Below are 141,284 nucleotides of genomic sequence, written 5' to 3'. Positions count from 1 at the left end.
TGGAGAGAAAAAGACTGTTTAAAGCAGCGCTGGCTGCAGACTCTAAACCTGGAAATGACACTGTTTAAAATGCTTGTGTGGAATATCGAATGAATACTTGAAATGTTCTGTACTTTATGCCAACAAAGACTGAATAACAAAAATTGGAAAGGTACTGTCAACAGTCCTAAATCCAATTAGCTTTTTATGTTTTTAGAAGTTGCAATACACAAGACATCACATAGTTTAATACAAGACAGGGAGATTTTGGGAAAAAAAGAGAAAATAAATAAAATATAGTCAAAAATGTTTGATGTGTAGTGCATCTCTCAATGCATGAAGCAGTGTTCTCAAAAAAAAAGTCATTGGGATTTATGCTTCAAGTAAAAGCTGCAGTATGCAATCTTTACTTGTATGTGTAATTTAACACGTTTCTCTAATATTAGCATTTGATGAAATAATTTCCCCTTTCTCATTTCCTGTAATTTGTTAGTATTGCTTTATGTTGTAGGTTTTTAATTCTGAATGTGTCCACACTCAAAAACATTTCCTGTAGGCCTATTTGATACTGAAACTGATAAAACAAGCCAGCATCATCATAGCTGCAGCACTGATGTTTTTAGCTGGATAATTTTGTAGCATAACATTTAACCTAATTTATCACTCGACTTAAGCAAAAGCTGTCTAACCTAAACCTCTTGGACTAAACATAAAAGACTTGACCTGTCTTGCTTGGTGCCCTTCGATCTATGCCACTGTCAGCTGTTGCTAATTGAAGCCTACTCCCAAGACCCAAGACAGTAAAAATAAATGTTTTTCTCCTTAAAGTAAAATACAGAACTGACATTTTTATTAACTACCTGCATGGGACTGTGCTTAAAGAGGAACACCACTTAAATTAAGAATTTCCATAAGTATTTTCTATGACCTAGGAAAGGTCAGTCAATATTTGTGAACATGAGCTTCTCTCTCTCAAAACCAGCACCCAGAGAAGCAAGTCTCAAACTTTGGATGTCATAAAGTTTGGAATGAATGATCTTTATTGTATTGTAGTGTTCTCAGGTCTGAAAAAGAAAATGCCCATATACTCAGAACATTCCCCTGGGTGCTCTCAGTGTCATCTTTAACATCTGTCCAAATTCCTTGTCTACGGAGCAGTTTGTGACTTTATAGCCTGTGACATCACAAGTTTGAGTGTGGCACTCTAGTTTTTGGATATGAGAACGAGTATTTCATTTATTTTTGGACTGGCTTAGGAAACACGTATGGATTTTTAAAATGGGCGCTGCTTCCCTTTAATTAAGGCTATAGGACATTGAATATTTAATATACTTTTCTTTCTGTTCAGTATTTTATATACAAAAACATTGTTTTGCCGAACAATATAATTGAATGATGATCATAATAATATTATCATTATTATTATTATTATTATTGTTATTATTAATAAGATAAGATAATCCTTTATTCGTCCCACAGTGGGGAAATTTGCACTATTACAGCAACAATGGGATAGTATAGTGTATAGTATGTAAAATAAGTAAACTGTACAAAAACACAAAGCAATATAATAAGGAAGCATCAAAAAGAAGCATAATATAATTAAGAGACAGACCGAATTTACATTATCATTATTATTGTTATGAATATTATTATTATTATTATTACTATAGCCTTTATTTAATTTAAGTAATGTCACTGAGATCAAGATAGACCTGACTACAGCAGAGGACTACTACTCGCTTTGCTGACCGGCTGTGTGATAGTCAGAGCTGCGGCCAATGAGAAAACTGCTTTAATGCTCGCGTCCCGCCTGCCGAGATGAATCAGCCAATGAGAGGCGCAGTACGATTTTTAAATCCACCACGCTCTTACACGCTCCATTACACAGAGCAGCAGTGGTCTGGTATTTGTCGCTGCAGAAGCAGTGAATGAAGCACACTAAGGAGCCCGTGGACACAGAGGGCTAAAATAAACTCATTCTTCGTCCTCTCTGGATTTTATTCTGGACTCTGACATGGCAAAAGGTAAACGTGTTAATATGTTGTCGGTTTGTTGCACGTTACACTTGGTACAGTCGTCAATGTACAGCTAATGCTAACTGGCGTAAATAGAGGACCAACTTTTTAAACACACGCAGCTTATGTTTACTAATAAACTCGCCGGTAATGGTCGGCTTGTGTTTAATGTCGGGTTAACTAGACAGCTGTGCTTACATGTATTTATTTCCATGTCTGTAAAGGGAAGAAAAGTGTGCTGAGAACCGACAACAAGCCCGAGGACACTGTTGAACATAAAGTCAGCTCACGGAAGGAGACAAAGGAAAACAAACCAGCAGCAAACAAGGTATGGTTATTGTTTATTTTAATGCTTTTGTAGCTTGTTCGACAACTACAGAGAAACATGTACCATATTGTGTCAACTCAAAAGGTGACGCTGCTGTTACACGGGGTCCTTCCTCAGCATGATACAACTAAACCCAGTAGCCCCAGCTGTGCACTGCCAAACCAATCAACCAATGTAAGGTTTAGTTGTAGAAAGAAAGAGTATTCATATTCACACCATAGTTATATTGGTTTAGGGTATATAAGCTCAAACCATGGGATGTAAACATGTGTTTCATTGTCACTAGAGAAATTGCTCAATGAACACTGTACAAGGTTTATTTACTGTGGGCTGTAAGGGTTTGAAACTATGGTTTATGTTTCCATAAAATCCACACTTAGTCTGTCCTCTGTCAGTATTTTTAAGAAGCCTTTTAAATTTTCTGTACACCTGGCACTGGTTGGGAACCTGCACACACCCTGATTTGTTATTATATATTATCCAGTAATCCTTTTTTATTTAGAACATGAGGTCGTCATGGGTGTTACAAGGTCAAAACAGTAGATTTTTCCATCTCAAGCCTTAAAATAAAAGTGAATCTTTCCATACTGTATATTTCGTTTATAATCCCCAGCCATTGGGCCAATGTTGGAGTCATGACTTTCCTGCTAGTTGCCAAAAGTATCTTTAATAAATATTTATCTTTGTGTGGGACAGTTTCAGGTATTTTTTCAAAGCATAATGTAGCAAATGAGTAGACTAAATCCATCCCAACTGTCTTATGAAACTTAGCTGCAGTCTCTTGCCAATATGGTTTATTTTATAGCATGCGAAGAAAACATGATAATGATTAGCCAGTGAGGCTCAGCATTGCCTCCAACAAAAACCCCGGCTCTGTAGGCCTGTGCTGTTAGTCCAGGGGTGAGAAAGAACCACACAAGGTTTTTCCAACCAAACTCCCTCAGGGACCTTAAGTTTGCAGTAGTGATCTGTGTCTCACATATCTCTGTCCAAAACTTAGTATTTAGTATCTCCCATTGTGTACCCATTTGAAAGTATAGTAATATGGTTGTGTTAATTTATCTTAAAGGTCTGGATTTTTTTATTGAAGTAGTCCCTAACTTGCAGGTGTCTGTAGAAGTCCTGCTTTTCTAGTCCAAATGTCTTTGATATATCTGATAGCTCTGTAATTTTCCATTGGAGGTGACTGAATAGAAAGACTTGACACCTCTTCTATCCAGTAATTGTGATGCATACTCCACCCATCAGACCAAGGAAACTATAAAAAAATTATTGTTCATAATTATAGTTCTTTGAGTCAGGCAAGTCAGACATGCTACTGTTACCATGGAAATGTTTGCCGCTCCTATGTTGGAGTTGGCAGGCAGAGTAGTGAAGACCTCATTGTAATCTGTTTACTGTTTTCTGTTGAATCCAGTCTGCTTTTTTTGAATGCCAGCTATTTTTTTAAGTAAAAAGTGATGCACAGAGCATCACTGAACATGTGCAACTTGCCTCTAAATTTGGAGCGCCTTGAATTCACATGCATGTTGTTAGTGGGTGGGAGCAAATACAGTCTGCACCAGCTTCATGGTTCTAAACACAGCCTCAGAAAATATGAGGTGTCATTATTACATTTTGTCAGATTTATCTGAATGTGTATGTAAGTCTTCTGGTTTACTTTTATGAATGGTACAAGGTTTTAACACTTTTTCACCAAGGTAAATAATAATTACTTTTTCAGGATTGCGTGGGTACAGTGCAGTCCACTTTCCAGAGTCTACGTAGTCCGAGCAAACCCCGATCCCCTCTGAGTGACAGTTCAAGCATGCTGATCCAGGAAGGAAATGAATGTGATGCAACTAATCCTGAAATGTCAAAGCTGAAAAAAGGTGAGTACCTAGTTAACTTTTTAAAAATGTTTTGAATCGACAAATCTGAAATACTGTTGTTTGGTCATTTCTATTACATGTGATCCCCTTGTTTTGCTGTTAACACAGGGGTGTTAGCGTATGGTCAGCAGATCCACGTGTACCACAGAAAAATTTCCTGTGCGTGTGAATGGCAGCAGTGTTCACTGACCCACCATCTTATGACACAACTTAACTTGGTTTTTTTTTTTTGGAGGGGAAACTTCACTTTATTGATTAAGGCTAAATGTTTCAGGCAGCTGTCAATTTCATTCTGTGTCCCATTCCTCATTTTAGACGTGCCTAATGAAATAAAATCTGAGAGCTGTAAGGTCAAGGAGCAGAAGCCTGAAACTGCCTGTCACAGTCATGGGATCAGAGAACAAGCCTCTGAGCAACTTGAGCAAAAAGAGTCCACCATGCACACAAATGGAAGGTCTGCAGCAGACACCAAAGTTTCAGCATCTAAACCTCGTCGAGCTGGTCGCAAACTGGGAGCAAAAAAGTGAGTGCAGAAAGTCAACATGTCATTATCATGTGACGCTTTAACAGAAAGTTGCACAATCAAAGTCTTATATTACCTTCATGCTTCTCTTTTCAGGACAGAGAACAAAGTTCCCCAAAACAGAAAGGTCACAGACTATTATCCCATCAGACGGAGCAACAGAAAAACTAAGGCAGAGTTGAAGGTCTGTATGAAAAATGCTCTCTGTTGGTCGCACTGTTACAAGTTAATATGTTGTCCTGTTGCACCTGCAGTTATTTACATGTTCTTTTTTTATCTGATGTGTGTGTGTGTCCCTGTGTGTGTGTAATGACCCAAATACTCAAACTGTCAACAGAGTGAAGAACACAGACACATTGATGACCTGATAAAGAACGACATTGAAGAAGGAATGAAGGTAACATTTAATGGTTCAAATGTATTAAAAACATTTCACTGTGTATGTGACAACCTACAGTGTTCCCATGTGTGCTCATTAACTGATGCTTGATGTCTGTAAGTACTAAAAAAATCCTTTCAGTGACAACAGAATTTACTGGGGTCCAGAATTATATCTTTTTCTTTAACTGTGTGCATTTGCAGTGCTCTCCATAGGTCATTAATTTTGTGACAAATATTTTAGTATTTTCTCCTAAACCCCTGTCATTGATTAATACTTAGTAGTTGCTAGTTATGACAAAAATCACAAGCCACAATGGTATAAATCAAATTGTTTTAAGTAGTAGTAAAGCAACCTCTGCGCCATCGCTAATTCAGTAAATTCAGTTAAACATTGTTGCTTTTGAATGTCGACAGATCAAACACATAGAGGGCAAAGGAAGAGGAATATTTGCTGCCAATGGCTTCAAAAAGGGAGACTTTGTTGTGGAGTACCATGGAGACCTACTGGAGCTAGCTGAGGCTAAAAAGAGAGAAGCCCAGTACGCTCTGGATCCCCAAAAAGGCTGTTACATGTACTACTTCCAGTATCAATCCAGAACATACTGGTAAGTCCAAAGGTCACCACTTTGACATAGGATTGACATGTGGTTTCACACGTAATTTCCTTTCTTTGTTTAAACTGTCAACTTCCTGGGAATGATTGATTGTTACTGCACACAACAGATTAAGTACAAACTAACTGATAAAGAACGACAGGGCATAGTTTGGTTGCACGTCATACCCATTTCTCTCCCCATGTTTCCTGTCTTGCTCCACTGGCTGTCAAATAAGGGCAAATTGCTAAAAATAAATCAATAAATCAAGATGATTTAAAAATAAAAAGAGTAAAATCTCTATTCTATGAAATGACAACATGTGTTTTACCTTCTTTGGCCCCTAGCTTTCTTGATAGTCATAGTCCATAGAAAACTATTTAATGACTTCTAGTGTGTCTTGTGTTTTAATGACAGTATAATCTTTTTTGTTTGCATATTAAAGTGTGGACGCCACAGAGGAATCAGGCCGTCTTGGAAGACTGATCAATCACAGTAAAAACGGAAACCTTCAGACAAGGCTTCACCCCATTGACGGAACCCCTCATCTGATCTTGGTGGCTTCCAGAGACATCGAAGCAGAGGAGGAGCTGCTGTACGACTACGGCGATCGGAGTAAAGCCTCAGTCATGGCTCACCCTTGGCTCAAATACTGAATCCTTGACCACAGGTGTTTATATTTCAGATGAATTGGTGCTCTCTGCTGTCCTGTTCAGCTTTATTTAAAATATGCTATAGATCCTCAACATGCTTTTTTTTTATTGGTATAAGAACATTTTTGTTTTAAATGGTGGCTGATGCTTTAACACAAGTGTATTTTTGAAAATGTTGTTTTTATGATGGTTTTATTTTTTTATATGGAATTGTAGCAGACTGATGCAAGCTTGAAGAGTCTTCCTCATGGATACATAGTGTTTCACATTGTCTATGGGGTATCCTTTCAAAGTGAATATAATTGACAATTCAGTTTCACTATTGTAAATTATTACCTGTGCTGTAAGTGACGGAATAAAACACTGATGAGTTTTCATTCCAGCTGTGGCATGGTTAATGGTTAAGATCTGAAATGTAATGATGGAATATGATGCTTTAAGACAGTGGTTCCCAACCTTTTTCCTTAAGGGACAGTTTTTCTATCACAGAGTGAACTCACAACCTCGGACTGAGTGACATATTTTATGAATGTTTCATAAAATATTCAGTGCATAACAAGAAAGGTACAGGACAATGGACACACTGTACAATTAACCCAAATACTGAACAAAATAACTGCTGGAAGTTTGTTAAATGAGTGATCTGGATGAATTTTGAGCAGATTGTTTACTGTGAATATTGCATGAGATGAGTTTTCCTGTTATTTTTTTAACCTTTTATATGAATCTCTTACTCTATTGTGTATTTTTAGCTTTTTTTTTTTTAAACAACTTAATAGGCTTTAATACTTTTCTTCGCCCTGATGCTTGACCATTGTTCTATTAGCCCCTTGGTTGTTGTAACTGTGGACTTTTCTGATGCAGCATGAGGCTGTTTGGCAGAGAGTTAAGGCTCTGTCAGTGTAGCTTGTGTTCAGGTCTTCACAGTATCCTCTGAGATTTTTCTTTTAGTATATATCTTGAATAATAATCTAAACTTTAAAACTAACAATTTCATTTAGTATTCTTCAAATAAATTAATAAAAGGTGAAATACAGGTCCATGAAACTTTGACAGACCCCCAGGTTTGCAGCTGACACCCTCTGCAGATATGTTGTCTTGTTTTTGTGTATTGTACCTTATTTGACACTTGACAACTGACAGGAAACATAGGAAGACAGGCGTTTAACATACAACACAGGTCCCTGACAGGAATGGAGCACCCCCGTGTCATATTTACATCCATTTCAGTGCAGCTGAAGATAAAGCTACTTAATTAAGTATTGCAAAGGAGTTGGAGGAAGTGAGGATGAAAATTTAGGTCAAAATGTTGTGCCTGACTAAAATGTACAGTGTGTTGTTGAGGGACAGCAGTGATGTTAACGGTACTTTAGATATGCACAACACAATAATAATTATCAAGGGGGCCCTCGCTAATTATTTAGGTCTAATTTACAAAAAGAAATCTGCCATATGTTTAGACTTGAATCAAATGCCTTCATCTTTGCTCTCTAAAAAATGTAATAACATTTAAACTATTATTTTGGATTTTGGAGGGCTCTTTTTTTTTCTCAGTTTGACAGCTGACAGTCGAATGACAGAAAATGTGTTTAAGATTACTAAACCAACATGAAGCCCCTTTAAGACTTATATTTGATTTATAAAAAACAAACAAAACAAAACATAACTTCATTTTTGAGTGAATGCATTCAACATAATCTCCAACACTAGTTAGATAATACTTTCCAGTTTCATTTCATATCTTCACGAAGCTTTTTTGGTAATATATATTTCTACCATAGCAACTCTATGTCACCATAAACCAGTGATACTCAACTTACAGCCTGTGGACCAAAAAGAAGAGTACCAAAAAGAAAGTACCGGGGTGGATAACCCCAGACCCCGCCTCGACAGAGGAGCAGGCTTGGCTCCTAATGTCCTCAAATCTTAGAGACAGGTCCCTGCCTACACCTGACCTGTGTGGGGCTGCTGCGACTGAATTTGCCTCTTTGAAAAGATGAGTGAGGACGAGCAAAGCTGTTACGTTGAATACATTTTTGTATTAATGTCTGATTATTAACTGGCCCTTGGCCTCTTGCTATATTCCAAAAGTGCCCCCCCGGCAAAGCAAGTTGAGTATCCCTGTCGTAAACCATCTCAGGTTCATATTACCAGTATAAAAATACAATGCTTGTTAGATTGACAAACAGACATGGTAAAAAATAATCAATATAAAAGTGGTTACTTGAGGAAACTGTGCCGACAAATCCTGTTTGTCTTCTACGTGGTCAGTTCTTGTGAAAGGTTTCTCTTATTTTCGCCTGAATGAAAACCTATGAACAGAAAAGGTCCAGAGTTAGTATAAGGAGCTTGTTCCCGAACATAGTGGAACATACAAGTGCCAGAGAGCAACACTGAGTCATGGCAGCCTGTAATTACTGACGGCTGCAGTAGTCTGGCAGACACACCGCCAGTTTCCAGCTCTTTCCCTCGCTCAGTGCTCGCACACACATCCTCAGCATCAGCATGAATTCATTGGGTCACAAGTATATCATTAGGAGACAGGAGACGGACTGTGAGAACAATCCCCCTGCTAGCCTGCTTCAACATCATGTGGCCGCTGAGGAAATGTTTCTTGAAATCTTGCCATCTGAGGTGAACAGCCCAAAATACATTTTTTACTAAGTTTCCGCTACTTCTTTCAGATTACGTCTTTATTGTCTGCATCTTTAGACTATTGTATTCAGTGAAGCAAGTCAGCCTGCTGGTACTTACAGTTTGCCTATGGTCGTCTTCTCTTCTTTTGCATCATTTATCGAGGCTGGACTGTGCTCTATGGGTGCTGGTGTGTTCAGATCCACCTCAACCATGGCTGGTTCACCCTGTGGCAGAATCCCACTGCAGAGGAAAGTCAATGAGAACATGTTAATGCCAAGGTGTCATACATCGAGTCGAGGGGTCACACTATCAAGTTGAAGCTGTGCATGAGATTGGATTAATGTCTTCTTCAAAACTAGACCAGTGTTATCAAAAATAAAGTGGCACTGACATTGGGGCTAATTACAGCATTATAACATCAACACAGGTCATTTCTACGGCTAATATCTGCTTAACTGAGGCGCTGACAATGTTACAGTTTATTGTAGAAGCTGGGTGAGGGTTTCTGGACCTACATCCAAAGTGCATGGAGGAGGCAGACAAATCAAAAGTGTAGAAACCCCAGCAAGACTTTTAGTAATTTGAACAACTCTATTACAATGATGTTTTGTTTTATATCAAAATTACATTTGTCAAATTATCAACAATCCTGAAAAACTTGATAAACTATTAGCAGCAGTGTCTGAAATTAATGGCACTGAATAGGTACATAATATTGTATTATGTTTTTCCAGCAGAACTCCCACCAGGACCTTGCTTTGGTGGTCCTAGCTTGACCCTCACAAATATCATTCACATCATCCTCAGATACCTCCAGGCCTGATTTCCTCTCTCATTTCTGTTTGACCTGGGCAGTGGAACATTTTTTTGGAATTTTGTAATCTATTTTATATATGTGATACAAGATGTTTGTTGTCTTTATTCTTATATACATCAGTGTATTTGTTAATCACATTGGTCTCTCTATCCTCTGTTTGTTTGATTTCTTTACTGAAGTAGACTCTGATCTGGATGTGTCTAAAAAAGGTTATAAACATTTGGAAGCTGGTCAAAAGACTGCAAGTTATTACTATTAGCTACAGTGCAGTATGCCATTACACCATCATTACATCCACATTTGTTTCACTACATTTCACTGAGATACTAAGGTAAGAGACTCTCAGCATATATTTTTGTTACTTTGGTACAAACATTTATCTGCCTTTCGAGATTTCCTCGCCAAATGGTGCTTGTTAATTTCAGACCCTGGTTTGCAGATACCTGCATCTGTTCAGGGATCAAATCATTTTTATTACTGTTCAAGTAGTCTGTGAGTAATTTCATGTCAGTACAAAAATGTCCCAACTAACACTGCTCTTCCTGATATTGGTGCTCAGTTTAGAAAAATCAGTATACATCACTACACTAGTGTTTTTGAGTGTTAGATGTGTACTTATATCACATTGGTTCCTACCTGGTCAAGATTTCTTCTTAGTCATTAGTTCAAGGTCCACACAGTTCAGTACATTCAGTGTCATAATTGTGTTTGGCCATGTCATTGAGCTGGTTTTCTGTTTCTGTCAAGTAGCTGTCCGTCACTCACTCACTCACTCACTCGACAACAAGAAATGGCAAAAACCATGTGCCGGAAATTCAATGAAATTAAAAATATAGTGTGTTTTTGACAAACTTGACATGTGTGTGAGTCACTTGTGGTCTATTCAGAATGGACCTGCGACCCATGTTTGGACCATGACCCACCATTTGGGAAGAAAGCCGACATAGAAGAGTCGCTGAAAAGTAGTCATGTGCATCTTAATCTTTAGTATTTCTCAACCTGGACCCTATTTTCAAATGTTTTTGTTTCTGAGTAACTAATGGAGACAACTTTTGACACAGTGGGCCTACATATGGCCTAAACAGCATAGTCTTTCATAGTGATGGAATTCATTTAAGAGCTCAACACAAATGAGTGCAATTCAGAGTTCACATTGGAGTAAGAGTGAGTAACAACCTTATTAGCTACATCTAAACAATCGGATGTAGTATTATACAACAACCCTGCAATAAATCCTGTCTTTTAGCTGTAAGGTCAGTTTTGAGGATGTAGTTAAAGGCAGTGTTGTATTGGATTACACTATATAGTAAGGTGTTTTTAATGCTCCGTCCTCCTCGTGCATGTAAATGGAGGTGGACAGAGCATTATAATACACACTAATAAAATAGGTGATCCCATTTCAAAGTGGACTTCTCACCTCTTGTACAGCTGAAGCTCCTCCTGAGCCACCATGAGCTGAGCCTTGAGCTGGTTCCTCTCCTGCAGCACCTCCTTCAGCTCCTGCATGGTGAAGCGCGGTCTGTTGGGGTCTGTGAGGTCCACCACCAGCTGGTTTGGTCCCACTGTTTGCTTCAGTGGCATACAGGAAGAGCATCACCAGACGTCCACTTCACATGTCTGCCAACTGTACATGACAGAGTGTGCTAAGTGGCCTTACTCACCGTGCCCTGCGCAGAGGAGCTCTCCTTGATGATCCTGTCCAGCTCAGTCTTCAAGTTGTCCCGCTCCATTTTCAGCTCCTCCAGAGACAAGTTATATTTATTCACCAGGGTTTCAAACATCTCCAACACACGGACTATTCTGAACTGTAAATCCGACACGTCATCGCCCGCACTGCTTATTTTCAACAAATCTCGTCCGATCACATAGGAAATGTCATACACATCCTCAACCGTGAGCTCAAACGCGTCCTTCTCGAAAGCCAGCGCGGGCGACGACTCTTCACCAAACTCCATGACGACACGACACGAGTCCTAAAAAAACACCGAAGTAAGTTACAGTTAACTTTTCTCCCCCAGCTGCCACCTATAACTCTCTAAATATAATGCTTTTTGTTTCCTTTTGTCCTGGGTTCAACACTTTTACTGGCAGAAGGTAACTAACTTCCACAGCGGCAGCACTTCCCCCATCACTCATCCACCAATGACGTGCCTCGCGGGACAGTAGAGGAGGGCAAAGTATCCTAGCGACAGGTGAGTACAAAGATCGTATATAACTCAAGATGGCTCCCTCAATACGCTTTGTTTTACACGTCAAAGAAAACAGGATGATGTAAGTCGTGGGAGTGAGACCTCTTGGTTTTTAACTTCTCTCAGGATCAGGTGAGAAAGCACGTGATTTGATGTTTTTATTTTTGTTCAGCTCTAATAATCTACTTGCACTTCATGCTTGGGAAAAAATAAATAAATAAAATGAAAATAATGCTAATAAAGCAGAAGGGAAGACAAAATTACAGATAAAACAGGGTATATGTCACTTCTTTATTGTATATTTTGTTATATACTTCATTAAGAATGTAATACACATACTAATAGTGCACTATATCTTATAATCTATGCTTTATCGCTGTTCTGTACTAAATCATGTTAATCTGTAATCTATTATATTGTTTTATCACAATATACACTATATTATAGTGTTGTCAATAAAAACTAAACAGTTTCAATACTTATTTTCCACAGTATGAATATGATTTAAAAATACATTCTAAGCCCTCGATGTCAGTTTATCCCTGTGGTATCGAAAATGGTATCAAATATCTATATCCTCCTGAGACGCAAACTTTTGTTTGGTATGCATTTTTAATTTCTCCTAGCTATTTGGGATCAATAGGACCCGATGAATATAAAAAACTAAACATTGCCGATGATAATTAAGTTCCAATTTCCTCAAACAAGACAATAATGAAGTCCCAATGTCCTCAAATAAAAGAACAACAAAGTTCCAATGTCTTCAAACAAGTACTTCCTAATTAACAGCAGCTTAGCTTGTTACTGTTGCTAAAATTGGTCAAATTTATTGCAATATCAAACTACAAACATTATTTGTCATGAATTTACAAGTTTCAATCATAAAATGTGATCAAGTTTTGTCCACTTTTATGTCAGGATCAGCTGCAGACTGACTTGGCAGAGATGGCTGCCATCTTGTTTTTACATGGAGTAGTGTATTGTGCTCTTACTACCACTAGATGGCACAAAACAAGTGTCCACAAATGAGGACAACATGTCTAAGTTAAGTAGAATGAAGTAGAATGAAGTACAAGGACCCAAAATGTGATGTCCTCTTAAGAGGACCCAGGGTCTCAGGAGGATATTTTCCATGGGATCATATCTAAGTAAGAAATTCTATTAATGTGACAAAGCTATTACATATCCATATTAATACATACAATCACCAAGTATCATAAATTAATCATATTATTCTGGTGTACACCGTTTACCTTTCTAATGCTATTGCTCTGGTATAGTCTTTATTTCTATTTTATTTTATATACCCCTAATAATTTCTTGTTTACATTCTTTTATCAGTTCTTATTTCTGTCCTTGTACTGCTGCATTACCTGAAATTCTCTTCTGGGGTTCTTATCTCTTCGCTTTATTAGAGTGAAACGACCAAGGATAATGACTAAATAATACTGTAAACCATCAGAATTTATGTTAGGGGTGTAAACATGACCTACATTTTTCACATTTGTCTTAGCCATTTCACTATTAGATAGTGACACAACAACAACAATCAAAACATGAAAAATAAAACTTTATTACTTTATTCTGAACAAGCATTATTTTACAGATGCAACCCGGTACATAATGGTGGTTATGGCATGTTTTTACAGTACTCATTAGTGTTGGAATAGGTGTACTGGTGTTACCAGTTACCAGTATGACTGTACTGGTGTAAACCACAGAGTGTGGTGCCACGCGGCAGTGCTGCAGTATACAGTAACATTGTCTTTTCATCAGCTCAGGGGACTAAGCACATTATCTACAACAGTCTCTTAGTGGGAAAACTGAGGCACATGATCATCCGGCTCATTTTCTGCACCTTGAAACCAGATTCAAACACTTCAACAATAATTTGTTACATAATTGGAAACATCTTAACAACCCATAAATGAGATAAGATGTCCCATTCATGGGTCTTATAGCAGCTGGGCCCATTCCCGACACATAATGTCATTATTCAGACTGCTGAAGAACTTGAAAGTGTTTGTGAAACTCAATTTATACTCTGGGGAATGCAGTGACACAGTTTCTGTTAATACATCAAGCAGTGGGAAACATGGGCGCTAAGTAATCTGACATTACAGCAGCATTATACCTAATGAAGCATAGTGTTTTCATGTTAATATCTACAGTAATGTCCTGACAGGGGATGACTTTTTATGAAGGCACAAAACCCTGAGAGGTCATAAGTACACTTAGGTGTCCAGGTATAGTCAGCTATATACGTGTAGGGGGAAGAAGCACCAGAATGCTCAGAATGTTGTGGTGGAGGTCCCCCACACCCTCCATTTCATATGTTTCCCCCTTCATGTTGAAACAAAACCTACGCTCTTAGCCAGTTGTCTCAAATATTAACTACTTAGGTTCATTAAAAGCTCTTATAAAGTTAGCTAAAATGCAACCAAAATGTATTGTAAAAAACTGACACCAGTAATTACTAGGGCTGTCAAAATAATGTGGAAATTTTGATTAATTAATCACAGAAAAAATAAAAAATTAAAGCTGATTAATTGCGCTCCGTGGTGCCCTCTGACACGGTGTGCCAGTGAAGTCCACAGTGGCTCTGTCACATGATGGAGGCAGACAAGACGACGCTGCTTGGCCTCGTGAAAGGAACATTTAATTTTTTTTTAAAAAAAGGAACATTTACATTTAAAAAACACCCAGATGGACCTGTTGATAGAAGCACTAGTCTGTGCAATTTCTCCTCTAAGGAATTTTCGTACTTCAAGCCTGAAATATCACCTCAACGCAAAGCATTTAGCAGCCAACCCAGAGGTCCGAGCTAGCAATCAGCCTCGTCAAGCCACACTCCACCAGGCGTTCAGATGCAAACTGAGTGAGTCTACCTGTGACCGACCAACTAACTCCCTTGCAAAATGGGTCGCAATGGACTGCAGACCAGTTTCGGTGGTAAAGGACAGAGGGACAAATTGTGTCCAAATTTCAGCAGCTTCACTACGACACATCTGCCAAAACTTATTTGAATTTAAATTTTTAAAATACTTTCACAGAAAAAATTGATGTATGCGATTAATTTAGAATAATTAATCACAGAGCTTGTAATTAATTACATTCATTTTTTGAATCGCTTGACAGCCCTAGTAATTACATCATCACAGTTTCAAGCGTATGAACACCATACAAATTTTGTATAAAAGAACCAAGCAATGCAGCCATTAAACCACATTCTTGTAAATGTTTCTACTGACAAACTGGTGTTAAGGGGAACAGACTGGTGTTTAGGAAAAAATAAAAGCAACTGTACAATTTAAATTCAAAGTCATACAAAAGAAAGTCTTCTGATTGGCAACAACGTGGGGTCGTCTGCGAGCAAACCGGCTGCCACCATCGGCATTATGGCAGTGAAAATCCTGTTTGGAGATAAAAATGGAAATGGTGTTATGATGAGATGGAGTCAGAAAGGAATTTGAGAATTAGAGAGAAAAACAAAGCCCTGTTGTGATCACTAAAGTATATTTTGTGACCTTCAGTGAAGCGCAGTGACACCTAATGCTGACACTTCACGTGAAAACCAGTGCTATTTGTTTTACAGATTCCTGAAGAGTTAAGTATGTTTCTCTGACTACGTTTGTAAGGCAAGAATGAATGAAGAAAAGTGTGTGAGGGTCAAGTCAAACTTGTTACTCACAAGCGTCTAATTCCAGATTCAGCCTGATCAGCGGAACTGGAGCATGGTGGAGGAGAAGGAGGACGCACAATGACGCTGACATCATCCGCAAACTCCTCACTGAGAGATATGGAAGAGGAGACTGTTAACTTTTCCATCAGTGCAGTTAAAAATGAGTAATTCTGGAAACAAACTGTACCTTTTGTAATATGCCAGCTCCTCCTGTAGCATGAACACTTGGGCCTTGAGTTCATTCTTCTCCTGCAGGACGTCCCGCAGCTCCTGCAGGGTGAAGCGCGGTTTGTCTGACTCCTGCTCCAGGCTGTCTGTCTCCTCCTCTGGCTCTGTGTCAGCTGACACCTTCTGCAGTTAAAACACACGTTCAGCATTTCTCCCTGCACAGCACACTGACACTAGTAATGAAACAGGTAGCTCAGCAATTCTGGATTAGGCGCAATCATGATCTTTGTTTCCGCTGGTGAAAGTAAATCAATTAGCTTGACAACTCAAAATAGTAAGGGTGGACTTATGGACACTGGTGATGTTGTAGAACAACGGTCGCTGTACTGTTTGTTTCTTGTTCATGTGCACAAGGACGCACATGCACTGCACAAGCATGAGGGTTTACAGATACATATTTCTACACACTGCAGGGTGGTGGTGGTAATATGCAGAAACGCACCATAAAATAGCAATGCTAAAATAAAACAGGAAAAGAACAATGTAAGTTCATGTATACAAAGCAGATTTTGAAACATTAAAAAATGGGGGTGGAAATTTATCCAACATGTTTCTAAGGCCTGAAGGACAGCATGACAACGTTACCATGTTCTGTGTTTAATGTAAACAGCCTTACAGTCTGCCTCTCCTATACCCACAGTGAGGTCGTGTACAGGTAGGGCTGCAACTTAAGCTCATTTTCATTGACGATTAATGTGTTGATTATTTTCTCAATTAATTAATTCGTTGTTTGGTTTATAAAATGTCAGAATATGGAGAAAAAATGACAATGAGTGTTTCCCAGAGCCCAACATGACATCCTCAGATGTCTTGTTTTGTCCACGAGCCAAAGATATTCTGTTTATGGTTATAGTGGAGTAAAGAAACCAGAAAATATTGACATTTAAGAAGCTGGAATAGGAGAATTGTGAATTTATTTTCTTAAAAAAATAATCAAACTGATTAATTGATTATCAAAAAATTCATTGGTGATTACTTTAATACTTGACAACTAATCAATTCATTGATGCAACTATACAAGAAAAAGTTAAGCAGGTGTTACCAGCAACAACGCCATCGTGTTCTCGTCATCACCCTTTTCCTCATTATTGTCTCTCTTTGATGACCTTGGCAGAGGGGAAGGACTCTTGTCACGCTCAAAGCAGGTTGCCAGGAAGCCAGAGTCCCCTCCACACTCCACCCACACTGAATTTGGTTTGATGGAGTTAGATGCTGAGGACTGGGTTGACAACACAAAACATCCACTTAGGCACTAGGAAACCTACCAGACTTAATTTACATGATGAACCTGATTTCAACATCATTATACTAGTGGCTTCTATTTCTTACCGTCGTCTTTGGTGATGTAGATGGTGACACCCCAGATCTGGTAAGAGCGGTTTCTTCTATATCAGTGACCTCTCTCTCCAGTTCCCAGCCCTGCAGCTCCTTTCTCAGCCTCGTGACCTCCAGCTGCAGAGCCCCCAGCTCCTGCTGCCGTGCCTGGGCTGCAACTTCCAGCTCTGCCCTCTGCTGGATCAGTGCTTTGCCCTGAGCCTCCATCACTCCTGTCCTGTGACGGAGGTCCTGGTTGATTCTTATTAGCCGATGCTGCTGCATCTGGAGCTGTAGTTGAAGAAATGTATTTTATGACTTCACAAAATCTGTACAAAGGAAGTAAAGAGTTTGTCAGGTGCCAGTGTATGTGCTGCATATGGTCTAAATCCTTACCGCCTCAATATCCTCATTCTTTAATGTCAGCTCATGGTCTTTAGCACGAATTTCATCCCTCTGCTTATCCACCAAGTCTTTAAGCTTATTCCTCACCTGCCTCTCCTTCTCTGATATGACTGTGGATATGACAAAGAAAGCACAGAACACACGTTAACACATGCTACATCAATGCAATCTAACATTTCATTTCTTTACCATTCATTTCTTAGCATCCACCTCGCCACCAGTTTCCAATTGTGCCAACAGGCAACTATTTTAAATTCATTAAATGAGTGGTTCCCAACTGGTAGGTCGCAGCCCAAAACTGGACCCTGGGTCCATTCTGAATGGACTGCATGTGACTCACAAATGTGTCAAGTTTGTGATTATGAAATCAAAAGAATTTCTAACACAGAGCTTTTATTTTGAAGTGCTGTTTCCTGCTGTAGAATGAGTGACTAACAGACAGCTACTTGGCAGAGAGAGCAAACTGGCTTGATGACATGGCCAAATGCAGGTATGACGCTGGACGTATTAAACTGTATGGACCTTGAACTAATGACTGAGGAAAAATCTGGACCCTGTGGCTGGACCAGTTGGGAACCACTGCTTCAAAAGTCAGCAAAATCCATTCAATGAGAAAGATTCAAAGTGCAATGATTTTGGCAGGCCACTCTAAAATCTAAATATAGCATCAAAAGACCCTTTTTGCAATTGCTTCACCACATGACAATGCAAACATTACTTTTCAAGTCAAAACAAATAACTTTGCTGTGTTGAGGATAACATCACCTTTACCACATTTCAAATCTCTGCAAGGTGACTGTCACACTGTTCCAAAATCAAGTAAAACTAAGGGTTGACTAGAAAGCAGGGAATCAATTTATTAAACATATGTTACTCCATGAATGTATTTCTCAACAAACAATATGTCAGTGAGCAGAGTGATCATATCAAGCACCCATTCATTTGAATGTACACGCTTAAAGTATTCGCAGTGTGTATGTTGTCAAGTAAGTATAGCTGCGGCCACCATGAAAGTCTCACACAGGAGCAATGTATTCTGGTCTGCTTCAAAAATAGTCTCCTTTACAAGCTCCTGACTGCCTCCCTTCACAGCCTCCTTCCTCATGTCAACATGCCAGGATGAAGCAGAGTCCCATGTGACTCCATAGGGTAAATACGTGTAACGCACAGCAGATGGTTAATAGGCCATCACAAATCTGCAGTGAGCACACATATGGAACATAAATCCAATCTGTGCTGGAGCTCTCAGCCAGGACCAAACTAATTTAGCATTAAGAGACGTCACAAGATACTGTACACAACATGCATGGTGAGACTTCAAACAGCAACAAACCATGCTGTGCTGCGGTTATTAGCACTTATTATATACACTAAATACTTAATACATTTTAATGTCATTAATAGATTTCTATTTTATATTGCCTTAATATTTTTCACAATAGATAGTGTTCATTAATTGGCATTGGTGCATTCCTGTGATTTATGTTTTTAATGCCTGGCTGCAAACAAAATGCCCTCTGGGACAATAATTAGATATAAACTGATCAAACAATTTAACTCTTGATACTGATTCTAAGACCTCAACTCAGGGTATCTGTCGATGTGAGTAGTACCAATTGAGATGAGTGCTCTCCTTTCCACAAATTGTAACTCTGTATAAATCACAGCATGGAACTCACTGAGATCATTTTGATGTAACGCTGCATAAGGCCAAGGATGCTACTACTGCTGTTACTGAAATAATGAAACTGATGGAGGGAACATTTCATTTTTAAAATGAAATTGACAAGAAAACTGTATTTACTGTGGACTGGTCATGTCACAGCCGATACCCCAGCCACTAAATAGTGTCAATATTGGCACAGATACCACTCTGGTGTATTGGTCAATGAGTCCCTGTCACCAAACAATTTGAAAATGAAAGGTTATTCCATCATAAAATTTGAAAGCCTTCAGGAAAAGTGTTTTTTATCTGTTCTCTTATACCATAAATCATCCTTTCATAAACCCATCAGTCAAACCCTGGTCAACCCACCTTCCTGTTTCTGTAGGTCTTCCTCTATGATGGGCGACTCTCTGAGAGAAAGGCTCACTAACAGCCTCTTGTTCTCTGCCTGAAGCTGCGTGATTTGACAGTGCAGGTCCTGGACTTCGCCTCGCCACACATCATCCACCAGCTCCAACTCCTGAGCACAGAGATATAGAAAAAAGAGGGAAAACACCAACACAGTTAAGTGTGTGCACAGAGTACTTGGCATCTGTTTAAAAAGGGTCAATATAGCTGGGTGAACATGAGGGCATGATAGTCAACAACACAAATGTATGAATTGCTCCCTTACCATTAATAGTAATATGTGAATTAGTATCATGTAGGATACTTTACTACACTGATACTACTACTATACTAGTCTGAGGTATTTTAGTGTATGTTGTAAATACAAATACTGTTAATTTGAGTGTTTGATAAATCAGTTAGTGTTTGCCAGAAAATCAGCAATAGTTGATTAATTGTTAAGCAGTTTAAAGGTTAAAAATTCCCAACTTTTGTTAACTGGGATTTGCATTTTTGTACATAGTTTGTGTCACTGTTGGCAGGACAAATGGGGCAACTTTAAGATGTCTAAACTTATCATTGTGCTCTTTTAAAAGGTTAAAACAAAAATACACACACAGCAGTAGACAGACACAGCCCCCAGACAGGTAAACATACACATTGAAATAGAGAGACAGACACACACACACAGGTAAAACCAGGTACACCCAGGTACACACTGACCTTCTGGTGCTTCCTCTCCTGCTCGTATCTGTCGCTCCGCTCCTGCCGCAGCCTCTCCAGCTCCCCCCGCAGCTCCTCGGCCTCCTGTCCGGCGGTCCCGCTGCTCACCAGGGCCTCCAGCAGCTCCAGGACCCGCACCACTTTGGGCACCACCCCGACCAGAGCCTCGCACCCAAACCTGTCGATGATCCGCTCAAACTCCTGTCCGAGCACCGCAGCTATGTCGTACACATCCATGACTGTCAGCTCCGCCGCGGGTTTGTCCAGCGCTGACACGCCGCACGTTTCCATGTCTGTCCTCTGCTTTATTTACAATTACACCTCCGACATTTAACATATCTGTTTGTCCTCTGTCACTCTGAGTAGGCTCACATTTTCTGTAGAGAAACTAGTTGACACAAGCTAGCTGAAGCGGGTGTGGACATGGAGGCGACTTGTTTCAGTTTGTTGACTGTATAAACTTCACCAAAGGTTGAGGTAATGCGTACCTTACTTTGGATGCGGCGTTCAAGATCCAGGCGAAAACTCGTACATGTCACGAGCCAACTGGAAAAGTACTACTACCTGTGTGTAGGATGCGATAGACATCGTAATGACAGTCGAAACAGCAGTGCTTAATATTGCCGTATATTGACGAATAATAACCATACCAATTATTACTAATACGTTTCTTTGACTATCATTATATGTTCTTGTTCCGTGAACGCCATATTAGCAGGAGTTCAACGTCGAGTTTGAAAAAAATATCAGAATTACAGCCGCTCATGAAGGCATCAACCCTCCCTCCACGTTGAATCCAAGTCCTACTGCGCATGTAATGATAGTACAGGACCATTACCTTCTATGAACACCATTAAGTTTTAAAATATCCCAGCTGTACTACGTGACACTTGAGTTACAGACAGCCCATAATAAGCAGTAAATAAAACTTATTAAATGTTAGACAAAAAGTATTTATTAAAATATGTAGGTATTAACTTATAGGTGATTAAGTGAATTTCTTTGGAGGGATATAAATATTCTAATAGAATATTTCACTTATTTTTTTAGTTACCAGCCTTACCAATACCACTATTATATGTAGCCTATAGTTAATTTAATCAGTTTTAGTTGCAGGCTGCAAATATAGACAACTATGGTTAATTATACCAGCTTGACAAATTAGTTTTGTTTCAACTTTGATAACAGTAGGTTATCACAGTATAGTATTATGAGTATAGAGTATTGTATGTCATGATAGCAGAGATAGGACCAAGTCATTGTTTTGCGAGTCACAAGTAAGTTTCAAGTGTATGCATTACAGTAGGCTACCATGTTGAGACAGGCAAGTCTGGAGTCAAGTTCCAAGTCAAGACTCAGAAGTCCTGAGTCCCAAACTTTGAGTTTCCAATACCAAACAAGTCATAATACACTGCACTAAATATAATGCCATTTTTACAACAAAGCAATGATATATTAAATTTACGAAATTCCTGACTTTTTAAAATTTGTCTTGATTTGTTGAAACAAGTTTATTGTAAGTTGTTGTGTGTTCATCTGTCATTTTTGACCTGCACAATTAGCATACTGCAATTTGTTTGTTTGTATACCACAGCGTAGTGTTTGTATGTGAACAAAATTATATCTGGTATTATTTTTTCCAACTGCGCTCCATAACATAACATTAGTTCTTCATGGTTTTCTCCAGCTACTTGACCAGATAGATGCTTCTGAATTGCTTCAAAGTGGATTATCAAAAAAATTAAGTGTTGCCTTGCTGGGATTGAATAGTGTTAACTGCAGTTAATTTAAGGAAATTAAGGAGTATAAATTGATTTGTGGCACACTTTTTAAATAACTTACTTATTAATCTTTGAGCTTGGGGAAAAGTATCAAGCAGGGATGCACGACAGTATTGGCATGTCATCGGTATTATTGACCGATATTGACTTTAAAATGAAATATCAGAATCGGCCAACATGCTTTTTCTTATTTTGCACAATGAATGCATATCACATACTGTATATTGAAAAGTAACATATTTCATGTCTCCATCTGCTGGTGGGCCATCATGATAAGAGTATGCATACATGATATGATGTTATACCACCACAGAAGAGACTTAGTGATCACTAAAAATAGGTCAGGAAGAGTGTGGATATATTGATATCGGTATCGGTCAAATGAGTTGGCACATATTTGCATATCATGCATCCCTAATATCAAGTAGAAGGCTAAAATCCAAATGAAGTCACAAGTCATTGTTTTTAAAGTCCAAGTTGAGTTATAAGTTTCCATTTTGTCAAGTCGAGTTTAAAGTCATCAGATTTGTGACTCACATCCACACCTCCGCATTATGAATGAAAACATTTAATAAATAAAAATTAAAAAAAGGGTTGGAACAAGACGAAGTAACACAATGGGACATTAAATCAAACATTTATTGTTCATTTGTTTGACATTTACACTTCTTACAAGGAGAAACCACTATTATCTTTACTAAAATATATTAATAGATCTGAGTGTATAAAGACATTTCATACAGAGGAAAGGACAGAACATAAAAAGATGCATTTTAAGACCCTGTATGAAAAGCTCCCAGAGGCAAAGAGAACTTGAACACCTTCATATTGTACACTAACTAACCCTAAATCTTGATTCAGCCTAAAAGAAGTGTTTGATAATTAAGGGCACCTACATCTGATGTCTGTGTGCAAGCATTAACTCTACCTATGTGCTTTAAACATAAGATCCAGGTGCTCCTCTAATAAAGGGACATTCAAGAGATGAGTGTAGATATAAATTATACTTGGTGCAAGTGGCACACTCCTATACAGACTCTGTGTCTTTACAGGTATGATTCAATGAATTAGTCCAGTACATTCCAAGGCCTCTGAGACAATCGTGTACTGTTGAGAAAGAAAGCTGTTTTGCACATAAGAGGAACAGTGTCCATAATGAAGGCAAAACCAGAGGTATGTAATCTTTTGCAGCAACGTGGATGCACACAATGTGATTCCCCAGTTTCCTTTGTCACCCACCACAACATAAATAGCATACAGTGTACATTAAGAAAAATGTGATGTGCTCTGTAATGAACGTCCAAAATAGTGTGCAAAAAGGTTTTCCAAAGCATGATCAAAAAAACTATTGACATAACAGATATGCTGTCGATTTGTGGTTAGTATAAAGGTTTGTATTCTAAAAGCAGCAGTAGTACTTAATCATCTAAAATGTTTGTGATGCAGAAAAAACTCTTTCACACAGTCTAAAAGTAAAATATTAACCTTCTTTTGTTCTTGATGCCAAATACTAAAATAAGAAGGGTACTGCATGGATGGCATGCGCATGTATCTTTAAAAAAAAGGAGGGTAAAGACAGCATATCCCTTACAGGCATCAAGGGTCAAAAATCAGGCTTCTGGTCCATTTTGGCAAAAAACAAAACAAAAAGAAAAGAAGAAAGGAAAAAAGTGAGATGCAGGATGAGGCAGAGGATTGTCAGCATGCAACTTAAAGGAACCATATGTTCACAACAAAGGGATATTTCTGCGGTCAATCCAACCATTCATTAGTGGAGCATTTTTCTCTTCTGCTCAGGCATTACTTAAACTGCAACACACACAAGAAAAGAGACAGATAAAGATATGATTCACCAACAAGTCGTATCTTATTTTCCTCACATACAACACACACTCTCTTCTTCACAGCCCTTACCATGGATTTGGGTGGTAAGTTGGGTTTCTGGGCCAACACAGGTTTCTTCGAGAGAGCAGGCTTGCCGGGTTTTGGTGACATGGTGGCAGAATGGGCTGGCGAGGAGGTTTCGCCGTTCCCCTCAGGAGCCTCTTCTACAGGAACTCCAGCCAGGTCGTAGTGCTTCTTCCTCAGCTCTCCCAAACGCAGACGCTCATTCTCCAACTGAGACTCTAATTCCAGCACCTTCACCTGAGGGGTGGAAAATAAACAGGTGGTAATTTGAGTTATTACACGGCTTTGTTGAAGACTCAGTTCCGATAGTTCAATTATGTCATTCTACAGTTGTTAAGCAGGATTTATACTTATGCTTTGAATCAACGCCGTATCTACAGCGTAGGCTCTGTGTACGCCAGTGGTTCCCAAGGCTTTTGCTAATACCGTTGGCATGTGGTATGTGTGTGGAAAAAACGTGTCTAGTATCAGACAATTGTTTTTGTTGGCTCTACTTAGAACCTGCGCTTAACTACACTGCCTGGCCAAAAAAAAAGTCACCACCAAAAAAAAAGGTCATACACTCTAATATTTCGTTGGACCGCCTTTAGCTTTGATTACGGCACGCATTCGCTGTGGCATTGTTTCGATAAGCTTCTGCAATGTCACAAGATTTATTTCCATCCAGTGTTGCATTAATTTTTCACCAAAATCTTGCATTGATGATGGTAGAGTCTGACCTCTGCGCAAAGCCTTCTCCAGCACATCCCAAAGATTCTCAATGGGGTTAAGGTCTGGACTCTGTGGTGGCCAATCCATGTGTGAAAATGATGTCTCATGCTCCCTGAACCAGTCTTTCACAATTTGAGCCCGATGAATCCTGGCATTGTCATCTTGGAATATGCCCGTGCCATCAGGGAAGAAAAAATCCATTGATGGAATAACCTGGTCATTCAGTATATTCAGGTAGTCAGCTGACCTCATTCTTTGAGCACATACTGTTGCTGAACCTAGACCTGACCAACTGCAGCAACCCCAGATCATAACACTGCCCCCACAGGCTTGTACAGTAGGCACTAGGCATGATGGGTGCATCACTTCATCTGCCTCTCTTCTTACCCTGATGCGCCCATCACTCTGGAACAGGGTAAATCTGGACTCATCAGACCACATGACCTTCTTCCATTGCTCCAGAGTCCAATCTTTATGCTCCCTAGCAAATTGAAGCCTTTTTTTCCGGTTAGCCTCACTGATTAGTGGTTTTCTTAAGGCTACACAGCTGTTCAGTCCCAATCCCTTGAGTTCCCTTCGCATTGTGCGTGTGGAAATGCTCTTACTTTCACTATTAAACATAGCCCTGAGTTCTACTGTTGTTTTTCTTCGATTTGATCTCACCAAACGTTTAAGTGATGGCCAATCACGATCATTGAGGATTTTTTTCCGGCCACATTTCTTCCTCGAAGACGATGGGTCCCCACTATCCTTCCAGTTTTTAATAATGCGTTGGACAGTTCTTAACCCAATTTTAGTAGTTTCTGCAGTCTCCTTAGATGTTTTCTCTGCTTGATGCATGCCAATGATTTGACCCTTCTCAAACAGACTAACATCTTTTCCACGACCACGGGATGTGTCTTTCGACATGGTTGTTTAGGAAATGAGAAGCAACTCATTGCACCAGTTGGGGTTAAATAACTTGTTGCCAGCTGAAAGATAATCGCCCATGCAGTAATTATCCAATAGGAGGCTCGTACCTATTTGCTTAGTTAAATCCAGGTGGCGACTTTTTTTTTGGCCAGGCAGTGTATATATCAGCCTTTATGTCTGATAAGCAGATCTCTGCTACAAATACCAGACCGTTGCTATGGACGCAGTTCTGATCATTGACACTAATTTTTAAATCAATATTTCATGTCAAAGTATTGATTTTGTTAGTAAGTAGCTGTTTAATAAGCAGGATAATGTCCAGTGGGAGAGAGAGAGAGATATTATAGCTTGTGCTTACATTTAAACGTTAAGTGCATTTTCTTTAAACGTATTAATGGTTTACTATATTAATAGCCTTCAATTTTAGATAAGATGACAGAGCTTTGTACACACAACTGATAATGAAACTAAAACCTAGCAACACACTGCAAACATTTCTGAAGACAATCTTAAAAAACAGATTACAGAAATATGCTCGATTTACTGGTCGATCTACGTTCCAACCCTCACCTATGGTCATGAGCTCTGGGCAGTGACCAAAAGAACGAGATCGCGAGTACAAGCGGCCGAAATGAGTTTCCTCTGCAGGGTGGCTGGGCTCAGCCTTAGAGATAGGGTGAGGAGCTCGGACATCCGGGAGGGACTCGGAGTAGAGCCGCTGCTCCTCCACATCGAGAGGAGCCAGTTGAGGTGGTTCGGGCATCTGGTAAGGATGGCTCCCGGACGCCTCCCTTGGGAGGTATTTCGGGCATGTCCAACCGGGAGGAGACCTCGGGGCCGCCCCAGGACATGCTGGAAGGATTACATCGCCCGGCTGGCCTGGGAACGCCTCGGGGTTCCCTCGGAAGAGCTGACGGAGGTGGCTGGGGAGAGGACTGTCTGGGCTTCTTTGCTGAGGCTGCTGCCCCCACGACCCGGACCCGGATAAGCGGAGGACGACGAGATGAGACGAGACGAGAAATATGCTACATCCTGTGTTTCAGATGACGCCTTGAGATGTACATACATTTAATCAAATGTAATTATTAAGAAATATGAGGAGTGAGTGTTTACAGTAGTTAACATATAAAGTATAAAAAGTAAGGCACATTTACACTGGCAGCCGTATGCAGTCACTCTTCTCTATCCCTCACAGTTTCACGACTTACCTGTGACTCCATTTCTTCTTTCCTTAACTTGATGAGGGACATCCCGGAGAAGTCCATGGTTTCTGCACATGAAAAGCGTTTCAACAGTTATCAGACAGATGCTCATCAGAGTCTACAATGATCTAGTACACAGACCACACTGTACTCACCTTTCTCCTCCAGGTGCTCCTGGCCTGTCCTTGTTGAGGCCACCACATTAGCTGCCATTTCATTCACATGGCGAGAAGCCTGCTGGAGCACCGACAGCCTCTTACTGCTGCGGTCTGCTTTGACCTGAGTGCAGAGGAGAGCACAAGAGAGTGAGACCAGATGACACAGTTTAGAGTATTTTTATCATAATAAAGCATCTCAAAAGGTTTATCATTGTGTTTCTCTTGGATATTTGACCATTACCTTTGAGGCAGCGACCAGCTGTGCTGTGCTGGCAGCGATCTCATGGGAGCAGACAATCAATTCTTCATATTTGCCTGTGTGCAGCACCACCTTATCAGCAGACTCCCTGTGAGGAAGCAGGTAGAGATATTTATTTGTGCCCAAGCTGCAACCTTTAATTATGTCCCCAGAAAAACTAGCTCTGGCAGCTGCAATAATCTTTTGTGTTATAATGACAAAGCTTAAAGACAAAGTTAATTCTATATGTCCATGATGTCACATATTGACCCTTGCTTTTAATGTCAGCCAAGGAGCCACATCCTGTGCTGACCATTTGTTTACCGGTGCTTTTACATCCATAGCTCGGTTCATTTGGTCCACACCAAAGGGAAAAAAAATAATTTATTATTGCATTTTAGTTCTGTTTGGTTCCTGTTTAAACTGGCAAGTAACTCTTAAGTGGACAGTTTTAGCGATCATCATCCTGCATCATCAGGACCCACATGGGGAATTAAAATTCTGGGGACTGACTGCTGAATTTAAATGCTTCTGATGTGTATATTTAACAAAAAGCTCACAAAGAAATAACTGATTATAAGGATTATTAGTATTTTTAGACTGCAAATGATACAAATAATGACTAACAGGTAGAGACAGGATGAAGGGGCATATTACTGAGGGATCATCTTCACACACTTTGTAATAATAAACTGACAAAATACACAGAGTCAGATACAAACACAGCAGTTTTAATAGCCTTTGATCTATTAATCAGGGAAAATACCATTGCTGACATGCTTTCCCGTTACCATGGTTACCGAATTATTAGCATAAACAGGTGATATACATGGCAATATACAAATCAATTATTAGATTGCTTTCTTTCTTTCTTTCTTTTTTTTTTTAAAGATATTTTTTAGGGCTTTTTAGCCTTTACTGTATAGGACAGACAAGCGTGAAGGGGGGAGAGAGAGAGGGAGTGACATGCAGCAAAGGGCCACAGGCCGGAGTCGAACCCGGGCCGCTGCAGCAACAGCCTTGTACATGGGGCACCTGCTCTACCACTAAGCCACCAGCGCCCCATTAGATTGCTTTCTGAAGATGTTTTTATGATCAGCAGGTGGATTTATTTGTAGTTTAGCTTTTGAAATCACATTAAAAATCATACATCTGCGATCATAACATCCTGTGGTTGGTTCGTTTGCTTTCACACCACAAACGAACTGCACCAGAGTTTGATTGGAAGTGGACCAGGATCCACTTTTTTAAGCAGTCTCGGTTTGGTTGTTTGGTCCGCATGTTTCGATTGACAGCTTTCACACTGGCCAAAATAAACCGTACCAACTAGGCAAATGGACTTGAAATAGTTTGGTTAGGTGTGAAAGCACACTAAGAATCAAAAAAAAGAATCACAATTAATTTGACACTGGTATTAAAAATGCTACACTTAGTGCACTGAATGATACAAGAATATAAGATGTAATGTCCTGTATAACTTACACCATCTCAGTGGCTCCCCATCCCACAGCCTTGGCAGCAGAGATGAGTCCCTCAGTCCAGCGAGAGTTTCTGGCGTAGAACTCCTTAATGCTGGCTGCACCCTGAACAAGCACAACAGTACTGTTAGCCCTGTTACTTATATTTCTGAATGGAGCAGAGCAGCTCCTGGTTTGAGCTCTAAAAGAAAAGCTGTCTAACTCAAACAAAACAGAGCTGCCAGTTTTGGATTCAAAATTAGAAGAGCGTTGACTCACCCTCCCACCCTCCACAATCTCCTTCTGCAAGTCTGTAGATGCTATGATCAGCATGCGGATGGCCTACAGAAGAGCGGATGATGACAGAAGAACCAAGAAATTGGGATGATAATTAGGATATATTCAGGGTACACTATGGCAATACAGAAGATATAAGTTAAAACATGTCAAACTACAGTACCTTCATCAGGTCTGTGCAGCTGTTAAGGATTCTGTAATGAGAGTGACATACGACAGATTTAGAACAAAATGTACAAAGTGAGTTATATGTTTTTATTCTGTTACAAAATAGGTTATTGGTCAGGACGACAGGGAACACAAACAGAAGCATTTTGATATTGTGCTCTGCATACAATTATTAGTCTGAGGAGAGGTTTCAGAATCTGAAAGACAACTGTACCCACAATTTTATTTAAATTACACATCTAGTGTGTAGGATTTGGTGGCATCTAGCTGTGAGGTTGCAAAATGCAACCAAGTAAAACTTTCCCGTGTGCCAACGGTGGTTGCTGCGAAAACTATCTAAAGCCTGTGTTTTGCTTGTCTGTTCTGGGCTTATGTTGGACAACATGGCAAACTCTGTTGAAGACGACCTGCTCTTTATGTAGGTATTAACGGCTAAGGTAAAGTTTCAGATGTTTACACACTAATGAACATAGTCATGAATATTATATTCCATTTCTGCTGACAGACCACCCCCTAAATCCTACACACTGACTGGACCTTTAATTTGGATGCTGAATCTTGTTTAGCAATGGGATTTGAGAACCGGTTTCAAATTGTCTGATCTAGCAGAATCGTGCCATCCAAGCTTATCAGTTTCTTTTATTGATGCAGGCATGTTTTTTTTCTGACAGCTGTGTGTTACAAAACAATGACATCAAACTCATGTACGCTGCTGGGAATTTGCAAGAAAGCGTCATGGCCGGGAGGAAGAAACGGTCCAAAGTGTGGCTTCATTACACAGAGAAAGACGACAACAGTGCTGCTTGCATTGTCTGTAAAATGATAACGTCAAGGTAAACTGGAAACACCGGCCAGAACTGAAAAATCCTTCCATGTAACATGGTCTTAAATTCCAGAAATGCCATGTATTCAAGGACAACAGCGTACCAACTGAGGAGCACGTCTGTTACCGAGGGTAAATGTCCGATATATTAACAATAACGCCACACAGGCAGGCAGATTTTTTCTTTGACTAATAAAAGCCAAATAATAAAGTGAATACCGTACAAATATTTTCTAATTTAATCTACTGTGTTCAGACTAAGATATGAAAACAACACTGAAAGGCTGCGTAGGCCTACTTTTTCCCCCACATATAATACTGATCAGGAATCAATAAGGGAATCAATAAAAATTAGGCTGAGATGCAGAATTGATATTGGCATTGATATCAATAAAATTCTATCAATTTTGGTGTTTCAAGTCCCAAAAATGAACGAACCTTTCGTTGACCTCCAGTTTAATTCCTGAAGTGTCCTTTCGTGCCTGATTCATCATTTCCTAAATACAGAAACATATTTAACATTTATCAGTTACATGTGATACACTGCAAAATATTATCAATAACTTCATTAAAGATAATATTAGCACATCCTTAAGTAAGATTGATATTACTTACATCAATCCTGCGGACTGCCTCCTCAATAGCCGCTGATGTTGACGCCATTTCCTTATCGACCAGATCTCCAAGCTCATCCTGACGAACATCCATGCCTTTTGGCCGCAGCTCCTGGGTATCACAAGAGGAAACATTGCTATTTAATACAAGTAAACATAAACATAAATATCTGAAAGGATGTAAAACATTACTGATTCAAAGGAAGCCCAAATGTTAACAGGTCTTGATGGAGAAATGAGATCTGACAACCCAAATAAAATCATAAAATATCATCATTAAATCACACTGCTTCCTGTGCTTCCCATGGATTTCTTCTTTTTTGCAGAGGGACGCTAAAATTGTTACACATCAGTAAACACCCACTGACACTGACTCAAAGCCAGATGCAAAATCTCCATCTCAGCAGTTTATTTTTGGCCTCATTGGAAGCAAAAAAAATGAAGTGGTTTAATTGAGAGTTAATCTCTAAATGTAAATTACTGTGCGACAAACTAATCAGCTGTGGGTGGTGGATTGCTGACTGACATTTACCTCTCTCTCCCGGAAACAAGCTGTGGTAGGAATGCTTTAAAAAACGCTACATAAACGGTATGATCGGCCTCTTTGTTTGCAACAAACCTACAATAGGTTACTGTACACTGGTTACAGACGACACAAGGTATTATTTATCATCATACTTCTAAACAGAACTGTTATTCATATCTCACTAGGGCTGCAACTAACCATTGTTTTTATTGTCGATTAATTATTTTCTTGATTACTGGATTAGTTGTTTGGTCTATAAAATGTCTGAAAATGGTTAAAAATGTCAATCAGTGTTTCCCAAAGCCCGAGACAACATTTTCAAATGTTTTGTCCACAACCCAAAGATATTCAGTTTACTGTCATAAAGGAATAAAGAAACCACAAAATATTCATATTTAAGAAGCTGGAATCACAGAATTTTGGACTTTTTTTGGCTTAAAATATTACACAAACCAATTTAACAATTATCAAATTAGTTAGGGATTAATTCAAAGTAGCTAACACAAATAGTTAACACTAATCAATTAATCGATGAATTGTTGCAGCTTTTCATCTCATATAGTGAACGTGGGGCTCCTCATCCTGCCCTGTCAATAACTGGAATTATCAAAACACACTTAATAGAAAATGAATACAGATATTTTGTGTTAGTGTGTCTCACCTGGCCCAAGTATAGGATCTTCTGAACGATTACGCGAATGGCGGCTGGGTCTGCCCTCTGAAGTGTGGTCTTAGCCTTCAGGTCCTTTAGAAACTGCAGACTCTCAGTGGCACAGCCTCTGCAGTTCTCCGTCAGTCCTGTGGGGTGTTAAGGGGCACTGATCAACTATCAGCCACAATGCTGCATTCTTTTTACATCGGTAATTAAAACTCGCTTCTCAAATGCAGCTTGAAGCACCTAATCTATCATTATATATAACTGCGATGTGGCTCTACATGCGGATGAATGGCCTGGGTAATGATGATTAAAATGACTACAAGTGTTACTGGTGTAATGCCAATGAGGTAATCCAGATCTTCCTTACGGTCTGCGTGGTCAGTAGGTGCCATGTGTGCAGTGGCGCTGCCATTGATAATTGTATCCGCAGCCAAGTGGGAGAACTGGGTCAGAGCCCTCAGCAGCCCTCCAGCATCTGGTTACAAGAGCATCAGTGAGAGAGCAGTATGCCACGTTAACAAAGCAGCCACAAACTGTCAAGAGGTCAGCAGGATCATGTTGAAACACAAGCAGAGCAAACTCACCCCCCATGTTGCTCAGATAATCCGCATGGCCCTTTTTCACTTTGTCTACGGAGCCCAGTGTGGCCTCCGCCCGACTCACAAGGTAATCTGTGTTTGGAGGACAAACAGAGGATTGCTAAATAAAATAAGCTTTAGTAAAGTCTCCAGAATAAACAACATATTGTGAATAGTCAAACATACAACATACGTTAATCTGTTCGGTTTATGTCTGTTGAAATAACAGAGTAGGGGTCTGACCTGGAGAGCTGGTGCAGCGTATATGAAGGGGATCATCCAGCTTAGCGACAGCATCTTGGATGATGTTCTCAGCCTCTGTGACAGTGCCCTGCAGCAGAGCAAACTGCTCCTCCAGAAGCTTCTGCTTCAGCTGGTCCTCCTGACTTGCCTATATGCATGCACACACAAATACACATGCACACATATTTGGTTTAATACTAGTCAGTGACAGAAGAAATATACTGACAAACATAAACTAGACTATTGACTGTTTTTGTATCAGAACATTTCAGGACAGCCCGCTGTGCCCGATAATACAATTTCATCCACAACAAGATCTATTGCTAGAGTAAAGTGATCAAATGAAGCCTGTGTCCTCGTTGCATTTATTTAGGTGTAGTGAGTACAGTGAGAGCAGGAAGTCCAGACAACAGATTTGCACATTTCTCCGTGTAAATGCATCCATGTGCACACATTCTGCTTTATGTTTTCAAGTGTGGCAGGTCTTTTCTGTAATGTAAAAAAAAAAAAAAGCGTGCTACAGTAGGAGCTTTGTGCCCTCTGCCATCATCACCCTCAACAAACTGTATCGATAACACTCAATAGACTCATGTTCTTGTGATTGTGTTGTTATGGCTGTTTTTGTGAGTGTGCATGCTTAGATGCACACTAATGTTTCACTTTAACCCCGAATATCACAATATTCTGAATTTAAAAACAGTTTAGTCAGAATATCGTCTTTATCCGAATAAAGGCAAAAACTGGACAATTTTGTGCATGGACACTTAGCCACTGATTGTTCTTATGTGCGCACCAGCTCTTGAAACACATTTCCTCAAACAGAGGACTTTCTTTTTTAACTAAAAATAGATCTTAGAAGCTCCTGCTTAACATTGACTACATTTACATGGAGGACGGCCTTGTTCGGAGGCCACTATGAGCTGTTTTCATAGAGTGCCTCTACAGCTATTCAGTTCATTTTCATGTTTATGCACTCCGCAGAGCGTAGCCTGATGAATCAGTGAAAACACTCACTACCTACTTCACTACAGCACATATTTCCTGCAGCATTCAGACCTCGTCTTTCCTTCATACTGTCGCTATGCTATAGTCTACTCTTGTGGCCATGTTTTTACAAAATAAACATTGCTTCAAACATTTTCATTTTCATCAATCCATTATGGCAGACACAGATGGCAGAACATGTGTCGTCAACCAGCTTGGACGCCACGATTTGTCACAGCGTGTTTACTAAGTTTGCATTAAAAGCTGACTGTGTCAGAGTTTGATTAGTTGTATACTGTACAATACAAGTCTGAACTGCATGCCAATAGTTTGACTAAAATAGAAGAAACTCTACATCCTAGTCTCACCTCTTGTGAGTATTATCTTACGGCCACTATTATAAAATTGCAATTCACTTTCAGTTTCCTAAGAAATGATGTATAGACTCGGACAGAAGTAATCACGCTCAATCATCACCTATGACCCACTAGAGGTGTGTGGATGTGTGTTTTTTTGCAGGAACTCTGCCCTCTGCCTGTATTTTCTTCTTATTCTCTGCGTTTGGGACATTTATGGGCGTGTACCCCCACAGCACTCAAGTAAGGTTTGGGCTTTATGATGAAGTTGAAACCAGGTGCAAGACTGTAAGCAGCAGGCATCCAGGAGACGTGAGGCGAAACTCCAAATAAGAGTGAATCTGGGCCTTTTACTGGCAAGCATTTAGAAGCAGTAACTAACAATTCTGCATAGTGTACCTTTAAGGCGACAGACTGAATACAGTAATAGTATTAAGTGGAGACTCATCTGCCGTTCACAGTGCTGAGCTCGGCTCAACTGTCCTCACTGACCTTCTCCTGCAGTTTGCCCTGCAGCTCTCCAAGCTCCCTGCTGCTCCTCTCTCGCTCCTGCTCAAGCGACGACTGCTGCAACTGCGCAGACTGCCGCAGAGACGACAGCTCCGCCTCCTTCTCGCTCACAGATCGCATCAGACGCTCCTTCTCTGCCTGCAGAGACTTCACTGAGCTGTTCATTTCCTCCGACGACTGACAAAGAGAGAGAGAGAGAGTGGTGAGGGGAGCCAGAAGAGGCAGATGGCTGTGAGTGTCGGAGGGAAAGTCCATCCGGAAATGTATGACATGCCTCGAGCCCCAGAACAATTCTAATTACTATATGATGGTGAATTAGCTAAACATCCTCAAGGTCATTGCTGTATTATGACATCACAGGTGCACACTCACCTTTTCGCTGCTTTGCAGAGTCCCCTTGATGCGCAGAATTTCTGCCATCTTCTCATCCAGCTCTCTCTTCAGCTTCTCCATCTCAAACTTCTGCTCCTCCAGCTACATTGACAATTAAACAGAATTAGCAGCACATCCACACTGCACTGCCACACTGAGACCTCCATGTTGTTTTAAAGGAAAACATCAAACCACCAACCTTCATGTCAGCTTCCTGTTTAATTCGATCAACCTCAAATGACAGCTGCTGTTTGGTCCTCTCCACCTCCTCCTGCGTCTGCTGGGTTGCTGATAGCATCTTCACAGTGTCTGCACTCTGTCAGCACATTAACACATTCAGTGTGACCACACACTGCCAGGTGCTGACATCTAATTAAAACAAACATCTCTGGACTGGCCTGCAGTCCGTCTGTACCTTCCGCAGTAGTTCAGCATGGCTGGCCACCAGCTCTGTGTGCTTCTCCTTCAGCTTATTGTACCGCTGCTCAGTGGCCTGTGCTCTTTCTGCACAGCGAGGAAGAGATGACAGCGTTATCGCAGGCACTTGACCACACTTTGTCCATGTATTCGAGAGACAGTGATGACTATATCTTACTTTCTGCTTCAATAAAGACGGCCTGTGAGCTCTCATGCTCTGCGTTTCGGCGACGTGTAGCCTCCAGCTCCATGCGCAGTTGTTCATTTTCCACGAGTGCACGTTGTTTCTGCGCACGCTGTTCCTCTAGTTCTGCCTCCAAACTGTTGATTTGAGACTTCAGCTGTGTGATGTAGCGCTGAGCCTTGAGGTGGGGGGAAAGAGAGATGCGCATTTAATCTACTGGTGTCAGTGCAAATCCAGTTTGTTCAATATTCAACATGACAATCATGAAATTTTCATCCCACAGGATGGATTTATTTTTACTAACACCAGCCCAATCTTATCACTTGGTCTTTGTAATTTAAGTCTGCTTTTGTACAAATAGAAAAGCAGAAGACACACAGCACAGAGAGGAGGGATGACACGCAAAAAAACTGGACTATTTGCCAGCTGGAATCATATCTATGACGTCAACAATCTCTAATGGACACCCTCGTCTCGTTCAGAGGCTACTTGCCACATTCCACATGCCAGGAGCAGCATTTGCATCCACCCAACACATGACCCAGATTCCTTTGCACGTAGATAATAATGCCCTCTGCTGTCATACCTCCATTATGCACACACACAAAAAACCTTTGGGTGATTCAGCCTCAACAGTCCTTACCTCTGCTTTCACCCTCTCCAGCTCTGCTCTCAGCAACTCCAGATCCCGCTTCAAGCTCTCGATCTGGAGATCCCTGCCAGACAGAAAACACACAGTCACAGTGAGCTGGCGCAGACTGCATACTGAGACCAGAAAGTCAGACTGACATTCACAGGTCACTGTGAAAAACATCCCGGCTCACCTGTCATCAAAGCCTCCATTCGGAGGTCCAAACGTCTGATCAAATATGTCCAGCTGCTGCGAAAATAATTAAAATAATGACGTGAAAAAAAAAGTGTACACAAGGTCATGGTACTATTGTGAGTACTGTATACAGCCCTGATTCCAAAAAACAGATTGCAATGATTTGCAAATTCTTTGACATACACTTGGGGAAATAAGTACTCAACGCGTCAATTTTTTTTCAATGGAATATAGGCCCAAAATGATGCACTCTCAGCATCCCCTCAATATTGAGTTTTGGATGCTTGCATCAGAGCGGAGGTTTTGCCTCCCTAAATGTAACACTAAGCATTACAGATCGTCTTGTGTCCTGTCTGCTATTGCTTTTCTCAACCAGCAGTGACCACTTATTGTCCATGATTTACCCCTGACAGTGTGTGATACTGGAATCTGTGGGTTAGTCTGATTGCCCCTCAGGGACATTAAAGTTTTACTTTACCTTACTTTACTTGACCAAATCATTGCATGCTGTCTTTATTTTGATTTTACACAGTGTTCCGTACCTGTGGCTGTGACTGCATGCTGGATGTCGAGACGTCGCTGACCTCGATGAGCGGCTCAGGTTCATCATCGTCATCGTCTTGTTGCTCCGGTTCGTCCTCATCAGCCATGACCACCACTGGCTTCACGTGCTTGGCCAGTGAGGCTGCGTGCAGGAAGTTAGGTGGAGACTGACAAAGAGACGGACAAAACATGGGTGTAGGTTAAATCTGCAACAGCTTGTTATCCTTTTATCTATGGTTGAACAGCTGTGTACATAAATCATAAGCCAAGTTCCCCAGTTTGTAGCTGACAGTGGTAGTATTAGGTTCAACATAAAGTATTTGACATTCAAGATGAAGGCTGTGACTCAGCACTGAAGTCATCCCACCTCCCCCCATCCCTCTGAGCCCTTACATCAGGCAGTTTGGGGATCTGGATCAGTCTCTTGAAGTACAGCATGTCTCTGGCTTTATTGAAGAAGCCCTTAAGGCTGTGGGACAAAGGACAACAAGTTATTATCTTACTAGCACCTATTACTAAGATATGATAAGGTATGGCAAACTGCGTCACTGTACTAAAATACATATGAAGCATTACGTGAAACAACTAAACTACATCATTTGTGATAAATGTTAAACGTGCGAATCTCATGGCACCATCTCCCCCACCCTCTCTGAGCTCAGCAGCAAAGATATACACACTTCTTTGACCGTGACACCGACTGACGCATCACAAAGGGGTGGGGGAAGGGAGGCAGTGATGGGCATATTTGCATGGGCACTCCTGGGCGAGGCAGTATAATGTTGCACACTCCTCTGAATGACTCTCTCCCCTGTGATGCCGTCACTCTCAATTACTCTCAGCCTGAGGCCAGGGACGACCTACCTGTGGAACTGGTCATGGAAACGATCACGGTGGCCTTGTAAGGTGTCAGCGGGGAGACCTGAAATCCACAACATGGTGCAAAGTTTTTATGCTTTGAGACACATCAATAACCTCAGGGCCATAATTGACCTGCTTTATTTTATTGATATAGAACATTTAAAGGGACAGTTCACCCCAAATTTTGGTGTGAGTTGCTGAGTGTTGGAGATATCAGCCGTAGAGATGTCTGCCTTCTCTCTGATATAATGGAACTAGATGACACTTGGCTTGTGGTGCTCAAAGCGCCAAAAATATATTTATATATATTTAAAAATGTGTAAAAACTCAACAGCAATATCTCTTTGCAGAAATCATGACGTGGTTACTCCAGATAATCCACAGACCTCATTGTGAGCAGTTTCATGTAGGAACTATTTTCCTTCTACTGAACTACACCTAACAACCGTATAACCGCACAAAAGGAAGTGTGTATCCTCTTGCGGATGAGAGGCTCGTGCTTGTGAGAGTGTGGGGTGTTAACATTAATGGCGTCTTCCTCCACTTGGCAACTCACACTAAAACAATCCAGATTGATAAATAGCACTACAAGTAAAAGGAAAATGGGTGAACCGTCACTTTAACACATTTTTCTCTAAATCTATAGGCTGAGAGCTAAATGGCATTTTTTTTGAGTAATAATTGTTCTTACAGGCATGCAGCTTGAATAGCAGCTTGACGGTAAAGTGGTAGAGGTGACTACAGTCCTGGATAACTTGGATGAGTGGAGCCAGCCGACACTGGCCTGATGTGAGCGTGGAGATGGCGATGGATGTGTTGAGCTGTCGGATTACTGGGAGAGAGATCAAAGACAGAAGCACACAGTTCACGTTCAGTATTTCTTTTGGATGTCACTTTCTAATGTATGTGCTGCAGCAGCCTGTATTGGTATATCTAATCCTCTTTGGATAACTGATAGAGGCCTCTCGTGGTGCAAACACAGGTTGTAACGATTCTGTAAATCATCCTGATGAAGGCTCTTTACAGAAAAAGTAGGGTCGTCTTTAAAGTCAAATAATTTTACATATATATTTTGTGAAGTTATCGTCATGTTAAGTATGTAATTTGTGTCTGCTGAGAAATTGGGATTGTTAAAAAAAACGGGAATACATCAATCTTTGATATCTTTTTCGTCTTTTTTAAAGGTTCTTCTGTAAATTAAACTAAAAAGCAGTGGCATGAAAACAATCTACAAACACACATTCAATAGTTTCACAGTTATAAAAATGCATCTATTGTTCACATTTTGGAAGAAGTGACAGATATTAGCTTTTTTAACGGGATGGTATCTATGCACAATCTTAAATAGAAACTTTTTGATTCTATTTGGATAACAAAGTACAAGTACACCTCTTTCACAGCACAGTAGCAGAATTTGTTTATGGTGTATGAGATGTGATCCTGGGCCTCCACCCCGCAGGCATGGGAGGAGCATACCACTGTAGTTACTCTGGAGGAAATCAACTTAATGTCCTCTAATTGAAGGCATTTCCTCATCACTTAAAACTAATTTGGGTAAAAGAGGACGGCATGGTGACTGAAATCACTTTCTGAAAAAAAAAAAAAAAAAAGACAAACCACACTCTCTGTGAAAACGGGGTGGACAAGAGTTGCTCACAATAACCCTTTCTTCGCCTTTTGTACATAAATAGATAATGTCAGCAGGCCGCAGCCCTCGGCTCTAGCTCAAGTTTCTCTTCCTTAGGAGGAGTAGGATGGGGGAAAGGTGGGAGGCAGGTTTTATTTTCACCTGTCTCGGCCAGCCTCAGCTCCGTGTCCAAGTAATCAAACACCTCCACTGTGAGCTGGAACCTGCAGGAGAGAAGTTGATACCTTTCGTTAGACAGAAAAGAGGCCCCGCTCAGAGACAATGATGATGTGACCCTGTGGAATCAAACGAGCCGCAGGGCTTGTCTTTTTTTTTTTAACTTGTTTAGGTGGCAGCAGCTGTGCTTATGACTGATGATGATGATTGAGGATTTAAGGCTGAACAGATACTTAAAGCACTTTCTGCAGTAGCAGTGAACTCACACATTATTAATGTCGGTTCCTGCAGTGCGCTCCAGGACTTCATCAGTGGCCTCCAGGTTCGGCGGGATTTCTGAATGCTGCAGAGTAACATTTTTGGACGTTTAGTGCCTGTCCCCATTCACAGAGTGAATTTCCTAACATTTCTTTCAATCATCTATCATGTGCATGTTGGTAACATGTTGTAGGTGTGACAATCGACAGAGGATGCACTTACTTTCACATGAAACTCCATTTTTGTACAGAGCAGCTTGCTATACAGAGCCACCAGCTGTCCATATCTGTCATGGAGGTTGCTCTGGAAACCACAGGAGCAGACAAGCAACAATTAAGCACAGATAATAGTGAGAAAAGCTTTGTTTTTTGTTTTTTTTAAAAATTACCTCATCGAGTTGAAGCTTTCTTTTTCTCTTACAGGGGGGTCATTGTTTCAGGCTTCACAAGAGATTACTCTCACCACTAATTTGAATCTTTACTGCATTCTTCTGTGTACTAAAAAAACCTTGAAGACTCACCCACATTTTCCCAATTTCAACGAGAGAACTGTGGTGCCTCATGCAGTCTTGTAGAACCTGTGAAGGTTACATCTTGAATGAACTCAAGTCATTAAAGTTAAACAAATGTGAGGCTTTTGCCCTCAGGACAAAGCCTTAATGTGCAGATTAAACATTATCTATTTTAGATTTTGTTACAAACGACAGAACAAGGACGAAAGCCAATATTAAAAAATGTATACAAGTGAAAGACGATATAAAGTCAATAATCACATCATGTAAGTTCTGCAGTCAGAGTTTTGTCTCGATTTCATCACACTAACAATATTTGTTTCATTATATTTCCAGCTTTTTAATAAAGTCATGATGCTGCATCAGTCTGGTCTTTGATCACTCAGCACTGCTGCTCCATTAATATCTCCCTGGTGTCATAGATAGTCATAGTCAGAGTCAGTAAGAGAAGGGTACTTGGTGTCGTACATTGCGGTGTCCATCCCGCAGGACTTTGTGCAGTACATGGCAGAACTTCCAGCTGAGGATGGAGCTGCCGGCCAGAGGGAAGCCCAGAGCGTAGGACCAGAAGGTGTAGGCTCCCTTCTCCCTGTGAGTCCCCAGGATGATTCCTGTTGTTGTGTTGTTAAAGAAGCTACCACCACAGGGCTGATGGCTATTCTGCATACAACAGCTTACTTTTCCCACACAAAGGCACAATGAAATGAAAAATGAAAACAGACATGATCATGTTTTTTATACCTTGGTTCCCTCTATTTTGAAAATCTGACAGATAATCTTCGATCTATATCCCATTACCTTATCCTGCCTGGATACATTATAATTAAAAGGAAATCTTGCCATCTTTTAAGTGGATGTCCAGTCAGTGTTGATGGTATATATAGGTATATGAGTTCTCCTGCCTGCAGAGCCATGCCTACATGTACCAGGATGCATTGTGCTTTAGCTTCTGATGAAATGTAGCTATTACTTTGATGGCCAAAACATAGCTTTCAGTGACAAAAATATTCGCTCAATGATCATCTGCCCTGCTGGTTCTTCCTGAAGAACATCTCCAACATACCTCTGTCTAAGTGAGGAATAAAACTTAAAAGCAAACTAGTGCACAAACGAGCTCTTCCAGCGTCGGCGACAGCATCCAACAGAAACTGCCCACACTGAAAGTCAGTGCAGCAAAATGATTCAGTTTCTGTTGGCATCAGACGGTAGTTTCAGCCAAGGCCCCACCAGTCAATGTTCAGGTTTTGGGGTGTTTCTGCCAGACATATCCTCCCATGCAACCCTAAGCTCAGCCTCTCTCCGTCGCATTTCTTCGGCTGTATGCTGGCTCTATTAAAAATACGGCTCGATATCCGAGTCAGCCAAGACACTAGAGAATTTATCCTCATCCTTAACATGTTCTGCACTAATATTTTCAGATGCCATTTTTGCTGTTGGAAACTTTCTTAGTTTGCAATACACGTGTAGAGAACAAGGAAATGCTGTGTTTGAGTAGCATCTACAGCAGTGGTTGCCAACTGGTGGGTGGTGCGTCCATTCTGAATGGACCGCAAGTGACTCACGAACGTGTCAAGTCTGTAAAGACACACTTTATTTTGAAGCACAGTGAATTTTCAGCACAGAGCTTTTATTTTGAAGTGCCGTTCCCTGCTGTAGAGTGAGCAACTAACGGACAGCTACTTGACAAAGACAGCAAACTAGCTCGAAGACATGGCCAAACTCAAGTATGACGCTGAATGTATTAAACTGTGTGGACCTTGAACTAATGACTATGGACAAATATGGACCCCATGGCTGGATCAGCTGGGAACCACTGATCTAGAGCACACCTCCTGGCTACCCAATCCAAGCTGAAACAGCCTGTTATAATGTGCCTCCAACTACGTCACCATCATGTCATATTGGCCAATATAGCACACACTGGGGAACTTAATGCTTCAATCGACTAAGTTTACCATTATCACTATTTGGACATCCACATAAAAGGTGGCGACTTTAAGCATTCACTTCCCTCCACAACTACACATCCAATAAAACTGCCTTTTCTCTTTGTATTCTCCCACTGGTTTGCACTTCCTAATCATGTTTACTGTTGTTAAATCCCACTCAAACATTCTGTTCAAACAAGAAATACATGAAATTACAGAATTAACATTCTCCAAAAATGTAATGATACATGTTAACTGTGCTGACATGTTTCTCTCTATGAAGGTAAATGCTGGGAAAATATCAACTCTGTCTCTCTGGATATGGATATGGATGCCTTACATAGAACTCAAACTACAAGTTGTGATGTAAAGGTAGTGCCACACGCTACTGATCTAAACAGAACAGAAAAACCCGACTGATATTAGTCTGGAAATGTGATTTTTTACAAGAAGGATACGTCGTGCATGTTTCTCCTTCACAGGCGTCTCGGTGGAGTTGATGGCCTTGCTGATGCTGCTCAGCTGAAAGGAAAGCAGAGGAGAGCAAAGGGGTTAATCTTACATCTCGTACAGCTCGCTTTGTGCGGCTTGCTTCTCCACCCACACAACCGTGAGTTGTAGGACTTATAATAGACCTGACAACAAATACACAAGTCATGAGAAGTTAAATAAAGACCAGGAGTCAAACAAATGATAACAGGCCATGCTGCAATGACAGGAATGAATCAGAGAAACAATGACTCTGCACTGTGTACACACACCGCCCAACAGACGGACTTTCTGCTCTCACCTTTGGGTTAGCTGGATTTTAACTAACTGAAAATAGACGATAATTCAGGATGAACTAGCTGCTAGATTTCCTGCTGATCTGAACGGTTGAGAAAAGTGAAAGGTCATTACTTATGTGCATTTCCTTGTGTTATTGCTGGTGTCATATGACTAACATCTCGATTAGGATATGCATCACCAGACTTTTGAATATCTAACACTGCTAACCGAACTTTCATGTCAGCAAAATGAATGTTTGGTGTCAAGTTTTATGTCTCTTCATGTATGGGCGCTCAGGTCACAGAAAACAAACCCTGCACCTAAAAGACAACATTACATAAATGATCCTCCTGATAATGAGCGCCTGAGAGAGACCGAGCGTCACCAGCACACAACGAGCTGCTCAGCAACCTGTCCAACGGGTAAAACAAGTGTCGCTGAAAAGGAGTAGGAAGATGAGACAGAGAGAAACACACTATAGCCTGGATCTTCACACAGTTGGAAGTGTGTCCCCGTGGACATTCACTTATTTCAATGAACCTCAGATACAGTGCACCGCAGCCCAAAAGCAATACAATAACTGCCTGGTGTGGTCGTGTTACACTAGAGTGCTCCTGTCACGGCCATCCCTCTTTTGTGCCAATAAAACTATAGCTTAGAGACTGAGGAAGAAATCCTTCTGCCACTGTGCTGAAGTGCTTGTGAAGGAGAAACATGCACGACGTATCCTGACGAAATATCTGCTAAAATTTATTTCAGTTGAAACCCGACTGCACAGCTGGGGAATGTAGAACAACTATCCCTTATACGATCTAAAATGCTCGACCATGGCGTTGCCTTTTGGGCTATTACAAGAGAGATTTGAATCATTGACTCACTAACACATAGCCATTACATAATGATCAAAGCAGCTGCAGTCAGACAGCACAATTACCCGGGACTACTTTGACACCACCCACAGCTAAATCAGGCTTGGCGTGCCCCGCCTTAAGTCACAACTCAGTGCTGCATTTTGTTTGAGGGAAGTGTGCTGAAAAAATAAAACACTTAGGGCAGAGAATAACTCGCTCTACAGTCCCATGTCCCACTGAGGTGTTGCAATCAACCAAACCTGCCAGTCTTTGTTAAAACCTGCAGGAAAAAAACAGGTGGGTGCAGTTCACAAAACAAGGATGAATTTTCTTAAAATGCCTTGCTGGGATTATTTTAATATTTATGGACTGGAGTCAAGCCCTTGCCAATTTGCACAAAAATAAACAACAGATATGTGTGTGACACATCACACAGATCTACTTGTTAGTGTCCTTTTAACACATCTGTTGACACCCATTGTATTTATATGATGCTAGCAAGCCGGCTTCACCATCACAGTATTACATAAGAGACTAATCCGACATATAGTTCAAGCATTACAGCAGCAACATCTTCAATCTCTGCCTGTTTTTCCAAAGTATCTCCCTGCATCCAAAGGCTCCAGTGTGTGTCACTATAATATGTAGTAGAAGTGGCACATACCAGTAAATGACAGTATAAGACTGTGGTTCCTTGGTCTTACCCTCAAACACAGGCTCCATGTCACATCTTTGTCTGAAACATGATCACATATCAGCGGCAGAGGCCCCTAATCCCACAAAACCCTATAAAAGCCTCTTTAATACATTACAAAACCTGGGAGTCGCCTACACACCCCAATCCACACACACACACACACACACACACACAACCACAAAAACATACATGGCCACACAACAAGGCACAGAGGGGCCACTGTGGCGTTCAGAGTGAGACCAGGGAGTACTGGTTAATAGGAGACCCCCTCCTCCCGCCCGCTTCTGACGCAAATGAACTGCCAGTTCCTCGTTTACACAGGGCAAGTGCAGTGGGCTAGCATGGAGGCCCGTGTGACAATGAGGGGTTTGTTGGGGGAGGAAGGCCGACAGCTGGGGGAGAAGATTGGGTTGGATGGGGGCCGCGCTCTGGCACACAGAGCCTGGCACTGAGGCCTCAACAGATGGCCGCTGAGCAGCGAGGCTGCAGGGAGACTCTCATAGTACATGCAGAATGGCTGTCAGTCAGAGAGCAGCGAAGGAGCCAGGAAAGGGACGGAAAGGAGGAGGACACCGATGCAAGATAAGAGGAGGAGGGTGACCAATACTTAATACAGTTAACTGCTTTTAGGGCTGCACAATGTATTGTTGTTTTTTTTTACCGTCATCGCGATGTCGACTTGCACGATAAACACATTGTGAAAGACCGCGAAATGCACTCAGGGATTTTTTGAGTAATGTTTGCCTTACTCAAAATGACTTTAACTGTTGCAGACAAATTTCCAATGCCAAATAAAATCACGAGAGTTTCACCTCAGCTAGTACGTGCTCCCGTGATCTTGATCCTTTCGTGTAAGGTGGTCATAAAACTCAATCCGAGCTTCAGTCAGTCTTTTTCTCATCTTGACGTCCCAGCAAAATCAAAAATGTTTAATATAATTGTAAGTTTTTTGTCTTGGCTCGAGCAATACTGAACTTCAGTAACGTGGCCACTGTCCACAGCCAATAGCTGCATTTTCTCCAGCACCAAACAGGAAGCAGCAAACTGGGTAGATAGTAAATATCGACTCCAGGGAGGCACAAAAACCTGAAGAAGTCTTAGTCCTCTTGTACTGTGGAAAAGGAGGAGAAAGCGGTGGAGCTGTGGAGTGAACAAGAGTCGGTGTTTAATTTTAATCTACCAACCAGCAACTTTTAGTGACAAAAATTAATTTTTGAAAAAGTTTGCCTCCCATTCTCATGGTCTCCTCCCACTAAAATAGTGCTGCTAACCAAATGAGGATGGTGACATATCACACAAATACAGTTTCTCTTTATAGATTATGTTGATGCCGAATTGACAAGAACACTGTCGACATATGGCGCCTTTTATTTTGTGTTTCTAGAATTCTGTGTTTTTGTGGAAACGTAAGGAGTTGTCAATACGCCACATTTCTTCAAGAGGGTTTGGCACGATATTTTCCACCAGGATAGAGATGGGAAATAATCTCTGGAGGAATTTAGTGGTAGTCTTGCAATGTGTGACTAAAAACTCATGTTACCTTTAATGCCAGAGGGTGTCAGAGTTATGTCTTCAAAAATCTTTTGAATTCTTCGACTGTATTTGTTTTTATTGGTGCCTTTTGTGTTCAGTTTAGTGTTCAATTTGCCCAACAGAAGAATGATGGAAACTATTTCCTTTCATTTTTTTATTCAACAAGCAAATTTGTTGAATTTTCACAGTATACTGAAAGCAGAGGAAAACTGAGCACACTTTAATATCTGTTCATTCTTTCTAAGTCACACCATTATCATGATCTTCAGCAATGTTATCACATATTTTCAGCCAGCTAGAGTGCCATACTGCAGCTTTTTGGGAGACAAAAGCCAATTTCAGTGTCATTTGTTGGAGCACTCCAGCGTACATACCCTTACATGCCCTTGCTCAAGGCTACAAGGGTAGTAATGGGTACAGGTTGCACTGGGATCGGACTACAGCAGAAACCATTCACTTACTAGCAGGACTGCAGCTAATGATTATTCTAATAATTGATTAATTTGCCTTTTATTTTCTTGATTAACTGTTAGGTCTATAAAGCATCAGAATAACATGATCAATCCCTAATTTCATAGAGATCAATGTCATATCATCCAATTACAAAAATTATTACTAGTCAGTTTCTATGATTGCATAAAACACTGTATTATTTCACTGTAACTTTTTTCTGCTACCACACATGATACAAAGTCTCACTATCACACCTCACATCAACCTACACCCAGGTCACACACTAACACAAACACAGATACCAGTCCCTTCATGCCATGGCCGAAAGGTAAGTCAGATGAAATCCAAACTTTTTACTAACTGAGCAGTTTGGGCCAAGCGCTCCGGACATGCTGACACTGTCGACAGCCCAACAAGTAAGCATCTGGTTCAAGCGTCGGTAAATCCTCTGACTAGCAGAGAGGAGAAGTGAGAGGGAGGGAAAGCCTGGACTAATCCCTGAGGCCTGCCATAAGGTCTTTTGCCAGCTAGCATTACTGTAGCCACTCCACACTCACTCCACAGCCTCCACCCGCCACCCTGCATTAACGTCTCCAACCTTGAGGCGTCTCTGCCTTACCTTGTCATCTCTGCCTTTCAGCAGCGTGTCCATGTGCTTGGACATCCTGGTGTGGCAGAGTGCGTCAAGTTAATGAGGTTGAAGCATCAACGCTACACCTGAGCGGCTTCTCACTGGACATAATGCCCTGAGGCAAAAGCACTTATTGCAGGTCCTTATCAGCTTAATTCAACAGACTGCTGCTGGGGCTCTGGCTGACAAGGTCACAAACAGACTTTAGCACAGCTCACACCTTTTAGCTCCATGTAGCACTAACAAGAATGCTAACAATTCACCTGACCGGTGCATTAAATCAGTGAGAGCTGTGACACAGGAGCAACTACAGCAACACTTGGATTTACAGGAAGGGTTTGAAGTGTTTTCCAATCACTTATCACAACTTTTGGAATTTAACATTCTAAGATCAAATGGTTTAAAAAGTTATTTCTGCATTTTTATTTATATTCTTATTGTGTTGCTCCTCTCCTCTCCTCTCCTCCTCCTGCTGCTTCTTCCTTGTCCCTTTTCTAATTAAACCAGCACAACCTCTCCCACATCAACACAGGCAATAAGAAGAACACAGAAGCCCACACTGGATATCTGCAGTAGTTTTGTTCTTCTTCTTCTAACGGCTCATCCATCCCTAAACGCATATATAAAAAGTAGGGATGCACCGAAATGAAAATTTGTGGCCGAAGCCGAATATTATTAAACGCTTGGCCGAATACCGAGTACCGAATACCGAATATCGTTGTTTAGTTTTTCATTAGTTTTTGCAGATGAACCGCCTCCAGATTAGTGTTGTCACGGTACCAAAATTGGGACCCACTGTGCGATACCAATGAAAATATCATGGTTCTGAGTAGTATCACGATACCACAACGAAAATGAGGCAGATGTGCCTTTTGTCATTTATGAAAAGATAAATCACTTTTTTTATAATACATCAATGATATTTCAATGGAATAAATTACTTACTGACTTATTCATACTTCAAAATAAAATAAATAAATAAAATAAAAATCAGCCAGCCACCCTCCTCCCCTGACAGTCCCTTCATAAGTAATGAACAGTCCCTAAAGTGCGGTGAGGTTTGTGGACCGTTACTGCCAGAAAGAGAGAAATGTGAAAGGCTCGTTTCTCCTCTGACACATCACATACCTGTGTTCAGCTGGCTCGGCTGTTCAGGTACTTCTGGGCAGTCATGACACCAAGAAGAGGATATTATTGGAACCGACTTCTCTGTCGCCGGGTAAGCCGATGGCCGCCGTATTTGACAGGAATACATTACTGTCTGTGTCTGTGTCTGTGACCCCCGTTCAACCCACAATCTGTGGGATTCGCCTTTCGTTTCTGCTGCTGGTTGAAATATGTAGGCTGCTCGCACAGCGTGCTGAATGATTTAAGCCTATTTTGCTCGCTCAAAACTATTTTTAGTCGCAAATGCGAGTGCCGTGACGGACGGATCGCCACACTGCCGACAATTTATTTTCGCCCGTCACGGCACGCTGTTTGATTGCGTTATCAAAACACGCCGCTATTATTCGGCCTTGCTTTTCACTTATCCCACCGAATACCGAATGTGTGTTTTTTTGCAATATTCGGCCGAATATATTCGGTTACCGAATATTCGGTGCATCCCTAATAAAAAGTACTGTTCCAGCCCAGACGCAACACATGGTGATGTTTTGCAAAGTTGTAATCCCTCAGATTTACTGTCTACTTTATTCTTAATGCTAAAATATGGCATGATATATAATATTATATCATAAATGATATTTTATGTTTTTATGGCATTTCCATCACCAAATTCATCAGATTAAAAGGACACGCCTGGATATCTGGCTACTATGAAGACTGTTAATCTGAATGTGACAATATCCTGACTTTGGTAATGGTCATGTAAACAGCATATTTCATTTCAATATTCCAAATTAGGCCTTTTTTCCAAATAAAGCATTTTCTGATTGAGACGTCAGGACATGCCAGTATTACTCCGGAAATTTATGACATAGGCCTCTTGCCAGGTCTGTGCATTGTGCATTCATTCATTTTCCATAACCATAACCTGTTAGGGGTTTCGAGGGGGCTGGAGCCTATCCCAGCTGACATTGGGTGAGAGGCTGGGACAGGTTGCTAGACTATCACAGGGCTGACACATAGAGACAGACAACCATTCACGCTCACAATCACACCTATAGCCAATTTAGAGTCACCAGTTAACCTGCATGTCTTTGGACTGTGGGAGGAAGCCGGAGTACCTGGAGAAAACCCACGCTGACATGGGGAGAACATGCAAACTCCACACAGAAGGGCTCCCCGACACTGGGGTTTGAGCCCCCCACCCTTGTTTGAACCAGGAACCCTCTTGCTGTGAGGCGACAATGCTAACCACTGCACCACCGCCGCCTCTGTGCGTTGTTATGGATATGATTGCACACAAACCAACTCGACAGCAGTTTGCAAGACTGTGGGGTAGAGATGCACACCTACTAGAAAGAAAAGCCCACATTTCTGGTCAGAAGGAAAAGAAGACACACCCTTTTTTAAATGTTGTTGGCAATCAACAATTTCTTGGGATATATCACAATGTCAACCTTTTAAAGAAGGTGGCTGAAGGAATGAAAGAAGGAGGCTGTGTTCATACGGTCGAACAAGTGCGTCACTGATGGAAGACTTTTCCATATTTTGACATGATGAACAGCATGTTAGGGGACATTAATCAGAATATGCACAGCTGTAAGTAAAAAGGAGTAATACATTAGTTTCTTGCTAAGTCTTTTTTATACTAAAGGCAAAAACCAGAATATTTTGTGCATGTAAAGAAATGAAACTCTCACTGAAGAGAATGAAGTTTCAATTTTGGAAAAGTTTCAACAAAGGCAGCATGGGTGGATGAACCTAAAAAAGAGAAAATTAATCTAGAGAGCTATTAAATGGCTGCATAAACAGAGTCTTATTATTTGGTAGTGCCTAAGTCAATTATTAATACTGAATCCACTAAAATCTTCAACAAAAGATAAACTGTTCTGTAGCAACCAGACTGTTTTTTTGGCCAGCTGGCAGCACTAGTTAATTAGCTCATGGTTCACATGATGCTCATGGTTAGGAGTAGCTGTTTAATATGATGTAAAAATGTACAGTACAGTATGTACCACGTAGATTCAGTATCATGACTACTTTGTGTTTAGGACTTTAACGTTGGTCTATTTGCAGTGACAATAAAAGGATCTTATAGGCATCATGAGCACATGTTTTGTAAATAATGCATGAGTATTACATGTGTGCTTTGTCCAGTTACTCTGCTTAAAATACTTGAGCATAAAGAAGACTTAATTACAAGCATTTAATGCGTAGAAACACTTTGATAGAAATGGTTAAAGGTGGAGTCAAAACCTGAACTCCTTTTTGTTTGTCGACAAACGCTGACACAAGATCTCACTACAGAAAGTCTTCATTTAACACATCGTCCTTTTTCATATCAGTGTGAAACAATCCTAACAATGTGCTTTTAATTCTCTCTCGACTCCCACTCAGTAGCTGTGTTTACCCGCCGCTACTCCCATCCCCCTTTCCTCTCTCATGGGCGCTCTCTCAGGCAACAGGAGCGAGGGAAAGCAAACACTACACACACACACACACACAAACACAGGACGCTGTGTGAGACATTTCACCTTGGTACCGAGGTCAACATAAAAAGAAGAGAACGCAGGAGAGAGTGAGGGTGAGGTGGTGCAGCAGGAGTTTCAGTAAGAGCACTGGATGAATCAGCAGTACTGAGAAACGCTATAACAGGACAAATATATATAATAGATAACAGAGAAGTATGGGGGCTCCCTCCTCCACACAGCTGCCTTTTAACACAACAGTTTACACTTAAAAGAACACTTTTAACCAACAGTTGCACAGTTTGGCATTTTTAAAACAGCTTAGTCAGTACATACTGCCACTACTTCACCACTTAAGTCTCCACATCCACCAAAGTAGTTGTAGTAAAATGCCATTAAGGACGCAGCAAAGAGCCGCACAATAATCATGGGTCAGATTCTTCTTCATACTGCCTGCTTCATTTGCATATTGCCCAGTGGATTCATTCAGCTGAGCAGTAGCACCCGACAGTCATTCACATAAACACCACACCAGTTCAAAGCAGTTTATCTGACTGGTTCCACTTGATTCTGAATACACAGTGAGTTTAAAACAACACTTTGACACTTGTCCTCTACACACGACATGCCGTGTTGAGCACTTTGCACAGCATGGAACCAGTAAGGCAACGATGCCTGCATGTTGTTATGGAATAAAGTCGGTGCCTACTTGAACTCAGGGCTACAAATATGCAGTAGGGAGGGGACTGGGTAAGAATTTTTAATGATTAAAATGTTATTTATTCTGGCTATTTTGTGAGAAAATGGGGTGCGCAGATGATAGTCAAGCAGGGGGCCACGCACAGCAGCACCACCTCTCCACACGTGCATCAAAAGCAAATAAAACACTGACAGAGGAATATACACCCAGTGGAGGAAAAGCTCAGCCCATTTTAGATTGTACTGGAAGTGCTGCAAGTCTGTACTCTCTGGCAGCTGTTTAACAGTTTGTTTAGTTACTCAACCTCGTCTGAATGAATCTCAGGTTTCTAAATCAGGCTGGGGTGTGTGCTTCGACCAGCTGGTATGTCTTTACAGGAACAGTTTTTCCAAGATTGCTTTGGTGTAAGCTGCTGAGTGTTGGAGATATCAGCCGTAGAGATGTCTGCATTTTCTCAAATACAACAGAACTAGATGGCACTCAGCTTGTGGTGCTCAAAGCCCCAAAAAATACATATAAAAAAAATTCAACAGCAATGTCTCTTTCCAGAAATGATGACCAAGTTACTCAAGTTAATCCACACACCTTGTTGTGAGCAGTTTCATTTAAGGAACTATTTTCTTTTTACTGAACTGCACCTGCCCACCGTATCACTGCACAGAAGCAAGAATGTGTCTACTCATGGGTAAGAGGCAGGGTAAAATGTAAAAACTGATGGCGTCCTCCTCAGCTGAGCTGTAACTATAGCTAACTTTGAGCACCACAAGCCAAGTGCCATCTAGTTCCATTATATTGTAGAGAAGGCAGACGTCTCTACGGCTGATATCTCCAACACTCGGCACCTCACACCAAAACAATCTAGACTGATAAATAGCACTACAGCTAAGATGTAAAACATGTATTTTTTTTTTTTTTTATTTTTTTTTATTTTTTATTTTTTTTTTATTTTGGGGTAACTGTTCCTTTAGCAGATTAAAGCATTTAGTAAACAACACTATCTACACTGAAGTTTCCTAATCCTGATGGCAGAGAGTATGGTTTACTTGGCGGATGACTGCAGTGAGGCGACAGCCAGCAACCACAAAGCACCTGTTGTCGCGGGAAGAATGAGACAAACCTCATTCCTTCAGTGCAAACACACAAAAGGAAACTGAGTCGAATTCCTAAGCACTCCACAAGGGTAGTATCTCCAAGTTAAAGCTAAGTGCTATATCCAGCATAGAAACACCGTCTGTGAGGGAGGAAAGGTGGTCAAACAGGCAGGACTAGATCAGCATGATACCAATGGACAGGCTTCAGTGAGAAATGAATGGTGTTACTATACAGAGGAGGGCTGTGTAGATACGGTTGGCTTTAAGTGTTCTTGTGAAATGCACTACATTATGTTTAAATAGTCAAATCTCTGAGAATTGTTAAGTGAGCACACACCTGTAAAACATATTGTTAAACAGATACATTTGTCCTTATCGTCTGTGTTACAATAAAAGACGGTGAGTCATAATTCTTACAGTAAAAGTTGCAGTGTTGGCCAGATAATAATACATACCATTTCTGGGATATAAATATATTTTAAAATATACACAAAGCATGTAGAGCCTCGTGTCAAAGCTGGATGCAGAGCCTGCCCAACCCAATGAGATGTCTTTTATCTTCTACGCTCTGTAAGGTGACCTTGGGTGACTTGAAAGGCGCCTCCAAATAAAATGTATTATTATTATTATTATTATATAAGCTATTGCTTAGAGCCCCCTAGTCCAGAAAAGACTTCTTAAGGATTTCTGTAATGAACAAGAGACGATAATAATAATATAAAAACTGAAATTCCTAAACAAAAACGGAAAACATTTTGTGCCATTTTTGCCAAAAAGCAGGCCCAATGAAAAAAAAATAAGCCCAGAGACAGGTAAAATGGACAAGTTAGGTAGGTTAAGTAATTTATATGCTGCAATCCCCGGGGCTGAAAAATGAAGCCAGTACAGCTCCTTGAATGGCTGGCTCCAAGAGCAAGTCAATCCCAAAAGACGCCTATGTTTAAATGTCTACAGCAAGATAAACATGGTTACAGCCCGGAACAAAAAACGGATTTGGTCTCTATAGCTAATTTCAACTTTCATGACAACTGTACGAGGGCTGAATTTTTATATAGCTCGCCAATTTACATTTATCAAAGTTTAAAGTTCTGCATATTTAAGAGCGGGACATCTTGAATGACTGTCTGCAAGGCGTCACCTCAGTTTATGGGTCAGATCCACCCCACACTCCTCCATGGAACAACTCTCTAATCCAAATATGGTCACTCCAAAAAAAACAAGATGGTGACGACTGCAATGCCGAACTCGAGGCTTCAGAACAGGAATCCACAAACCAATGGGTAGTTACGTCAATCATTTTATACAGTCTATGGCAGTCATGTCTACGGTCTGACCCAGGGGCCAGTTGTAGCCCATCAGACCTTGTCTTTCAAAACACTATATATGATTAACACAATACTGGTTAATCAAGCAACATCACTTTACCTTTTTTCCATTTACCTCACGATGGCAGGACAACTATATCGTTTGTAGACATGCACAAGGTGGGAACTATGTAGGCAAAACTAATGTGTGTCAGAGCCTGTCCCAGCTGACATTGCGTGAGAGGTGTACACTGGACAGGTCACCAGACTATAGCAGGGCTGACACAGAGACAGACAACCATTCACGCTCACATTCACGCCCACAGGCTATTTAGAGTCACCAATAAACCTGCATGTCTTTGGACTATGGGAGGAAGCCGGAGTACCCAGAGAACACCCACGCTGACATGAGGAGAACATGCAAACTCGGGGAACCTTCTTGCTATGAGGCGACAATGCTAACCACTGCACCACCATGCCAACAACAAAAAAAGGAATATAACAATATAAAATAATAAGGGACAAGCTGGTTTATCTTATCTTTATCTTATCTTTATCTCACTTATCTGTGATGTTATAATAAATGTAGCTGTTCATTGTAGTCTATCTAAAGATAGTGTTGTCACTAATGGGTCTCACTTTAGTCTTATTATTTGTACACTATATGAGCTTAAACTAATATTTACAGTTCACAAGTTGATTCAGTGGCATGCAAACACAGTACAATGAAGGAGCCCTCATACCAAACCCTGCTCCGGGCCCCCAGAGGTCTAGGTCCGGCCCTGGCTGGCTGTACTTGGACATTCCTGACATATACCCGGACGCTTTCGAGTCATTTCATTCACACATCAAGCATTAATTTCCGAAGTCAAGGTGCTAATTGGAGATGTGGCCTGTGCAGTACACTGTGCGCACCGCACACACAGACGGTCACCGGGTAAAAGCCACAGCAGGCCTGAGTAAAGCGCAGGTTTCGATCCCGCAGTGAGAATTCACACAGTTTTTACCTGCTGCTTGTCAAAATGCTCCCTCTCCGCTCCGAGGTTGGCCTCAGTCCGCCTGGTTTTCACCCGTGTGGGCACCTGTCTAATGCTGTTCATCCTCTAGTTCTCACAATGACGGCTTCAGCGCGAGAAGTAGTTAAAAAAAGAGACACAAAACGCGTCCAGGTGAAAGGAAATATCAGAGGTGTGTTCTTCGTCTATCTAGACTCCAGACTGTGAGTGTGTGCGCGATGGACATCTCCAAGCTGCGGCTTCATAGCTGGTGATGCATCGCGGCTGAAGGAGGAAGAGCAAGTGACTGTTTGCCTTGCGTTACGTGGACAGATCCTCCCCCAAGGTGGAGGAAATCATCATCATCATCATCACGTCTTCTGCCGCCGCCGACATCCTCCCACACGCATGTCAGTTTTTCCAGCTACATTTATCATAACACAGCAGATAAGTATTTTGTGAAATCAGCTTGTCCCTTATTACATTGTGGGTTTTTTTGGCGCGCTCTTATGTGTCTCTCTCAGCTGTACGCAGTGACGTCACCTGAATGAAATCAAAACACATGAGGATTATTTCTGGGTTTTTTTTTCTTTTAATCCCGAGATTGCATCTGCTTTTACAATAACAGTCAAGTCATGTTAACCAGGAAATGAGGCTCAGATTAAAATCAGAGGATGTGCCTACATTTGGGCAGACTGCTGTGACACAGTTTTACAACTTTATGTACTTATAAAGCGTCATATTATTCACTGTATCTAACCGGATACAAAAAAATGTGTTGGCCTTAAAGGGACAGTTCACCCCAAAATCATACATACATATGTTTCCTCTTACCTGTAGTGCTATTTATCAGTCTAGACTTTTTTGGTGTGAGTTGCTGAGTGTTGGAGATATCAGCTGTAGAGATGTCTGTCTTCCCTGGAACATAATGGATCTAGATGGCACTCAGCTTGTGGTGCTCAAAGCTCCAAAAAAAATACATTTGTAAAACTCTACAGGAAAGTCTCTTTGCAGAAATCGTGACCCAGTTACTCAAGATAATCCACAGACCTTGTTGTGAGCAGTTTCATGTAGGAACTATTTTCTTTGGACCGAACTACACCCATCAGCTAGCCTATATCACCACGCAAAAGGAAGCATGAGTGTGTTCAGAATCACATACTTTTTCTTTTTACTTTTAATATGCACTGCACCTGCCCTTAAAAAGTATGTACTGTTAATCGGGACATACTACTTTCTCCCAACATTACGCCGTGAACTTAAACCCTCTTGCTTTATATCCGTTACCTTGGAGATAAAACAAACGCCACTTACGAGTTCACCAGAGATGAAGATCGACCCTGGAGAGATCTGCTGTTGTTACTTTGCGATGTATGCGGTTTAATTTTAAAGTTATAACTGCATATTATATTTGCGACAGTGAAATTACATCTGCAGTTCTCTGTGATTTTTATAGTTATGTCCTTTTGTTGTTTGTCATATTTATGATTATGTTGTTCACTTAAATAATTAATATTCCTATTTTTACTATTCGACTGGTCATCAGTTGCTTGAATGTACTATCAGCCGTCATTGCAACTTCTGGCAACTGCCAATCAGCTGTCATCTGTTTGCAGCTCAGTTGATATGACGTATCGTCTGCTGTGCTGAGGATTGTGGGTCAGAACAGACAGAAAAGTATGATGGCTTGCATATGACAAAAATCAGACCGGATGTAGGAGAACATCCTGGTAACTTTGTCATACTGCATTTGTCATACTACGTACTGGGACATACTAAATTGTTTTCTGGCATACTAAATAGTATGGTAGTATGGGTATAGGAACACACAGCATGTATTAGAGTGAGATGTAACCATTAATGGCATGCTTCTCAGGTGAGCTGTAACGTTAGCTAGCTCAGTGGTGCTGGGTGAGCTCTGACGTGAAACTGCTCACAACAAGGTCTGTGGATTATCTTGATTGAGTACCTTTTTTTTTGGAATTGTGAGCACCACAAGCCGAGTGTCTGAGAAGGGAGACATCTCCATGGCCGATATCTCCAACAACAAAGAGTGCAAATAATGTTGATAAGTCCTATCAAATTAACAATGTTCAGGATGTCTTTAAACTGGAGAAGTAAAGCCAATGAAAGCTGATCAATGAGTTAAAATGGTAGTATTTTTTTTCCTTAAGTGACTACAATGTCCTGTATGCATTTCTGAGAAATTACTTAAGGGAAATTTTCCTCACATTAAGTTGCAGCTTCTTTTTTGGCTTTATAAAGTCAGCAATGGATCAGTCACGCTAATTCAAATCTCCACTGTTGTTTCATAAAGGACATCAACAAATCATATTGGGTTCACTTTTTAGTTTTTACCATGGAGTGTGGATCCTCTTGCTGTGCCCAACTTTACCCGCCTTGGGTGACGAATCATACGACCTGAGGTACGCTGAATAACCTGTTTCGTGTGTCTCAATCACTGCTTCCTTCAACATTTATCATTTCACAACTTCAGCCAAAACGTTCGGAAACAACTCTGTTCAAACACGTAAGATACAAAGTCTGCAGTTGTACATTCAAAAAGTGGAAAATATAATTTGTAAACCAGCAATTCAGTTGTTTCTAATGCATGCTTCATAGGCTCCGTCTGCGTTTCTGTCCTCTTCAAGGTTGTAGGACTGGAATTTCGTGTCCGTTGCAGCGGGTGGAGTAGTGACCACAATGTTTTGTTCCCAAATATGCAGGTGAAGGAAACACAAGGGCTGATGGGACAACAGGAGAAGGGAACAAAGGGATGTGTTTGCCCTGCAGGCTAAACAGGCTCTTTCACATTTTTCTGCACAGTCTGAGCACTGCATACACAACTCTGAAGTAGCAAGGCCTCACATGCACTGATAAATTAGTGAGTGGGAGCCCTGATGTGTGAAACAATAGTGACTGATAAGTCAGGTGATAGGTCAGCGCCCATTTGCATAGGTGTGTGGATAGTAATCACAGAGATGAGATGGAAATTTTCCCCACTGTTGCTTTTGTGTGTTGTCTGTATCTGTGCTAACATTTTTATTGTTGGGTAAAGCACTATGAATTAGTTTTATATGAGAGGGTCCTCCACAAAAAAACTGTTCATTTATAACGCTTAGCAATGGTCATGCCTACACCTTCTCCTCTTAACCAGAAATGTCCCACTGAGATACAATATCTCTTCTGCTCTGGTTCCCTGGTCATGGGCAGAAAAATTAAAAAGATTCAAATACAAGCACAAACTGGGACTGATTAGATCTCAAAAAACATACTTTAACATATAAGGCACAAAACATACATGAATCAGGTGCTAAAAAGAATCATGGCAAATATTGGCACTTAAAGCAAAAAGTATTGTTCTGTAAAATATGATGTTAAAGTAAATCTAAACATGTCGAGAGGGTAAGGTTTTCAAGTTCAGTATGCCTTGCAGCCAGAAGCATACGGTGGTTAGGATTGGCCCCAGTGCACGCTGTAAGGACGGGCCCTAGTGCCAGATTTTGAGTTGAAACAGCTACTGTATATTTTATAGTATCATCACATGATCAAATACGATCAACATACATATTACCAGTCATCACTACAAATCTGTAAAAAAAAAGCAACGAACAAATAAAATAAAAAATGCTCATTAAATGGATTTTTAAAAATAGTTTATTTATATTTTATATAGTTTATGTAAAATGAACATATAATTCTGTCATAGATTTCTTCTGACTATTTCACAAAAAAAGTAGATAACAGTATTTGTTTTTTAACATGTGTTCCTCTTAAAACACAGGTGTATTTCTGAGGTGGCAAGTTGAATCACTTACAAGTGCCCGTTCCCTGCTCTAGAGAGAGTGGGCCCCCCTACATCATGGGCCCCAGTGCAACCGTGCTGCTGCACTGTCTACATTCACGCCCCTTGCGCTCGCTTGCAGCTCATTCCAAGCTTGCAGATTTACCCAGCTCTGTTCAAGTGGTCAGGACCACAAGGGGAATTTTTCTTTTAATTGTGTCTGTATTAGTCACACATCCTTTTACAAAACATTACAAAATCAAAAATGCTTATTTTTTTATCCTCTTACCTGTGGCGATGTTCATCAGTCTAGACTGTTTTAATGTTAGTTCCACACTGTTGGAGATATCAGCCGTAGAGATGTCTGCTTTCTCTCAAATATAATGGAACTAGATGACACTTGGCTTGTGGTACTCAAAGTGCTAAAAAACACATTTAAAAAATTAAACAGCAATGTCTCTTTCCAGAAATCATGACCCAGTTACTCAAGATAATCCACAGACCTTGTTGTGAGTAGTTTCATTTTAGGAACTATTTTCTTTCTAAGAAAAAACACCCACTGACTGTATCAACGTACAGAAAGAAGTGTGCATCTACTGCTAGCTCACCAGCTAACGTCACAGTTTAGCTGAGGAGGACACCATTAATGTTCACATCTCACGCTGTCACATCCATGAGTAGATGCACCCTTCCTTGTGCAGTGATACAGTTGGTGGGTGTAGTTCAGTAGAAGGAAAATAATTCATCATAGTTCAAAATAGTTCAGTGCCATCTAGTTCCAGTATATTTGAGAGAAGGCAGACATCTCTACGGCTGATATCTCTTACACTCTGCAACTCACACCAAAACAATCTAGACTAATAAACAGCACTACAGGTAAGATGAAAAATATATATGTTTGAATTTGGCATGAGCTGTCCCTGTAAGAGACAAAGATATGCTGCTCTATGAATCTCTATGCTGTATTTTGTACACAACACTAGACTTAACAATGACACTTTTCTCTCCTCTTAGCTAATGTCTTTTTAAAATTAGCACCGTCACAACTTCCCTTTAAGAGGAATAATCCCTCAAAACTGACTTCACATAGGGCAGTCTCCAAAACATACTACACAAGCAGCATTTTCAAATGTTATCCACTAGACAGCAGTAGAGGTTTAGAAACCGAGTGTGTGAGCTCCCTCCATTTCAGCCTGTTGTAGCCTCTGATTATTAAATTATGTTGATGAAAGAGCCAATTAATTCTTAACACACCAGTTGCCCATTCAACATGATGGACACTGCTAATGTTAAGTGATAAAAGTCAGTCATCACATTAATTATAATACATACCACACAACAGAAAACAGGCAATACGTTGCCTTGTTTTCATAACTTCCTTCTTTATCATTTCTGAAGTATTCTCGAAATAAGGAATTAGATTCAAATCTCTTGTTAAAGCTTCTACTATTCTTTTTTTGTGTGTTTGCTTCTTTATTAACATCATCAGTGGATAAATTCCCATGATTTACATGTATAAGATCACCACAGCGGTTCATCAGAACTCAAGGTCTTAAGCATGTGTTAGGTGCACCTTCTTCCCCTTGAATCCGGGCCTGCTCCCTGGCTCTGTGGGGGATTGCGGGGCCAGGCGGCTTCCCCTGGGGGCGGGTGTGTCTGGACTGCTCGCCCTGTGTGCCTGGGGGGGGCGGGGTCTCCTCGTGCTCCCTGGGCCTGGGGCGGCGTGGCCGGTCCCCCCTGGGGGGCTGTTTCCGCCCCTGGTGGTGCGGGGTGGGTGGGCTCCTCCCCCCCCCCCCCTTCGCTCCGCCCCTGCCCTTACCCCTCCCTCCTCCCTCCCCCCTCTCCCCGTCCCTCCCTGCTCCTCTCTCCCGGCCTCAGGTGGGCCCGGGGTCCTCCCCTGGGTTGCGGGGCCTGGCGTGGGGGCTGGGTGCTGCCCGCGGGGGGTGTTCTGGTGCTGCACAGTGTGGGCCTGCCCGTTGGTGTGCGGCCGCCGGTGGGGGTGGGTCGGATGGGATGGGGGTCCGGCTTTGGGTCTGTGGCGGTCTGGGGGGGTACTGGCAGGGTTGCGGGTTGGTCTGTGCTCCTGCGCATCGGGGTTCGGGGGGGCTGGGTGGGGCCCGTCGTCCGTGCACCCTGGTGGCGCGCCTTGTCCTTCTGCTGGGGGCCAATTTGCTGCGGGCGGTGTGGCCCAGGTCGGGACCACTGCGGGGGCCCGACGTTGCAGTTGCCAGGGGGGCGGGGTTAGGTGGGGGCCCGTTGGGTTTCCTTGGGGCCCGCCTGGCCCGCTGTCCATGGGCACTGGGGGCCTCGCGGCGCCGGGGTCTGGTTGGCGCCACCTCCTGGCCCCTCCCATCCATCCCTCCAGCCCTCGGGCCGGGCCTACACTGGCCTGGCGTCCTAAACCACATTTAGTTCACTCACCACACATTGCACAGTTTTAATGCACCACATACACTCACTCTTCGGGGTGCAGACCACAGATGGATTGGGGGGCTTCATAATGGGGCAGGCTATGGGACAGTAATGTCCGGTAGCCCTCCATGCTGCCCCCCAGCCCATCCTTATCTGTTCTCCAATTTTAAAGCACCACATACACCTACATCTTGGGGGACAGATGGGAACAGGTTCCAGGTGCCTTATGGCTGCACGGGCTGCAGGACAGCAGTGTGCTGTAGCCATCAGCCTTGCCCCCACCTGTCTCCTATGTCCCTCAATTTTAATGCATCACATCACACTTATGGGCACTCACATTCACATTCACGGTGTAGGGTTAATGTTTCTCCGTTAGGGATCAGAGAATCATAGTAAGGGGGGCGGTGGTGGGTTTACACACACTGTAGATACGCATGGCGTGGCTAGTGGGGCCCGGCCCTCCTGGGCTGAGGGTTGGAGCCAGGGAGTCCATTTACATCATGGTGGTTTGGCTGGGTTCCCGGTGTCGGGGGGGTCCCGTGGCCCTGTGGCGGGTGGGCCGGGTGGCGCCCTGGGGGCTCTGTGGGTTCCTGCCGGGGTTCTGCCTCCTGACCGGCTGTGGTTTATGGGCCCTCTGCTAAGGGGTCCCGATGGGGGATTGACGGCTCGTGGCGGTCCGCTCTCTCCTGTGTGTTGGTGGGGGTCCATCCTGGGGGGTTCGGGCGGGTGGCCCTTCGCGGTCCCCTGGTTCCCGATGCGCCGGGGACATATGCCTTGCAGTATCACCGCCTCCTTGCCTCCCTCGTCCGCCCGGGCCTGGGTGGGCTCTCGTTACTGTCCGGTCCGGCGTCTGCTGGTGGCCAGCGCCTGGTGCGGGCCCGTCCGGTGCGGTGCTGGTTCTCTCCCCGGGGGCGGTGCCGGGCCCCCGCGCCTGGCTCCTTGGGTCAGGGGCGGTCCCTGGGTGCGTCCATGGGTGTGGGCGGGCGGGTGGTCGGGGGCGGGTGGTGGTTGGGGGGGGTGGGGGCAGTCCGCGTCGGGCGGTGGGTGGGCGGGCCCTCCTGCTCCGCCTGTCTGGGGTGTGTCTCTGGCTCTCTGGGGGTGCCGGCCTTCGCCGCCCTAGGTCCTTGGGCCTGCGTGGTGTCCTGCAGCCTCTGAGGCTCCATGGTCTTGGGGTCTGGGCGCTCCTGCGGTCTTGGGGTGCCATACCGCCCCCCTTCCCCCGCAGGGCTGGCCCTGGACCCTGGTGATGGTTTTCATAAACACATTGGAAGGGTTCAAATACACGCATGCATGTTTGATACTTCAGCTCCGTGACGCATCGCAAAGAACCGATGGGATCACTCCAAAGGGGCCCACTTGCTTCTCAAACTTACTGCACCGCGCTGGCAACTCTTCTCTGCAATCGGGCTTTCCCCCTCCACCAAGACTCTCACATTTTTGGTGTTCAGTATAGACTTCTCTTTCGTTTTTGTTTTTCAGTACAGTATAGTAGACATGTATATGTTTATTTTCGATAATCTGCATGGAGCACAACCACCTCAAGGTCACAATACATCAGCTACACTGCCTGTTTCTCCCCTGTTTTTTTTTTTTCGTTTGTTTGTTTATTTGTTTGTTTTTCCCCCTTCTCCTCCGCATGCACTGTCACTATATAACTCAGGACTTAAGCACCTGCCCCCTCCCCCTTGCTTGTTTCCTTACTTTCCCCCTGACACACTTTGGTGTATCACGGCCCTCTCTGACTCATATTAGGAAGTTTTTCCAATAAAGGCTGTTAGGCTAGTCTCCAGTGAGGGTGGGTGACGGTCACAACCACGCATTATGGGTATAAAATACTTGACTGCAAGATTAACAGTGCATCAATCTTCACAAGAAACTTACACCCTTTAGTGGCGCTAAGCTATGAAGACCAATGCAGACAAGTAAAAAAAAAAAAAAAAAATACATGTATAAGATCAACAGCTCCCTTGATAGGTATTGAAATACTGTATACATCAAACTTTAAACACAAATTATATCACTGTCTAACACCACCCCCAGACCATCCTGCTCATCCTCTTTTCTAGGAACCCATCACATTTCACCCAGCGCTCCCACCCAAAGCGGAGGAAGTAATACTTCTAAACTCCACATACATGACTGTGTGTCTGTGCAAACACCCACACCTGCAAAAGAAATACATGCACAGACATTCAAACATAGTATCTGCACTAACACAAATCTACATTTGCACGTACGGTCTATTCACACATGCATTGTCTATGGAAATTCATTAATTTAAATGTCAAAGTCCTCTGTGCATGAAGTGTTAACCTTTGTTCTGTCAAACAAAACGTGAAGGGCAGTTGAAATAAAACACTCTTGTTTCAGTAGGATGATATTTTACATCTTTATCTGCCACAGTAGTGCTGATTCATAATGGAGAAGGCACCTGATATCTACACACAGGAAGTCAGCAGCTTTCTGTTCAAATGATGTCAGACTTCTCAGACTTATTTGTGTCTGGTTGCATTATAGACTTGAATCTTATATGACTTTCATGATACAGGCCTGAAACTCTTTCTTTTTACACTTCACACTGCTGCAGTTTTTTTTAAAATGTTGTATCTCATTTGATTTTATAATTTATGGTTTTACGATTTAATGATTTTAAGATTTATGTTTTTACACTGAATTGCCTTGTAAGCAGTCTCTCAGTAATTTTGTCTGGGATGCTTCATCACAGCTGCAACCACGATCAGGCTTCACTGTAGGTGCAGGCGATGAGTAGTGTCACAGTGGTAGCTCTTAGCGTGCATGAAAATAGGTGACAAACATCAGTCTAATAAGTTGCTTATTGCAGTTGCAGAACAGATAACCTACATACTTTTCAGTTCCTAAATTAAACAGCCAAGAATAATACATTTTTGTGGGCACTTAAACATGCAGAATTAGGGGTGTTAGTTCTGCAAAACAGGCCGTGTAGCTCTTAAGATGGGGATGCTTTCTTTCCGCAAAAAAATACATTAACCTCCAGTGAGGAGTCTTGTATGTGGATGATTACAGACTTTATTGAAGTTGGTTGTTTTTAATTAAAGATTAATGCAACATGATCAACAATTCATCTATTTTTTTTTTTTTTTTTTATAAAAGTCTAAGTGTAAAATGTTCAATAGTTTTCAGTTGAATTAGGTATTGTGAACTGATCATGTTCATTACCTGCCGGCTCACTGGGTGTAACCTCCCTTTAGGTTTGTAGAGAAAGACAACATCATGAAGACATAGAGATATCTTTGTGTGTTAATGCTTGATAAAAAAGAGAACCACTGTGCTTCCTGTAAATGCAAAAACCACAAACACTTTTCTCGGTTAGATATTTCCCTTTTAAGAACGCAGACAGTCCTCAAGTGGTTATTTCTCTGATGTGCAATCAGCCAGGCAGCACGAACTCAGCATGAAATGCTATTTCAATGGAACTCTGCTGATCAGCGTGCTCCCTCCACTGTTGGTGACAGAGTTTGTTTTGGGAGCTCTCGGAAATGGTTTGGCTCTCTGGATCTTCTGCTTCCACCTGAGGCCCTGGAAGAGCAGCACGGTGTTACTCTTCAACCTGGCCTTGGCTGATTTTCTGCTCAACATGGCTTTGCCTTTTCGTGCCAGCTACTACTTCTCTGAGATCAAGTGGATGTTTGGAGGCGCTCTCTGCAACGTCTGTCTCTTCATGTTGGCCATGAATCGCAGTGGAAGTACAATCTTCTTGATGGCTATCGCTGTGGACAGGTACATGCGTGTGGTGCATCCCCATCATCCCATCAACTCTCTGAGTATCTCCAAAGCCATATGTGGAGCGCTTGGCTTATGGCTGCTCACCATCTCAATGACAGCTCATGTCTTCACTCTGAAACACAACACAACCTACTGTGAGAGCTTCCTGATCGAGACTGAACCCCAACAAAATCTGACCTGGCATAAATTCGAGTTCATCTTTTCCTTCTACATTCCTCTGCTGGTTATTCTCTACTGTACATTCCAAATTATTGGCCACCTGCGAAGGAGACAGCTGTCCCAGCATGCAAAGATCAAGAAGGCTCTGTGTTTCATTGCAGTTGTGGCGGCACTCTTCGTCATTTGCTTCCTCCCGAGCAACATCACGCAGCTGCTGATTTGGATCAGGACCCAACAAGTAGCCAGCACTCTTCCTGAATCTGAAGTCTGCCCTGCTCTGGAAAACCTGACCACCTCATTTTACATCACCATCAGCCTGACCTATCTCAACAGCGTGTTGGACCCTGTGGTTTACTACTTCTCCAGCCCTGTCTTCAAGAACATCTGCAGGAAAGCTCTTCATCTGTCCCAAACAGACACTGCTGAAAGCACAGAGAGGAAAACTCGAGAAACAGGCTCCCAGTCTCTCAGTCAGCTGTGATCACAAAACTCAAGGAACTCATTGAGACAGATGCAGCTAAAATATTGATGAAAAGTGACACGTTTCTTTCAGTGTTGTCACTTAAGTGTTACAGCCAACAAAAACATGTTAAAAATTCCTCTTATTCAGTAGTTATGTAGCATATTTTGACTGCACTTTCCAAATATCTTTATTGCCTTTGCAAAACATGCTATTGTAACACTGTGTTATTTTTATTTTTCTTTATATTAACTGCACTTTTTTCCGAATTATTAATTGCTTTTGCCATTGTAAAGACGTGACATGATATATGGTTTTAATATTTTGTCCAGTGTGGACACATGTCAAACTACACCTCAACTGTGTAAACTCAAACATACAGTTTTGATGTTGTGTTATTGAAGTCCATTGCTGTGTCTGTTGTTTTCATACTTATGACATCATATAAATAAAATGCCATCTTGTAAAACTGGATCATCATTAGAAAAAACATTTCCTGCAGAAAATGTGTGTGAATGCTGGCAACTGAAATTGCAAAGCATTGCTAAAAATACAGGAATCTTAGAGTGCAAATCCACTGTACTGCTGAAAAACCTGGAAACTACATGGTAAAACTGGCAGAACTGGAAGCTGAAATGCATTACCTAAAGAGAAGATAAGAGCTGAATAAATTCCTAGAAAAGATGGAAGTTAATCTGTAATACTGCAAAAAGGTGAATTTAAATTAATTAACTGGAAACTGGAACTGAAGTAGAAATGCTTTGTACTTTAAAAGCATCTCTGAATATAAGCTAAACATGCCCTGAAAGGCTGCAACACATTGACATTTGAGTGATTTATGTGGCTGAAAGGGTGCAGAAGTAGTGGTCGAACAAAGTCTAAATGAAGTCTGTAAAGTATGGAGAGAAGTACACTTTAAAAGTCGTCTAGATTGAAGATTTGTTTTTTTTCCCCAATTCATTTCAACTATTAAAAATATGTTAAAAAAAATCTAAATATTATCATATTACTCTTGGAGGTTCTATTTTCTTTTTTTTTTTTCACTTAAATCTTTATTAATCATTTTTTGTGACATTGTCATGTCAGTTACAACAGCATAATAGAATAAAAAACAAAACAAAAAAAAACAATTAGAGCTAACAAAACAAAAACTGCTTGGGTAAATACACATTTTTACAGCTTTAAGGATTAGTGTTTCTATTGATTATTATTCCAGTCCACTGTCGTCTTTTTGAGTCTTGTATAGAGTCCAAAATACCAAATTATTTAAAAATATCTCCCTCCACTCCTATGCTGACGACACACAGCTGTATCTCCCTCTCAAGCCCAACTACAAGTCTAGTGTTGCCAGTCTCATAAATGGCCTTGAGGACATAAAGAACTGGATGGCACAGAACTTCCTTCAGCTGAATGAGGGCAAATCAGAAGTTGTCCTTTTTTGGCCCCCCTGACTCCATTAAAGGGATTTCTGACCAGCTCAGCAGCCTTTCTAACTATTTAAAACCCTGTGTCAAAAATCTTGGTGGGATATTTGACTCTGCCTTTAAGTTTAATAAACAAATAAACGCAGTAGTAAAAACTAGAGAGATGGTCACCCATGCTCTCATTTCCTCCCGTTTAGACTACTATAACTTTCTGTACACCTGTATCAGTCAGTCCTCTCTGTCCTGGCTCCAACACTAGACTCCTCACAGGTACCCAGAGGAGAGACCATATCACACCTGTTTCAGCCTCTCTCCACTGGCTGCCTGTGAAGTTCAGAATTGACTTTAAGGTCCTCCTGTTTGTGTACAAAGCCCTTAATGGTCTGGCCCCATCCTAAATCGCAGACCCTCTAACCCCCTATTCTACGCCCAGGTCCCTCAGGTCAGCTGACCTGGGGCTCCTGGCTGTCCCACACTCCAGACAAGCTCAGGGGTGATAGTGCCTTTGCTGTGTCTGCCCCCAAACTGTAGAACAGCACCCCCTTCCCAATCAGATCTGCACCCACCACTGACTTGTTTAAGTCCAGGCTCAAAACCTACTTTTATTCACTAGCGTTTGAGTCCCCCTGATGTGTATGGGGTGCCGTTTGTAAAGTGTCTCACGCTGAAAATAACATCAACATTTTGCCACATTTAGCTTCAAACAATGTTTAAAAAAGTATTGTGAATTTTTTAACGTCACCTTTTACCACATTTACAGCAATATTTGTTAACTTAGAAATATATTAAATGTTAAATCTAAATATTAAATCTAAATCTAAATCTAAATGTTAAATCTAAATGCTGAATCTAAATCTAAATATTAAATCTAAATCTAAATGCTAAGTATAAATATAAATCTAAATGTTAAATCTAAATGCTAAATATAAATCTAAATGTTAAATCTAAATATTAAATATTAAATCTAAATCTAAATCTAAATGTTAAATCTAAATGCTAAATATAAATCTAAATGTTAAATGTTAAATCTAAATGTTCTGGGTGAAACTAAATATTTAGCTAATATGCAAATTCACACTGCCGGTCACCGGAAGTACCATAATAAAAGCTCGAGATGGTCAGACTGTGTTTATAGAATCAAATAACGAATTAAAACCAACTTATCGGGCGAAATGAACACTTGAACATACATTAGCGTGATAATAACTACCTAAAATAACAAGAAACATGTTTGGAGAAATTTTATTTGACGTGTACTTTGAGTTGTTAGTGTCCCTTCGGAGGGACTAACAACCTAAGCTAAGCTAACAACCGTTAGCTCTTAGCACCGTTAGCAGTGTCTGTAATGACTCATTAACTCTTAACGGTCCGTGAAAAAAATATTTTTTTTCCAGCGGATGTCTTAGTTACAACATGATTGAGCTAGCAAAGCAGTTTTGTGTTGCGATGTGTGGTATTTATTCAGTTTTGGGAAATCACGATGTCTAGAAAGCATCAGTGGCTGCAGCAGCAGCAAAGCTATCAGGACGTCATCTGTTAAAAGCCTCCCGTTGTTGGATACGACATGAAACTACTCCAATTAGCTCAATCATGTTGTAACTAAGACATCCGCTGGAAAAAAAATTTTTTTCACGGACCGTTTAGAGTTAATGAGTCATTACAGACACCGCTAACGGGGCTAACAGCTAACGGTTTGCCCCGCTAATCTACGATAACCATGTTATTAATTTCAGAACGTGATAGTAATGTTTGTTCAGTCATTGTGTTTATAGACTTTACAAACACCAGATTAGTCTAAACGGTGATATAGTGACGTGAAAATGTGAGATATTCATATATATATGTAGCTAAACTCCGCTGGTTTCCTACCCGGAAGTATTTGTAAACAACAAGGTGATTCCCTCCGAAAGGACGCTAACAACTCAAAGTACACATCAAATAAAATTTCTCCAAACACGTTTCTTGTTATTTTAGGTAGTTATTATCACGCTAATGTATGTTCAAGTGTTCATTTCGCCCGATAAGTTGGTTTTAATTCGTTATTTGATTCTATAAACACAGTCTGACCATCTCGAGCTTTTATTATGGTACTTCCGGTGACCGGCAGTGTGAATTTGCATATTAGCTAAATATTTAGTTTCACCCAGAACATTTAGATTTAACATTTAACATTTAGATTTATATTTAGCATTTAGATTTAACATTTAGATTTAGATTTAGATTTAATATTTAATATTTAGATTTAACATTTAGATTTATATTTAGCATTTAGATTTAACATTTAGATTTATATTTATACTTAGCATTTAGATTTAGATTTAATATTTAGATTTAGATTCAGCATTTAGATTTAACATTTAGATTTAGATTTAGATTTAATATTTAGATTTAACATTTAATATATTTCTACATTTAGATTTATATTTAGCATTTAGATTTAACATTTAGATTTAGATTTAGATTTAATATTTAGATTTAACATTTAGATTTAGATTTAGCATTTAGATTTAACATTTAGATTTAGATTTAGATTTAGCAATTAGATTTAACATTTAGATTTAGATTTATATTTAGCATTTAGATTTAACATTTAGATTTAGATTTAATATTTAATATTTAGATTTAACATTTAACATTTAGGTGCCACATTTAATATTTAGATTTAACTATTTAATATATTTCTAAGTTAACAAATATTGCTGTAAATGTAGTAAAAGGTGACGTTAAAAAATTCACAACACTTTTTTAAACATTGTTTGAAGCTAAATGTGGCAAAATGATGTTATTTTCAGCGTGAGCCACTTTACAAACGGCACATAGATGTGTGCCTGTGTGTTTTGTGTCTCTAAATGTGTGAGCTGTGTACCTGACAGTTATGTTGCCTCTCATGTATGTGTTTTTAGCATCATATTCCTTTTGTATAGCACTTTGGTCAACGTGAGGTGTTTTATAAATACATTTGAGTTGAGTTGAAAGTCCATTTTTCCCATTTTCTTTCTAGTTGTGCTTCTTGTAGTCTCCGTATATGTGTCAATTTTTCCATTTAAGAAGATTTCTTCCACAATTGTCAACCTCTGGTCCTTCGTTGGTGGTGTTTCTTTACCCTAGTTCCTAGTGATAGCTTTGTTGCTTGCTACTGGCAATATTTTGATCAAATATCTATCACTAGCAACAACATTTTCTTCAGAAATTTTATTTTTTATTTTATAATTTTGGATAAAGCACCAAACAGCTGTTAAGAACCTCATAACCTAGTATGTGCTCAATCTCTCTACATACCATTTCCCAAAATACAGTTATTTTCTGACATTTCCAAAAAACATGAGAGTGGTCTTCATCAAAAGACCTGCACTCTTGCCAACATTTCAGGTAAGTATGGAGATGCTTACTTTTCAGTTTTGGTGTAATAAAAAAACGAATCAGATTCTTCCATGAGAGCTCCCTCCAGGTTGACAAATTAGTGGCTGAATGGTTTATCTTCCACATATTATGTCAATCTTCGTATGAAAATTCTACATTGAGTTATTTCTCCCGTTTCACCTTGATATATTTATGCTGATTCAGCATTCACACGAATTATGGAAACACATATACTGTAATTTTCATGATAAAAAGATATGTCTCATAGCTTTCTCACATCAGGTGTTCTATGATCATACTGATACCACATCACATTAATGCCATACAGTATATAAGGGCAGATAAGAAATGAATTAATTAAAAAAAATGTTATTCTTATCCTAGAGATGTGGCATGTTTTCTGGATTATTTCATTTGACTTCCACTTAACATGAAGTGCATGCACATATACAGTTAATGCACTGCAGACACAATAAGAATTGAGCACAATAAAGCAAATAAATCAAGGATTTATAGTTTATTTGTTGCATCCTGCAATCACTGCATGACAGAAATGCTTTGGTACGACAGACTTTATTAAAGTACATTGTTTTTAACTGAAGATCAGTTCAATGGGATTAATAATTAATTAGTGATTTTTATATAATGCAAGGGTTTTGTGAACTGATCTGATTCGTAACTTTCTAGAGAAATATATTCATTGCATTTATTTTCAGTAACCACCAATGGTCATGAGACTATCACAGAGCACTTAGCAACAGACACCCATTCACCCTCATGTTCACACCTACAGGCAATTTAGAGTCACCAGTGAACTTAATTGTGGGAGGAAGGTGGCCACTGTGCCATTTAAAAATTTATTGGGAAAAAAAACAGAACCACTGGGCTTCCTGTAAATGCGAAAACCACAAACACCTGTTATCTGTGAGATGTTTCCCTTTTAAGAACGCAGACAGTCCTCGGGATGTCATTTCTCTGATGTGCAATCAGCCAGGCAGCACTAACTCAACATGAAATGCTATTTCAATGGAACTCTGCTGATCAGCGTGCTCCCTCCACTGTTGGTGACAGAGTTTGTTTTGGGAGCTCTCGGAAATGGTTTGGCTCTCTGGATCTTCTGCTTCCACCTGAGGCCCTGGAAGAGCAGCACGGTGTTACTCTTCAACCTGGCCTTGGCTGATTTTCTGCTCAACATGGCTTTGCCTTTTCGTGCCAGCTACTACTTCTCTGAGATCAAGTGGATGTTTGGAGGCACTCTCTGCAACATCTGTCTCTTCATGTTGGCCATGAATCGCAGTGGAAGTACAATCTTCTTGATGGCTATTGCTGTGGACAGGTACATGCGTGTGGTGCATCCCCATCATCCCATCAACTCTCTGAGTATCTCCAAAGCCATATGTGGAGTGCTTGGCTTATGGCTGCTCACCATCTCAATGACAGCTCATGTCTTCACTCTGAAACACAACACAACCTACTGTGAGAGCTTCCTGATCGAGACTGAACCCCAACAAAATCTGACCTGGCATAAATTCAAGTTCATCTTTTCCTTCTACATCCCTCTGCTGGTTATTCTCTACTGTACATTCCAAATTATTGGCCACTTGCGAAGGAGACAGCTGTCCCAGCACACAAAGATCAAGAAGGCTCTGTGTTTCATTGCAGTTGTGGCGGTGCTCTACATCATTTGCTTCCTCCCGAGCAACATCATGCAGCTGCTGATTTGGATCAGGACCCAACAAGTAGCCAGCACCCTTCCTGAATCTGAAGTCTGCCCTGCTCTGGAAAACCTGACCACTTCGTTTTACATCACCATCAGCCTGACCTATCTCAACAGCGTGTTGGACCCTGTGGTTTACTACTTCTCCAGCCCTGTCTTCAAGAACATCTGCAGGAAAGCTCTTCATCTGTCCCAAACAGACACTGCTGAAAGCACAGAGAGGAAAACTCATGAAACAGGGTCCCACCCTCTCAGTCAGCTGTGATCACAAAAATCAAGGAACTCATTGAGACATATGCAGCCCGCAACGCTTTTCTTTGAAAGTTATTATGTAAGTGCTACAGGCAACAAGATATCCTTTTTTACTTCTCTATACAGCAGTTAACCAGCATACACTGACTGCACTTCACCTCAACTGTATAATCTCACAAATCTACATAGTTTTGATGGTGTGTTTTTTTGTAGTTCATTGCTTTAACCAGACATTTTCATACTTATCACATCATAAGCATAAAATATCATCTTGTCATTCTGAGAAAGCTGTATCATAATTATGGAAACATAAGTTAGTAACTTACAATGTCTGATCGATTTCTTTTATGTGTATGTGTGTGTGTGATCATAATGATACCAAGTCATATTAAAGAGATATATGAAGAAAAAAACTCTCTTCAAATGTTATTTATTTGATAAATACAATGTCCTCGTTGGCACAAGTAAGATTTCTATCCTCACAGCAGAGATGTGGCATGTTTTCCTGCATTATTCTATTTGATTTCGACTTAACATAAAGTACATGCACTCAAACAGACTCAATGCATCACAGTCGCTATAATATGAAGCCCCAGAAGGGGACATGGGGGGAAAAAATACATGGGTAAAAATTCAATTTCAATTTTATTTATAAAGCCCAATATCACAAATCACAGTTTACAGCATATGACATACCTCTGTCCTTTGGACCCTCACAGTGGATAAGCCTGTACTACAAAGCAGGATTTTAAGTTAGTGAGGTAACTTCAGGGTTAACTCTGGGTTTTTAGTACCACGATGCTGGTTCCCTTTTTACTGGAATAAATCACTGTGGCAACTTATGTTGAACAGCTAACCTGCTCCGGAGCAAGTTAACTTCAGAGTATCGGATCACGGCCTATCAAAACCCTGACCTCTGACCAGTCAGATCACTGGAGGAAAGAGTATCCATGAACAAAATTCAAGAGTCTTAGGTAAAAAAGAGTAATCTATATATTATTATAGGTCAGCAGAATCATTTCATTGTTCCAGGGCTCTGTTTCCACTGGTCTTAAAACAGAGCTTCAAACAAACACACTAAACACATGATTTTAGGGGGATTTTACCCAATGTCAAGTTTATTTCAGTCTGCAGTGACAGTGTTGCTATTTTACATTCTGATCCCATCACTGCAAGTCAAAATAATATGAGACACCTGTGTGATGAGAACTAGGACAAAACAGATAATCTTTTATTCGAAAAATATTCCACACACTGTTAATTGGCTCCCGTTATTATAAAGGCCACATTTCGGTCAGATAGACCTCATCAGTCATTAACTAGGCTACTTTTTCACCCTTTACTTAAGACGCAGAAACAGCCTGGTGTTACTTTAAAGTGCTTTATGTGACATATTCAGAATAGTTTTGTCATCTACCAACTGAATAGCAAAAAATACCCTTACTTCTGTCACACATAGCCCAGCGATACATTAACGTAATATAAGTCTGGGACCAATTATGTATTTTTTGTTTACAATATTTCTACTTTTCTCGAGATGAGATTACAGATCATCATTCACATCCCGCGTCACTGACATTTTACTGTCTCACAGTCGCAGACACTTTTGCTACCGTTTCATCCCATATGATTTAAAACAGCGTACTTCATGGTTCTGATGATGTCGCTCGTAAATAACACCCCCACCTCTTTCACACGAACGTGCTCGTGGCTGGATAGCAAAACCCAGAGTTGACTGAACTTGTTGATAACAAGCTTCGTAGTACCAGTTATCCAGATGGCCAATGTTAGGGTTAGTCAAACCAGATAACTAAAAGATATCCTCAATAAGCTGAACTGGTTTTGTAGTACAGGCCTCATGTGTGGTGATGATTTAATACTCTCTCAGCCAGTAACATATCTTGTCTCATTGCTTTAGGTAGGCATGACCATTTACCCTCATTAAATCACCTGAAAACGACAACACCAGGCTGTTAGAGTACAACCATATAGGCCGCTACACACATCAGTGAGGGCGGTTGATACTTTTTTCTTTTTTTTTTAAAGACGTCCGGTTACCAGAGCTCATATCTTCCAACTGTCTTTTTAGCAAAAGCAGCATGTGGGAGGTGAGATATACTGGAAATAATTTGCACCCACCTGTCTGTAGGTGCAAATTTGTGGTGATCGGTGTGCATGTCGTGATGCTCTGAACCATCTAGACATTTTCGTAGGTAGGTTAAAGATAAGATAAAGCAAGATAAGATGCGGGGGAAGGCAGATATTGGTGTCCTCCGCTAGAACATCAAACACATCCTGCACTCTGCACCAATTTATGCCTTTTTCCACATCAGTTTAAACGTTTTTAATGTTTTCAAAGTAAAAGGCCTCTGCTACTTTTGTGTTTTATGTCTTCATATATTGCACTGCTCTATCTATCTACTGTATCTCTCTATCTATCTTTCTAATTAGATGTTTGCTTGTTATATGTGGCCTTAAAAATAGTTACCAATTCTTCCTTTAAGTCTAGAGGACATCCACGTGTTTGAATATAGAAAGCAAAATCTTCAAAGGGTAACTACGCCCATTTTCAAAATTCATACATGTTGGTCCCATGGTATACAACGGTTCAAAAAATATTACTAAAGCTGGACAGCGTTCTCCCAAACCCAAAAACTACAGTGCTAAAACTCAAATTTGTGATGTCACATGGTGTAAGGTCTGGAGCTGCTCCACAGACAATGAATGGTGAAAGATATTATAGATGACACTGAGAGCACCCAGGGTAATGATCTGAGTATATGGGTACATTTTCTGTTTCATAACTGAGTGCACTTCAATAGAGTAAAGCTTGTTTAATAGAAAACAAACACTCTGTGGGTCCATAAAATCAGCCTCCCATTCATGGTCTATGGAGCAGCTCCAGACTTTATTCTCTACAACATCACAAGTTGGACACTTAAGGAGTGATCACACCGAGATGAAACGCCAGAAACCCGACGCCAGTAAAACCATTGTTTTCCTATGATACCGCGCATCTGACTGCATCAAGCGTCTTTTTAGACGGGCGTTTTTCCAGCGACTTTTTAGACACGTCTTTTTGTAGACGCTTCTTTTAGACGCGCATAGACGCTGAAAAGTTAAAATATTTTCAACTTTTTGAGCATCATACGCCAGTAGCTAGCGTGCATTGAATAAGCGCTTCCATCGTTTCAAGTGTCTTTGGAGCGTCCGCGTCTCATTTCTGTGTGATCGCCCCCTAACTTCTCTGGTTTATGGCTTTGAGAGAAAGTAGCTCATGCTACCAAATGTTGCCTGAACTTTACAAGGTCATGGAAATTCATTCATTCATTCTCCGAAATTGATTATTCTGTTAGGGGTCATGGAGGGGGCTGGAGCCTATCCCAGCTGACACTGGGTTGGGTACACCCTGGACAGGTTGCCAGACTATCACAGGCCTGACAAGACCATGGAAATAACATACTGTAACTCTTAATTTAGGTGGTGTTTCCCTTTACTGTTTCATCTTTCACATGACTGAGAGAACAGCACGGCATGCAAATGTGTTTTATTTACGACTATAACTTCAGCAGCTGATGTTTATCACCTGATGGCCTCTCTGATGCAGCTAACAGTTCTCAGTTCAGATGATGTGGTTCATAAATATAGTACATACAGCACGACAGAAATTAACACGCGGCTCTTAAAACCACAAACGCCTCCTCCCCTGTGTTAGTAGGCTCCTCCATGCAGACAGCCATCAAAGGATTATTTCTTTGAGTAAACTCATTTGACAAACATGCATGTATTAACGTCAAGTAAATAACGGATTCATACAGAAATACTTGAATCCTATATTTCTAATGAACATTTACAGAGATTGTCACTGGCAGGTTTTAAAAACTTAACTACTATTTTACTCAGTCTACATGCTGCATGCTGTGATGATATGATTTCATACACGCTCCTCGTTTATGCCAAACAAAGGGAAGTTGGGCATTACTCAGTAAAACACAAAAGTTGTGATGCAATAATTACACCGAAACTGGTCAAAAACAAAATTAGAGACTGTTACTTGTAGTCACACAGCTTCTCACGCAGCAATCGTTATTTTCAAAACTAAAGTCAATTTAAAAGAGAAGTTTGCTCATAGTGGGTGACATAAGGCTCTGAACTCATTGTGTGTACAATTCTGTGGAATGAAAATGAGGTTTGTTGCTTCCCCTGCGTCTGAACTGAACAGGAAGCATCACCTCGACATACAGCGTGTGTGGTTCACCCCCTACCACATCAACTCCTTGTACCTATTTCCATCTGTGTGCATTCACCAATTGTTCTTTGAGTTTTAGCAGTTCCACCAGGGCAGTTTCAGTGTGAGCTTTACTGTATCTTGCTGTGCCTTGTTTTCATCTAACTGTTCTGATCTCTCAGTTTCATGAAAACCTTTCTAGGGATGTTTGCTGCAATCTAACAGCTGCTATAAATACTACAATATTTGCATCAAATAGCTGTTTTCAGTTTGTCCATCCGTCTCTATCAAATACACCATAAATAAATAAGTTTCACCTACAATGACAAAACACACAGAGTTGTATCTTGAATCAAGGTCCCCATGTACTTTTACCAATTAATATTCAACTTTCCCATAATATTTTACCAGGGGTGGGTAGAGTACTGAAAATCTGTACTCAAGTAAAAAAAAATACTCAAGTAGAAGTAAAATTACTATTTGAGAAACCTACTCAAGTAAAAGTAAAAAGTACCTGGTTAATAATTTACTCAAGTACAAGTTACTTTCCGTTTGAATATTTTTTAGGGTGTGCAGACCAGTGCAAAATAATGAAAAAACAGCACTTGTTGATAAAACTTTTTTTTAATGAAGCAGGTACCAAACTTCCACTCTCCATCTCCTTTACTCTACCCCTCTTTTCCTCATCTAACCTCTTCTTTCTCCATTTCCCTATCTGTAATTTGAGTGGATGACCTTGCTTTAAAAACAGAACTGACATCCCAACTTCTTTGTCTTTTCTACAAAACGAAGAGCAGCTCCCGGTTGCTCTTCATTTCGACCTGGCTCCGACATAATCTTCGCGATCGGGGTCAGGTCAGGAGTGGAGGACTGGTGCTTGCTTGTTCAGCGGGTCCAGAACATGGCGCTTTAGTAGAGTTCGAATAATATTCAAATTTATTTATTTATTTTATTTATTTTTTTAACAAAAACCCCACAAAAAATAAGATGCTTATTATGCTTATTAATATGAACGTGACACTCGGATGAAAACATCCGTTCTGACCTCACTGAAGTGCCAGGTATGACCAACTTCTGCCTCGCTATCTGAGCAATGTTTGGATACTTCAGTGCGCCTGTTGGTTTCCACCACAAGAGTGGATCCTGGTCGGCTCGTAGTGGTGTCTCATTCTGGTAACGTTCCATCTCTTCTTCAAAAAGGGTAGGCAGGGAGGCAGCAGGTGCAACACTCTCCCTGTATTTCTCTCTGAACAGGTCACACATCCCGGACAGCGCAGTGGGTGGTGTTGGCGCAGCAGACTCCCCGTCGCCGCCTCTCCATCCTTCTGTGCGTCCCTCTCTGGCCCGGCTTGTGCGCGAGCCATCTCCGCCTGAACGGGATTCGCTGTGATATACAACATTATCAACAGTTTTAATTAATTATTAATGATATTCGAATTATCAAATTTAGGTTCGAACTTATAAAAAACATATATATTCGAATATATTTCGAACTTCAAATTTTTTTTGACAGCCCTAGAGCAGACTAGTTGTAACGAAGGTAAATGGCAAATGTAGTGAAGTAAAAAGTAGATTACTGGCTCAAAAGTATACTTGAGTAAGAGTAGATGTACAGTTTTAAAAAAGGAACTTAAAAAGTACTTGTTCCTCAAAAAACCTTTTTTTTTCCTCACGTGCGTTTCTTGTAACGCGTTACTACCCACCCCTGTATTTTACCTCATTTCCATGACATTACTTAAGTAGTTTATAATACTGTATGTAATGTTCGGCCTACATAGCAAACATAGGGTGCGATAGTGCGGCTCTTACTCCAGAGTGCTCCTCCTTGTGACAGCTATTGTAGCAGAAATGCAGCATGAAATATGAAATAAAATGCCTCTGTGTCTACACTTACAGTAGACACTGTCCTTAAATGGTTTAAGTCATATCTTCATGACAGGAAGTACTTTGTCTCGATTGGGAACTATAAGTCAGAGCAGATGGCCATGACGTGGGGTCCTACAGGGATCCATTTTGGTATCCCTCTTGTTTAATTTCTAAATGCTTCCATTAGGCCAGGCCATATAAAATAATAACATAGCCTTCCATAACTATGAGATGACACACAAATATACATATCAGTTTCACCAGGTGATTATGGACCTGTCGAATGCCTGTGGCATTGTATCTAGCAAATAAATGATTGGATGTGTCGAAATTTTCTCCAACTCAACAGAGATAAGAACAACATTATTGTCTTAGGGCCACGGAAAGAAAAAGTGTGTCAGCTCTCGCCTCACTTGAATGCTAAACAAGCACTTTCCAGGCATTCGGGATAAGCTGCCAGTGCTTGCTGACTTTACTTGCTTGTTAAACTTTCCTGCCACCAACTTGCTACATATGCCAATGTGTATAAACATTTTAGTGTCATGTGAAACAGTTATGCAGCACTAGATTTTAAATATAAACAACAGCCAAAACAACATATAGTCAAACCTTCTTCAAAACATTCTGTCAATTTGAAACCATTTTAAGGCCTGAAAAACTGTTGTTTTTTTTTAAATTTCATAACTTTTCCAGGAATTTCATGGCCATAACAGTGTTGAATCATCAGGAATGATGACTTCAGATGGCATGACTATGTGTGCAGGAGTCAAGCCAGTCAGAGTTGTCATTAAGTACAGTTCTGAAAGGCCTCAGTGTGGTTACCTACGTTGGGGTTTACCCCAGTAGATGAAAGGGTTGCTTCCCTGTGCCTTTGGGTCGGGGAACGGGTGCTGACTGTTGTCTGTGCTTATGCACTGAACAGCAGTTCAGAGTACCCGCCCTTTTTGGAGTCCCTGGGACGGGTGCTGGACAGTGCCCCGACTGGGGACTCCATTGTTCTGCTTGGGGACTTAAACGCTCACGTGGGCAATGACAGCAGGACCTGAAGGGGCATGACTGGGAGGAACGTTCTGCCTGATCTGAACTCGAGTGGTGTTCAGTTATTGGATTTCTGTGCAAGTCGCAGTTTGGCCATAACTAACACCATGTTCGAACATAAGGATGTCCATTGGTGCCTAGATCGCAGGTCAATGATTGACTTTGTAGTCGTATCACTTGACCTGTGGCCATATGTTCTGGACACTCGGGTGAAGAGAGGAGCAGAGCTGTCAACTGATCACCACCTGGTGGTGAGTTGGATCAGGTGGCAGGGGAGGACGCTGTGCAGACCTGGCAGGCCCAAATGAGCAGTGAGGGTCTGCTGGGAACGCCTGGTAGAAGAACCTGTTAAGATGATCTTCAACTCCCACCTCCAGGAGAGCTTCGACCTACCTACAGGGCTGGCCTGTGGGTCTCCGGATGAGCTGGCGGGTACCGGCGGGCCAAGTGGAGCGCAGCAGCGGCAGTCGCAGAGGCAAAAACTCGGGCGTGGGAGGAATTTGGTGAGGCCATGGAGAAAGAGGCTCCAAAGAGGTTCTGGCAAACCGTCCAGCGCCTCGGGGGGGAAGGCGGCAACTTGCTCACACTGTTTACAGTGGGGGCGGGGAGCTGCTGACGTCAACTGGGGACATTGTCGGGCGGTGGAAGGAATACTTTGAGGAGCTCCTCAATCCCACCAACACGTATTCCAGTGAGGAAACAGAGCCAGGGGTCTCGGGGGCGGGTCATCCAATTTCTGGGGCAGAAGTCGCCGAGGTAGTGAAGCAACTCTGCGGCGGCGGAGCCCCGGGGGTGGATGAGATTTGCCCTGGATATCTCAAGGCTCTGGATGTTGTAGGGCTGTCCTGGTTGACACGCCTCTGCAACATTGCGTGGACATCGGGGGCAGTGCCTCTGGAGTGGCAGACCGGGGTGGCAGTCCCCATCTTCAAGAAAGGGGACCAGAGTGTGTGTTCCAACTACAGGGGGATCACACTCCACAGCCTACCCAGTAAGGTCTACTCCAGGGTGCTGGAGGACAGGGTCCGGTCGATAGTTGAACCTCAGATTGAGGAGGAGCAATGTGGTTTTCGTCCCGGACGCAGAACCGTGGACCAGCTCTTTACCCTTGCCAGGGTGCTGGAGGGGGCATGGGAGTTCGCCCAACCAGTCCACATGTGTTTTGTGGATTTGGAGAAGGCTTACGACCATGTCCCCAGGGGCATCCTGTGGGGGGTGCTCCGGGAGTATGGGGTTGGTGGCCCCTTGCTAAGGGCCATCCAGTCCCTGTACTGAAGGAGCGCGAGTCTGGTTCGTGTGGCTGGCAGTAAGTCGGACCTGCTCTCGGTGAGAGTTGGACTCCGCCAGGGCTGCCCTTTGTCACCGGTTCTGTTCATAACTTTCATGGACAGAATTTCTAGGTGCAGCCGAATGGTGGACGGTGTCAGGTTCGGTGACAGGAGGATCTCGTCCCTGCTTTTTGCGGATGACGTGGTCCTCCTAGCCCCATCAAGCAGTGACTCCGGCTCTTGCTGGGACGGTTCGCAGCCGAGTGTGAAGTGGCTGGGGTGAGAATCAGCACCTCCAAGTCTGATGCCATGGTCCTCAGCCGGAAAAGGGTGGATTGCCCACTGCCTCAGGTGGAGGAGTTTAAGTATCTCGGGATCTTGTTCACGAGTGAGGGTAGGATGGAGCAGGAGATTGACAGGCGGATTGGGGCAGCGTCAGCAGTGATGCAGGCGCTTAACTGGTCCGTTGTGGTGAAGAGGGAGCTTAGTCAGAAAGCGAAGCTCTCGATTTACCGGTCGATCTACGTTCCAACCCTCACCTATGGTCACGAGCTCCGGGTATTGACCGAAAGAACGAGATCGCGAGTACAAGCGGCCGAAATGAGTTTCCTCTGCAGGGTGGCTGGGCTCAGCCTTAGAGATAGGGTGAGGAGCTCAGACATCCGGGAGGGACTCAGAGTAGAGCCGCTGCTCCTCCACATCGAGAGGAGCCAGTTGAGGTGGTTCGGGCATCTGGTAAGGATTGCTTCCGGACGTCTCCCTTGGGAGGTGTTTCGGGCATGTCCAACCGGGAGGAGACCTCGGGGCCCCCAAGACACGCTGGAGGGATTACATCGCCCAGCTGGCTTGGGAACGTCTCAGGGTTCCCTCGGAAGAGCTGACGGAAGTGGCTGGGGAGAGGACTGTCTGGGCTTCTTTGCTGAGGCTGCTGCCTCTGCAACCCAGACCCAGATAAGCGGAGGACGACGACGATGATGACGAGGAGTTTCGACCAAATTTTTTTTCTCAGGTAGGATTTTTTTCACGAAGTATAACATCTTTACAAGAGAAAATAGAGAAAACCCAAACTAAATAAAAGTGCAGTTTAATATTAAAGGAGTACAGCTTACAGAACATTTACATACTACTTTATTTGTGTGTATGCGCCACAACATTTGCCTGATATTACACAGAATTGCACTCTTATAACCTCAATGAGTCAATTCGAACTCAGTGGAGTGGGCAAATTCAAAGGTCTTGACCCAGACAATCGAAACAGCTGCCTGTGCCTCTGAAATACAAATAGGCAATAGCAATCTAGCTACTTTTTATAGTGTACTTGTAGTGTTATCTGATTCTAAATCAACACCCCAGATTTCCACAAGAAGTAATGAGCCTGACTCCAATTTAAAGATGTCTCCACGTAAGTTTCATCTGTTTACTGAGTTGAGAGTAACCCCACAAAACCTATATTGAAAAAAGAGCAAAAAATCTGTTGCTCCGTGGACGTCTGTGCCTGTTCTCTCCTGACTACTAAAGCTGCAGCTAAAGAGAGTATGAAGGGAGGTGCCATCTTTTAAGATATACACTGTCATTTCTATTACCAAAGAAAGTGCATGTACTCAGTTCAAAAACTAGATCGTTTACAGTGTCTGGGTTTGTGAGTGGAGGTAGTGTGTCAGGCTTTGAAATCCAGCCTTGTGCTACCAAATTATATGGATCTATGTTTATTTTGTCTGAATACCGTTGCTTGATCATGCAAAAGACACAGGTAACAGAACGTGCTCCTTATGAGATGGCGCCCCTGTCCAAAACATTTAACACAGCGTGACATCAACTTCGCATTCTCTCTTACATCATTTATACAAATTACGAAACAAATGTTGTTGTTGTTGTTGTAACGTTACTCAACAAAAAAAGCAAGCAAGAATGATATACTTTCATGTTTCTTAAGATAGGACACTTGCAGTATTTTTTGACATTGTAGTATCCAGTATTATATGTCATGGACATGATTTAATGTCATTTTAAGACTTAAATTGGTAGTGATCTATTTACATAAACAAATTGTTAGAAAGAGAAGACGACTGTTTGCTCTGTAAACCTTGTGTTGGGTGCTCATGTAGAATGGGAAACAACAGGATGTATGTATTGATTTTCATTTTTTCTAGGTATCTTATCTCATGTCATCCGTGTTTTTTATTAACTTATTTTTTGTTTCACCTGTCATGCCATTATATGGATCATGTGATGACCTCCGATCAGTTCCTGCCACTGTAAAAGTGGGGCCATATCTGTGTTGTATGTTTTAAAGCCCCTGTGAAAGCAGTGGTCGAAACATGTTGGCTCTTTTAATGATTTAGCCACTACAATAAAGTGGCCCTGGGTTTTAACAGATCTGGGGAAAACTTCATTCTCCTACTCTGTACCTTGGACATGGAACAATCTTCAAAAAGATCTATTTAAAACACTTATATCTACTGATGAATTTAAGGGCATTATAAAAAATGTGGTGACTGAGACGTGTGCTGGTTTTTCTTGAGAGGCCACTATGTTTGAATAATTGTTTTATTGTGGATTTTTGTATTATATTTTGTCCATCCATCCATCCATCCATCCATTTTCTAACAGCTTATCCTCTTGAGGGTCGCGGGGGGGCTGGAGCCTATCCCAGCTGACATTGGGCGAGGTGGGGTACACCCTGGACAGATTATTGCAGGGAGACAGACAACAATTCACACTCACATTCACACCTACGGACAATTTAGAGTCACAAATTAACTTATCCCCAATCTGCATGTCTTTGGACTGTGGGAGGAAGCCGGAGTACCTGGAGAAAACCCACTCTGACACAGGGAGAACAGGTAGGCATTTATAGTGCTCGTAAGGCGCCATAATGAGGTTCTTACTGCAATGTACTCCGCCCTGAGACAGGCATTGTAGCAAAAATGTAGCATGGAATAAGGTAACACTGTGTGTCTGTTAAGCAGCCTTTGTCTTGATGTTTCCCCCTTCTGGCTGACCAGAACTTTTCCCCCATGTCAAACATTTTGGTGCAGAGCCACACCCAGCACACTCTTAGGCCATGTATTATATTTGTCTTTCAAAAGACATGCATATTAAACACTTACTCCACAGGCATGTGTGGATAAGCAAACTGGTAGTGTTTGCTAACTTTGCTCACTAGTTAGATATTCCCGCTGCTGACTAGTTGCATACACCGATGTGTATGTTCAACGACCACTCAGTGCAGCACTGGATTTTAAATCATTAATACAGGGCTATTTCATGTAACGTTAAACATATCTTCGGATTTTTCTGAATATATTTTAAACAAAAGCCAAAACAATTAAAATTCAAAACTTTTCCAAAACATTAATTTAATTCCAAACCATTTCCAGGCCTGGACAACTGTTTTTCTGTTTTCACAATTGTTCCAGGAATAAAATAAAACCAATTAATGGTCTTTGACTTTCAATCTGCTGATTCTACACTCAGTTTTTCTTTAAAGAATTCTGGTTCACAATGGATAATGAAAAGCATTTATTCAAATATTACACGAACAATTGAAAGATAGATAAGTGCAAACATTGCATCTCAGCCCAAGAGAGACCAAGTGAGAATACATAAATACGGCTGCAGAAATAATGTCAGTTCATCCTGAAACTCCATTTTGCATGCTGAGAAACTCCTGAAAAACAAATTAAAGTAGAATTACAGGTCTGTCATGTTTTTATAACAAATCAATTAAGTGATAATGGTGAAATAAAAAGGTTCACAATCTGAACTACTATGATGAACAGACAACTACTTCAATGAAACAAACTTAATATTTCTACACTGTATAGCAGATTAAACTGGCTCCAGGATATTATCTTACCTTCAGGCAGCTTGGTGATGGGGAGCTGTTTGTCAGCGTTTTCCCTCTTTGATGCTCTCTGTGTTTCATGTACTCACGAGCGAGTGAGTCAGCATCGTCCTGACTGAGGAGCAGATAAAAATACTGACAAATCTCAGATTTAGAAAGGTCAAACCTATACGGGTGGTTTTTGTTTTGCTCTTTATCTGTCAAACATCCTTAGACACTAGGTGGGGGTGAGCAATTACACTGGACTGGAAGAGCTGAATCTAGTCTAAACTGCAGTAAGGCTCAGTTTCAACTCACAAATACAGTTCGTCAGCTCAAAAAACGTGCAGACTGTGTTTTCAGGGGTTAAGTCTGATGTAAAACTGACAAAATACAGTTGTGAGTAACCTTGGCATTTTTCAACCTGGACCTATTTTACCATGAGACTAATGGAGACAACAATTTTTGAAGCTGGTCAAGTGCTGAGCAAGAGGGCTGCAGCCGGCAGCGTCGCAACAAGACAACAATTGAACCATTTGGGCTATGTTTGCACTGTAAATGTACATCTACTAAAAGTTTTTGCCACTGACAGGCTCAGATTGTTATTATGAGTGTCTGACAACATTATGGAAAGGATCCCTACAGAGATAGACCCTTTTTTAAAGAGTAAGATCCTTTTCCATTCTTTATTGTACACCATCCAAAGTCCTAAATGAACTCCAATACATCCAGAACTCTGCTGACTGTCTGCTCACCCATTCCCCCTCCCGCGATCACATCACCCCTGTCCTTCAGAACCTCGACTAACTCCCTGTTTCACAATGCATCCAATCCAAAGTCCTTCTCCTCACCTATAAAGCCCTCCATAACCAGGCCCCCTCCTTCCTCACTGACCACACTCCTTCCTGCCGTCTCCGCTCCTCTGATGCCAACCTCCTGACTCCACCACTCAGGACCAAGCACCGGATCTGGGGTGGCAAAGCCTTCTCCATAGCTGCCCCCTCCCTCTGGAACTCTCCCCAAACACATTCAAGACTGCACCAACCTAACCCGATTCAAATCACTCATTAAAACTAATCTTTTCAAAACAGCTTTTAATGTGTAAATGATATGTGTATTTATAGTAGTCTATTTTATGATCATTTTTAACTAATGTCCATGAAAAGCGCTCTATAATTAAAATATATTATGATTATTATTTTGTTTAACCAGAAACACCCCTGAAATCGCTCAAGCCACCAGATTCCATTTAAATAATCTTAAATTGGCGCTGAAAAACAAACTTACCAGTTCTGGCTGATCAGGTAGTCCACCAAGTCTTTCACCTGGTTAGGTTGGCCATTCGACACAATGAGCTGCTTCAGATGCTTGAAGTGTTTGGTCTTCAGCAGTTTCTGGTGCTGTCCATTTTGGCTGATGAACGTCAACACAGTCTCCCTGATCTGAGGAATCACGGACACAATAATGTGAAGTCACATCATAATGTGTATTATACAACAGTTAGTTCCGACCGAGTAATTTGATTGGACGAGAGGCATTTTACTGTTACAAGTCCCAGTGCTGATATAGAGTATAACATCACAGGGACTTGTAACAGTAAAATCACTCCATTCACCGGTGTTATAAATATAAATACAACCGTTAATTAACCAACTGTCACACTCGCTACATTGACGCAAACTGACACTATAGCGTTACACCAGGAAGATGGATATTTTCCCCAAAATTACATTTGAATTAAATTATGAGTGGTCGTCAGGAGAGGACAAAGAAAAGGAAAGCCAGGACTCTTCTGTGCAGACCTCCAGGTGTGTTTGTGTAACATCAGCTGACCTCGACAAACTGGAGAGGAGCAAAAATTATGCAAACACAGTCAGGAATTATCAATGATCATCTGATGAAGTACTGATGAGGATGAGGGAGAGTGGAAGCTGAATCCGGCCAACATCCAGGTTTTCCAACGTTTCATCAGCCCAACTGGATGAAGTTGCAGATCAATGTAAATACAAAGTAGCTTGTGAGTTCCTGGCGTGTGTGCTGTGTTGCCTGGCAACAGACCGGGAGAACTGGGGTTTTTTTTCCCGTTTTTTTTGTAATTGTCTTCGGCACGAGGCCGCAGGCCGAGTGCCTACGACCGAATCACACCTGTGACAATATACAGTCTAACATCGCTCCCTCTCATGTGATATTGCTTAAATACAAGTCAATATAATTTAAACAAGAAGAAATAGCAATTAAGTTGGAAATTGCAAATACATTTCAGTGCATGAGACACCCCTTTCACCTATATTTTAAACAAAGTCAACACCTTTAACATCTTCACACCATCTCATCGTGTAATTTCCTGTTTAACACCTTTACTGACATGGGGCTGACAACAAAAGCTATCAGTGTTTTCCTAATAAAGTATTTATGGCAACAAATACTTTCTCACAGGATCTGTTTCAACAACAGTTTATGTTATATGTTGATTATTATATTGAAACTATAAAGGTTTTGCTGAAATCCTGTGACAGTCCAAATATAAATACCAAAGGCTGAAATAGCAGTTGAAATAAAAGCACTGAAAAAACCTTTGAAAAAAGTTTCGGTTTACATGTGAGCAGTAAAAAAAGTTGAAGTGTCAAAGTAGGTGGTATAAAGAGCGCAAAGTCACATCTAACCTGTGAGGGAACGCCAGCTAACTCCCCGGTGTTCATGAGCTCCTCCACCTGCTCGAGGACAGCGACTGGGTTACACTGAGACAGAAAACCCTGGAAACAGCAACAACAGAGTGATGGTCAGGATGATGTGACTGCAGGGTCTGTATCCTTTAGGTCCTAATGCAAACAGTTCCTTCTCATATGATTTATTGACATGGACTCACTCACCTGGATCTGCTGAGACTTTTTATTGGCACAGGGGATGAGAAGGAGAGTTCCCAGGGCAAAGGCGGGAAGATTGAACTGTGCAAAGCGATTGGCAATTCCTATCAGGTCCAGATTCAACAGGAAAGGGCACCTTGGAAAGAATGAGACAGTTGGAATAAACCTGAAGACAATATGACACATTATTTAGGTTGATGCTGCCTTTTGACATAAATTCCAACATTTAGTAAAACCTGGCTGCATGAAACATATTAAAGTGGCACAGAATGATACATAAATTAAGGGAAGCGTTAGGTGGTGACCTTTATGAATGGGGGCCAGATTAGATAATGTGAAAATACCTAGGGGCCAACTGCTTCCTGCATCAAATGGGTTATTAAAAATAGATAAATAAAAAAAAAAATCACAAACAAATGAAACGCAACTTTTTCGTCTTTCAGTAAAAATGTATTAAACTTCCCATGACTCCTAGCGTGTCTATAAACTGTAGTACTGTCCTGCCATTGTGAGGTGAAGAGAAAAAATGCAGAGTGATCTTGCTTGATTAACCAATATTGTGTGACGAGCCACATATATATTTTCTGTGGAACCATCTTCCATTTTCAGTCCTGGAGGCAGACACTGTCTCCACTTTTAAGACTAGACTTAAGACTTTACCTTTTGATAAAGCTTGTAGTTAGGACTGGCTCGGGCTTGTCTTGGACTGCATATCGCTACCTAGGCTACTTCTCCGGAGCCTTTGTGCTCCACTGTCTCACAGGTCCCCTCAAATCGTGGCTACGCTCGGATCACGGGTCGTGGGTGCCCAAAGGACAGAGGGAACTGTGATTTGTGATATTGAGCTTTATAAATAAAACTGAATTGAAAATTGAATATAGTATGTTTTGAGAGTCAAGCCGAGGGCCATTTAAAATTGGTCTACGAGACAAAATTGGGTCCCACGTTGGACTTTTGACATGCCCTCTTTAAATATACTAATGCGTGTACTGGATGTTCATATTCTAGCAGTCCATGGTAGTTCTTTAAAGTATGCAGAACAGTTGGTGGTGACTAATTGAACACGAGTAAAGCATACTTGAGGAGGAGAACAAAGGTCCTGTAGAGCGTTGCCTGTTGATCAGGACTCAGAGGAACAGAAGCTGTCAAAAAGAAAACCGATCAGACATTAGAGAGATATATTGAACAGCGCAAACATGTTTATTAAATTCAAAAATTACCTTTTAGCCAATCAGTGTCAATTAATCTACCTTAACATTGTATAATAAAGGTCAGTCAGCATCAAGACACATAAATCTGTTCCGTTAACAGGAGTGGATTCACTATTATCAGTACCTGAGACAAAAGGTGCCAGTATCATACTCCTCCAGGTCCTGGAGAAACTAGAAATCTGGGGAGAAAATAAATAAAATTAGCTTTGCAACCCCTTCTCTATTATCATCTGTTTACTGTAGCTGTGTTTTTTTTTGCTCCACATCTGCTCCAATGGGACGTCAGATGAGTTAGAGGGTACATCACTATTTAACTGCAAAGTCCCTGCTGTAATCAACTGGCTCTCTGAATCTTGGCTCTGGTGCAGGGTGCGTTTCACGTATTTTCCTTGTAATATTTTGTAAAAATCAAGACACTTAATACACACTTTGGGACCACATTTTACGTCACTTCTAAAAATGTGGTGAAGTAATGGAGGATATGACGACATTATTTGCATTCCTTGAAATGAAAGCAATGACGTTACCTCCCAAAGAGCAGGCACAGCCACTGCTGCCTCGAGCACCTTCTGGAGGTGGTTGATCTGAAGAGGAAAACATACACGCAACAGAGCTGTCTTTATTAATGTTCCATTCAGCAACTGTACATAGACTGGAAAAAAACTAAAAAGACAGACATGTGTGAGAGATACAGCCTTCAATTATTTTTCGATAGAATTTGCCTTCTTGAAATGAAGACTATTTGTGAGAATAGAGAGGTGAAGTCCCTCCACTTCTGGTGGATCAGTATGGGACCACACATGGGACCTTATTTAAAAAAAATGTTTTTGATCCTGTTTGAAATGTGCCATGAATTACACATACGATGTTTGTCTGTTTAAAATAAAAAATTTGACAAGTCAAGAAGAAAGACAATGAATGATAAGACGGTGAAAATACATAACTAGAACGACTACACACCCAGAAGTTGCATAAGTGATGTCAGAGCTTTTTCGCTGAAACCACAATGCCTGTGTGTTTTGTAACAGGACATAATCACACAAGTATTGCTGCATCTTTCACCTCTTGCAAAATTTTTTCCTTGTTCTGGTAGAAAAAAATGAAATGTACCAAGGTAGTGGCCAATTTGATTATGTATAGGCTATTGCGGGAGACTAGAGATGGAGTTCACTGAGCAGTTTCACACAAAACAGAACTACGACAAACTGCGGCTTTCTCAACTTGTAGAATTATCTCTTAAAAAGACAAATATCATATGTGTAATTCATGGCACAGTTCAAACAGGATCAAAAAATGGTTTATCGCCACTGACAACCATTCATACTTTTTCCCAAATAGGGTCTCATGTGGGACACCAGATGGGGAATGACTTTGCCTCTCAATAAAAAAGATTTTTCTGATACACGTCTCCTCACCAAGTTGAACCCCAGCAGCTTCTGAAGCAGACTGTTCCACAGCTGAGGGTCGTACACCTGATACTCCAAGCACAGGTCTGCCACCAACCGCACCGCCTGAAAGGACAAAGTTTTCAGCTTCAGTTTTCCTGCGTGCAGCTTGTGTTTATGTTTCTAACACCATGAAGCTAAAATGAAGTAACTAGTAGCTGCTTTCGGTTAAGATGTACCTGTGGCTCATGACTGTGGTTCTTCCACAGCCCTTTAACCAGTCCCTCTTTGGGACTGCTGAGGAAAGACTGCACCGTGTAAGGGATGTTCAATGCCTCCAGTTGAGAGACAAAGATGTAGCACTTTAGGTAATATCTGCGTGTGAATATAAAATACAGAAACATCAACACAAACAAACACACCCCTTAAATTAACTTGCAATTAATTATTCCATCAGGACTATTAAAAGAATTTCCTATTACTGAATTTTGGTCCTGGGGATCTGCAACTGAGTCTCCAGAGTGGCTGAATCAGCGAGGCGGACGAGACAAAGCAGCACTCGCGTCCGATGGCAGAAGGTCAGACGAGGCCCAGAAGTGCTGAGGGGCTACAGGAGGAAACCCCAAAACAGAAATCAGCTGCTTTCTCTGGACACATTTTCAATTTTGATTCACTGCAGTTTATTACTCACCCAGGTTTCAGCAGACAGGATAGGGTTTAGAAGACGGACAGCGTCCTCCATGGGGCAGGACTGCAGCATGTACACCACCCTGAGAGCATCACATAAACACAATAAACAAGAAGCCAACACATTTTGGTGACACAACTCTGTCCAATCATTGTGGATGTTAAATAAATCTGTGAAAGAAACAATTAAGACAGGGCACTGAAAAGGACAGTTTCATTCTGTACATAAAAAGTTCTCTACAAACAGATGATACAAACTAACGTCCAAGTAATTATTTTCAACACTAATTATTGAGTGCTTTCTTCTGTATTGTAATTTTGATCATTATAAAAAACCTAAAAGATTATTCAGAAGCAAAATGCTGCAAAAAGTAACAGCAATGTCTCTACCTCATTAAGTCTGGATCCTCCTCGATATTGCTGACACATTCAGGATTACCCATATCCTTTATAAAAGAAAAAACATGTTTGACACGTTTTTTAACGATCGACTCAATGTCCCAAATTTAATAAAACACAATGTAAGCAGATTAATAGGTGATGAACATAAACTGTGACTGGCTATGAAAATAAGGCTCAGAGAGACAAACCTTGGTGACAGCAGGGCCTGTTTTGCAGATCCATTTCTCCAACATCATGTTGCGGATTTTCAGGAGATCCACGTTGTTGATGGTGGCTATTTCCTTAACCACTGCATGTATATCTGTTTAGAGGCAGATGATCCAATTCAAATTACTTTCTCCCAGTTACAACATGTCAAACCATTTTCATATACAATATAAAGCAGGATATTGTGGCTTTAACAAGTAGAAAATAAGGTAAAAATGAATTGTCATAAAAAGCAGTGCAAAGCAAAATGGAAAATGTAACACACTTTAATTCCAGTAGCCATTTTCAGCACATAAACTGATCTTATATAGACACATTGCTTTACTTCAGCTTTTCCTGCAGACTGCTGTGACAAAGTGTGCTCACCAGGATAAGTTTGACCTCCTGAGTCTCTGAAGCGCTGCTCCACACCGCTGTGCTCATACAGGGCCACAATGAGCCTGGCTGGCAGCCCAGTCAGTTTCAGATGCTCCGGGCTGTTCAGCTGGCTGGTTATCAAGGTGTTCTCAGTAGCTGAGCGCTGAAACTGCAGCTTCAGCTTGGACAGAAAGGTCTCCCCTCTGGCACGCGCTGCCTCCTGCTCAGGATTAGAGCAGAGCAGATGAAAAACTAACCACATAAAGATGTGAGAGATTTAAAGTTTATATGGTGTAAGGTGAAAATCACAAACACTGACCTCAAGGTTTGGATCCTTCAGCCAGGCATCTCCAAGAGCCAAGCAGAACTTAAGAGACTGCGTCTTCTCGTGGCCTGTAGAGAGCAACAAACAATTCAGCACGCACATATAAACACACAAGCAGTGTAGCAGCGGGCGGTATCTAATCTGCAGGTCAGACCTGGTGGCAGCTCCTGGGTGATCTTGTGGGCTGTGGCAGCCGCCCACTCTGGGCTCTGGATGCAGTGGATATACTTCATCATCGTCTTGGCCACCTTGAAAGTCTCCTTATTGTAGCCATGGCCCTGACCTTTTTTCCTCTGCTCTAACAGTAAAGGCTTCAGCTTCTTCTCAAACACATGGTTTGCTGCTGACATGTATAACTTGTCGAGGCTCACCTGGAAAGAAAAAGGAAAGTGTGAATCACCTAAAAACAGACAAATTTTATGGATAAAGCTTTAGTTTTTTTCGAACTTTTTATACAGAGTAAAGGCGTTAACACAACAGTGGCTTTTTTCCCCTGTGCAAATAATGCTATTCAACCATTTTATTAAACATGGGTTGCAACTGTTACAAATTCGCCTCACTGTGAACACTGCAGCCAAGTATTTCACATTTTCGTGCCATTTATTTATGATGCCACCGGTGTGTAAAGGCCTTCAGGCTACTTTTTATATGAGTGTGCTTTACCTTCATCAGCTTGCTAATCAGAAGAAGTGTAGGGAAGGTCTCCTCACTGAGCTCAGGAGCTAAACACAGAAGCGAACATTTTAGTTTCCATAGTCTCCACATATTTCAGTAACTCTTTATATCAATACATCAAAATTATATATAATAAAAATAGGTTTGGCAAACACATTTACAGGTGTTTAAAGTTTTGTCTATCACCCACTCACACTCACAGTAAAATATCTGACATTATGTTACAGTAGGATCTCATATGACTTTAGCGCAATTTCCTCCTTGTAGATTACACCTGATACCAACAGGCAACCAGTGGCAATCTAACAAAATCTGAGTAATTTTAGTTTGTCAGGGTTAATACTGAAACGTTAAAATAAGACAACTACAGTGGCTAACTCACAGATAATCTTCCAGTAATGTTTGGTCTGCATGAGCAGGTGGAAGGGCAGTCTGCTGTTGGACAGAAAGTTTGGCAGCAGTCCGTTTTCCAGAAGGTACGTGTTCTCCACGTCTGATGGAGGAGAGACGCGCTTGTAGGACTTCAGGTGCTGAAGGAGGCCCATCGCCTATGGATTACAAGACACTGGCTGCTGGTCTGCACGATAGATTTTGGAGACAATTAACTATTTTTAAAGTGCCAATGTGTTTTTTTTTTTTACCTGACTAACAGAGAAGGTTGTCACATTCTCATCTGCAGCCTGTATGATCTTCAGCACGACTTCGAGCCTCTCATAGTTGTAAGGGCTGAGCTGTGGCAGAAAGGCATTTTGCAAGTTAGGTGAATAGCCAAACTTTGGTATACAGCCAAGGATTTTCCTTAAAAGCAATGTATGGACTCGTACAAAAGTGATCCCTCTCACTCATCACACATGTCCCACTAGAAATGTGTGGTGACGTATTTATCTGCAGCGAATGCCCGTATTTCCTTATTTTGGTGTGGTCAGGACGTTTCTGGGCACAGCGCGCAGGTAAGGTCAGCACTTTATAAAAAGGTAGCAACAAGTGCTCGTATTCACAGAGCTTCTTATCACAAAGAGTCGCTCCTAGTGACTAAAATTCTAAGAAACTTTTTAGGATTATAATGTTTTCGAAGAATTCCCTTCACAGTTCAAACTGCATCCTGGTAAACATAACATCTTTGCCCTTAAGAGAACTCCTAAGGTGAAAAACTTTTACAAGTAGGGAAGAGGACAGATGAAAAAATTGTGTAAAGACAGGGAGGGGGGAGAAATATTCTCTTAACACTAAATGACAGTGAGTTTGTGCAGGGAGAATATCTGTGGTCAACTCATTAGAGGTGTACTCGCGTCTCAAAATAATGACATTACGTCAGAAATTAAAGTGATCATGGCACTAAAATATCTAGCGAGTGGCAAGAGTGCATCAGTGCTGCAGTGATTTGGGTCAGTCTCAACTAATTATAGCGCTTTCAGTCTCATATTATGATGTAGCCAATTTCAGTTTCCGCTGCATGTCAACACCCTGCAGGCTCAAGGGCAACCAATCACTCCTTTTAAGAAATGCGTCATACTTAGCGACAGGGTCGACCACACTAAGGTTTCTGTCCCTTTCTTGCTCAGTGTCTTGCTCAGAGTTTCTCTGAAAAGTTTCCTTTATCCCGCCTGAGTTGGACTCCTTGCTAGAAATCTTAACCTGAGTTAGGAGCTCTCTGAAAGTATTCTCAGAATGTTTGTGAGTATCGATCCAGGTCCCGGACCTTAAGCAGCACACTTTCAAGAGGAAGATACGAAATAATACAAATACAGCAATGTCAAATACCAGCTGGACATAGCACATTACAAACGAAAGTGAATCTGAGGTTGGCTTTCACTTTCACTGCTGATACTGCGTATTAACAGTAACTGACAACTCCTGCATGGTAACTGATGGTTACTTGTTTCAGTGGTCGAGTTTAGAGTTGTCTTGAATCTGTTTGCAGTTGCATTGCTAAACCAAGTAATGTCAGAAATTCTGGGTAAAGTTCAAGTGATTGGTTTGGCAACAGGAAGTAAATAATACATCTGTTGTCATTTAAAAGCTACACTATATTAGCATGTGGATATTAGGACTGTGTTCTGGTGATCTGATATGTATCACAATACAGAGGTTACAATTCAATATACTGTGATTCTGAAAACAAGGCAATAAAAATTTAATTAATGAGCTAGCAGAGCGTCCTTTATGACTCTCTCCCATTTCATAGGCCTGTGTTCTTTGTGTTTACTCTCGCGACATGGTCTTATGTTGTAGTTGAAGAATACAACATTGTTATTACGTGGTTGAGGATTTAAACACAACAGAAAATTAATTAATTAAAAAAAAATAGTGTTTTTGAGAATCGATTTAGTATCACAAAACATAGTATCGCGATACTCAAGTAGATTGATAGTTGAGCGTTTTTCTTGAATCAGTTGTCAGCCTACGGGTGAATCTGAAATAACCTTAGTCTATCAGAAGTTATCAGAAAATTAATTCATGTAAAAATGTCTGAAAACCATAAACACTGAGCCCTCATGTTTGTAACAAACTGCTTTGAAGTTCTCCCTCTTAAAGTTTGTTCCCCATACACTAACCTTGAATATGGCAGCACAGAGGCTGTCGGTGAGCTCGCTCGTGTTGTGTAACATCGGGATAATCTGCAGCACTCGCTCAAGTGCATCTGCATGACACATAGGCTGCATCTCCTCCTGGCCTGCGCCTGGGTCACCTGCACCTTCCTCGTCCTCTTGGAGCAGCAGTAAGGTGGTAATGTACTGGTTGATCACACTGTCACGGTCTAAACCAAAGGTGCTGCAGACGGAAGCAGAAGGTGAGCACAGGAAGGAGAAGAATACTTGCCTCGACACATCTTGAACCAAAATGAAATTTGATATTCTGCATTGAAATAGACTGGAGAATTTGACACTGCAGAGTGAGCAGCTGACCTGCAGTAGTGGAGGATAATGTCTGGGGTGATCCTCCTGTTTTTCACCAGATCAGGGATCAGATTACGCTTCATCTCAGGCCGCTGACGGAACACTGGCTGGATGGATATCTGTGGCAGAGCAGGGGGCAAGCATGGTGAGCGTCAAGTCATGTGAAATGTTAAGTCAAGAGGGGCAGCAACTTGTCAAGTTTAACATGAATACAAAGTGGTTTTCATCCACACACCTCCAGTTTGGCAAGCTTGATGCCCCATTCAGCATCAGTGATGACAGAAAGAAACTTCTCTTGCTCCTCTGCCTCATTATACAAGCAGCAGAGATTGGCGCCGATCCTGGCCACAGCCTGAAATAATCAAGATACAGTCGCTGATTAAATTTGATGAAGAAAACAACAATGTAGGTGTGCATATACACATTTGTGTACTTGTAATATCCCTTTTTTCCCAACAAACTGATGTTTTGTCATAGCTGATTTCAAGTCTGACCCTTTCATTTTCATTATTAAAACAAACAAAAAAAAGACAGTAAAAGGAAGAAGAGCAGAATAATGTTTGATAATATTTCTGTTCCTTTCTTGCTCAGAAACAGACTTATCTGGGTAAATAAAGGTACAAAAAATATCTACAATACATTTTGCCTACCAGGATTTTGTCATAGTTCTGCCAGGTGTTGTCAATAACCTTCCACAGTATTTTGGTGACTTCTGCTTTGGAGAGGAGCGTACAGAGTCCAATAGCCAAATCACAATCGACCACCCTCCAGTTGAACACCTGCAGCCCATAGAAAAATAGAGATACAGTTATTAAAAATATCCTAGAAAGCAGTAATTCTGCCACTACCTTCTCATGACATCAGTCTCACCTTGTTCAAGAGAGCCACAGCAACAGCGTTTAGGGAGGAAGTAGTTGTCTTTCGAAGATTATTCAAGCATAAATTATACTTCTGAAGCTCTTGGGGATCATACAGCTGAAAGAAGAGTTACACTTTATGCTTGGTTTCACTGACAGGTAGCTAAAGCTATCATAATGGTACAGCTGTTTCAGAAACATATATGACAGTGGCGCTGATAACACCACAGGTTAAATTGCAGCCATACCTGTACACTGATCTTAATGTCCATAACATTAGAGGTGACATGCTGCAGGCAGCTGCTGTACAAGTTGACCAGCACTCTGAGGGCCAGCTGCAGCTGACTGCACTCCTGTAACATCTGTAACATTTTGGCCAGGGGATTCAGGAGGGGCCGCAGGTAGTTTGAACCTGCATGTGGGCAAGACAAGACACAAGGTTAACTATCAAAATTCACATTCAAGAAGAAACAATGAAATGTAAACTTAAGTACAGACCGTCTTCAAATGAGCAGTGTGACAGGCAGGAGCAGTCCAGTGGGTACAGTTTGGTATCTGCAGGAGTGGGAATAAATTAGCACAACAGCTGATGAAACCAGTAGCTGTAGACTAGGGTGATGAGATACTAAATAAACATTGAACAGATTGAGTTGAGCATCTTACCCAGAGAAATAGGCAGCAAGCAGTTGGTAATTTCATATTGGACTGGAAGCACAGACACTGGGTCCAGAACAATGCAATCTTCATTAAAAACATCCTCGAAACTCCACTGAGAATGTGGATCTTTTTCTGTCTCCAAGGTCAAATCCTGTGACATTATACAATGCAAACATAAACAGGTAAAGATAGCAAGCACATCCAAAAAGACTTAATGCTGGGTGCTGGACCAAAAAGTAAGAATGAAATAAAAGATAAAGTCCTCACACCAGAAGCTGCTCCTTGAAGAGTTTATTCGATGTAATGTTTTGAAACGTTACATCGAATAAACTCTTCAAGGAGCAGCTTCTGGTGTGAGGACTTTATCTTTTATTTCATTATACAGTGCAAATACAGAAATGTTATTTATGCATTCAGTTAATTTTACAGCTTTAAAAGGTGAGGCTTTCAGGGGCTGTCTTATTTCTGGGAACTCCGCAAACTATAAAATATTCACATTAAATAGGAAGTCTTTCCATGTTATTGCACATTTGCACAACTCCTGCTTCAAAATTATGTTCGATAAGAGATAATATTTTATCTAAATCCTCTTATCTAAGAGATTTCACCGGGTAAATTCCCTGTTACTGATTTGTAAAATAAGATGGCTGATTTAAATGTCTGGAGAAAAAAATATGTTACATAACATGTCAAGCACAAACCAGAGAAAAATAAAGTTAACACAGAGTCGTTCTGTGGAGAAAGATAAGATACTGACCTTAGCTACAAAGCCATAGTTTTCTGATAACTGACACTGATGATAGACATCCATAGCTATCCGTGTGCACTTGCAAAGCTCCAGACAGTCCAGGAGCAGATCTGCAACAGTTATTACAATATTAACTTTAGGGATTTTGTTTACAAATTATTTGAATATACATATACACGACAGCTATATTTACAGCATAAAGTGTTGTTTAACATCACTGATGTTTACGTGTGTTCTCTACCTGAGTGGCACACAGTGATAGCCTGGCAGGCTAGATCATGGATGACTGCGGGCAAGTCCATGTCATCAGGAAGCACCATGGGCACGTCTGCCTCCAGCATCTGGCATAACGTTTTGGCAGCGGTGAACAAAACCTTCCCCGTGCTGGTGTTATAGTGGTGTTCATACAGCTCACTGAAAACAAGGCGGAAAGAGAACAAAGAAAACATATCAGATTCTCCATATGACTCACTGGATCGGGCTGAATTCAAAAAAATGTATCAATATTTTTAACGAGAAATCATGGTTGGAAAAAAAAAAAACATACAGCAGGCACCCTATCAGTTTCCCACCCCTGGATTCAAACACGTCACAACATCCACACATGCAGACCTGAGGATCTTGAGGGCCTTGTCCACCTTGCCCACTCTTAGAGCTCGCAGGGCCAAGTCAGACCAGAGCTCCTGTTCAGTGCGACGAAGCTGCCTTCCGAGCCGACGTAAGCCAGCTTCTGTGGAGATGGTCTTGGTCTTGCCGTCGGGATCATTAGCCACAACTGGAGTTGTTGTAGCCTTCGCTTTAGATGAACGGCGTCCGCGCGTGTTTTCATAGGCTGTGATGTGATGCTCCTGGATCTGTTTTCTGATGTTTGGATCCTCATAGTTGGAGGGAGTGAAAAAAACATCAAAGTCCTCCTGAAGAAACACACAAAGAGGTTTCAGGTTAAAAAAGATTAAAGAGCAGATGGAAAAACACTTAAAGACATCCCTTACTTTGAACTTACCTCAGGGTTCCTACACATTTGGAATTTCAAAATTCCATACTTTTCCATACCCTAATTTCCAGACTTCTCAGCGGGGTTTTTTTTTTTTTCCCAGAGAATATGCGTAGAGTAAATATATCAGTGTATCATATTTAATTATTCTTAATAGGCGATTGTAGCCAAGTACCATAATGGCATGCAAATAAAAACTCAGGTAAGTTCAATGCATTGAATTTTATTTTAACACAGTTTAAGGAGGCAACAGACAGCATTTTTTTTTTTTTGCAATCTTTGTAATAAGCTTCTGCCACCGGTGCCGAAATTTCGCGAAAAAAATCTGCTTTACGGCAGGAAACGTGTCATATATTGCGAAACTGGTCGGTCAGCCAATCAGGGACTGGAGCTGGTCCTTATGAGGAGCTGGGCATGAGATAGTTGAGTCAGGAGCACAATGGCAAACGGACGAAGTTTGAAAACAAGTGAAAAACGGCCTAGCAAAAGAAAAGGAGCTCCTCTGTCTGAGGAGGCAGAAAGGAGAGTGATAAAAGAAGAGGAAAAACAAGAGTAAACCTCACACAGGCGTTCAAGAGATGGAGGGAGCTCCGTGACCAAAGAGGCTTCAAAACCGATGTCCAGCTAGCTTTCTTTCTAATGGATCATTAACAAGGCTAAATGTTAGCTAGACGAGAGAGGACTGTACTGTACTGGCTGCTAGTTCATTCCAAGCTGGCCAGCATCACAAATCGCCGCAACCAGGGACCGGGTAGTGAGTGTTGGTCGGCTGACATCCTCGTTGCCATTCTATGGCAGCCCTCAGACAGTGATACCCCCCTCCCTTCCTTCTGTCCATCACCCAGGTAAGTTATGCCCAGCCAAGTGAACACTGAACTTTGTTTCCCATTCAATTTGAACTCCAACCAGCCCCATGTGAGGGCAGCCTTCGCAGCTACTGGACACAGAGGCCTCTCCGACTGGGAGAAGTGGAGTAAAATCCTCTCCTCCGCTCCCGTCTGTCTGGTGAATGCCTCTGTCAATACACTCTGCCAGCAATAAAATAATATTGATGCTAGTTGTAACATTTGAATCTATTAGTAATAAGCCATGTTCCATGTCTACTGTTGTTTGTACTGATACTGTACATATTGGTGTAATTTACTGTGAGTTGTTTGTACTGGTACTGTGCATTCTGGTATAATTATTTGCATTACTATTTGCTTTTTTCTTCAAATAAATCTGATAATTGTTGCTTGGTCTGTTTACTCATTTATTTAGTAGAGTGTCCACACACCTTCTCATTCCACATACAGTACAGGCCAAAAGTTTGGACACACCTTCTCATTCAATGCGTTTTCTTTATTTTCATGACTATTTACATTGTAGATTCTCACTGAAGGCATCAAAACTATGAATGAACACATGTGGAGTTATGTACTTAACAAAAAAAGGTGAAATAACTGAAAACATGTTTTATATTCTAGTTTCTTCAAAATAGCCACCCTTTGATCTGATTACTGCTTTGCACACTCTTTGCTCTGATTACTGCTTTGCACACTCTTGGCATTCTCTCCATGAGCTTCAAGAGGTAGTCACCTGAAATGGTTTTCCAACAGTCTTGAAGGAGTTCCCAGAGGTGTTTAGCACTTGTTGGCCCCTTTGCCTTCACTCTGCGGTCCAGCTCACCCCAAACCATCTCGATTGGGTTCAGGTCCGGTGACTGTGGAGGCCAGGTCATCTGCCGCAGCACTCCATCACTCTCCTTCTTGGTCAAATAGCCCTTACACAGCCTGGAGGTGTGTTTGGGGTCATTGTCCTGTTGAAAAATAAATGATCGTCCAACTAAACGCAAACCGGATGGGATGGCATGTCGCTGCAGGATGCTGTGGTAGCCATGCTGGTTCAGTGTGCCTTCAATTTTGAATAAATCCCCAACAGTGTCACCAGCAAAACACCCCCACACCATCACACCTCCTCCTCCATGCTTCACCGTGGGAACCAGGCATGTGGAATCCATCCGTTCACCGTTTCTGCGTCTCACAAAGACACGGCGGTTGGAACCAAAGATCTCAAATTTGGACTCATCAGACCAAAGCACAGATTTCCACTGGTCTAATGTCCATTCCTTGTGTTTCTTGGCCCAAACAAATCTCTTCTGCTTGTTGCCTCTCCTTAGCAGTGGTTTCCTAGCAGCTATTTGACCATGAAGGCCTGATTGGCGCAGTCTCCTCTTAACAGTTGTTCTAGAGATGGGTCTGCTGCTAGAACTCTGTGTGGCATTCATCTGGTCTCTGATCTGAGCTGCTGTTAACTTGCCATTTCTGAGGCTGGTGACTCGGATGAACTTATCCTCAGAAGCAGAGGTGACTCTTGGTCTTCCTTTCCTGGGTCGGTCCTCATGTGTGCCAGTTTGGTTGTAGCGCTTGATGGTTTTTGCGACTCCACTTGGGGACACATTTAAAGTTTTTGCAATTTTCCGGACTGACTGACCTTCATTTCTTAAAGTAATGATGGCCACTCGTTTTTCTTTAGTTAGCTGATTGGTTCTTGCCATAATATGAATTTTAACAGTTGTCCAATAGGGCTGTCGGCTGTGTATTAACCTGACTTCTGCACAACACAACTGATGGTCCCAACCCCATTGATAAAGCAAGAAATTCCACTAATTAACCCTGATAAGGCACACCTGTGAAGTGGAAACCATTTCAGGTGACTACCTCTTGAAGCTCATGGAGAGAATGCCAAGAGTGTGCAAAGCAGTAATCAGAGCAAAGGGTGGCTATTTTGAAGAAACTAGAATATAAAACATGTTTTCAGTTATTTCACCTTTTTTTGTTAAGTACATAACTCCACATGTGTTCATTCATAGTTTTTTATGCCTTCAGTGAGAATCTACAATGTAAATAGTCATGAAAATAAAGAAAACGCATTGAATGAGAAGGTGTGTCCAAACTTTTGGCCTGTACTGTATACATAGAGGTATACTGGTGGCTTTACAGCCGACATTTTATTGATTATCTCTGATCCCCACGGTCAATATGGTCTTTGCGACAGTGTGAGCAACACTGCTGACGCTAGGTGGCGCCAAGCTAAAAAAAAAACCCGAATCCTATCTGTTGCCTCTTTAACAGTTCAATGCTTACAATTTTTTTTGTCCCTCAAGTGTCTGAACATAAAACTGTAAATACTGTTCCACACTCACACTCTCTCTCTCACACACACACACACACACACACACACACACACATGGAGAAGTAAAACAACATGTCCCATCTCAACATTTTGTAGGTGAAGTCAACAGTCAACTACAAAGGCAACACTGGCTCAAAAACAACAAGTTAAACATGTTAGAATTACAACTTAAACATGTGCAATAAATTGTAAAAACCTACATATAGGTTACATGTGCATTTCTGATTGTTCCACATAAAGTTGTACCATAAAAAGCAATCATATGAAGATTGATTAAATTATTTTTGGAAATACCTAATTTTCTATTTTAGAAAACAGTATTTTAGAACAGTGGTAATAGTCTGGAAACAAATATTTTTCCATACTTCATTTTTCATTTTCCATACTTTTTAATACCTGGAAATTGATCAAATTTATTTCCATACTTTTCCATGCTTTCCATACTTGCGTAGGAACCCTGTTACCTGTAGGTGGGCAATCGCCTTGAACATGATGAGGTCATTTTCACACTCCATGCTTTTAAGAGCATCGTCTGTGGGGGACATGAAACCTGGTGTTACTCTTTATAACATTTATTTCCCTAACCTTTGCCTGTTAACAGTGTTAGACAATATCTGGCACCTTTTTTAAATTTCAGGTGATAGGAATATGAAAACTGTTTTACTGCTCCATGAAGCAAACTACATTTTCCCGAAGCATCCAACACATCAGAGGTCAGAGCTCTGAGTCAGCTGAAGAGCTGGACCTCAGAGGAACACACTGACTTATTCGAGAAAACATCAGCAGGGTGGATATTTGCTGACAGGGTCACTCTATTCCTTGTGCCACCCGGCTGATCATGTTTCAGAATTGTGTGAAATAAGTACTCACGTTTTTGGATTATATGCAGATATTTCAGAGCCTCCACCACCACCTGAGCGATGATCATCTGTTGTTTCTTGTGCTGGTGAAAACAGAGATAAACAAAATGACAGACTGAAGATATGCTTATCATTTTCAAATATCAACATGGCGATTGACTTGAGTTTGAGGGAACTGAGGCATATTTGTGATGTCCATACAGGGTTCAACATTAACCATGGCCCAATGGCCTGTGGCCATAAAAAGTTACCCTGTAGGTGCCCCCCTATGGCCCCCGAGCTTTATCAGGTCTCTCTTGAGAATGAGACTGCGTTTCTCAAGATGACTTTTCTACACAAAGTTGTTGTTTTTTTCTTTAAAGATATTTTTGGGGGCATTTTGCCTTCAATCGATAGAACAGTCGAGCGCGAAGGGGAGAGAGAGAGAGAGAGAGAGAGAGAGAGAGAGAGAGAGAGAGAGATGCAGCAGAGGGCCACAGGCTGGAGTCGAACGCGAGCCGCTGCGGCAACAGCCTTGTATATGGTGCACCTGCTCTATCCACCTAATAGTTCAACATTCTACAAAAACAATGTACAGTATTTGTTCCTGGCTAGCTACCAATATGTTGGGGCTACTGAGCCAGCTCAAACTGCTGACACGATCCTTACAGATGAATCTTAAACACAAAAGACTGACTATGAAAAAACTAAATGACGACTAATTTAGGAGTAAATGGAAGTTTTCATTGCAGACATGACTGACTCAAGTATAAGATTTTAAAGGGAGAGAGCGAGAGAACGTGTACAAGACAGAGTAATAGAGGGGACTGTGAGGGAGTATATGCACCATATGATTAATAAGAACTTGAGTTTTCAATTTACATAAATGATTATATAGTTTAATTCCATTAATGTCTTTTCATTTACTTAAGTGTCACAGTTAAAGTGGCTGTTAAGTTGCATTAAAATGCCTTTTCTGTATTGTTTTTACGTGAGTTTACATTTGGACCATCAAAAACATACTTGGCAACCAAATTTATTTTTGAAGAAGAGGCAGAATAAGAAGCAGAAGATTAAGAAGAATTTGCAGAAGCAGAATACGAAGAATAAGAAGAATAATTCGCAGAAGCAGAATAAGAGGAAGAACAAGAAGAAGAATTTGCAGAAGCAGAAAAAGCAGAAGAAGAATAAGATCCATGCTCCATACCTGGTCCATACCAGCGGACCCTCCTTTTCCCCAGGCTTAGTCCCTATGGACTGAGCTACTGCCGCCCCAGCAGAGATGCACTGTTGAAATGACCTCTAGCGCTCCACATAAACAAGCCCTAATTTTAAAAGCCATCTTAAAATTCAACAACATGTGACTTCACACTTCAGTGGTCTGGGAATTTCGTCCAGAAAATTGAGCTGTGTGATCACAAGCATATGAAATGTAAATGGCTTTCTATTACAGACGTGTTTCTCCTCACCTCATCAGATATGTGAGCTTTGTCCTCCAGCTGCAGCCTGGCCCAGGATGTGAGCCGCTCGATCACACACTCTGCCTCTGCAGACGACAGCTTCTTCAGGACAGTTACGCATTCCTCAGTCTGAAAGCAGCATAAAAGACTTCCTAATGTAATGTAGTGGAAACATAAAAAGAAATGATATTTAATTTTGGTGAATTCATATTTTCACACGGATGAGCATACCTTGCCTTGACCAATCAGCTGGATGAGATACAAGTAGTTTATCTGCGAAGTTGGAAGTTTGTAGGCTTCAGCCAGTGTCAGGGAGTCTTCCAAGGACATTGGTAAGTCTTGCTTTAGGATGTATCTAATCAGCATCTGGGAAAGATTCACAGTATATGAAGAAAGTTCACAGGTAGGCAAAACAAAAGGCAAATGTCACATAATTTATCATTGCAAAATTACCATAATCTGAGTGCTGTTAGAGAGGTTGAAGTTGCGGATCCCATAGCCCCTGAGGAGTTTCCTGATCTCCATCAGACGGTAACTTTCCTTTAAAAGCTCTTGTCTGGGGAATATATCAGAGGAGCGTTATATAGAAACTGCTGATACTGCCAAGCTTTGTATGAAAAAACATCAGGGTGAGGACAATATAAACATACTTTGGTCCATCCATCTCTAGATACTGCTGAACCAGTTTTTCCACCACATTACTCCAGGGCACTACAGCTTTCTCCATGATCTCCAACACAGCGTCCACCATCAGCTGGCAGGAAATACAATAAAGTGAGACTTCAAAAATCCTCGTACAAACTGTACTGTTTTTGATCAACGTATTGGTTCATCATCATCATCGTATTCTGCTGCTGTTATGGCACAGTTCTTTAAAATGTCGTGAGCGTGTGTAACTCCACTGGTGTTTCAGAAACTTACATCAGTATCAGTCATGCAACCGAGCACAGCCACTGCTTTAGCTTCCCACTCTGTGAAAAGGGTTGTTGTCTGAGAACTGCAGCGCTCCAGCAGATCCTAGTAAAGATCAGAGGAGAAACATTTATCATCAGGGATTCGGAGAGTTCAGTGCCTGTTCCCGGTGGGCTTGGAGATGGTGGAGTTTTACCTTGATGTACTGCAGAAGAAGCTCATCAAAAGGAATCTCGTGCTCTTCAGCATATGGCAGGATACTGCTCTCCACTGTGGCAGCGATCAGCTCTGGAGCTGACACTTTGTCCAGCATGAAGAATGCAACACTCCGTACACTTCCCTTTGAAATTCACAAAAATGACCAATCATTAAGACGGGAACAACAATGCAAACCCACTGAAAATGTCTCATAACCGTACATCACAATGGACCTAAAAGATATGTTTTCATTTTCATAATGAAATCATGTGATATTCATGGACGGGATCACAAGGTGCACCCGGGGGAGGAAAGGGTCTCTTTGGGAACCACAGAATTGCATCACCGCTTTTTGCAGATGTTGTTCTGTTGGCTTCGTCACACTGTGACCTCCAGCACGCACTGGGGCAGTTTGCAGCCGAGTGTGAAGCAATAGATTGTGGATACAAGTGGCCGTGATGAGTTTCCTCCGTACAGTGGCTGGGCTCAGCCTTAGAGATAGGGTCAGAAGCTCAGACATCCGGAGGGAGCTTGGAGTAGAGCTGCTGCTCCTTCATGTCAAAAGGGGCAGTTGAGATGGTTTGGAAATCTGATCACAATGCGTCCTGGGCGCCTCCCTAAGAGGTTTTCTGGGCACATCCTAGAGGTAGGAGACCTCAGGGGCGAACAAAGAACACGCTGGAGGGAATATCTTATTTGGCCTACGAACACCTCAGGATCTCCCTGGAGATGCTAGAAAGCGTTGCTGGGGAGAGGGACATTTTGAAGGCCTTGCTCAGCCTGCTGGTCCCACATAAGTGAAAGATAATGGATGGATAATAAAATCAACTGAAAGTAATTTTTGATATGCTTTTGCAAGTTAACAAAATATTTACTTCCTGCTGAAGATATCAGAAGCTTGTCTGAAACTCAACTGTGTTTTGAATACATCACCACTAAGAGACAAACCTTTTCAAAGACTGAAAGTGAAAGTCTGCAGTTGTATTTCTGTTGGAGGTCCAGGAGCTGACGGAGGTTGAACACCAGGGACTTGAGGTTCTCCACCTCTTTTGCACCATAATTATCATCCTTAAAAACAAAAAAAAAGAAAGAAAAAAAAAAGGACAGAAATAAATCATGGACCACGTAATGCCACAATCACGATTGTGAAGGCTCTCATTTAAAACAAAATCAGAAAAATGTGGCTAACTTACAGATTTCATCCATGTCCATAGTGAAGGCAGACCAAGCACAGCCAAGTCCAACCCGTTTTGGGGCCAAGCACCCTGGAACAGCATATTACATTTATCATCGTTAGTTCATCGATTCAGCTTGATACAGATGAGCAACCTGCAACAGTTTTCTCAAGTCGTCAAAATCATTCAGAGCTGAAATAAATTCATGTTCATCACCAGTGGTTTACTCTGCTGCCTTGTAGTGCAAGATTACCATACTACTTTATACTGGTTTGTATACTACTTTGCTTAAAAATAGCAATGTATAGACTGGTACAAAAGTAATTCCTCTCAATCATTGCATATGATCCACTAGAAGTGTCTGGTGGTGTGTGTTATTGCAGAGACTCTGCCCACTGCCTGTATTGTCTTAATTAATCAGCTTTTCCATTACAACAAATGTGACACTCCCACAATAGTAGCTTGCAGTGTATGTTCAGTCAGTGTAGGAGGGAGTGGTCAAGTATGCTGTGTTTACTGACAGTAACCAACAATTCCTGCATAGTATACTTTTAAATGTCTCAGACTGAGAAAAGGATTTTTTATACCTTTTCTGTTAACTCCAGATTCCTTGCCCTCTGCTCCAGCCATCTTGCCAGGATTTTCTGTGGGCACATAAAGATAGAACTTACTACTGAAAACACAGCACCATATGTTGAAGATGGCACTATTTTACTCTTAAGAGAATGTATCCCACCTGTCCTGTTGGAAGCACTCTCCTCACAAAAGGAACAAAAACTGTCCTGAACCACGGACAGAGGTCTTGGGATGGCAGGTCCTCTGGGATGGCACTGAGCACAGCTTCAAGCTTGCTCTCATCGAACTCCGCAGCAATTTGTCCCTGTAAAAAAACCCAGCAGCAAACAACATCACAACTGACCCTGACACCATGATTTTTCTTCACACTTTGTGCATTTGAAGCTGATGTTTACCTCATATCTGAGCCAAAGGAGCTGTGCACCCTTCATGTCTCCCTCTCTTAGGTGGGTCAGAATGTCTCCTAAATTATCAGTGCTGTTCAGAAACTCAATCCAGGCGATGCCACTAGGAATGACAGAAGAACATATCAAAATGACATATAAGGGTACATAATGAACAAACCACACCAAGGAAAAATTACTGTATAACACAGGACACCACCTCTGTTGTCTCTCAGTTCCTCCGGATTTACACTTGCTACTTTGAGTGCATGAGTGCCTTCATATTGACAAGTATGGCAAAATGCAGGGCGCTATAAGTGCGGGATGGTGTACCTGTTTTGAGTGTGAAACACTGGACACATCTCACCATCTATGGTTGCCATCTTGGCTACATAGCAGAAGGTAAGGGGCCACCAAAATTATGAAAATGGCAGCCGCGCAGTAGCAGTGGTTTCTCCAGTGGACAAGCAAAAAAGAAGGCAGATATTTTGCCAAGTGACAATCACAGTTAATAATTGGCCGTAATGCTCAATGTGGTTGCAATATATCCTAATAAAAGAAGTTATCAAATCTTGCAATCGTCATTTCCAGTAATTGCACAATAGCCACATTCGACAACACTACCCTGTCGAAATGGACACAACACAAAAATAAGTACATACTGGATGCAAGTGTACTGACAGAAGTATCCGAACTGAGACAGAGTATAAATAAAACTTTGTGTTTACTTGAAGTTTTCTGGGCCATGCAAGCTGCAGAATGTTGCCAGCCTGGCCAAGGCCTCTTGGATCTGTAAGGAGGAGTATCGTGTAGCAGCATGGCTTAGCATTTTCTCTGCTGTCTCAAAGGTCGGCCATGGAGCCTTGAGGCAGTATTCCACCACATACTGCTCATCCTAGGCAACACGAAGAAATGATAATAATTTTAATGTGCTATGACTAACTCAAGAAGCTATCAACATTTTGGATCAGTAGATTAAGATTAGAGTGAGAAACTGACTGTGATCTTTATCAGGTTTGTCTTGGCCTCCTCCACAAGCTCAGACCACACATCCTGTCCATAGCCACCCACTGATGCAGAGGCCAGCTGCTCCAGCACAAAGTCGAGCTTCACCTTGTAAACAAGCTGAACAAAAATAGGATTGTTAAATGTGTACAGCACCAACTAGGGTAGTAAATTACCACCAGCGGCACCAAAGTTACAATATTAAATTCTTCTTATACTCTAAAATCATAAATGTCTGGTCTCTATCATATTTTATTATATTGTCCACTGAGGCCAAAGGGCAAAATCAAAAAGTCCAGTCCGCATCAGTCACGTGAATTTTACTTTTCATTTACCTCTAAATCCAGCTCAAATGTGATGGCAAACTTTTCAGCCTCCTCAAACATGTGTTTGTGAAGAAGTCTGCTGAGTCTGGGAACAGAGAGGCATCAAGTCAGTCACACTACTGTTATCATGTAGACTGCGGCTACACAAACCGCAAATAACATAGAAACTTACCTGTTCTCAGGCAGCGCCTCTGTGAAGCATCTGACCACAACAGAAGAGACAGGCTCTCCTCGGCTACTTGATGAAGGCAAAAAAACACAAAAAAACAAAAACACTTAATATTTTAAAAATTCCTATCTCTCAAATACTGGCAGATCATATTAATCACACAGACCATATCCTACCTCTCTGGGTTCTCACAAATCCCCTCAACTAAATAAATTGTATCCTGAAATTACAGGAAAAAACAATTTACTTAAATGTGCAGAAATACTAACATCTAGAAACAGCACATGCAAAATACAAGTGTCACAGTGATAATATAATAATGACTTAATCAAGGAAACAGAGCAAGGTTCATAGCGCACTGTGGCTCCACAGTCTGGATGAAAACCTAATGACAAAAGCCCGAGTAATGCCATTTTCTGAAACAGACAGCCTGCACATATATCTGTACATAAGATTTTGTATTATGGCAGAGCAGGCAGGCACACCGACATTTACAAACATTTAGCTGGCACTACACCTTCAAGGAAGTTTAACAAGAAGCCTCATGCCTCAGTTAGAGGCCATATTAGGTAAATGCATTTTGCTTTTTCTATAGAAATGCCACAAGTGGGCAGTATATAGCGGAGTACAAAATGCTCTCAATAAAGTTATCTTCACAGTATCTAAGCACATGCTGAATTTATGACCAAGCATATTAGCTGTATTAGATGTTGTTTGTTTACCATGTTTATTTTTGTCTGGACGAGACAGGAGACAGAGGAGACATCCAGAGAGTAGCAGACAGTCATGGAGGGCAGACATCGTATCTGCAGTGAGTTGATCTGAAAAATTAAAAACAACACATTGAGTTCAGAACAGGAGAGGAGATAATCATATAATACAGTTCCTTCAAAAGGAGTTGTACTGTTACCTGGCTGTTGTCTTGCTTTGTCAGTGTAATCATCTTCATGCTGTTCTTGTCTTGTCTGTGATACACACAGATTCATTAACATTCTCTACATTGTTTTATTGAGAAACACTCCTCTGTAAATTTACAGCTCTAGTATGTGATAAAACATTGATACATACACCACCATGGAGGCAGAGCCACATTCTGCAGTCAGTTCAAAGTCATGAATGGCAAGATCCTGCCAGCAGTGAATCATGACAAGGAAATGTAGGTCCCAAAGACTCAGGGTATCCTGCAGCCGAAGAACAACACAAGGCAATTCAAATGTCAACCTCAGATACCTCAGATCACACCTCATGCAGTGTTCTATCAAATAGCCACAGGTGAAACCACTGAACTCACCTCAGTGTCAAGAACGTACAAGAGATTTTCCACCACTACCATCTTCCTCACACCTGTGAAGAAACATAAGAAAAATTTACCTTACAACTCTCACACAATCTACAATCTAGGCATTTTAACTTTTTACTTGATTCACAGATTTTTCATGTTGTTTCTATGTTTCATATCTTTTCTCTTTTACCCAATAAATGGTGTTTCACTACATTTATCCTGCCCATGTCCAAAGACTCGAGGCCATGCATTTACAGGGCTCAACACTAACTTTTAAAGTAGTTGCCAGGCTGGAAACCAGGCATCAGCTTTTGGTTGCCGAAACTGAAAATATTGTTGCCTTTTAGTCGCAATATATTTTTAGTGAACAAGGTACTATGCAGTTATACCTCAGCTTACTAAGGAAAATGTGATATAAAAAAAATGTTTGACAGCTTTATGACAGTAACTGAACAAAATTCTTTGCAATCTGTGTTTTATCTGATATGTAACATTTCAATGTCAGTTGAATCTGTTTGCACGTTTGTTTGTGATGTTGACAGGTTAGTCCAACTTTTCACCCCACAGTCAAACAACATAATTTGCTTTGCCATTGTCTCCAAAGCAGATGGTTGTGTGCACGTGACTATATACACCAACACACACGCAGAGTTGTCTGGGTCTTACTGTTAACAGCAATATTTAAGTATCACTTATGCAACAAATGCAGGGTTCCTACACATTTGGAATTTCAAAATTCCATACTTTTCCATACCCTAATTTCCAGACTTCTAAGTGTTTTTTTTTTTTTTTTCAGAGAATATGCGACATCTGAGTAAATATATCAGTGTACAGTACAGGCCAAAAGTTTGGACACACCTTCTCATTCAATGCGTTTTCTTTATTTTCATGACTATTTACATTGTAGATTCTCACTGAAGGCATAAAAAACTATGAATGAACACATGTGGAGTTATGTACTTAACAAAAAAAGGTGAAATAACTGAAAACATGTTTTATATTCTAGTTTCTTCAAAATAGCCACCCTTTGCTCTGATTACTGCTTTGCACACTCTTGGCATTCTCTCCATGAGCTTCAAGAGGTAGTCACCTGAAATGGTTTCCACTTCACAGGTGTGCCTTATCAGGGTTAATTAGTGGAATTTCTTGCTTTATCAATGGGGTTGGGACCATCAGTTGTGTTGTGCAGAAGTCAGGTTAATACACAGCCGACAGCCCTATTGGACAACTGTTAAAATTCATATTATGGCAAGAACCAATCAGCTAACTAAAGAAAAACGAGTGGCCATCATTACTTTAAGAAATGAAGGTCAGTCAGTCCGGAAAATTGCAAAAACTTTAAATGTGTCCCCAAGTGGAGTCGCAAAAACCATCAAGCGCTACAACCAAACTGGCACACATGAGGACCGACCCAGGAAAGGAAGACCAAGAGTCACCTCTGCTTCTGAGGATAAGTTCATCCGAGTCACCAGCCTCAGAAATGGCAAGTTAACAGCAGCTCAGATCAGAGACCAGATGAATGCCACACAGAGTTCTAGCAGCAGACCCATCTCTAGAACAACTGTTAAAAGGAGACTGCGCCAATCAGGCCTTCATGGTCAAATAGCTGCTAGGAAACCACTGCTAAGGAGAGGCAACAAGCAGAAGAGATTTGTTTGGGCCAAGAAACACAAGGAATGGACATTAGACCAGTGGAAATCTGTGCTTTGGTCTGATGAGTCCAAATTTGAGATCTTTGGTTCCAACCGCTGTGTCTTTGTGAGACGCAGAAACGGTGAACGGATGGATTCCACATGCCTGGTTCCCACGGTGAAGCATGGAGGAGGAGGTGTGATGGTGTGGGGGTGTTTTGCTGGTGACACTGTTGGGGATTTATTCAAAATTGAAGGCACACTGAACCAGCATGGCTACCACAGCATCCTGCAGTGACATGCCATCCCATCTGGTTTGCGTTTAGTTGGACGATCATTTATTTTTCAACAGGACAATGACCCCAAACACACCTCCAGGCTGTGTAAGGGCTATTTGACCAAGAAGGAGAGTGATGGAGTGCTGCGGCAGATGACCTGGCCTCCACAGTCACCGGACCTGAACCCAATCCAGATGGTTTGGGGTGAGCTGGACCGCAGAGTGAAGGCAAAGGGGCCAACAAGTGCTAAACACCTCTGGGAACTCCTTCAAGACTGTTGGAAAACCATTTCAGGTGACTACCTCTTGAAGCTCATGGAGAGAATGCCAAGAGTGTGCAAAGCAGTAATCAGAGCAAAGGGTGGCTATTTTGAAGAAACTAGAATATAAAACATGTTTTCAGTTATTTCACCTTTTTTTGTTAAGTACATAACTCCACATGTGTTCATTCATAGTTTTGATGCCTTCAGTGAGAATCTACAATGTAAATAGTCATGAAAATAAAGAAAACGCATTGAATGAGAAGGTGTGTCCAAACTTTTGGCCTGTACTGTATCATATTTCACACCATATTTAATTATTCTTAATAGGTGATTGTAGCCAAGTACCATAATGGCATGCAAATAACAACTCAGGTAAGTTCAATGTCTAGGCTGAGGCAAAAAGGTTGGGACTATGGGTGTAAGCGATGCAGTAACGAGACATCGGTGTTTTTTCCTTTCATGTGGCTCAGAATCGCCTTCTCCCCCATGTTGGCGACATCAAACGATTTCACACAAAGCTTGCATCTAGCACTGTGTGTGAATTGGGAATCCTTGGCCAGCCAGTATTTATATACAGTATTGTCAAGCCATCCATCCAAAAACTTGCATCTACCCATTGTGAACCATGTGAAACTCGTCTTCTTGTCGAAGGTGCAGTGCAGTATCAAGTTTCACTCCAACACTGCACCTTCTTGTCGAAGGTGCAGTGTTGGAGTGAAACTTGATACCTGGGGGGCTGGAGGAGGGTCATGGGGCAGCGGACTGGACATACCACTTGTCAATCAGGTAAAAGGGGCGGTATGCTTTCTGAGACGTTTGCTCTCACACAAACTGTGCTTGGCCCGGCATAAAACATGATCCAGATTGATTAAATTATTTTTGGAAATACCTAATTTTCTATTTTAGAAAACAGTATTTTAGAACAGTGGTAATAGTCTGGTAACATAAGTATTTTTCCATACTTTATTTTTCATTTTCCATACCTTTTAATACCTGGAAATTGATCAAATTTATTTCCATACTTTTCCATACTTGCGTAGGAACCCTGCAAATGTCAAAAATTAATTTATTTTGGGGTGCTAATTGGTGGCAGTAGCTCAGTCCATAGGGACTTGGGTTGGGAACCGGAGGGTCGCCTGTTCAAGTCGCTGTCCAGACTTGAACTGGCGACTGGCTGGAGAGGTGTCACTTCACCTCCTGGGCACTGCCGTGGTGCCCTTGAGCAAGGCACTGAACCCCCCAACTGCTCAGGGCGCCTGACCAAGGGCAGCCCCCTCACGCTGACATCTCTCCACTTTGTGCATGTATAGGTCCTGTTTGTGCATGTGTGTGTATTTCGGACCTGTGTGTTAATGACGACGGAGTGAAAAAATTGAATTTCCCCTCAGGGGATTAATAAAGTAAATTAAGAAATTAAATTAAAATTAAAAATTAATTTCTCAAAGTCGGTGCCAGTCTCAACCTGGCAACCTCTACTGTCGAGACCTGATTTGTTACTAACAAAAAGGTTAAATATATAGATGATAAATATTCAGTATCATCCAAAACGCACATTAACAATGTGTAACTGTACTGTACATAGAGCAAGACCTTACCTGGAATTAAGCTGTTGTTGACATATTGAGCAAGGCACATCTTGGACTTATGAGGGTCCATCATCCAGTGAGTCAAAACATTTTCTTTATCCCCCTGTGAAGATAATAACATTGTCACAAGTTACATCAAGAAATACATGTTGTCTACCTGCTATATTTGAGGAGTTAGTACCATTCCTAGAAAAGTCTTGTTTACTCAAATCTTAAGTTAAGTGTCATAGTAAAGATTAAATTTTATCTTGAAAAAAATACTTCATTTGCTTACATGTGTAGGAAAATAAAAGCAACAGCAAAGTACAAAAAGGAAGTAAAATAAATTGAGCAGGTACCAGCAAGGTACCATTGTCCATTTGTAGAGAGTTCATTTCTTTCATTTATTTTGTCCTTTAAAAATGCTTTAATTTAAATATAACCAATGTATCTAACTGCAGGTGGTAAATAAATTAGTAAGACTTCTCTCACAGACACTGACCCCGATCATTAAGTGGATTTCAGAGCCCAGGTTGAACATCACTGCTGTGCTACAGCCCTCGTCATGGTATTCACTGGTGGAGCAGAAGTCTATTTTGATGAGCGACTGGAGCTGAGTTGAGGAAAAGTGTAATTATAGTTATGCTGTTAAAAAAAAGTTTGATACTGCATGGAAAAAATATTGCCTCAACTTACCTCTTTCAAAGCTCCCACATCCATTTTTTCAATGGCTGTTTTAAAAAAGAAAAATAAAGGTTTGATTTAGTCAACACAGTGTCTTCAGCAAGACTTTAAGTGTGCTGCATGTAATGTTTTGATACCTGTCTCGATCTTTGACAGTGCAAGATTTGTAATGTGGAAAAACCCATCCTTTATTAGAAGGAACACATGGTACATCCCTGGCAACAAAAAACAAAAATTGGAGAACTTGGTAACATATTCAGAAAAGATGCAGAGAAAAAAAACACAGCATTTAACACCTCAAGTTAAAAATTCCACCTTCATTTTTCATATTCATATAGAATTTTTACCTGAGGATGACTTGTCCTCCTCTATGATGAGATAGCGGTATGTTTTCTTATCTCCACTGGATGGTGTCTTCACCAAAGCCTACAAACCCAAACAATGAAACATGTTTAAGTATATAAGTGAAACACATTGTGCTTATTAAAAAAATAGTTTAAGAAAAAAGACACAAAGTTATCAGGAGTATTACAGCTGGTGATCATCTATAGTTGTGCTTCAAGTGTTCACGTGAAATCAGACTTATAACAATTCAAGGCCACAGAGCAATCATGTAATGTAATCTTACAGGCGTATGCCTTACAGATATCAGTCAACACTCATACCCTGGTGAAAAGGGTTCTCTTGTGTGGAACATAGATCAAATGCAGGTTTCCATTTCTTTCACAGACCACCAAAAACTGTCCGTTCAGGCATACGTCAATGGCATCCACCTCAGTGTCTGAAAAAAAAAAGTTGGTGTATTAACATACAGTAGTTACTGTGAAAGAGCCATCTGCTCTGATAGGAAAGGCATAATGAAAGCTGTATGAAATCAAGATGAAATCAAGGTGAAATCTGGACTGTGACCGTACATTTACAGAATCTTTAAACTGGTTTTGTTTGGACTACACAGGGAGAGAAAGCAGCTTAACACATTCTTGTAATCGCTGATTTGAGTGCAGCCACACAGGCTATCTCAGGAGGACACAAACTGGGTCTGCACCATTAGCATGCCAGCATACGTCTGCCGCGCACCAAACAGACAGTCTGCACACCATTTGACAGTTATCATAGCACAGTAGATCCGCCAGAACCACCACTAAATTTCTGCAGCAAGAGCAGTGCATACATCACCAAAGACTGATAAGATAGAGAACTGATGAATGGGCAGGTGTGAACAACACAGCAATTGCACTTGAGTGCACACCAAAACAACCAGACCAAGACCTTCTTGAAGAGGTGGTCTCGGTCTGGTTACAACCACACTCTGGTGTGGTTCGTTTGTGGTGAGAACGTGTTCCGACCTCGATCCGAACCAGCTGCATTCTCATTACACATTGTTTGGGTTAAACATGAGCATGTTACAGTCCTGGAGGATTATTAATGTGCACCTCCTCCTGTACTGCCTTAATATGCACATTTGGCTCATCCAAAGCATCAAAACATTGTTTTCTAGTTGGAGCCGCGCCTTGTTTTCAAACTGTATGGTTTGACTAAAATGAACAATGACAGCAATATAGTCCACGATGTCCAGCGCTAAAATCAACCTACATAGTTGTCCCTCCATCGTGACATCAGAAAGTGTCGCATTTATCTTGCAAGTGTACTCTTCTTCAATGTTTTGTTTACTTCCTGGATTTTTCAGGCATTAAAACTCTGACCAATCAAGGGCAGCTTTCTCGCACAAGGCATTTTATCTGGTCCACAACCACAGTTACGTGGTTGTTGCCACTGGCTGACAGACTACACTCCATTTAAACAGATTTCCTGGCCCTTGCATTAAGTGTTAAGCAGTGCACCGGCACACTGAAATGGAGCAGACCCACTGACGTCTAATGGATAGTAAACAGCATAAAGATGAAAGAAGGGACGTACCAAAGTGAAGAAGCAGCAGGATGGTCTGATAGTTTTGGTCAAACAGGATAACTGTCTTGTCAGCAACAACAATGCTCCAGTTTGACCCACTGAAGGAGGAGAGACGAGGATCTGCCTGCACCTGCAAGAACAAGCATTTCCATCCCATCACTGATCAGTGCTGTCACTGGTAGGGTGACAGACTGAAGGACTTTAAAGAAAGCACAGGGGCATTATATTTTCAGAGGTCCCAGAACTATTCGCTACGCCCCTGGCTGAGTGTGAGTACATAGTAAATAACTGGAGTACTGTATAAAGTGTCATTCATTACCTCATTGGCGGTGGAGATTTTGACCAGTGTATCCACCTGATACAGGCCGCTGCCATTTTCCTCCCTGGACACACTGCCGAACCGGACAGTATTTGTGTCCTCGTTGGTCAGAAGTTCAACGTCGCTCCACGTCGCCATTTCGTGGAGCTAAGTTAGGTTACAGAGAATATATGTTAAGCTTCCAATGATCTTAAAATGATTTGACATGAGTCGTGTACTCGAAATGCGATGCCTTGACGTTAGCCAGGTTAGCTAACTCATCTAATAATTGAGTTGCATCTTCATCAGTGTTATGATAACGTCAATGCTAGAGAGTAATTCAGCCAAGAGTTACAAAACCGACAAATTTCAAGATGACCTACTGATATATATGGGCAAAGACTGACTACGATATATACGAAGTTGATGGTAACTCACCACTTCACTGAAATAATCAGACAGCGACAACACAGAGAACCAACATAACTCAAAAGTAATAGCTGTCGTACTGGTGCGTTCAGAATTTGGCGGGTTGTTGTGGGACACATGGGGTGACTCTTCCCTGAGATTTGTCTAAGAGATACAACCTCTATCTCAGGCTACGTATAAATCATGCCTATATCGTTAGAATTGGCAGAAGTAAAGACCACAGCCTGCATTTGAATGCCATCCATCTTTAATCTAAACACAACCGTTTAACTGACGAGCCTTATTTGGGTTGTGCACAGCTTGAGAGTCCCCACACTTGCCTGACAGGCTAAGTGTAGGGAGAGAACAGCAAAGTTTTGCAGGAACATCCTGAGAGTCTTGCGGCGTTGCCAGGTTGGTTACGTTTCAGTCTCTTGCGTAGTCCATTTCTATATATACGGCATTGGTTTTAAGATTAGATCATTAAATCACAATCTGTGTTGGGAGTAAGTTGTTACATGTAACGAATTACATAATTAAATAACAAAATTGATGCAATTGTAATCAGTTACAGTTACTGAGAAAAAACGTGATATTAAATTACAGTTACCAGTCAAACAGTTGGTAATTACAAAGGAGTTGTATATAAATATATTCCTTTTGATAAAAAGTTTATATGTAGAATTAAACATTAATTCTTTTGCTTTGCATTTTTTCACCGTGTGTATTTTCCGTTACTATTGTTCAACGCTCTGTTTACATTTGCCTGAATGTAGGCGAGAGATAAAACCTGGCAACCCAGATCAAATTAGCTAGCTGAGCTAACAACGGCTGTGTAGCAGCTAAGTATCTCTCCGTGTTCGTCTGCACACACAACGAAACAGCTGTATTACATTTACAGTGTGTTTCGGGATTATGTCGGTGAGTACAATTACATAACGATAATCAACACATGCCTAAATAGAGGGAAATATAAATAACATTAGTATACCGGTAAGATTACGATTCTATTTTGAAATATTTTTTCTTAAAGATGGCGGTTAGCGTTAGTTAGCTTAGCGACCTAGCTAACGCTAAAATTACTGTGTTCTAAGTATGAATGGCGAACATTGTAGGATCTAGCTAATGTAGATAGCATGTTGGCTAACTGGCTTGTTTTTGTTTGAATGCCTTATTCGTAACAATCTGAGTAAGCATTTTAGTGGAAAAAAGCAATGTCACGACACTGAATACAACCCACTAGATGTCGTATTTCATATTAGCCGAGAGAACTGCCCCACTTAACATCAGCAGCAGCTGTTTAACATTGTGATGACCTGTGAGATGGGTTTCATTCAGTGGACCATGGTAGAGCTATATCGATAGCACATTTGAAGATGCTGTTTTTGTCTGTATAAATGATAATCATCAGCTCATTAACTTAAAACTAAATTATTTAAGGTGTTTACTTTATTCTTAACCATCTGAGTGGACATTTGTGAACATGCAGTCAGGGGTGTCACGTGTATACCTGAGGATGCACGGTGAATAACAAAGTGTTAGCATCACAATCCTTTCATTGCAAGATGTATGGATTTGTCACTATTGAACCATGATGCCATCTTTGTGCTCTGGTTTCATCTTACTTTTTTGTTTTACACTATTTTTAAATGTCCCTTTTATTTAACTGCCTTGTTTTACTGTTTTATGTTGCATTTCTTGGATGAAAGAAATACTTAATATTATCATTATCATCATAACAAGGCTGTTCATAAGATAACAAAAGCCAAATGTTCAACAAGAAAATTCCCATCATGTATGCGAAAGAGAATGCATGAACAAAGAGTTTAACAGTGGATTGAAGTAGATGGGCTACATATTACTGCAGCCCAACCTTACAACATCTGTGGTAATTTAAATTTCCTTTCTACCTTAATTCACTCTGCTGACTTGTGGTCTCAAATAATGTGCAAAAGGATAAAGAACATATCTATTAGTGTACTGGAATGAGTAAGAGACTTTGGTGCAACTATAAGCCATTTGGTAGGACTGAAGCAAATGAATACATCAATCAGTTATGCCTTTGAGTCATCGTAGCTTTTTTTTCAGTACTAGTGCTTCATATATGTCTGAATTCAAATGTAAAAGCATAGGATGCAGTGGCATTATGAAATTCATGTGTATTTGACATGTTTGTGATCATTGTTTTCAGTGTGTGTGTCTCATTTGTAGTGTGAAGACTGAGCAAAATTATACAAGGATACAGTCATAAAGTGATTATTTCAGGGACATTAAAACATATGTCCTAATGTCAACTACATCATCAATTCTTGAGCGTACTGAACCACACTGATTTGCTACTCTCATGTTTTCATCTCATATCCATTTCTTCCAGGGAAGTGACAATGACTCGGTCGACTTGACCAGAACAAGCTCACCAGTTCATCACAGAAAAAAACACAGCATGGAGTCATCCAGATCTCCCAGAAACTCCAAACACCACCATTCACGGTCGAGGTCACGCTCCAGGGACAGAAAACGTTGGTATTCAGTAACAATACCCGGACAGTGCTTAAAATGCCTCATTAATTAGGGTCATGGTCTAAAATTTGTTCTCAGTATGTACACATATTGTTGTATCAGATTAATTTTTAGGAAGAAAACAGCCGTCCACTGAATTAGTCACAAATAATATTTGTGAGGTGACTGAGGCTGCTATATTTTTGCATGTGACAGTGTGACGGTATATAAATGTGCATAGTCAGCACTCTCGTTATTTTTAAAAGTGCAGATGAAGTGTGTCTATAGAAAGAGTCAATGCCCCAACAGACACTGCTGCAGAATCTTGTCCACTAACTGCATAAAATATTATACACAGTAGCTTTACTGTGTGTTTGTCCAAGCACACTTGGACAAACACACACTCTTCTCAAGGTATTTTTGAAATGTATACTTGTCAGCACTCTGCCTTCTGCTTTTCCCAGGTGACAGAAAGTACAGACGGAGTCGCAGCAGGAGTAAAGAGGTAAATAATACATTCATTTCTCTGACTAGAAACACATATGATGTGATTTTGAAGCCCTTAAGTTGTATTCCATGTTAGTTTTAGGTCAAGGTGAGTATGATTTATTAGGTTATATATTTTACAATAATCAAAGTTAAGAACAAAAGAAATAGATGGAGATGGACTTACTCACATGGGAAGGGTCCTGTCTTACTCTCCCTATATTGACATGTCTCAAAGGAAGCTTTCATCCTTGGATATCTGTCATTATTTGTAACCATATTAAATGGTGAAGAGTACAATTTTTTTTCCTTTTTTATTTTTTTTTGTTAAATCCTGTGTGTAGATCACATGATAACATTTCTATAATAAATCATACTCAGCGTGCTAATGCACGAAGAGACTGAACAGAAGACCCTGCTGACATAGCAAAATAATATGCCTACTACTGGGACAGGTAACTATCTGCCATTCAAACTCCTATTTGTCTCACACTGTTGGTAGAACAAATGGAATTAACTCTTGCATCTCTTTCAGCTAGGGATGGGCATAATTAAACACATTAATTTTTCCATTAATGCAAACAGTTTTTTTCATTACCTATGTAATTATGCAGTTTTCCTGTAAAAACTAATTTGTTTGTTTAAAGAGTAACGGCCTTCTTCAGTGATATGTCACATCAAACTAATGCAGCACTATTCCAAACTATGATCACATGAGATAAATATGGTGTGACTCTGTCATAAAGAGAAATTGACATATGGTGCATAGGAAATGAAACCTGGCAAAAAAATACTTTGTAGAAATACATCAGTTTTTAATTTAGGAAGTTAATCTGTGTTTTTTATGTTAATTAGATATTGTGCATTGTATGATTTGGATGATGCAAGTAATAAATAAGTCGAATGCCCATCCCTAATTTCACCTTTCAGTGGGTTCATGTTCAAAAGCTTTTGGTAACACTGAATTGATGTTGTTGCTCAACTGAAGAACCACATTTAATTTTTTCCCCTGCGAATCAGATCTAAAGGTTTGCATGCCCACTATTACAAGAAGTGAGATGTTCCAAACATGCTGGTTTGATTTAATTACATTACATTATTGCATTGCATTACATTACATGTATTTAGCTGACATTTTTATCTCAAGTGACGTACAGTAAGTGCATTCAACCATGTGGGTACGACCCCAGAAAGGGCAAGAATCAAGCAATTACATCAGCTTCATCTAGTATGTTGATTGACCTCAAATGGCACATTTAGAGATCATTGAAAATAGAAAAGAGTTTTATTATCTTTTTTTATGGGCCATGGTGCAGTCTGAACATGCAAGATTTCAGTCCGTGACGGAATTGGCATGGTCACATTAGTCCATATAATAGAGATGCCCACACTTGAAATCATGTTCACAGAATGACACTCTGTACATGTTATGAAAGTGGATTTCAAATGACAAGAATTTTTTTCAGCTTGTCAAAATTTATGACCTACCTTCTGCCTTAAGCCATGGTACTAACTCTTTTTGTTGCACTATTTTCCTGAAAGAGACAACTTCTTCTTAAAACAGGCACGAAAGAGGGACTCTGAGAAGCCATCAAAATCACACAGAAAAACAGACGAGCAGCAAGAGCATGAGAGACTCTCAGCAGAGAACGGAGAGGAGCGGTCCAGACGCAAAGACAGGAGGCCCTCCAAGGGCCGGAGCTTGTCCAGGTCACACTCACGAGAGAGGTCAGTCTGGTCAAGAAACTGAATAAAGAAACACTGTCAGTGGGTCTTTTACCTCGTTTAAAGACACAGAAGGAAAGTCATAATTTATGAAGAGTCTGTTGTACTTTCTGTATTGATGATGCTTTGGTAAGAACTTTTTTTAACAACTGGACAATAAACAAATATATCATAATTTCTATTGCAAAAGTTCTGGTTCAGTTGATGGATCTTGTTGTTTTCAGGCGGCATCACAGCAAAAGTAAGGACAAACGGCGATCCCGATCACGCAGCCGGGACAGGAAAAAGAAGGCTAGGTCTCGCTCAGGTTCAAGGACCAAACACCGTCATCATAGCAGAAGTCGCAGTAAGAGCAGGTGAGCTTAAATGAAATGCCAGTATTTCCTGTGGGGATTAAGTATTTTTGAACTCTTCTACTTGTCATTAACTGTATGCTCATTGATTTTTATTTTTTTATTTATTTGTTTTCTGTTCCAAAAGGGAGCGAAAGAAAAGAAGTGAGAAGGCGCGCAGAAAGAGTCGAAGCAGGTCTGTTAATCCACCTGCCTTCCGGGGCCGAAACACAGCTATGGATGCACAAGAGGCCCTGGCCAGAAGGCAAGGCAACACCTCACAGGGCATTTACGATGTAGATGGTTGGGCATTCTGTTTTGGCCAAATCCAAGCAATGGTAGCGGTGCTTATTGCATTTGTGCAATAGCACCTATAAAACTTTTCTGTTTAAATATTTTGAAGTCATTGTCAACTTTTATTGCACTGCTCATGCCTGACTTTTTAAGACGATGATATGGTGAGCAGGCAAAGCACAGTTTAGGTAGTATTAATGGAACCAATCAGAAATAAATGTACAACTTAAGCATCAGCCACCATTCATTACTAAAGTTATTCAGATGAAAGTTTGGACTTCTAGGTTTGGCTGTAATCTGACTTCTCATCAATGTTGCACTTGCCAGAGAGTATTGTTCATGAGGCCACATTGGAAGGAAACAACGAAACATAAAATAGTGATAGGTGGGGTGTACTGGTGGTCTAGCTATCTAAGACACTGACACGTAACATCATCGTCCACATTTATAGTCTGGCCGGGGACCTGTGTTGCACGTTAACCCCTCCTGTCTCTTCATTTCCTTTCAAATATCTACTGTCACCTGTTAAATAAGGGCTCAAAAATACACATGAAAACTCTGGCTGATGTCTCCAACACTTTTGATTACAGGTCATATGATCACTTTAAAGTACACAGCAGTGAGCACAACAGGATTGCAAAACAAATGAGCAATGTGATCTTTTCTCTTGTTTTCTCCAGGCTGGAGAGAGCCAAGAAACTGCAGGAACAGAAGGAGAAGGAAATGTTGGATAAACAGCAGCAGCAACAGCAGGAGATAGCTGCAGGTGAGAAGCAGTTATTGTGCCAAGTTTTAAAAACCTTGATCATTTGAGTAAAGATTCACTCACTTACTGCCCATCTGTGTATTTTGTTTCCAGTTGCCGCTCCTATCGCAGCAGTAGCCGCTGCAGCTGCAGCTGCCACCTCAAACCCTGCGCTCAATGTGGCTGCCCTCCTGGCCTCTGGGACCCAGGTCACGCCTCAGATAGCCATGGCAGCTCAGATGGCAGCCCTTCAAGCAAAAACACTGGCAGAGACTGGTATCGCTGTGCCCAGCTACTATAATCCATCCGCTGTAAATCCGATGAAGTTTGCAGAGCAGGAGAAGAAGAGGAAAATGCTATGGCAGGGGAAGAAGGAGGGGGTGAGAATGGATTTTGCTGTTATTTCTTAGTTATCCGCAAGTGTTTTCTGCCTCAATATGAGCTTAAAGCTTTGCGCTTATAAATGTGAACACTACGAAAGGATATTTTCATGTAAAATATTTCCATATTTAACATTTACATAATGTTTATCATTCCTGTTCTTAAGGACAAGTCCCAGACAGCTGAGTTGTGGGAGAAGCTTAACTTTGGAAACAAGAACCAAAATGTTAAATTCCGCAAACTAATGGGTATTAAAGTAAGTATAACTGTCATTTTACTTAACCAATGGGTACTTGATACTGCAGTTAAATCTTCAGTCCAGTACTTAAAGTTTTCTAACCTTTAACTTCCCGGAGTTTAACTGAATTTGGTGTCTTCACAGGGAGAGGATGAAGCCGAAGCTGCCAAACCACTTAACGATGAAGGCTTGAAGACTCTTCAAAAGCAGGAGGAAATGTTTAGGAACCTTGACGTTCAGTATGAGATGGCTCGCTCTCAGACACACACCCAGAGGGGAATGGGCCTCGGCTTCACCTCTTCATTCTCCCGTGGAATGGATTCCATCTAGTGCCATGCGTTGGCCATCTTTGCCACTCATCTGATCATATAGGACCACCGATTCATCGCTAGCCCTCAAGCTTGCATGGATGTTGCTCTGACTCTGTAACTTATTTATAGACAAACATCTCACGTATTTGAACATTATGATGTAAATAGCCAGATGCTGAGTTTGCCTCAGTGTTGATTAATCTGTACTGTAATCTTTGCAAAAGGATGCATCAGTTTGACTGGTTGATACTGGTTAAAATTAGATATTTGTTTGAATAATGTGGTAGCTTTCTTTTTTTAACTCAAATATATATTAATATGTGATTGTTTGAACATAAACTGAATATAATGTGGTTCAAGTGAACACTGTTTACATCCATTTAGTGAAAAGGCATCTGAAGTCAATGTAGCATTATCTGAACCCCACAGAGTAATTTCTCCTGACTGGGAAAACAAACAGTGGGTTGTAATACATATTGTCTTCAGGATTACCATGGATAAAGATGTGCTTGACAGGAGAAATCACATAGTTCAAATGTTCTTGAAATAAATTAGTTTTGTGTTGAATAAGGTTTTCATACATCACCTCTTTACTTAAACGTGTGGGTTCTTACACTATGGTTCCATTCAATTTAACGTTGTCAGAGCTGGGCGTTAATTATAAAACTTTAAAATCAAAATAATATTTGCCCAAATCAATTTATATAGCAAAATATCAACAGCTAAATCATACAGAATTAACCTGGTGTCACGTTCTCTGAAGTGTGCATTGGATCCAAGGGTGCAACTTTGGTTTTAGAGGTCAGGGAGAACACAACATAAGGTGTGGTTTTGGGGCTCCCTCAGGAAAAAAAAGCTATGTTAATCCCATTTTTTTCATTTCTCCATACATTTTGGGACTATAAACCAAAACAAAACCTGCAAAATAAATAAGTTGGTTATAATGCCAAATCCTGCCACAATAGTACCAAATATGCTACAGTGACATGCAAAAGTTTGGGCACCCATGGTCAAAATTTCTTATACTGTGAATAGTTAAGTCAAAGATGAACTGATCTCCAAAAGGTACACGGTTCAAGATAAAACTTGCTTTCTCAACATTTTCAGCAAAATAAATGTATTATTTTTGTTTTGTACAATTTTAGAGTGAATTAGGGAAAGGAGCACCATAGACATTTGAGCTTTCAGACAACTTTTACCAGGGTCTCAGACCTTAATTAGCATGTTAGGGCTCTGACTTGTTGATAGTCGTCGTTAGGAAAGGCTAGGGATGCAAATTTCAAAGCTTTATAATTACTCTGCCTCCTAAAACCTTGTCCCGTCAATCAGCAGCCATGGGCTCCTCTAAACAGCTACCCAGCACTCTGAAAACTAAAACTGATGCCCAGAAAGGCGACAGGTATAAAAAGACAGCAAGGTGTTTTCAGGAAGCTGTCTCCTCAGTTTGTAATGTCATTAAGAGGTGACAAATAACAGGAACTGTGAAGTTTAGGTCTGCTTGTAGGATTGTTACAAAGGCACTTCAGAACCCTTGTTTGACCGCGAAAGACCTGCAGGAAGATTTACCAGACTCTGGAGTGGTGGTGCACTGTTCTACTGTGCAGTGATACCTGCACAAATATGACCTTCATGGGAGAGTCATCAGAAGGAAAAATTTTCCTGTGTCCTCACCATAAAATTTGAGGGAAAGTTGAGAGAAAAATGGATTCAGTTTAATTCCAGCAAATTCTGGAAGCAAACATCGCACCATCTGTAAAAAAGCTGAGGATGAAGAGAGGATGGTTCCTACAACAGGACAAGGATACCAAGCACACCTCAAAATTCACAATGGACAACCTCAAGAGGCACAAGCTGAAGATTTTGACATGTATGACACAATCTGTGGATAGACCTCAAAAGAGCAGTGCATGCAAGACAGCCCAAGGTGAAAACCTTCCAAACAAGAACTGAAAGATTCTTAGCTGGATACAAAAAGTGTTTAGAAACTGTGATACTTGCCAAAGGGGGCGCTACTTAGTAGTGACCAAACTTTTGCTTCAGGCCATTTTACTTTCTTGTTACTTTGAAACTGTAAAAGATTGAAATAAAAAAGGAAATCTAACTTAACATACTGAAGAAATGTGTCATCTTTAACGTCATGCCTTTTGGAAATCAGGTCATCTTTTACTTGCTTAGCTATATACTGTACAGTCAACAGAATTTTGACTAATGCGCAAACTTTTTTCATGCCACTGTAAGTATAATACTCATCTGTGGCATTTTTTGGAGTATATCAAGGCAAACTCAGCAGCTCAATTCACATTCTTAGCCTGAGATTGAAAGCTGGCCAAACAGTAGTGTATTAAAGGTCCAGTGTGTAGGGTTTAGGGGCATCTATTGGCAAAAATGGTACATAATATTCACAACTATGTTGTTCTGCAACCTCACTGCTGGATGCCACTAGCGTCTACACACTAAAGTGGAAATTACACTTCAGATTACATCAGAAGAAGAACTTGCAATCACCTGTTTTGTCAAACACAATCTGTTTGGAATCAATATTGTGAAACATTAACATGAAAAAATAATGTAGCAGTATGATTCCACTGGAGGTTGCACAACATTAAAATTTCACCCAGCCTTAGTTGTTGCCCAACCTGATAGAAGTAGTATGTGCGGCAAAAGACTGTCCAAAGCAAGGAAGGACAACTTCACATATAAAACTACACATTTATTAATATATTAGAAATTGTTTAGGTGAATTGCAGATCTGTGTGTAAATACCTAAATGGAAACCCACTCCTATTTACATATCAGACTGGAGTACAGCACATGAGCCACACCAGTGATGAGGTTATGGTTGGCGAACTCAAGGATGAGGAGCAGGATTGGATACTCGCTGTGTCTCTTCTCCACAGTTGATTCCTCACTCAGGCCCATCCAATGAAGCAGCAGTGCTTGCATGGCCTCTGGGAATAGCTCTGTGGCTAGTTCCTCAGCAGGTGGCAAGTCACTGATTCGTTCAATATGCTGAACTTTAAAGCCCTCCACTTTCTGACTGATGCTGCTGTTGGCTGCGTGAAACTGTTGGCCCAGCCAACATCCTATTCCACAGAGCAGGGAACTTGAATACACACAGTCCCAGTCTTTGGCCTTCAGTAGGGCTAACACAGTTTCTGTCACATCCTTTTCTTCTAGATTCCCATTTATGTACCTATCGACGCACTCCACAAGCAGCAAGATAGTCTCCAGCTGTTCTGTGTCGCTTTGAATCCAAGAGGAGAGTTTGTCATCCAAGCTGTGCAACTTCTGTCTCACTGTGGATACAAGCGGCTGGCTTGAAGTCTGCACGCTCTGCTTGGGAAAAGAACAGTAATCATGATCTGCTGATGTATCATCTGTGTCACTGCCACACACAGCCGCCGATTCCCTGTCAACCTGGCAGTGCTGAGGTTGTGACATTACATTCCCTGATCCTGTATCATGCAGGCTGCTGGAGAGGGGAAAGTCCAGCTGCACACTGAGGCTGTAACTCATTTTCAAAGGACTGTCATTTATCTGCGATTTCCAAACATCCTACAAAGGAAAAAGACAGTAATATATCAAAAGACATATTGGGGTGTTTAAAAATCTAGGCAATATACATTCACCAGCCATTTTATTAGGTACACCTGTTCAAATGCTCGTTAATATCAGCCAATTATGTGGCAGCACATGGTGAAGACGACCTACTGAAGTTCAAACTGAGCATCAGAATGGGGAAGAAAGGTGATTTTTGTGACTTTGAATGTGGCATGGTTGTTGGGGCCAGACGGGCTGGTCTGAGTATTTCAGAAACTGCGGATCTACTGGGATTTTCACACACAACCATCTCTAGGGTTTACAGAGGGTGGTCCCAAAAAGAGAAAATATCCAGTGACCAGCAGCTCTCTGAGTGGAAATGGTCAGGTCAGAGTAACTCATATAACAACTCGTTACAAACAAGGTATGCAGAAGACCATCTCTGAACCAACAACACATAGAACCTTGAAGCAGATGGGCTACAGCAGCAGAAGACCACACCAGGTGCCACTGCTGTCAGCTAACAACAGGAAACTGAGGCTACAATTCACATAGGCTCACCAAAACTGAACAATAGAAGATTGGAAAAACGTTGCCTGGTCTGATGAGTCTGGATTCCTGCTGCCACATTCAGATGGTAGGGTCAGAATTTGGTGTAAACAACATGAAAGCATGGATCCATCCTGCCTTGTATCAACAGTTCAGGCTGCTGGTGATGGTGTAATGGTGTGGGGTATATTTTCTTGGCACACTTTGGGCCCCTTAGTACCAACTGAGCATGGTTTAAACACCACAGCCTACCTGAGTATTGTTGCTGACCGTGTCCATCCCTTTATGACCACAGTGTACCCATCTTCTGATGGCTACTTCCAGCAGGATAACGCACCATGTCACAAAGCTCAAATCATCTCAAACTGGTTTCTTGAACATGACAATGAGTTCTCTGTACTCCAATGGCCTCCACAGTCACCAGATCTCAATCCAATGGAGTGAATTTGGGATGTGGTGGAACAGGAGATGTGCAGCCCACAAATCTGCATCAACTGTGTGATGCTATCATGTCAATATGGACCAAAATCTCTGAGGAATGTTTCCAGCACCTTGTTGAATCCACAAAGAATTAAGGCAGCTCTGAGGGCAAAAGGGGTCCAACCTACTACAAACAAGGTGTACCTAATAAAGTGGCCTGTAAGTGTAACATATAAAGACATATTATTAACTGTGCTGCACCTGGAAGTTCTCCAGCACAGCAAGTTGCTCTTGCTTACTGTACATCTCAAAGGCAACACGAAACAGTCCCTGGATGCTGTAGAACCAGAGGCTGTTATTTGCAGTAGGTACCTTCAGCCCATGGAACCTGAACGCTGCAACAGGAGGAAAACATTGTTAGTGGATGTGTGTGCATTGGTGCAAGGCAGGTCTTTCTTTATAGTGCTATTTTTTTGTTGTATTTTACCTGAAGAAAAATGTATTTTTGTTGCAAATCCCTTCTTGGCAAACTTGGCGTGGTGCCTGGGATGGTTCTCTGTGCGGATGTCAGTGTTGGAGAAGAGATCAGCTCCTAAAAAGAGAGGGGTCCCTGGACTCTGAAACAGATACAAAGATGATAGATGTAAACGAAGATGGTGTTGATTTATATCTATGGATACAGCACCCTCTAGCTGCTTTCAGGGGTTATGGGAAATATGATTACAAACACAAATCCACTATTTTCATTGAAACAAATGCAGAATCCATGTTTGAGCCTGCAGTGGCAGATAACACTCACCTTGTTGGGGCTCTCTGTCAGCCTGAAGGATGTCACATTCACTAAGTGGATGAAGCGAATCTTCCGCGAGCCTCCATCCCACTGCGGTAAAGTTAGGTGGATAGTTGAGCAACTTGACATTGCTGTGAGCAAATGAAGCTTTTAACTTAGTCACAATTTTATCTTGTCCCGTAGAAAGACGAAATGTTTTACTAAAATACAGTAAGCGAAAGTAGAGACGCTGCAGCAAACCGGACAGACTCAACGGAACAGAAACATTGTCATTTGCGCTTTTAAGCCCTCAACGTTGTCTTGCAGACCAAAAGACCTTTTTAGTGTGCAGCCTACAAAATTACAGGCAGGGGGACAACATTTTAGAAAATGGGCCCCTTATCCACACCTTATCCATTACTTCCTGTGAATATAATCTATCAGTCATATTTCCGCATGTATTTTGTATCTACTTGTACTTTTATCTACTGTTAAGACCTTGTTTTCCTATTTTGGAAAGCAGAGGTAGTCACATGTGTCCTGGGCCGAAAAAAATGACTGCATGGTTTTAAATCATATGATCAAATCAGGAGTGAACAAATATTTTTTTCCTTCATTTATTCATTCAATCTTGAGGGCTACTTTAATCATATATTGGTCGCCCCAGACGTCCATCTCACCAGCAAAGCTTTCCAGCTCCTCTTGAGGGACCCCATCTGCCCTGGGTCCTCCTACTAGTGGGACGTGCCCACATCTAACGGGAGGTGCCCTGGAGGCATCCTGATCAGATGCCCAAACCACCTCAACTGACCTTTTTCAACACCAAGGAGCAGCGGCTCTACTCTGAGCTCCCCCCGCATGTCTGAGTTCTTTACCCTAACTCTAAGGCTGAGCCCAACCACCCCTTCTGAGGAAACTCAATTTGGTCACATGAATCCATGATCTCATTCTTACAGTCACTACCCAGAGCTCATGGCTATAGGTGAGGGTTGGGACATAGATGGACCAGTAAAAATCGAAAGCTTTCCCTTAGCTGAAGGCCCTCTCTCCAGTCTGGGGGCATGCTGACAGACATTTACTGTAGGTAATAATAATAATAATAATATAAGATTTATTTGATATAGCACCTTTAACAGAAATAAAATTCGCAAAAGTGCTGCACGAAATACAATCAAGCAATCAAACAATTGAACATGCAATCAATAAAAACAAAGGCAATCGAACAAAAACAAAGCAATAAATAGAAAGTAAATCATAGAGCAAATACAGGCCGCTGAGGCCCCAGAAAGTAACATAACAGAGAACATGCACCGGACAGTTTAGGGTGGGACGAAGGCCATTTTGAAAAGATAGGTCTTTGTTTGTGTTTTTTAAACTTTCTAAGGTGACTGCAGATTGTAAACCTAAAGGAAGAGAGTTCCATAGTGTTGGAGCCACTACTTCAAAGGCACTATCACTTTTTGTTTTAATACACTTGCTATGGATAAGTACCTAATACAACCCCACTTCAAAAAAGTCTGAACTATCCCTTTAAAAAGTCCTGTAGCTGTATGTAGCCTGTAATACGCTGTTGAGGGCTAAGAACCCTTCTTCTCCCTGTCATCACCTACCACGTGACAGGCGGAGGACCAATGAATACAAAGAACAGTCGCTTTGACCTCTGACCCCCGGTCCTGAACCACAGAGCTGGGTAAAAATGGCTGAAGTAGACTTCGGTGACAGTGAGCTCTTTGAGCAGCTCGAGGACTCCGCACCGCCGATCCCGGCGCATATCCGCTTCACAGATGATGAAGAGGAGCAGGACGAAGCGAGCCAGCTGCGGAGCAGACTGGAGGAGTGTGATGACTACATCCAGCGGCTCACGGAGGAGAATATCCTTGTGTCTCACTGGGTGCTAGCACTGTGGATGTAGCAACGGCTAACGGCTGCTAGCACCGTAACCAAATAACAGAAAAGTTACCAACTGTAAATGTCTGCTGATTGATGTGTTGTAGGCTCTCTGTCTGTTTCCTTAACTCGCAAGTTACATAAAGGGTTAAGAAGAAAGCTGAACATCCTGACACGACCAAGGTAACTGTTAGCTGACACTAGTTAATGCGCACAACAAATGAAACGAAACTGATCACCCGCTAACCAGGGTGTTCACAGGTCCTTAAATATAACGCCTCAAAATGTCTTAAATCTAATGTTACAACAATAAGGACTTAAAAGGCATTAAATAGTCTTACATTTGACTACTGCAAACATCTTGTTTAATTTCATGTATCCATTGTAATTTCTTTTTGTGAAAATGAGTGAAGCCCTTCTTTGTAAAAGTCCACATTTCTAATGTTAAATATCTTTAAAAACTATAATATTGTCACTTTACTTCATACCTACACTTACCTTTTGGCAAAATGTAGATTGACTCTAATAACCATAGTCCTACTTAACACTTAACATTTGCACTAGACCACATATATTCTACTTAAAATGCTTTGCTGTGATGCTTAAATAAGTACATGATTTGTCAAAAAATCTGTCCTATATTTGGTTAAAAGGTGTCTTGAGCTGGTCTTAAAAAGCATTAAATGTAACTGTCTGATACCTGTAGACACCCTGCTAACCATCTTACATTGTCCTCTGACTTCATAGCGGCATCACAGTTGAAGATGTCAACATCGACGGACCAGCTCTTCAGATCCTTTACACAAACAACGTCATTTCAAAGTAAGTAGTCAAATGGGTTTTGCTCACTTGTGATTCACATCGGCAGTTTTGTCACATCTGTCTCTTTTAAATGTCAAGTTAAGTTTGTTGTTATAGGGGATTGTGTTTTATTTATCAGAGTAGAGGGGTAGCTGGGGTTTGACTTTGGTTTTGTTTTACATCACAACCCTCCCTGGAGTTGCAGACATTTTTTCTTAAGCATCCCTGAGTGACTGGGAGGAATTGCATGACCCTCTCTCTATCAGAAATAACCATATTTCACAGTTTGTGGCTGTGATAAATGGGGTGATTTTGGAGATTTATAAAGAAGCTTGGTGGTGTAGTGGTTAGCGCTGTCGCCTCACAGCAAGAGTGGGGGAGCCCTCCTAGCTGGAGCTTGCATGTTCTCTCCTGTGTCAGTGTGGGTTTTCTCCAGCTTCTTCCCACAGTCCAAAGACATGCAGGTTAATTGGTGACTCTAAATTGCCCATAGGTGTGAATGTGAGCGTGAATGGTTGTCTGTCTCTATGTGTTAGCCTTGCAATAGTCTGGCGACCTGTCCAGGGTGTACCCTGCCTCTCACCCAATGTCAGCTGGGATAGGCTCCAGCCCCTCTGCGACCCTCAACAGGATAAGCGGTTACAGAAAATGAATGAATGCTTTTCAAACCCACTTCAAACTCGCCGGCACATTTTCTTCACTGATTTCTGATCAAATGTCTCTAAAGGCTTCTGATGGATATGAAAAATGTAGAAAATTGAACCTGTTCTCAAAAGTTTAATGAGGGACCAAAGTTTTGGACTCCGTTTGCAAACATGATTGACTCAACATGAGATTGTATTTTTTTTCCAGCAACAATGAATGACAGGGCAACAATTTGGGATGAACAAATGGATTTAGTGTGCAAAGACCAGAAGCCAAATCAAAAAACATAACTCCCTCCCCAGTGCTTTAAAATATTTGAAGTGCCTTCCCCATTTTACACCACCCTCTCCCCTCTCATAAATAATTAACAGTCCCTAAACAACATTTTTAACCATGCTAATTTTAGAAGTACAACATTTTGCAACACTTGTGTTAATTTTTACATTATTGCTATCAAGATGAAATAACAGCATATTAATTACCTTGCTGTGTACGCACCGAATCGTGAGTTTCTATAACAGCATGTTATAAATAATGATGCTTAACTAAAAACAAAAAATGTCTCCCCTTTAGGCAGTGTCGTCAAGAGATTGAAGATTGCATCTGCAGTGTGATTTTGAAGCACCAGAAACCGAACAATGAAAAGAAAAACTCCATCTATCAAATGAAACCTCAGGTATTTACACAGAATGTATTTTACTGTGGTTTATATTGATACTGTTATTACTTTGCTGAAAACAAACATGTTTTATCCTCTATGAAGAATGCAGCCTTTGCTTTGGAGGAAGATCCGCAGAAGTCCTCTTCCTGTAGCGTAAAAACAACAACAGAAGCATTTAAAGTGAGTTCTTATTGTTATTTTCAGTGGTTAACATATCGCACAGTTTCTTGCTGCATGGAAAAGAAAATTAGACGTCTACATACTATGTTAACCCATAATAAACTGTTCTCATTTTCCTGTCTCGTAGGTGGTTGGAAGTGTCTTATATTTCACTACATTCAGTGTTGATAAACTTGGACAGCCTCTGGTGAATGAAAACCCCCAGCTGACAGATGGATGGGATGTGCCAACGTATCTTTAAAATGGATAAATTGATACGTCATCAAAAATCAACTGTCTAGTCTGTCAGGTCATCTGTTTTTAGCATGTGTTGCACATTTGAGAACTTTTTTATCATGGGCTATTTTGTTTTCTTTCAAGTAAGGATGTCTGGATTTGAAATGTGCAGTTTATTGTAAAATATCCAGCATATAAGTAAAACTTTTATAAAGGTTTTGAAGTTGATAAGATAAAGAATTTGTCCCTTTGTTTTGCACAAACATGATAACATTTCCTGAATTGTTGCAAAGCTATCACCAGGTGTTCAACCAAGTCCTCGGCACAGATGGGCAGGAGATAGAAATGAAGGACAAAAGGCATGTTGGGTTATTAATGAAGCTTTATTTTGTATATTGACTTGTGGTGGTTCTTTGCTGTGTGGAATATAACTGCATAATGAGCCCATCACTGTTGTGTTCACTGCAGACCCAAATCCATGTGTTTCAACTGTGGCTTGAGTAGTCATCAGCTGAGAGACTGTCCCAAGGTGAGAGCAAACGTTAATATGGTATGAGCCCAAGTTAAACATCAGTCAGAACTTAATTCATACGTGTTTACCTCCCTAGCCTAAAGACATGGCTGCAATTAATGAGAGAAGAAAGGAGTTTAATCAGAGCAACAACCAGGGCATGCAGAATAACCAACGATACCATGCTGATGAAGTAGAGGAGCGGTTTAGTAAATACAAACCTGGAGTCATGAGGTAAGATTGTTATTTTGCACACAACAGTCACAAACATCATTTAATCATGCACAGTATCTGTTCTAGATAAAAGTTAACCCTAATAACTTAAAGTTTTCCACTGTGTTGTGCCTTTGAACAGTGAGGAGCTGTTGTCAGCACTGGGAATCGATGGCAACACCCTCCCTCCTCTCATTTATCGCATGAGGCAGCTCGGCTACCCGCCTGGTTGGCTCAAAGAGGCAGAGATGGAATACTCAGGCTTAACACTGTACGATGGAAATGGTACGTTTTAATTTAATAGAAACAGATTTTTCTTTTAGCGAACTACCACAAGACATGAGTGTTATTGATATACACAAAGGTTGGGCTAAAATCTGTGTGTTTTTTCTAGTTTCAAATGATGGTAACGTAACAGACAATACCAGTTCCGAAAACATCTCTTATGATGTTTCTAAACTGGTGGATTTCCCAGGCTTCAACGTACCTGCATCACACAACATGAAAGATGTAAGTTCTACACTATAATCCTTTTCTTGAATACATTGCTATTTATATATACTATATGTAAATCCAGGTGTCTGAATTATATTATGGTTATATTAATATTTGTTTTATTTATATCTGTAGTCAAAAATCAGGCTTTTACTTTCACTTACTGGCAAGTGTCTTACAAAAAGTAATTGACAGTCCTACATAGTGTACCTTTAAGATCGTTTATTTATGCAAATACTATAATATGAATTTGTGTATTAATCATAATGGCCGTACACTGTCTTTTAAGTCAGAGGTTTCAGTGCTTTTAGGTGGCAGGACATCTTTACAAAAGTTGAGCATCTCGCATTTTCTTTCTTTTCTTCTGACCTCCAGGAGTTCATGCAGTTCGGATCTATTCCAATGCAGTCCAGTCACATGAAGCAAAACTATGCAGCCTACCTGTCCAACAACTTCCCTATGGTAATTATCTTAAAGTCTGTCAAGTGGTTGGGTTTTCCTTTCAGAACATGTAGGTTCCAGTAACAACAGTTTCAACCAAACTTTGTGGATATCGTATGTCAACACTTGTAAACACCTCAAGCATTATTTGTAAGACATGCACTTCTTCATGATACCACTGTGGTTTAAAATGGAAGACACATGTTTTTTTTTTTGTTTTTTTTTTATCATAAACTCTAGAAAAGAAGCGGAAGTAGCCTCTGGGTCTGAAAGTGCAGCCAGTGCCTAAAGCTGTGCATACACTTTACAATTTGAGCATGCTTTAGAAATGATGGTTATTTCCAGCTCCCACTGTACGAGTAAATCATCTGTAATGTAAAGCCAAAGCTCACGATTATTGTGCTCACACTGTGTGGTCTGATTGTCCAGCCAAGATTCGAGTGCTCACATTGTGCGTGTAAAATACACAATAAAACAGCACATTGGCCCCTGCAGACCGCTCTGTCTATTGACAATCGTCAATAAAGATTCCTTTTAAAAGCTCTGGGGCTGTGTGTTCCTCTAAATTTCAATACTTGATCTTGATCCTTAAGAGAAGAGTATAGGTAAATGCATCATGTTTTCATAAGGTGAGGAAATAATGAAAAGAAATCCTGTAATGTCACACCACTTTCCTCAACCCCATCTACACTGTTTGCTATTCACTCATAAAATCATGGAAATGTCAGTGTCTGCATCTTTCTCATCTAAGACAAATAAAAAGACAATGAATATAAATAAACATAGGACAGATTAGAAATACAAACAATTATGAAAGAACTGTAAAGATAAAAGCACGCAAAAAATGATATATTCCGCAAAAACTGTAGAGCAACATTAAGGATACAACTGTTTGTGTGATTCTCACACACCTTTTGTTGTATTGTCTAAAATAAAGAAAAATACCATTCAGTGTGTGTGATGGGTAGCCTCAGCCTGCCAGGTTGCTTTGAGCAAAAGTCCATGCTGTTAACATGCAGCAGATGCCCAATATTCATATTCCACCATTTATACTAATCTATGTGCAAAGACCTCTCTGTCATTCAAGCCTCTGGATTTTTGAATTTCTATTCTTAATGAATTCACTGGCACAGATAATGAGAAGAGTGAGAACTGTTCATCTGGTAAGAGCCCTTCAATATTTTCATTCCATGTGTCATCCCTCCTTGCCAACAGCCCGGTGCCACCTGCAACAAGAGGCCGCATGAATCTGACTCATCTCCACAGCGAAGGAAGAGAACAAGGACCAGTCCTGATCGGAACTCAGATAGGAGCTCAGATATGGATATTGAATCGGGTAACTGTTAATCACTTTTTTTCAGTAGGCACATCATTGTGTGTCTTACAGATAACAGTCAAAAACTGTAGCAGTAAACTAATTTTCTTGATCTTAAAGAGGACCTTCTTTGTTCATTTTCAGGTTCATACTTGCATTTTAGGCTTCTACTTGAACATGTTTACGTGCTTTAATGGTCAAAAACACTTTATTTTCCCCGTACTGTCTTTTCTGGAACACATGTGTTCACACTCTGTCTGAAACGGTCTGTTTTAGTGCCTGTCTCTTTAAGCTTCCCTCCCAAAAAAGAGCAGTCTGCTTAGATTGGTCAGTGTTTACAGGTCTTCTGTATCATCGGCACAGCCGGGGAATGACTGTAACAGAAAATAGCGGACCTTTTAACAGTGAAAAATAACCAGAAAAATCTTCTAAAGACAACTGGACGTGGTCCAGCAGGAATTTGATTCGAAATCAGGCAGGAATTAACATCAACAACCAAGATTACATGTTTCTCTGACATAGGAAGTATTCAAATGCTTTATTCAAGTAAAAGCACTAATACCACATTGTATTAAAATTAAAAGTACCAAATGCATAAAAAAATCTTAAAAATAAGCAAAAAACACAAAATCGCTCTAAATGAAATTAGAAAATCACTTAAATGTTTATTTAAAAAGTTGTCGGTTGGTGTTGTCATTAATCAACTAATCATTTTAGTTGTACTGTAAATTATTGGGTAGTTTAATTTACAACAAGACATATTTTATGTGCGCTTCTTATATTTTTTGTGCAAAAATCCTAATTTTTGAAGTAATTACTTAGTAACAAGTAACTAAGACTGCTGAATATTTGCAGTGAAGTAAAAAGCACAGTATTTCCCTTTGCAACGTAGTGGAGTAGAAGTATAAAGTGGCATGAAAATAAAAAAATACGAGTACCTCAAATTTGTACTTAAGTACAGTACTTGAGTAAAAGTACTTTGTTACATTCTTTGCTAAAACCAAGAATTTATGTGTCCATGACGTTAGTGTGTAACTTCATTTAGCAGTGCAGGCTACGTAATGTAAACACTAGGGTAGTAGTAGGGTTCCTGGAGCAGATGACCATATAAAGATATCCGGCACACCTAGATGTCATAATTCCCATATTGTAAAACAGATCTGATATTGTTCATAGCTGAAATGCAGAATATTGCACAGAAACACTTGACTCAGCTGCCTCTTTGTTGGGTCACTTTATTGCCTTCTAATCTTTGGGTGTCTCCCCTCAGATCCAGGAACACCTTATCACGGCCCAGGTGACTTCCAGTTCCAACCTCCGCTGCCCCCTGGCTCCCCTTGCTTCAGTTCACCACCTCCTTTACCCCACGGCACTCCACCTGCTACACCCACTCCCCCACCTCTCCCTAAAGGTACACCTCCTCCCACACCCACCAACGGCTCTCCAGCTCTACGAGGGCATAACTGGGTAGTGGCTGATGAGACTGCGCGAACAGAAGATGAGTTGACACTGGAGGAACTGGAGGAGCAGCAGAGGCTGATATGGGCAGCTCTAGAAAATGCTGAAACTGCCACTAATAGCGACTGTGAGACACCTGCAGCGGGAACGCCTGCACCCAGTTCACCAAGTGTGTCCACACCAAGTGTGTCCACACCTGCGCGTGTCGATTCAGAAATAGAGGAGGCTGGTGAAGCAATGGACCTAACGACAGCTGTAGAAATTGGTCATAGCAGTGAAAGTCAAACTGGGGTACCAATGGTTCAGGAGATTCCCTCTCAAAGCCCTGGACCGATTAAAGTCGAAGATGACAGCCCTCAGAGTCCTGGTCCAGTTAAATCCCAATATGACACCTCCCTGAGTCCTGGTCCAGTTAAATCCCAAGATGACACCCCTCTGAGTCCTGGTCCACTCAAATCCCAAGATGACACTCCTCTGAGTCCTGGTCCAGTTAAATCCCAAGATGACACCCCTCTGAGTCCTGGTCCAGTCAAATCCCAAGAGGACAGCCCTCTGAGTCCTGGTCCAGTAAAATCCCAAGAGGACAGCCCACAAAGTCCTGATCCAATCAAAAGCCAGGAAGACAACCCACAGATCCTCGATCTAGGTTTCTTAGATGGGGGCGCTAGAGATTGTGCTTCTCCTAAACCTGATGGGAGGATAACAGCTGTTCCTCATCGGAGCAAATTTGCAGCTGGCATCGTTCCATTTGAAGACACACCAGAGTTCACAGAGGTTGCCGAAGCCACAGGGACGTACCTCAGGATCAGAGACTTGCTTAAAAGTTCCCCTCGAAGTTTGGCCAAGAAAAAATAAAAAATTACTGTCTTCATTCAGAACACAAGGATACATGGATTTTTCTTTTACCAAAAACTTCTATTTTCATTTTCATGACCATCCTATCAGCATTTTTTTAGCTGTGTATTATTTTGTACCAAACTGAATGTCTGTGGCTGTGTATATACATTGGATCTGTAAACATACAACGGGGAAGGGGCATTGAGGGATGCTGTAGCAGTTTGTTGGTTTTGACCATTTAGTCTCAGTTTTTTGTAGCAGCTGCGTTACTCCTGCTGTTTATTTTATTGTAAAACTTGTAAAATGGTCATTCCCTGGCCTGTATTAATTTTAACATCATTGTCTTTGAATGGGTTTTTATATTTTTTGTCACTGAATGGCTCTAAAAACATGAAGTAAACATACTTTAATTTGTTTAAGTGCGTTATTTCATCTGGCAGCCAAGGCTAGATGTGGGGGTGATTTCATTTTGTTGTATGTTGATGGCCAAATATTTGAGGTAACAGTATATAGCTGATTGTCAGCCATCTTTAGCAGAGCTCAGTAAACAAGTTGGCCCTCTGTCGCCAAAATCGGCTCACTTGCTGATTTTAATGCACATTGCAAATGAATGCCATTTAATTGAAACTGCACTGCAACAACTATCAAGCTCGGTGTACATTTTGTCTTCATTCATTCACCATTCATCCAATAGATTCATATCATAGCTGAAATAGAGTTAATTTTCTCCTTTGAGTGTCAGTCAGTCATGGTTGGCAGAATACAAGGATACTAATACTATTCTTACACATTCAGCAGTTTTGAATATAATTAATTTGGAGCATGAAAACTGTCATTTCTAACCATTTCACAGACTCAATGGAGAATAGTCTATTTACAGCAAAAACATTCCCTATTGTTTGAGTCCCAACATAGTGAGTGTTATGTAAATCATTAATTTCTATGACTGTTCAGTCCATATTCCAAATATATACAGTACACACCAACACTCGCATCCACAGACAATATTTGCACTTAGACTTGGAAATGACTTGCATACTAAATACTCACGTACGCCTACATACAGTACATACTTATGCAAATATACACGCATACACAAGCTCATTTGTGTCTGGCTGAGCTAAGCCTCTGGGAATGTCAGGAGAAGGATGGATGGGTTAAGGATTAACCCCTTGCAAAGTCGTGAGACTGATGGTGTGTACTCACATCTTCGTAATAAAGCTATTACATTGTAGACTTTTACAATTCATCTTCATATTCTACATTTATAACTTTAAAGGTGAACTATGCCTATTTTTAAAATTCATACATCTTATTCCTCTGGACTAAGACAGTCTGAAAATATTAGTAAACATAAACAACCTTCCCCCAAATCCTAAAGCCAGAGTGCTAAAACTCAAAAATGTGATGTCATTGAGTATAAAGAGCTGAGCTCCACAGATAGTGGATGGTGAAATATGTTCTAGATCAGTGGTTCCCAGCTGGTGGGCTGCGGGTCCTGCGGGACCTTAATTAATTTGCATTTAAGTGAATTTCTGGCACTGAGCTTTTATTCTGAATTGCAGTTTCCTGCTGTAGAGTGAGTGACAGACAGCTACTTGACAGAGACAGCAAACTAGCTCAACTACATGGCCAAACGCAAGTATGACACTGAATGTATTAAACTGTGTGGACCTAGAGCTAATGACTAAGGAGAAATCTGGACCCTGTGGCTGGACTAGTTGGGAACCACTGTTATAGATGACACTGAGAGCACCCAGGGGATTGTTCTGAGTATATGGGTACATTTTCTGTCTCAGAATAAAGCTCATTTGGGTATAAGAAAAAACAGAAACCAAACTGTGTGTGCAAAAAATCAGTCTCCCATTCATTGTCTATGGAGCATCTTCAGACTTTGTACCCTTTGACATCACAAGTTTGAGACTAACATGTCTGGTTTCAGGCTTTTAAAGAGGGTGTGTTCCAAATCGCATACTTTTCCTTTTACTTCTAGTATGTACTGAAGCTGCCTTTAAAAAGTACATACTGTTACACAATATTATATATTATACATGCACACAATCGGGACATACTACTTTCTCACAAAGTTATGCCCTGAACTTTGACCCTCTTGCTTTCAAATTATTATTTTGTTCACTTAAACAATCAGCACTCCTT

At 41.1% G+C, this 141,284-nt stretch overlaps 11 protein-coding genes across 15 annotated transcripts in view; 6 read left to right on the top strand and 5 right to left on the bottom strand.

The window, feature by feature from the left end:
* mtrfr (mitochondrial translation release factor in rescue) overlaps positions 1-286 on the top strand; it is a 1,269-nt gene extending 983 nt beyond the window's left edge. Inside the window, exon 2 of the mRNA XM_033619178.2 lies at positions 1-286. This exon is cut by the window's left edge and continues 163 nt beyond it. Coding sequence (XP_033475069.2) covers positions 1-68 — 68 coding nt within the window. The 3' untranslated portion in view covers positions 69-286.
* A 1,562-nt stretch (positions 287-1,848) lies between these two features.
* On the top strand, positions 1,849-7,107 carry kmt5ab (lysine methyltransferase 5Ab). The gene is made up of 8 exons (XM_033620374.2): positions 1,849-2,006; positions 2,222-2,325; positions 4,049-4,196; positions 4,512-4,719; positions 4,816-4,903; positions 5,057-5,116; positions 5,515-5,705; positions 6,139-7,107. The coding sequence occupies exons 1-8, from the start codon at positions 1,997-1,999 to the stop codon at positions 6,347-6,349; spliced, it is 1,020 nt and encodes a 339-aa protein (XP_033476265.1). The 5' UTR covers positions 1,849-1,996; the 3' UTR covers positions 6,350-7,107.
* Positions 7,100-11,942, bottom strand: rilpl2 (Rab interacting lysosomal protein-like 2). Its single transcript, XM_033620375.2, has 4 exons — positions 11,462-11,942; positions 11,218-11,369; positions 9,101-9,223; positions 7,100-8,658 (listed from the first exon to the last, which is right to left on the bottom strand). Exons 1-4 carry the CDS (start codon positions 11,753-11,755, stop codon positions 8,637-8,639), a joined length of 591 nt encoding a protein of 196 aa, XP_033476266.1. The 5' UTR covers positions 11,756-11,942; the 3' UTR covers positions 7,100-8,636.
* A 1,604-nt stretch (positions 11,943-13,546) lies between these two features.
* Positions 13,547-20,897, bottom strand: LOC117251986 (RILP-like protein 1). Its single transcript, XM_033618602.2, has 8 exons — positions 20,395-20,897; positions 19,654-19,804; positions 17,610-17,728; positions 17,229-17,504; positions 16,942-17,118; positions 15,859-16,022; positions 15,681-15,779; positions 13,547-15,402 (listed from the first exon to the last, which is right to left on the bottom strand). The coding sequence occupies exons 1-8, from the start codon at positions 20,683-20,685 to the stop codon at positions 15,312-15,314; spliced, it is 1,368 nt and encodes a 455-aa protein (XP_033474493.1). The 5' UTR covers positions 20,686-20,897; the 3' UTR covers positions 13,547-15,311.
* A 1,903-nt stretch (positions 20,898-22,800) lies between these two features.
* On the bottom strand, positions 22,801-55,153 carry hip1rb (huntingtin interacting protein 1 related b). Of its 3 annotated transcripts, none has more exons than XM_033619895.2 (32): positions 54,833-55,153; positions 42,681-42,744; positions 40,763-40,905; positions 40,304-40,360; positions 40,006-40,086; positions 39,792-39,868; positions 39,511-39,572; positions 38,413-38,553; positions 37,725-37,782; positions 37,254-37,329; positions 36,860-37,027; positions 36,316-36,368; positions 36,135-36,207; positions 35,486-35,669; positions 35,306-35,394; positions 35,090-35,206; positions 34,891-34,992; positions 34,501-34,695; positions 32,669-32,816; positions 32,432-32,518; positions 32,215-32,322; positions 31,851-31,987; positions 30,665-30,775; positions 30,488-30,546; positions 29,222-29,252; positions 29,041-29,103; positions 28,787-28,887; positions 27,308-27,413; positions 27,064-27,187; positions 26,915-26,976; positions 24,090-24,320; positions 22,801-23,984 (listed from the first exon to the last, which is right to left on the bottom strand). In XM_033619895.2, the coding sequence occupies exons 1-32, from the start codon at positions 54,923-54,925 to the stop codon at positions 23,976-23,978; spliced, it is 3,210 nt and encodes a 1,069-aa protein (XP_033475786.2). In that variant the 5' UTR covers positions 54,926-55,153; the 3' UTR covers positions 22,801-23,975. The 3 variants fall into 3 exon arrangements, with proteins under 3 accessions (XP_033475786.2, XP_033475785.2, XP_078026823.1); XM_033619894.2 differs by having other exon boundaries at positions 36,316-36,371; positions 54,833-55,152; XM_078170697.1 differs by lacking the exon at positions 54,833-55,153 and adding an exon at positions 47,144-47,203 and having other exon boundaries at positions 36,316-36,371.
* A 9,258-nt stretch (positions 55,154-64,411) lies between these two features.
* Positions 64,412-66,267, top strand: LOC117253231 (hydroxycarboxylic acid receptor 2-like). Its single transcript, XM_033620628.2, has one exon. It carries the CDS (start codon positions 64,450-64,452, stop codon positions 65,419-65,421), a length of 972 nt encoding a protein of 323 aa, XP_033476519.1. The 5' UTR covers positions 64,412-64,449; the 3' UTR covers positions 65,422-66,267.
* A 4,907-nt stretch (positions 66,268-71,174) lies between these two features.
* LOC117251987 (hydroxycarboxylic acid receptor 2-like) lies at positions 71,175-72,301 on the top strand. Its single transcript, XM_033618603.2, has one exon. It carries the CDS (start codon positions 71,195-71,197, stop codon positions 72,164-72,166), a length of 972 nt encoding a protein of 323 aa, XP_033474494.2. The 5' UTR covers positions 71,175-71,194; the 3' UTR covers positions 72,167-72,301.
* Positions 72,302-84,060: 11,759 nt separating this feature from the next.
* kntc1 (kinetochore associated 1) lies at positions 84,061-117,317 on the bottom strand. 2 transcript variants are annotated; one of them, XM_033618461.2, is made up of 62 exons: positions 117,209-117,317; positions 116,792-116,938; positions 116,482-116,602; positions 115,230-115,345; positions 114,912-114,990; positions 114,702-114,779; positions 114,577-114,611; positions 114,383-114,493; positions 113,911-114,004; positions 110,154-110,206; positions 109,931-110,043; positions 109,773-109,827; positions 109,585-109,683; positions 109,039-109,082; positions 108,866-108,931; positions 108,703-108,778; positions 108,362-108,487; positions 108,091-108,257; positions 107,375-107,486; positions 107,140-107,283; positions 106,991-107,047; positions 106,422-106,493; positions 106,177-106,296; positions 105,227-105,370; positions 105,040-105,135; positions 104,769-104,872; positions 104,572-104,674; positions 104,350-104,484; positions 104,128-104,247; positions 102,690-102,762; positions 102,284-102,351; positions 98,264-98,565; positions 97,893-98,065; positions 97,661-97,761; positions 96,910-97,054; positions 96,745-96,801; positions 96,495-96,658; positions 96,260-96,364; positions 96,040-96,168; positions 95,625-95,741; positions 95,399-95,508; positions 95,048-95,264; positions 93,134-93,223; positions 92,875-93,040; positions 92,481-92,539; positions 91,972-92,188; positions 91,812-91,885; positions 91,502-91,712; positions 91,117-91,229; positions 90,917-90,972; positions 90,531-90,609; positions 90,322-90,446; positions 90,079-90,214; positions 89,870-89,965; positions 88,982-89,038; positions 88,579-88,633; positions 88,322-88,385; positions 87,250-87,379; positions 87,043-87,132; positions 85,667-85,821; positions 84,413-84,515; positions 84,061-84,223 (listed from the first exon to the last, which is right to left on the bottom strand). In XM_033618461.2, exons 2-62 carry the CDS (start codon positions 116,927-116,929, stop codon positions 84,188-84,190), a joined length of 6,651 nt encoding a protein of 2,216 aa, XP_033474352.2. In that variant the 5' UTR covers positions 116,930-116,938; positions 117,209-117,317; the 3' UTR covers positions 84,061-84,187. The 2 variants fall into 2 exon arrangements, with proteins under 2 accessions (XP_033474352.2, XP_033474353.2); XM_033618462.2 differs by having other exon boundaries at positions 108,866-108,928.
* A 644-nt stretch (positions 117,318-117,961) lies between these two features.
* Positions 117,962-126,295, top strand: rsrc2 (arginine/serine-rich coiled-coil 2). Of its 2 annotated transcripts, none has more exons than XM_033619838.2 (10): positions 117,962-118,099; positions 119,553-119,697; positions 120,142-120,182; positions 121,728-121,891; positions 122,113-122,244; positions 122,369-122,416; positions 123,195-123,280; positions 123,374-123,639; positions 123,807-123,896; positions 124,023-126,295. In XM_033619838.2, the coding sequence occupies exons 1-10, from the start codon at positions 118,094-118,096 to the stop codon at positions 124,206-124,208; spliced, it is 1,164 nt and encodes a 387-aa protein (XP_033475729.1). In that variant the 5' UTR covers positions 117,962-118,093; the 3' UTR covers positions 124,209-126,295. The 2 variants fall into 2 exon arrangements, with proteins under 2 accessions (XP_033475729.1, XP_033475728.1); XM_033619837.2 differs by having other exon boundaries at positions 122,369-122,485.
* Positions 124,997-129,754, bottom strand: LOC117253060 (uncharacterized). Its single transcript, XM_033620396.2, has 4 exons — positions 129,498-129,754; positions 129,186-129,315; positions 128,960-129,093; positions 124,997-127,744 (listed from the first exon to the last, which is right to left on the bottom strand). The coding sequence occupies exons 1-4, from the start codon at positions 129,615-129,617 to the stop codon at positions 126,971-126,973; spliced, it is 1,158 nt and encodes a 385-aa protein (XP_033476287.2). The 5' UTR covers positions 129,618-129,754; the 3' UTR covers positions 124,997-126,970.
* Positions 129,755-131,148: 1,394 nt separating this feature from the next.
* zcchc8 (zinc finger, CCHC domain containing 8) lies at positions 131,149-139,541 on the top strand. The gene is made up of 14 exons (XM_078170696.1): positions 131,149-131,341; positions 131,498-131,537; positions 132,102-132,176; positions 133,374-133,476; positions 133,564-133,641; positions 133,769-133,872; positions 134,151-134,216; positions 134,326-134,386; positions 134,466-134,602; positions 134,724-134,866; positions 134,976-135,091; positions 135,452-135,538; positions 136,733-136,853; positions 138,103-139,541. Exons 1-14 carry the CDS (start codon positions 131,164-131,166, stop codon positions 139,143-139,145), a joined length of 2,352 nt encoding a protein of 783 aa, XP_078026822.1. The 5' UTR covers positions 131,149-131,163; the 3' UTR covers positions 139,146-139,541.
* The last annotated feature ends 1,743 nt before the right edge of the window (positions 139,542-141,284 follow it).

This window comes from Epinephelus lanceolatus, chromosome 9, assembly GCF_041903045.1.
Source record: "Epinephelus lanceolatus isolate andai-2023 chromosome 9, ASM4190304v1, whole genome shotgun sequence".
NCBI classification, from domain to species: Eukaryota; Metazoa; Chordata; class Actinopteri; order Perciformes; family Serranidae; genus Epinephelus; species Epinephelus lanceolatus.
This window is presented reverse-complemented; position numbering and strand designations above follow the sequence as displayed.

What these genes read in the sequence shown, in the direction of transcription:
- kmt5ab (XM_033620374.2), top strand. An exon ending in ACAAACCAGCAGCAAACAAG is followed by an intron (nt 2,326 to 4,048) that starts GTATGGTTATTG and finishes TTACTTTTTCAG; the next exon opens with GATTGCGTGGGTACAGTGCA. An exon ending in CGCAAACTGGGAGCAAAAAA is followed by an intron (nt 4,720 to 4,815) that starts GTGAGTGCAGAA and finishes TTCTCTTTTCAG; the next exon opens with GACAGAGAACAAAGTTCCCC.
- rilpl2 (XM_033620375.2), bottom strand. Translation starts at nt 11,755, where the DNA reads ATGGAGTTTGGTGAAGAGTCGTCGCCCGCGCTGGCTTTCGAGAAGGAC. An exon ending in GCTCCTCTGCGCAGGGCACG is followed by an intron (nt 11,370 to 11,461) that starts GTGAGTAAGGCC and finishes ATGCCACTGAAG; the next exon opens with CAAACAGTGGGACCAAACCA. An exon ending in GAGCTTCAGCTGTACAAGAG is followed by an intron (nt 9,224 to 11,217) that starts GTGAGAAGTCCA and finishes TTTCCTCTGCAG; the next exon opens with TGGGATTCTGCCACAGGGTG.
- LOC117251986 (XM_033618602.2), bottom strand. Translation starts at nt 20,685, where the DNA reads ATGGAAACGTGCGGCGTGTCAGCGCTGGACAAACCCGCGGCGGAGCTG. An exon ending in AGGAGAGGAAGCACCAGAAG is followed by an intron (nt 19,805 to 20,394) that starts GTCAGTGTGTAC and finishes CTCTGTGCTCAG; the next exon opens with GAGTTGGAGCTGGTGGATGA. An exon ending in AGACCTACAGAAACAGGAAG is followed by an intron (nt 17,729 to 19,653) that starts GTGGGTTGACCA and finishes TCATATCCACAG; the next exon opens with TCATATCAGAGAAGGAGAGG.
- hip1rb (XM_033619894.2), bottom strand. Translation starts at nt 54,925, where the DNA reads ATGAACAGCATTAGACAGGTGCCCACACGGGTGAAAACCAGGCGGACT. An exon ending in CGTCTTTATTGAAGCAGAAA is followed by an intron (nt 35,395 to 35,485) that starts GTAAGATATAGT and finishes CTCGCTGTGCAG; the next exon opens with AAAGAGCACAGGCCACTGAG. An exon ending in AGATTGTGGAGGGTGGGAGG is followed by an intron (nt 28,888 to 29,040) that starts GTGAGTCAACGC and finishes GTGCTTGTTCAG; the next exon opens with GGTGCAGCCAGCATTAAGGA.
- LOC117253231 (XM_033620628.2), top strand. Translation starts at nt 64,450, where the DNA reads ATGAAATGCTATTTCAATGGAACTCTGCTGATCAGCGTGCTCCCTCCA.
- LOC117251987 (XM_033618603.2), top strand. Translation starts at nt 71,195, where the DNA reads ATGAAATGCTATTTCAATGGAACTCTGCTGATCAGCGTGCTCCCTCCA.
- kntc1 (XM_033618461.2), bottom strand. Translation starts at nt 116,929, where the DNA reads ATGGCGACGTGGAGCGACGTTGAACTTCTGACCAACGAGGACACAAAT. An exon ending in TCCTTTGGCTCAGATATGAG is followed by an intron (nt 107,284 to 107,374) that starts GTAAACATCAGC and finishes GTTTTTTTACAG; the next exon opens with GGACAAATTGCTGCGGAGTT. An exon ending in AGCTGCTGGGGTTCAACTTG is followed by an intron (nt 89,039 to 89,869) that starts GTGAGGAGACGT and finishes TTTCCTCTTCAG; the next exon opens with ATCAACCACCTCCAGAAGGT.
- rsrc2 (XM_033619837.2), top strand. An exon ending in GTCGCAGCAGGAGTAAAGAG is followed by an intron (nt 120,183 to 121,727) that starts GTAAATAATACA and finishes TTCTTAAAACAG; the next exon opens with GCACGAAAGAGGGACTCTGA. An exon ending in GCAAACTAATGGGTATTAAA is followed by an intron (nt 123,897 to 124,022) that starts GTAAGTATAACT and finishes GTGTCTTCACAG; the next exon opens with GGAGAGGATGAAGCCGAAGC.
- LOC117253060 (XM_033620396.2), bottom strand. Translation starts at nt 129,617, where the DNA reads ATGTCAAGTTGCTCAACTATCCACCTAACTTTACCGCAGTGGGATGGA. An exon ending in TGACAGAGAGCCCCAACAAG is followed by an intron (nt 129,316 to 129,497) that starts GTGAGTGTTATC and finishes TATCTGTTTCAG; the next exon opens with AGTCCAGGGACCCCTCTCTT. An exon ending in AAAAATACATTTTTCTTCAG is followed by an intron (nt 129,094 to 129,185) that starts GTAAAATACAAC and finishes CTCCTGTTGCAG; the next exon opens with CGTTCAGGTTCCATGGGCTG.
- zcchc8 (XM_078170696.1), top strand. Translation starts at nt 131,164, where the DNA reads ATGGCTGAAGTAGACTTCGGTGACAGTGAGCTCTTTGAGCAGCTCGAG. An exon ending in GCGGCTCACGGAGGAGAATA is followed by an intron (nt 131,342 to 131,497) that starts TCCTTGTGTCTC and finishes GCAAGTTACATA; the next exon opens with AAGGGTTAAGAAGAAAGCTG. An exon ending in CATCACACAACATGAAAGAT is followed by an intron (nt 135,092 to 135,451) that starts GTAAGTTCTACA and finishes TCTGACCTCCAG; the next exon opens with GAGTTCATGCAGTTCGGATC.